We start from the raw sequence: 144,179 nt of genomic DNA, 5'->3' as shown, positions 1-144,179 counted from the left end.
AGTTTTGTCAAAGCTAGTCTTGAGTCGTAAATCATGTCTTTGAAGTCTGCTGTAAGTAAATATACTGTGTAAGGTGTGCAGTTTTGCAAGGCCTGCTGTCATTATTAGGGGTCCAAGCCCGAGTCTGCAAGAACTGGCAATAGCAAAGCTATGCCGTTCGCACAGCAGGGCTGTGGAACCCTATTGTTTTTCTACTGATTAATCTTCTTCTTCGTTATTCTTCTCCGCCTAAAACTCCGACTGCAGCCTAAACTGTACATGGTGGGGGGTTGCCATTTTCAGGACTGGCCCCAAACTCCGCAAGGACCTCAGGCGCAACAATTCACGCACTTCCACCACTAGGTAGCGCTATAGCAGAAAACGTGTTTGGCCCTATAACTCCTACACCGTACACCGTAAGGCTGAGCAATTTTATCGATTCTGCGATATAAATCGATTTTTAAGCCGCGAGTATCGGTACATAAGTCCTTTCAAATCCCCCGTGTTTACCCCCGTTCGCGCTGCAGGAAGAGCGATTTGGTCAGCCAGCCGCTAGTGTCGCTGTAAAGCAAGTTACCCGTACTAACTTTACACAGACGCCGACGTCTACGGGCGCTGACCGCTGACACACAGAGCCGATAATCGGCCGTCGGTCCGTCTGGCGAGGTCAGTGACTCGAGTCTGTTCAGTGTGTTCCGTGCCGTCGTCCGTCCGAGGAGCCGTCAGCCTTCATTTTGGCTGATTTGACATGCTCAGTCGGAGACAGGGCAGTCGGGACTCAGCCGGAAATGGCGAGCGGGTGAGCCTCTCAAAATCTGACGAAAATCTTTTAAACTGACCTTTGTCGATCTGAAATGAAGACAGATTCAGCAACTGCATGGCCTATTTGTCGCTTAAAATGTTTTCAGAAACACGTTTCGGTGAACTATTTTAGTACAATATGAGATTGTATTCTGAACAAGCCACCATGACAGTCTGGCTGTGAATTTCCGGAGAAAAAAGAACCACGTGACGCGTTCGTCCAATCAGCTGCCGGTTCTCATTTTCTGGGAAACAATCAGACTGTTAACGGAAACAATACAGAGCAGCGCCGCCTGCTGCTATGGAGACGTATTACGTTTCGCGCACGCGCAGAGCGTATGCTCAAGTCGGCGTCTCTTCGGTGTGTTCTAAGGAGAAGCCATGGTACTAGTTTACTTACCTGGTGGCTAGACTGGCTACCTCATATGTTCAGTGTCATGCTAAAAAAGCTGTCAAAGAAACTGTTCAGAACAAGCCACTTGCTGCACTTTTTAACTCTCCATTGTTAATTGCAATACTGCACTTTATTTACTTTTCAAAGGCTTGTAAGCTTTCAATAAATGGAACAAATTTTCTCAACACATCTTTGATTCATTTTGTCCAGCATTTGCAAGCTGTAGATTCTCTGTCCAGTCAGAGACATATATTATGTAATTGATGTTTTTAGTTTTCAGTTCAAATTATTAAATCTAAGAAAATGGAACACTTACAAGATGTCACCAAAATCACTGTCCCCTTTAAATCTTTCAGAAAATTATGTAAGTGTATCGAATCGTATCGAATCGTATCGTTGGCTGAATATCGTGATATATATCGTATCGTGAGCTGAATATCCTGTATCGTATCGTATCGTATCGTGAGATTAGTGTATCGCTACAGCCCTAGTACACCGGACATTTTAAAACCATATATCCACGCGTTCCCTGGATCCAACTGAATCACGTGATATAGGCCACGCCCATTTCCGCCTAAACTTTAATGCGTGAAAAATCGCGATTTATCAACAACCTACTTTTTCGAACTCCTCCTAGACTGTGCAACCGATTTGCACGAAATTTGGCAGGCAGCATCTCCAGATGGGCCAGACAAAAAGTTAGTAAAAATAATTTTGATAGATTTGTGTAGCTAACTATGAAAAACACCAACTTTGCCATATCTCGGCCAAAATAAATGCCATCAACGCCAAACTTTATATTCTTGTTTGACATGACCCTCTGAAGGTCCCCTACGTGTTTTACGAAAATTGGTCACTAGGGGGCGCTACAAGTACAAAACGTTTAAATTTCATGAACCGCTCATCCGATTTTTACAAAATTTGTTGGGTACCATCTAGGGCCACTCCTGAGGCCAACCCTAGAGTGGGGTACTGAGGGGTCAAAGTGGGCGTGGCCTATGGGACCCAAGTCTAAATTTACTACTTACACTAATGTGATAGATAGACAATGGGTCTTGGACCACACCTACCAAGAATTACACATGTGGACCACTAGGTGGCGCTATTATGTTTTTTTTGTGCCTTTAAGTCCCACACACATCACATATTAGAAATCCTTACATCCACATCTTACTTGAATCAAGCTGAATCACATGATATAGGCCACGGCCATTTCCGCTCAAAATATTTTTTTGCAATATCGCGCAATGCCCAAAACCAACTTTCTCGAACTCGTCCTAGTCCGTGCGACGGATCAGCACGAAACCTGGTACGTAGCATCTCCAGATAGAACTGACCAAAAGTTACTCAAGGAATTTTGCTACGTTAAAGTATGCGCATTTGACGACCAAACAAATTTTCATAGCTAGCTACCACACACGTATCATATCATATCTCGGCCAAATGAAATGTTATCAGCAAAGAACTGGAGATCATTGTTCAACATCCCACTACGATGCTCTGTACCAAATTTGGCGAAGATTGGCCTTTAGGGGGCGCTATAAGCAACGTTTATTTGTTTTGGCCAATAACTCAATGCATTTAAATGGGAAAATTGCAATTGCAATATCTCTGCCACAGTAAATGCAATCAACACGAAACTTGTGATGCTCGTTCAGCATGCCGCTCTGAGGCTCTCTACTAAATTTGGCGAAGATCGGCCATTAGGGGGCGCTATAATAAACGTAGACGTGTTTTGGCCCTTTGACTCAATGTTAAGGACATATTTGCAATGGGAATGTACCACAGACCTTGCAGCTCACACTTCTCAATATTTACTGATGTTTGCCTCCTACGTTACGTTTTGGTTTTCGCTTTTGCGTGCTCCTCTGGTTTTTTACAAAAAACAAACTTCTTAAGCCACCTGACAAAGTTTCCACAACCTTCACAGTGGACAAATGCAACTCTTTTCTCTCACTTTTTCAATCCAAAATCAACACCATTCATAGGCGCCGATGAAAATACTGAGCACCCACGTGTGCCAGACTGCCAGTAGGCTACATTCATTTACAATTAAACATTGCAGTTGGTGCTAAGTGGAGAGTCTGTCATAGTGTGATTGGTTATGTCGGTGGCATTGATTCTTAATTTCCCACAAAGCTGATCGCGGTAACGTGTCAGTTAAACTTTTCATCTCCAATCCTATCCATAAATCATTGTTAAAGGTAGTCTGTATATGCGTGGAGGTGAACTGTTGACCGCTACGTTTGCAACGGCAACGTACCGTGGACGTCGCGGCTCGTGCCTCTCGATATTTACCGACGCTTGCCTCCCCGCCGCCCGGCTTCGGGTTCCGCTTTCGCGCACTCCCTGGGGCGTCGGGGCCGACTGGCGTGGGTGGCTTGGGCCCCGTCATAACTGCTTGCAGTTCTAGTTTTTCATTGTTTCAGAACATTACCAGGTCAAAATTCTTGTGACTCGAGTCTACAGCTCTGCCAATAAATTTGGTCCAATTCAAATGAAGGTTTCTGGTGTTCGTGATCAGCCAAACAACAACATGGAGGTCGGGGATAGCATGTTTCCTAGCTTTCAAATTCAAATTTCTCAACATAAATCAGCTACACAGAACTACAGGCAGACAGTCAGAAAAACAGTATGTCAGTCAGGTAGTCAGTGAGTCAGACACTCAAGTAAACCATGAGTTAGTGAAAAAGTCAATCAGGCAGAGCGGTGGCTGGCTGTGAGAGCTAGTCAGAGTTAAGTGGTCACAGCGTGCCTCACTCTCTGTCACACTAATCTACTCAGCTAATAGAGAATTCTGCAGCACTGTGACGTTACCTGGCAACGGCTCCTCTCTCTCCGTCATCAACCAGTCAACCACCCAGTCAATTAGTCAGTTATGCTCTTCTGATTTGATCAGATTAAACATTAACGGTCCCTATGGGAAGACTAAATCAATGCAACAGTAAGATAGGACAAAGCAAAGACAAAGTAGGATATGATCAGAAAGAGAGTAAATCCCCAAATAGACATTTATTAAAACAGTAGAACATAGATAGTGGGAACATGTCTTAAAAAAGCATGTGTGTGCAACAGTAGGGCCCAGTAAGAGAAAAATGATTGGAAAATGTGTATAACTTCACATGAAGACAAAGTAAAAGCTGTGAACGATCAGACAGAATGTGTTTATTGTTTGTAGGACATCCATTATTTTAGTAAGTTAGTAAGTCTCTTTTAGGCCAGCTTCACCAGCTAGGCTCCAACAGGTTGGTCATGGATACATCCAGCCTTGTGATAAAGGTCTACACAAAGTCCAATTATTTAAAAGTGCATAATAGAGATCAATAAAACTATGTTCATCTTGTCTGTGAATATTCCACTTGACCCTAATATGATTTTGCTGCACCAAATCTGAATCTGAAACCCCAAGAATATAAATGTATTGATTTGACAGGCAAACTATGGCTCTCATCTGGAAGAAAATGGAGGCATCTACAATTGGTGCTTGGATCAAGAATATGGTGCAATGTATGTCCATGGAGAGACATATAAACTTAGCACAAATTCTGCCATTGACTCGTTTGGTGGATTGGATGATTGAAGTTTGAAGAAACAAGACATATTGGCAATTTGACAATTTATTCATTTCACAAACAGGAGCCTCAGTAGCGTGTGGAAGAACCATACACAGCCACAACAGCCTGGCACCTCCTCCTCATGCTGGTCACCAGCCTGGTCACACACTGCTGTGGGATGGCATCCCATTCTTCAACCAGCATTTGTCGCAAGTCAGCCAATGTGGTTGTGTTGGTCACTCTGGCACGAACAGCACGCCCAAGCTGATCCCACAAGTGTTCAATGGGTTTGAGGTCAGGACTGCTGGCAGGCCATTCCATTCTCTCCACTCCCACATTCTGGAGGTAGTCTCTGATAAACCCCGCCCTGTGGGGGCGAGCGTTGTCATCTTGGAGGATAGAGTTCGGTCCCAGACTGTGGAGATATGGGATTGCCACTGGTTGCAGAATCTCATCTCTATATCTCTCTGCATTGAGATTGCCTCCAATGATGACAAGAGTCGTTTTTCCAGTGAGGGAGATGCCGCCCCACACCATCACACTGCCTCCACCAAAAGGTGTTACTCTATCAGTGCAGCAATCAGCATAGCGTTCTCCGCGTCTTCTCCACACGTTGACCCTATGATCCAACTGCCGTAGGCAGAATCTGGACTCATCACTGAACATAACGTTCCTCCACATGTTCAGGTTTCAGTGCACGTGTTGCCAACACCAGCGCAAACGGGCCTGCCGGTGAAGGGCAGTCACGGCAGGACTCCTGGCAGCCCTATGAGACCGGAGATTGGCTGCGTACAGTCTGTTCAGGATTGTCTGGGCAGAGAGCCGTCGACCATATCGTCCTGCAAACCTTGACTGCAAATCTGTAGAAGACAGCCTACGGCACCTAAGTGCTGACTAGGGTTGGGTACCGAAACGCGGTGCCAATAGGGCACCGGTGCCGATGTAAACGGTAGTAACGAGACCGAATAAGAAAGAAAAATTCGGTGCCTCATTTCAGTGCCTGACTTTACACTACACTCGACAGCAGGTAACGTTAGCCTACCTTTAGCTAGCAGCTAGATTAAACATGGTTAAAATGCTGACAGCTAACGTTAAACAGTGTAAAGTGTGACTGTATTTCATTGTAGAGGATTCCAACACAGGGACGTAACAGTCTGCTCTGCAGCGCAGCAGCTGCCGTTGTCGGAATTAAACAACGCAGACGGTGCATTCACTTAAAACAGGTAGCCTTGTGGTGCATTCAAAGTTATTGTAAAATACCCTTTTCCCATCTGGTGGTTGTTTTTGTCGTTCAACAGCAATTTACTGGTGAAATAAGTTATTGTTATAAGTTATAGTTATTACATTATTATGAAATCTTTAATTTTGACCATATGGCCTTAGCAATAAACAAGCCGTTCTTTAATGTCGCTGATTGTGGTTTAGTACCCTTCTTTTTTTTCTTCTTTTTTTAACTTTATTAAAAAGTACCGGTTCAGGCACCGTTTAGGCACCGGCACCGTTTTAAAAGTATCGCTTTAGCACTGGTATCGGAAAAACCCAAACAATACCCAACCCTAGTGCTGACAGGGTGAGGAAATGGTCTTCTTGGGGTGTCGTCTTCTTGGGACGCCCACTTCGCGGCCTGTCTTTGACATCCCCCATTATATGGAATTTGGCCTTCAGTTTGGAGATGGTACTAGGGCTCACTCCAAATAATGCCGCAACTTGGTTTTGCGGAACACCAGCTTGAAGTTGCCCTATCGCAAGGGCCCTATCCAGATCAGTCAAACGCGGCATGCCGATTCTTGGAGCAGACACTTACTGATTGTAGCTGTACTTACAGTAGTAGGGCCCATGCTCACAGGTGCTGCACCTGGGGGTACCAGAAGTTCAAAACAAGTGTCAATAACAACAGCAAAATAATCTGTCTGTGTATGGTTCTTCCACACGCTACTGAGGCTCCTGTTTGTGAAATGAATAAATTGTTAAATTGCCAATATGTCTTGTTTCTTCAAACTTCAATCATCAAATCCACCAAACACTAAACGAGTCAATGGCAGAATAAGCTGTTTGGCATTGGCAGAGAAGATTTGGCAAATTTTTCATGGGCACAACCCACATACTCAGCGCTGCTGCTCATCCCACAAATGCATGTTCAAACAAATGGGGCACCATTTGAAAGGGAACTAAACAGGCGTTCCAATGGTATAAGATTTATTGCCAAAAAGCATTGTTACCACAGAGAAATTATCTACCAAACACAAATTCCCTTACTTTTTGTGCTAAGTTTATATTAAGAGGCAAATTGGGGGTGTATGAGAAAATCTGGTGGCCATTTGACGGGTTGAAGTTGTGATGCAAGTCTCTAAAGACTGACCATTAAAATGGCCATTGTGTGTGTATTACAGTAAAAGGTGCATGGTCCTGCTGGTCGTCTTGGTCTCAGTGCTCAGTTGGTTGTGGCGGCGGTCACTACCAACGCACACGCTCCTGTAACAGCCCTGCACCCACTAATGGAGGGGACATCTGCATCGGACTACACACTGAAGAGGCCCTGTGTAACACACACACCTGCGATGGTAAGGTCACACATAAATTCAAAATCTAACTCTGTCATGTTGCCACTGCTTGGGGTCCTTTCATCACACCTCCAGGCAGGCAATCGTCTCTCACACTGTGTCATTTCTGTGCTGTACCATTTGCCAAATTGCTTCTTTCATCTTTTCCTAATGAATAAAGCAGGTCTTAGATATATGAAAAGATAAACAGACTCATGCTGAGAAAACAAGCCATCCTCCCATCGTGTCGTTTCTCGCCGTGCTACTGGAGCTCCATGGCAACCTCTCTGGAAAGGTTTAAAAAGAGATCTACTGTACTTGTGTTGTTGAACTGAACATAGGAAGTCTTACTTAATGAGTCTGAAGTTTTAAATGTTTGTGTGAATGTTCATGAGAGTGCATGTTTGAAACTGGTACTAAAAAGCAAACAAGACATTATCACGTGTACGTCTAACTGACAAGTTTTTTGAGAAAAGAACAGTTTTTTAAACAGAACAGTTACAAAAGTTTAGTTTATTAGTGCAAAACAGGGTAACATGTCAGAACAAGTTAACCCAAATTACAAACAAAGCCCCTGTCTTTTCTCACCCTCCTCTAAAGGCATGCTGTTTCATTTGCCCAGCTTTCAGGGTATTCATTTCTGATATTTCTGCTTTCATCAATCTTGTTTTAGTCATGGAACTTTGTCAAGAATGCCTGACAAATGTCCAACCTCTACTGCTTTTTCTTTGACATGATTTTCCTACGTCTACAAGGTGTGCATTGGATAACAACAATTTACTAGGGAGGTGAATGGAATTTTGTTGTTGTATGCTGCTCCAGGCATGAAACCTGTTCCATGAAACATTCCAGAATTAGTGTTAGATCGACCTGCAAATCAATTATCAATCAGCTTTTGTTAACTTTAATATGTCTTTCAATATTGATTGGCATTGTTCCAAATTCATATTTGGACCTTTTAATAACTGTAAATACTGTCCTTCCAGAAAAATGAAGTTTTTTTGTGATTGTTGCGGGCAAAAATCCTTGATTATGCGGCATGTTTTCTTAAAAAATGTGATGGAATACGCGGGATATTTATGCAATTTTATGCGATGAAATTGCAGGAACTTGCAAAAACTGCGGCTTCATCATGGCTTCATCACAGGGTTTACAGCTTTTCGATGATGTTCACGTTGCGTAATTACGTCACTTCATAACGTTCGAAACGAACGAAAATGGCTGCTCTTGTGTGAAGTAAACGCAACATTTTTCAACTTTCTGCTAAGATATATGTGACTTTTTTGCAACGAAAATGCGGGGATTATGAAATCATGCAAGCCCCGCATATTTTGTGCAGAAATTGGCAATTTATGCGGCGAAAGTGCAGCGTATTTGAAAAAATGCGGCCCCCGCATAAATATGCGGACTTCGGCTGATTATGCATTGTATTATGCGATCACATAATCGCGTTTTTTTGGAGGGACTGTAAATAAGTTTGAGTCCTCTAGAACACAGTCAGCAGTTTTCTTCTGGACTGTTACATACCTGGAAAGAAACATTGCTATTTCATTTTTTTAAATGTAACTTTTCAATGCTGTGAGCAACACACATTAATTTCTGTTGGTGCTGCTGGGCAAGAGACAAAACTTTTAGAGGTAGACATCTCAAAACCTGGATAAATATAAACAAAAATATTAAGATACCACTAGAGGTAAGTGAGAAAATGATTAAGTCATTTGCATGCACTGATCATTAATAACATAACTAGTATAACATAAACTATACGATAAGTTTACAAAGTAAAATAACAATAAAAAAAGTAAATTACAAACACAAGTTGCTTATGCCAAAGTTGGGTTGAAATTAAATTAGTTCTAATGGTGTTCAATTTTTTTTTCTTTGATTTGGAGGTTAGCCATGCTTTCCCCAAAGTCTCTTACCATATGATGATGAGATGTGAGATGTATAACACCGCCCTCTGTGTTCCCCTCTCTATTCCCATTCTGCTGCCACAAGGACACTGAAATATTCATGAGATCTGCCTGCTAATCCAGGAGGAGAAAAAAGTCCAGCATCACTCATAAGGGATTCAGCCCAACTCTAGATAATATCAAACAGCCTTCAACGTTTTGTCGCCACAATTGCCCAGACAAATATTCATTGTCTGGGAGGTGTATGTGTTTCAGATTGTGTTTTGTTATTGTTTTGTAGTGCAGATGCTTTCTGTCCAAATTAAATAGTTGTTTCCTCTTAACTGTCGGTTTCCTCAGATGCTTTTCATTTTGAATCAGCCAAGCTGTCAGTCACGCTGAGAAAAATGCTTACAGTCAGCCTCCCTGGTAATTACAAAGAAAGGAAAATGGCTTTTTGTCTTTCTTTTCTTCCCTTTGCCGAGATGCTAATCAGCCACCTTTATCAGGTTAATGTTTTCCTGTTTGGCGTGGACCAACATGTCCTGTTAGGCCTTTGCCAATCAACTGTCTACTAACAACCTCTCCAGCCCCTATCCATCTCTTCATCCGTTTCTTTATTGACAGGCACAATATCAGACATCTATCGGGGTCCTCCTGGTGCCGCCATTCTCTCTGCATGCGTAATTAGAGCCAAGCTGGCTGTCAGTCACAGGAATATTTGATGCCTCTGTCGCAGGTCATTTGATTAAAGTTTCCACCAGTAATGGAGGACAGCAGGAAGGACTGTAGGGACAGAATACTAACGAGGAGCTTCAGGCCTGGTGGCATTGCTTCTGACTCAAACGAACGATCTTGCAGGTCATACGGTTGACAAAAATAAATGGAAATAAATGAAGCAATTAAAGTAGGCTGTAGTGGTGCACAGTTATTAAACACATTTGAGGTGGTTGGTGTGTTGTGTGTGTCTAGATGGTTGTGTGGCAAGAAGGGAGCAGCTGGTGGAGACTGAGCAGCCTGTCAGTGAGCACCAGACTGATAGGAAAGGTAAAAGAGGCCTGTTCACTGTCTCTACTTGGGCACTATTTGCCAAAACTGCACACTCGAGAGCACCCTGAATAACAAACCAGCTTTTTCATTAGCTTTTCATTGCAGTAGCCTGTGCTCCCTTTATTTTGAGTGCTTTTAATACATTGTGAAAGAGTGCAGCAAGTGCATGGTTCAAAGGGAGGAGCTGAGAGTTGGGAATTTTCTTTTTCCTCTTGGGTAGGAGCCTTTGTTTACCGGTCGGCTACTGCGGGGAAACGGCACTAAAGCTTGGCTCAGGAGACAAACATCTTCGCTATGCACTAAACAAACTCTTCATGGGTTTACTCTTCCAATCCTGTTTACATCACAAACACTTTTTGGTGCGTTTGGTCTGTTTGGCTGGTTGGGAAGGTTAGCGGCCGCGGGTGGTGACAGCTTGGGTGGGCGCGTTGGTTTCCAGGGCGTCCGGCTTTGTGTTTGTCTGGGTTTGTATTGATTGTTCTTTTGTCTGTGTTTAGGTGGCTGGATGGCCTGGTCGCTGTGGTCAGCCTGTGATGATTCAGGCTTGCAGATGAGGAGTCGGGTGTGTGGTGCTCAGGCCAACACCCCCTGTGTCGGAAACAGCACTCAGCACAGAGACTGCAATGAAATACCTGGTGAGTCTGTCAGCTCTCAGATACACACTGTACCTGTGCAGCTTCCTTCAAAGTTGTCGTAACAGATTGAGGTTGCCGGTTAAAACGTTTCTCGATTGCAACATCCTCTTGCCAGGATTTTGAGGGTACAAACTGTTTCCTTTGCAGCCCTGAATATCCCAAAATATAATGCATGCTTACTTGCTTTATCATGTTTTTGGGTTGCCTTAGTCAGGACAAACTGTATGATGCCTTTAAATAGAAACATGCAAGTTTGTATCTTTTCACGTGGAAAGCAAAGTACATGTGCTTGCCGTTCTGGTAGTTTAGCCTTGAGCGCTTTTCAAAAATGCTTACAGCAACTGGCCAGTTCAAGTTTCAAGTTCCCAGAGCTCAAAATTGTCTTTAAGTTGCTTGTTTTGTCTGACCAAAAATATTCACTTGATACTCATGATATGCAAAATGTATGCAGATGTGACCAAACCATTCAGTCAAACAAAAACTACAACTTTTTTAATTTGGGCGTGCTCTAAATCATTGAATTTGACAGCATAAATGTTTAGATCTGATAAGATCATATCATCATTAATACAATTCCACTGAAAATTAGGAACGTTGATTTGTTACCTAGCCCTACAATCACCTAATCAATTTATTAAATGATTATAATAATTAATTTTAACTGTTTTAACTGTGCAGATAAAAAAAAACTAACTACATGTGATTATTACGATTAAACGTTTTTACTGCTTTGTCATCCATTTGAGGGTTTACAAGTTTACCCAAACACACTGTTGGCTTCCGTCTCTGCGAGGTCAGCCCATGTAATTTTGGGGGCAGCTTCAGGTTCAGCCCCCACAATTCTTTAGTCCTCCTTTAGGCCAAATCTTTGTTGGCAGCATCATTCGAAAGCAGCAGCTTGTGATTTTAGGACACTATTTGTCTGTCATTGTCAAATATGTAGACAGTATTATAAACTTTATTAACAATGCTTTTTGGCAATAAATCTTATACCGTTGGAAAGCCTGTTTAGTTCCCAAACGAGTCAATGGCAGAATAAGCTGTTTGGCATTGGCAGAGAAGATTTGGCAAATTTTTCATGGGCGCAATCCACATACTCAGCGCTGCTGCTCATCCCACAAATGCATGTTCGTAACAAATGGGGAACCATTTGAAAGGGAACTAAACAGGCTTTCCAACGGTATAAGATTTATTGCCAAAAAGCATTGTTACCACAGAGAAATAATCTACCAAACACAAATTTCCTTACTTTTTGTGCTAAGTTTAGTTCATCATCCTCATGATTCTCATTCACAAACATGTCTACATAAAAATGTCTGTGTAGCGACATCCTCTTTGTGCACTGAAGTAATCTGCTTCTGTTAATTAACCATAATTAAGTCCATGTAAATTCAACAAGTTAGCGGTTGACCTTGTTGGCCCCAGCGCACCTTGTTATGCTGATGACTATCTCAGAAAGTTTCTCCTGAAATGATCTTTCACGGCCTGCCAGCAGAAGCCTCTCCACACTCAGAATCCCTAATGAGTCCAGACGAAAGCGATTAATATTAATGGGTTGTCGCAACACCAAATCACATCTAATTTTATTGCAAATTTCAATGAGGCGATGGATGGATTTGCTAAGGTCACTCGCAGAGGGGGAGGCAGCTGTGAGGAAGCTGAAAAAATAGGCAAAAAATTAATCAGGAGATGCAGCATTGTAATTAAAACTGCTCACACACACATCAACCCTCCCTGCTCCCTTCTTTGCTTCTGGGATTTGTGGGACAGGACGCATGGCTGTAAAATATTGTATTGTAGATGTAAGTTTTGTGTCTCTAACAGCAACTAGAGGTTGATTCTGTTTTTTTACTCAGTTTGAGTTCACTGGTGAAAAAAAAACAAACTCCATGGACCGTTTGCTCAACCATTAAAACATTTCAATTTCTCATTCACTGTTTTGTTTTCTGCATGTGTCAACTCCCCTGATGTTAGTCGATGGTTGTGTTCTGAAGGCTGTCTCTCCAAGGTGTGTGTGCTTGTGAGTGTGTGTGAGAGTGTGTGTGTGTGCGCATGTGTGTGTCTGACCCTGTGTTCCTCTCCTCTCCACAGTCATTCTCCCTGCATCTGGTTTTGATAAGGATCAACACTGTGGAGGTAAGTGGATTAACAGCTGCCTTCACTTTGTTCCTGTGTGCATGTTAAGGTTTGCCCCTGTATGTTTCCACAGATGTCTGTCCAAGATGCATGTTTTCATGCATTATATGTGCATTTTCATGTGCGTGTTTATTTCAGTCTGTCAGAGGAGGAAGAAACATCATGTACACTGTGATGTACCTGGAACGGGCCACAAATTGTTCATATTTTGGATAATTGCAAATTGGGACACATTCAAGGCTTCAATTTTGCTTCATGTGCCAAAAAAAATGGCTGACTCGCATCAAGACTGAAGTTATTTTTCATAACCTTTTATTATTTTTAAATTACTGACAGGAAGTACAAAACCAAAAATACAAACCCAAGTGTATATTCCTGTCCTGAAAAGATAGAGATCAACACAAAATAGACCTAAATTGCTTAAATAATGGTAGACAAAAAGCGACGCAAGACATGCAGAAATGATTAGCCCATGTAAAGCTTAGGAGTCTTCACTTTCCGTCAAAGCCTCTGTAAATTAGTGTGCTATTAAATCATAAGAAAAAACATAAATTTAACGTAACAGGTCTCTCATAGCATCCTCACCAGACAACATTTCATGAGCGCTGTATAGTCAGAAACATTTACGTCAAAGAGTACTGACCATTTAGTGCAAAGTGTTATACAGTTAGATTTAGCATAAACGGCTCTTCAAAGGAGCTCTCAAAGAGTCCAAGGAACAATGAGGATCCTGGGAGGACTAATCCCCCTTTAACACATACACGGACGTTTCATTTAAGCAAAATTAACCCAATTAAAAGCTCAGCTGAAGATGAGGTTTTGGTGGCAGAAAGAGCTGGGACAGCAAACAGCATCGGCATGAGCATTTCAACAGAGAAATATTGAGTGCCAGGTAATATTGGCTGAGCTTTACACCTGTATGAATAATTCTGTAAAGGCATGGTTCTTTTCTTATCTACATGTATTCAGAGACTTTGAGAGACATTTAAGAATGTTTCCAGGTTGAAAATTGGATGCAAGTGTGCATGTAGATGTAGCCAGAAAATATGGCGGATGAGATGGGCATGACATGCAACAAAGGCTGGAATTGAACTATGGATGTTACAGTTATATGGTGTGTGCCATACTGCCTATTTGAAATCTGTCTTGATCTAATTTAGAATGACAATTGTGGTACATTTGGGATGTAAATAAAGTCAGGGGTGTAGAAAGAAAGTTTAAATAAAATAGGATGAGATAATGTATGCTAACACGCCACGTATTTTCTTCATTTCCCAGCATTCACCTCCATCCACCTAATCGCCACTGGTGTTTCCTGTTTCCTCGGGGCGGGGCTGCTGTCCTTCCTGATCTATGTCTACTGTCAGCGGTTCCATAAGCCTTCGCAGGAGTCTGCCGTCATTCACCCCACCACCCCGAACCACCTCAACTACAAGGGCAACACCACGCCAAAGAATGAGAAGTACACACCCATGGAGTTCAAGGTAGGTGATTACTGAAGAGAGCTGCATTTTAAAATATTATGTAGATAGAAGTAATACAAATGGAAACAGAAGCACTGTTTACTTGGTGTTACTCACATGCACAAACACACAATGCAAATGTTGAAGATTCAAGGGCAATGTGATTCATGTTTTATTTAGAGCCTTTATTCATGCATTTATCTCAATAGAGCACTAACCACAGAAGATGAATTACTGTTCATTTTTATTCCTCCTTGCTCTCATACAGAACCTATAGACTGTAAGGCTTCCTAACTGCCCACAAACCAAGCCCTTATTAATGGGCCCCATTAGCTTTCTAATGCATTAGTCAGCCCTCGACCTCCCATTGCTATCGGTCTACTGTGCATTCTCATTTACAGAAAGTCAAGAAACTATTTTTACCAGAGGCTCATAGACTTTTAGTGCAAACTTCTATTGTTTTGTTCTCTAACTGTTAATAAGTTAAAACTCTGGAAGATTATTTTGACTTTTCTGTTTCTGTAAAGTGTGCATGTGTAGATAAATTAACTTAAAAGACATGTTATGACCTGAACCAAAGGGAGTTTGATCTTTGTCACCACCATCTCATTTAATGCGAGCATGGAAGCTACAACCATTATTGTTAGGTCACTAGGGGTGGAACCGAACCGAACCCTGTGACTTCAGTGTACCGTTCCACCCCTATAGGTCACATACCGATCACGGATTCAAGTAAATTACAATTGGCTGATCTGACACCAGCCATTGTCTCATGACTGTTGCCCAAGTCATTTTCCAAAATTGAACTTATTCCAAGATTTAACTTAATACTCCAGAATATAATGTTATGCGTCTCAGAAGCAGCACAGAGACTCATTTCATCCTGTTATATTCAGTTACATCCTCCAAATCATCATTCATCAAATACATCATTCCAACACATTAGCTTAACCTTAGAAAGTTGTAATACATAAAAAAAAATCATCTTACCCAAAAAGCAGTTTTGTAGCTCACTGATACAGGCCCCCACAAGCTCCTATCTTACTTCATCTGGAGTTGACAGCACCATTTGGTGTCTGTTTGGGGCTACACATTATGTTAAACTACATCTACATGTGGTAAATATTAGGCAGAGATAATGCCTTGGGAAGTCACAACCATATTTGAGTGACCTATTATCTTTATCTCATGTTGAGTTAAAAACTAGCGATGTTGAGTTTGCAAGATAGAAAGTATTTAATACAGGTAGGGGCTAATGAAAGATCTTGCATTATGGGAATTGTAGAATCCAGCATTTAAGCTTGACTCATACTAGGGACTAAAAGTCAAAGTCCTAGCTTCTGATGCTTGGATATTGACCATTTTAATGAAATGAAATTTAAATGAATTCCCAAACTAAATGAAGGCAAAATAATCGCTAGAGTACTTTAATCACCATACAATTGGTGCAGTGAAATCTGCCTTTGTTGCTAATGTCTTTATTCACTTTCACAACTCGCTGCCCTGTCTCTGCTTCCTGTTGAACAACTGGCTTACTGGGTCTTTTTAATCCAATCTTATCACTCATGTGAACATATAAATTAGGCCGTGTTCAGTAGGAGTGCATTGGCCAATCAAATACATGCAAGCACACAATGCTGGTAAACTAGTTTTAACACTGGTAAACTACTACCTCACAATCGTCAAAGCAGAGGATAACTTTTTTTGTGAAATGCAATCTTATAGTATTATAAACCACTGTGCAGTGTTTTGGGAACTGATAACCCTTCAGTTTATGGATGTATTGTTCAAACTAGACTGTCGATTGCATTTCATGTTCTCACCCCCTGCGATTTATTTTCTTCTTTTTGTCTGACTTAAGCTAATGTGTGCCAGCAGGGATTCCTCTTAACCGTTCCTGTCAACCTGACAGTATTTAAAATCCTACCAAAGCATGGCAGGAACATGTAACCACAATAACACATCCCTGTGTTTTTGACCGCGTCAGCCTCCTGACGCTTGTTGTCCTTGCTGTTGCTGTGTGGACGCGGTGCTGACAGCCATCATGGTGCTGAGAGCCTGAACTCATTAGCTTTAATGACCAGGGGTGCAGCCAGACTCTGCTGGATGTGCAGCCGATGTCACTCTGTACCACTACAGCACTGTTTATCCAGCAGGTTCCCTCTCCTCCAGGCCAATTTATGATGCCCAGCGTTGCGTATTTCACCAACTCTAACCTGATTATCTTCCTGCCTTGGTCCCCAGAGCTGTGCAGATGGATTACATTAGTCTAATGCTTCCCCTGGAAAGTGTTTCACCTTATGTTTGGCTTTTACCAGACACTCAGCAAGTGCATTAGAATAAAATGTGGGTTTTTGTTTTTATTTAAGAGAGCTGCAGTGAATTCCTGCCATCTCAAAATTTATATTAGTGTATTGAGTATCCTTGACATGAACTAAATTAAATTTCTTAAATTGGTTTGCTTTGGTTATGAATACACTTCAAATATATAAGCTATAACATGGAGGCTAGTGGAGGTATTTTATTAACGGGAAAAGAATTACTGATATTATTTTTTACATAAAACACAGAACAGGGTGTCCACACTGCAAAGTCTATGCTGTCTATAATTGAGTCCTCAAACTATTTCCTGAAAATAAAACATCTTCCTGTTGCTTTAATAAAAACTTAAACACAAAATATTTTTTGCAGTACAGATGTGCTCCTTGTTAGTAGTAAATGTTTTAAAAGTATTCAGTCATACGGTATAACATATCAAACATATTCTATAAGCTACGATTGAAATGTTTAATGCTTCTTTTTTTTCTACGGTGTCATTCCAGACGCTTAACAAAAACAACCTGCTGCCAGATGAAAGATCCAACTTCTACCCAACACCACTCCAACAAACAAACGTCTACACTACCACCTACTATCCCACAGCGCTCGGCAAATATGACTACCAGCCCAACTCATCCCCTTCGCCATGTAGGACCTACAACCAAAACAACAACAGCTGAGAAAAGCCCCACAACTGCCCCTCAGAACTCCCTGCCAACAGACACCACCCCAATGCCATGGTGACATAACTGAACCGACATGAACTGAAACGTTTGTCAGAGCTCGGCCAGGTTCTTCTGTTTCAATGCCCCTCTCCTCGCTCCCGTAGTCTCTTCCGCATGGTAGGGTTTGTGTCTTCAAGGGCATTTCTGGAACTTTCCATCAGGAGATGTGGGTTTGGACAACAAAGCCTGTGTCCTGGTGCAGTCAGGGGTGTGCTGGGGGTGTGTTATTTTAAGGGCCTGACTGGATATAGCTGTGTCAACTCAGAGCTTCATGTGGGGATCTGGTGGAAAGTTCTGGCAGGACGACTCGTGGCTTTAGACGGATTGTTATGACCAGAACACCTCAGCACAGGTGCCGTAATAATCCACAGTTCTGGAGACGAACGTTACCAGAACACTTAAAAACATTACATTTCTTTGGATCTGGGTCACAGTTTTACGCCTCTCCAATACTAACCACATTCTCAGCCTGTAATGAACTTTGACTCCCTCGACAACAAAAGCAGTTACTGAGACAAACTACGCATATCGTTATGTCCTTGCCACATGGCGCAGAGCAAAGACAAAAGAGAAAACTCAATGAAGTCGAGGATGAAATAAATTAGAGATCAATATCAGCTTGGTTGAGGAACGGATGCACGCCCTCCATTGTTGGTATTTTACATGACAGAAAAAGATCAGAACTTCAGAGTCAATTACATTTTTGGATGGCTGTTTGTAAGACACTAAACATTAGCCTAAGTTGGAGCTGCACGCCTTTTGTGGACAAGGACATTCACTCGGAAAGTCAAAGCAAGGGGGATTGTGGGAAGCGGTCTGAACTGTACATAAAGCTTTGGGAATGCCTTGGGTGCCTGTATGCAATAGAGGGCAGGGGCGAGATTTGTTTTCTATTTCTTCTGTTTTCGTTTTTTTCCCAAGAACAATAAACACTATTGAAAGGGAATTGATTGATTCTCCAATGGATGCATTGATTCTACTGAGTGCTAAATAGCTCGGTGGTCATATCAAATATGGCCAGTGTGCTGAACAACTGGATTGGGTTTTCTATGATGGTAGAATAAGCTAGTAGACTGGCACTTCTTTTTTAATGTTTGTTTTTGTAATGTTTTGTTTTAAATATATTTGTTTTATTCTCAAACAAGCTGTAGCATAGGAGGACATATTTTGTTAAATAAGATATAGCTTATTAATTCTTGTTTCTCTAATTTCACTTCACTGAATGAACACATTCTTTTGTTTTCTTAAATTTGGTAACCAGTGCATCTTCAATATGTGAAATGTTAACACAAAATCAATTATTGATATGGATTTTACAAAGAATGACTAACAAAACATAAATTTGGCATTCCCTGGAAAAGAAAAAAAGTAAATTATGCTTGCTTAGAAGTTTGATGTAGTATGTGAAGATCAAAAGGAGTGTGTGTGTGTGTGTGTGTGTGTGTGTGTGTACATGCAAACACATGTACTCTATCTCTGCGTGTCTGGATGCCTGAATGAGCAAAGGGAAGTTACTGTATTTTGTACAATGTAAATGCTTTCATACATATGACTATATATGAGGATGTCTGTAAAGACGTTTTTTGTGCATTTTTTTTCCACATTCTGTTGCTGACACTCCAGGCTACTGTTTTTTTTTTTTTATATATTTCATGTATGAGATGTTAATCATTGTAAGTTAAAGCATTGCGCCTCTGGTTCCTGCGGAGGTGGAACTGACGCTATTTATAGTCAAAGCTTGGTTTATAAAAGGGCATTTTCACAGCTATATTTTATTATTATTATTGCCTGATCGATGAATGCTAACGCAGCAATGCTTTTCAGTTCAGCTACTGTACATGCACGAGATGAGAGCTCTATCTGTATATAGGAGCAACAGCCTTCTGCAGCCCATTTAAGGACCCTGCAGAGGATTGTGTAAATGTATCTGTATATTGTATAGCTAACACTGTTTGTTTAAAAAAAGCCTTATAGTTGTTAAAAAAAAGTGCAGCAGCTAAGTACACACCAACCATGAGGTTTGTTTGGGGACAGAGCTCCACAATGTGACCGACCGCCTGTGGCTTATGACCTTTCCCAGCTGCTCTAACATCAAATTTCCAGAGAAACATGAATCCAGACTGAAAATAACTGATAACTAAATACACTAACTAAGATACAGTATTATATATATTATAGACTGCAAACAGTCATATATAATGGGGAAATTCAATTCAGAAGTTGTCTTGATCTAAACTAAGCCTCTATTGGCCCTGTTGGTCATCTGATTGGTCCATTTTTCAGCTCTGTCGCCTGCGATGTGAGGCTCTGTGCCCTTCTATGCAACTTACCAGGTGTACTGTTAGACCTGTCATGTAGACTGTAATCACTGCCTTTTAGACACTGTGAATTTTTTGGTACCCTATATTTTTGTATATTGTACATTATAAAGGATAATAAACCTTGATGCCAACACAACAGTATGGTCAGTGGGCTCTGTCAGAATTAGTTTTGGGGAGGATTTCAGATTTCTTTTTAAGGCTGAGCTTCATGATATTTTTAAATTGGAAGTGCCAATAGAGTCTGACCTGTTTCCACATCTTAAGCAGTTATTTTCAAAGAGAAGCATGTTCATTAATAGATTCTTGGGGGAATGAACAATGTTTTTCTTTGACCTTCAACAGATTTGCTGGACGAAAATGCACTGTTCACTCCAGAAAACTCTTATGTAAATAATTTCTAGGAATTTGGTGTATCAGGGATTTTTCCTACAGTCTGCTGGTTCTTGAAATTCAAAAAAGCTTAAAAAAATACAAAATCAGTAAGCCTAAAACTCTTACAAACACTGGAGCCAATCACCTGTATGTGTGCTTGGTTGTCATCCAGCCCAATTTTTCAACACTCAGCCTGAAGAGATCAAAACCAACTATTCATACAGTATATATTGCAAAAAAGTTAAATCTATGTTGTGATGGAGTGTTATAGCTTATGCCTTTGTGCCACAGAAATCCAGTTTCTGACAGTACTCTGCCCAACACTGAGATACTCTCCACACATTAAACAAATGCTGACACAGAGTTGTTTTAGACACTTAGAGTAAACACTTTGCCTTGCTAGATTAATGAACTAAGAACAATAAACTACACTGGCCATGCTCATCACAACAAAGTAATATGTGACAACAGGATGGCTCCATGTGTTTTTAGGATTTTTTGGATGACTGGAGTTCTGTGTAAGAAACATTACATGTATATCAGACTGTGGATTCACACACTATACCAGTCCCTCCAGAAAAACGCAATTATGCGATCGCATAATACAATGCATAATCAGCCAAAGTCCGCATATTTATGTGGGGGCCGCATTTTTTCAAATACGCCGCACTTTCGCCGCATAAATTGCAGATTTCCGCGCAAAATATGCAGGGCTTGCATGATTTCATAATCCCCGCATTTTCGTTGCAAAAAAGTCACATATCTTAGCAGAAAGTTGAAAAATGTTGCGTTTACTTCACACGAGGGAAGCCATTTTCCCCTGTTGCCATGGGAACGTTATGAAGTGACGTAATTACGCAACGTGAACATCATCGAAAAGCTGCAAACCCTGTGATGAAGCCATGATGAAGCCGCAGTTTTTGCAAGTTCCTGCAATTTCATCGCATAAAATTGCATAAATATCCCGCGTATTCCATCACATTTTTTAAGAAAACATGCCGCATAATCAAGGATTTTTGCCCACAACAATCACAAAAAAAACTCTGCATTTTTCTGGAAGGACTGCTATACTAAATTCATTGCTGGTTTTGATCTCTTCACAGGATTTGTTGATAACAAAAAGCCTGGGTGCACGGGGGTAAAGCTCTGTCCCTCCACCATAAAGATTCTGGGATCGGTTCCCAGTAATGGTACCTTCGGCTTGGTTGTATGTTCCAACGAACACAGTTGGCCATGTTTGCACGTAGGAAGCCGGTGTGGGACTTTGTGTTGCTACACATACTGGTTGGTATGAAATAGGTGGTATAGTGTGAATCACATGTTAGACTCTCCAAAGCTCATCAGTGGCAGGTGAAATGAAGCAACTGGAGGTAGCACGTCTGTCTGCAGCCTGCCCTGGACAACAGTGGAGTGACGTGGAGTGACGTGGACTGCGGTGCAGAGGGAACTGGACAATCCAACAGGAGAATCTGCAAAAGGTAAATAGAGTAGAACATTAACACCTGTCTTATCATTTAGGCACCGTGCCCTATAACTGCGTATATCCTATACTACAAAACGGTTCAGTAAAGCCACACTTTGATTAGGAGATGCATCACAGAAGTGCATCCTCTCCCTTCATCCTCTAAACAAATGATTGCAGCGCTGGAATCCTTCGCTGTATGAGAAGAGGAGAGATGGATAGGACAAACGAGCCAAGTAGTCAGGGTGTGTCCAGCACACTGCCCGTGGATCACTGCTGGTGCCAGTGGCCTAGACACCAGTACTTTATCATCACACCACAATGATTCTGCTGCTATGCAGAAAATCACAATCAAAGCTAGAGAACAGCTACTGTCACACAGGACAGGAAAAGACACTAAATAAAATCTGATAAAACGTGTGTACATTCCTTCTGTAGCCCTCGAATAAATAACTGAGTATTTTGCACTGGAGCAACTAAATCATTGGTCATCAGAAGGGAGAGCAGCCCACTCTCTTCATCCTCTAAAATACATACCCATACCTGCCCATGATTTTACATGTCCCTATTGTATATGTCCTTCTCATTTGGTTCAATGCAGCCCTAGCTGTACCTCTCAATTAAAGAGAGCAGCCTCTCCGCGGTTTTATTAATGGTCGCAGTGAAAGCATTAATCAGTTGGTATTCTGCTGACAGACAGATGCAGTGATCGGCACTCTGGCAGGCAGCCAAGAGGAAGTCGCCAGGAGGAAGCTGTAGGCTGAAGGAGGCTACTCAGATAGGATGGTGAAGAGTCAGGGAGGAGAAGGCAAAAGAGTGGGAAGGACGCATGCTCGGCTTCATAATTCTGCCTCTGTTTGACAGTGAGGAATGAGAACAACACTGAAGAAAATGGAGGAAAACACCAGCTTCAGCTTTGTGATGATCACTGATATTAATGAGGAGTTTTGTTAAAACAGTTACCAGCTCTGTGAAAAATGAGTCAGCACTGCACTGAGAGCCACATTAATCATGAATTATCTTGGAAATTGTTGGCTACCTGAAAGCCATTGTTTACAAATGTGTTAACATTTAAGAGGATGGAAGAAATAACCCCTTATCAAATCAAATAAATAGTAGACGTTTTTGGCACTTTTAAAAGAAATGGTGGTGGCAGGTTTTACCAAGGCATTTATAATAGGTGTATTAATTGTACCTATAAGCTTTTTTGCATGTTTAATGATTATTTATATACTCATTAAATTAGTTATAAGCCATTCATAACAACTTTTGGTTTGCCAGGTTACACAAAATCTTTGCTTGTGGTTGGCACACATCCTCTAACATAACCTTGTTTGTCTAGCTGCAAAAATGACACCTGCCAAACATCAATCTGTAATCAAGTAGCCTATATTACATGACTACTCAGTCTTTGAAAACCTTAAGGAGCTATGTCAAGCCATTTTAACATTTAATAGCTAGGTATTTATTGCAGATATCCATAATTCAACTCTTCCTAGTCAAAAAGAACATTTCTTACTAGTACAAATGGCGTCACGTTTCCCATTCATGTGTATGGGGAGATCCACAACACCATTCTTCCTATCCAGAATGAACGGAAGGATTACTTGGGTTGTTACTGACATCTGGTGAAAATGTCATGCCGATAGCCCCATCAGAAATATCTTTACTGAGAAAAATGTTGACACGTTCAATACTTATTTTCCCCGCTGTATGTGTATAATATAGTCAAATTTTACAATTATTTAACAGTAATTGCTGACTGTAGTTGTAATGTTTGAAATTACAGATTTGGAGCTCTGGATCCAGGGGGTGGGTGGGTTATATCTGGGGTTTTATTTATTTATTTTGATTATTTTATCTTAGTTGTTAAATCATACGGATCTGTATATATGCATATGTATAGGTATGTATGTGAATATATATTTTATGCTCTATTTTTGTGGCGTGTATATACCTGTATGTATTGTCTCTTTAAAATAAAATAAAAATGTTATCACAAAAAAACAATTGTATTGTAGAAATCTAAAATGGGAGTTCTGCCTAGTAAGAATTCTGCTGCTCACAGTTGCGTAATATGACAAGCTGATGTTTATTCCATGTTGTTTTGTTTACAGAGCGAGCAGTCGGTTGTTTTTGATGTGTGTTGTGCAGCATACCAGGACATGGCCGGCTGACAGACGTGTCTGTGTTCTCGCACGCGACGGGATGGGCAGATCACACAGCGTCTGAAGTTGCGGCCAGAAAATGTTCTCATGGTCTGCAGGGATTGAGACTTTGTCGACTCTGCCATCACAGCTCTCCATCCTCCTCTATGGGAAAACAGGGTAATTGTTTGATATGATTCATCAGCTTAGCACTGGCCTAAGCGCTGGCCAGTTCGTCTGTGTGTGCACTGGGCAAGGCCTGCCTAAGAGGAACATCAGAGGGAATTGGTTTTATTGGAAATGTAATCAAAGGAGTGAAAAGAGCCAACAAAGTGCAATCTATTGTACAACAAAATCAAGTGGTCTGTTCAGGTCTGTCCCTCTAATCCGTCTGATACTGTTTCATTCGCTGACCAACAAAACACGCCGACGCTACACCTCTCTTACTTCTCTAACATATCATTATAGCCTAGGTCACACACACACACACACACACACACACACACAATAATAATACTAATGTAAAATGAAAAGATTAAACTGTATGAACTGCGCTAACTTTGTTTACTCCAGCGGACATCTTTCCTGCTGTAGTTATGACTATATGGGTGGCGTCAGACGTATGCCAGCATGTTGGTATTTTTTTAATACGCTACAACAATGTGGTGAAGCATAGAGGAAGCAAGAGAAAAGAGAGAGACTGAATATAGCGCAAAATTCATAACAGACGTTATGTGCCTAGTGTCAAACCCTTCAGAAAAGCATGAATCTAAGAGTGTCTGTCAGGCGTGTCATTTACATGTTTTGCAGCTGTATATGTTTAAACAGGAAAGGAAAGCCTGTTTTTGCATTTAATTTTTACCACAGTCTGTTTTAATAAAAGTGCTTGTGAAATCTCACGTGGCTTTGACTTACAACTGTACATTTAGCCCACTAGGAAATACTGACATATATCGTGTATCCCCATTCAGCCTAAAAATACTGAAATATGATTTTTGGTCCATATGGCCCAGCTCTACCCATGTGTAGAACTTAATGTGCATGTGCCGCACAATGCAGACAGAAACTAATGCGCATGGTATTGTAAAATCAGTACATTGCACTAGAAAAAAACTGCAGCGCTCATGTATTCATAAGCAAAAAATGTGGACGCAGCTTTAAACTGGTCCAAGAGCAAAACTAAGACTGCCTCAACTTTGTAAACTGAACTAACAGGTCTTTGTGAAACCAGCCCTGAGAGGTCATAGGGTCATGTAGTTGAAAGAGAAGTTGGGATGCTCTCCTTGTATTAGGACAGGATGGGTTAATGGTGGCGCGCGTTAACCCCGGCTGACAGAGAGAGATGAGAGGGAGAGACGGAGCCGGCGGTGATGGAGAGTCCTCTCCTCCTCCTAATAAAGCAGAGACCAAACGATATTAAATCTCCTCCAACACCTCCCTCTTACACAGAGCCAAGGCTCCGCATTGGGCTGTTAAAGTAGCCGCTACACTGTTTCCAAGACAAAGAAAAGTGGAGTTTATGGTAGTTGTGCAGCGCAGAGCCTGAGTGAGCCATTCAGGTTTTATTTAATCTACTTAACCAGGTGACGGAGGTTGTAAAGGCTGGCAGCTGCACTGAGTGGAAGCAGTATTGATGACCGAGTCATAAATAAAACTGCTGATGGCACGGAAATATTGATGGGGACACTCTTACCTTTAGTGTGAAGCAAGGTAACATAACCTCAATGCTCCTTCTACATCTTACGGATGTCAGAATCACGTAAAGGAGCAGACCAACTACCTTTCATTTTCACACTTATACATTAAGTTTACACTCTGCCGGCTCAAATATGCCCATAAGGCTTAGTGCTCACTTTATGCCGTCTGACATTTTGCTTCAAAAACAAATTGTAGCCTTTAGTAAATTCTACTTGATTTATATTCCAACGCAATGCAATGGCAGGCTGTGCTGCAATATGGACCCCGCCCCCTACTCTCCTTGTGGCAGGGTTATCCAACACACACTGAAGGAAGCCATTTATTCTCACATTTGCTTTACAGATCTTAGGTGGTAACAAGTTGTTCAACATAAATCATTTATACAGCCCGGGCCTTTGGTTTTAGCTTATGCCTGTATGTAGGCCTGCATCTGAAGCACGGAAATTTAAAAGTGCTTAAACAACAAAAAAAGAGAACATGGGTATTAAAGTTTCAAAAAAATGAGGAAAGTGACAAAGTAATTGCAAAGCAGTTCCAGGCCGTGCATTCGCAACACGCTCCGACAGGCTTTTAAGCAATTTCCCTGTCCTTGTGCTCTTTCGATGCCTTTTCATTGAGAAACACACACACACACACACACACACACACACACACACACACACACACACACACACACACACACACACACACACACACACACACACACACACCAAAGCCATTGTGTTCCATTAACTGACAGTTTCTTTCAAAGAAAAGCTACTATGAGAAGGTTACAAAAGTTCTCTCTCCTGCCCTCAAAACGTCCTCACCACTGCAGACAACAACAGATTAAAGGCAAATGTTAATCACAGTCTACAAGGATTAAAAAAAGGAAAACATTTTATTCATAGCAATGTGTTTACACGGAAAGCAACACTTGTGTTGACCTCTGATGGCTTGTTTTAATGCTACACAGCACTGCAGATAGATGGGGTAATGAATGGACTACGAGGTGATATTAAACATCTCTCTTTCCTTCTAGCTTCGGGGCATCATTACTTCCTGTAGTAATTTAGCGTCACTCCTCCCCCGCTTCTCCAAACCAATAACTTAAATGTTCTGTACAGTAATCAGATGAAATAAGTCATGGTGCATCTCTGTCTGCTGCAAAGCGAACTGGGCCTGTTTTGTGAAGGAAAGGGGATAAAAACCATGTTTCTTTTTTCATCTCAGTCGTGAGCGCTCCTGTGAGATCAGCGTTGCATGTGGGTGTTACAGCCAGGAATGCGTAGAATTGCAGTCTTGCTGTGCACAGTTTTGCTCTGCATCCCAGTTGTGAAATCAGTCAATCCGAAAAATAGCTGCAAGCTTTCGGGTTCTGAGCATCGCAGGATGATTTGGCAACAACTTTCATCTCTGCTCCCCTGCTTCCATCCCAGGTAAAGCCCTCCCTCACGGCAGAGGCAAACCAGAGCTCCACCGTGTATATCCCAAAACATACAAACAGGCTCATTGTTACAAGGTCTCTCGTCATGTCTATGCTCTGCTCTTGTTTCCTGTTGGTGAAGGGAACAGGAGGTTTACAGCACCTTCACTGGAACAGATTGAACACTGCGGTGAAGTCACTGAACAGGGTGTGAAAATGAAGAGCTACACGACTAAAATTAATTTAGATGGATGTACACTGTCTGCTGTGTTTGTTCCCCTGTACTTCTAACTTTCTGAGGACCTATTCAAGATACAGACTGAAAACCTTACAGAATAAAACAACCCATCTCTGATACAATGTCAAGAACATCTTTACATTATTGCCTTTATAAAACTAACGTAAAAGGTAGTGCGAGATGAGATTTAGGCACACACGTTTCCATTATGGTATACCCCAGGTGCATCTCATCAATTCCCTTTACATTTCAAGAAGCAATGTGCTTGAAGCAATATATCATATGCAATGAAATCCGTTTCATTCATTGCTGGCACCAAAGGAAACAATTGAGGAAAAAAAGGCAATTTAATGCAGCCGTTTTCTTCTCTCCAGCAGAAGATTTAAGATCCAGTGGAGTGTTTTTTGGGCGGGTCACTTGGCTTTAAATGAACCTCAATTTTCTTTTTTTCCCTCTTTGGTATTCATCACCCACATACATATTTACACTTTTCTCACAAACACACCACACGCATCTCTCTTCCATGTCTCAGCTTTTTGACATCTTCATCAGGCTGCTGATGGTCGACGGCACCTGACAAGATCAAACCGGGTGCTGTTTCTCTGCACCGCAGGAATAGGGATGGGTTAGTGAAACCACCACCCAGTCTGGACTCTCACTGACATGTTGCACCTATAGTTTAAATAAAAATATTTTCACAGGTTTTAAGATGACCACAGAGAGGCCACCATCACTGTGAATTTTGTTTTATTTTCCTTTTGGCACTGAGACAGATAATCATGAGTCAGTCAGCCAATTCACATGGTTCAGACTATTATGTTGATAGATTATTGTTTGGTGTCTAGAATAAACCACGGTCATTACAGCAGAGATGGGGGAGTGACAGGAAAAACTAGAGATGTCCCTATTACGCGTTTTTTGATCCAAGTCCTTTTAATATTGGGTATCTGCCGGTACAAAGTTAGATCCAATATGTATATTTACCTAAATGATACAGCTGCCCAGTGCACATTCAAGCTACAACCTAAAAAATGAGATAAGATGGAGTTCCTGAAATTCCTAGATTGTTTTACTAGAGATCACTAATCAATTTGTTGGTGTTGTGGGAACCAGAACCCATGACAAAAAATCCCTACATCTTGGAACCATTCATGCAATATGTATCTGGGGTTAACCAACTTCTTACTTTTTACATAATTAATAGAATGGCGTTGACTCAAAAGGTAGCCTACATCATATACTACTGAATCCCCTTTCCCAAAACAAAGCTGCCAAAAGCCCTGAAATAGCCTACCCATACCAGGTTTTCTATAGGTTATAATTAGGGCTGTCAAACGATTAATATTTTTTAAATCGCAATTAATCGCTGAATTTCTATAGTTAATTACAGAACCAATATAGTGTTTAGTAACTCCTAAATAATGTTGATTACTCACTGATGTCCAGTGATCACCGGTTAATGAGACAGCGTTTGCAGCACCTTGCAGCTGTTCCAGTTGGGCTGCTTTCTCCGTGTCGTACAGGCTGTGTATGGTGAAACTACTGTCCCCCTCGACGGCAACGAGACGGGTCAGAACATGCCAACCGTAGTACGTCTTTAAGACCCGAGTCCTCTACGATGCTGACAGGTCTGCAGTTAGTTGCCACCTGTTTCGCAAGAGCTGTAGTAATTTTTGGGGATTTGGTTTCATCCACAGGTCGGCAAGTAGCACTCTCCAAAATACTGCTTTGCCTGAGTGGGTAGCATGCTATCGCGTAGCACCACGTTAACTGAACTATATGCTTAGCTCCGTAGGTGGGAGCTCAAGCTTGACGTGCTTCGGTGATATTTTAATTCGGCTTGATGATAAGTAACGGTGCTGCAAAGGGTCAAAATAGTAGCCTGTTAGGTAGGACGCAAAGCCGAGTGAAGTGTAAAATAAATTAATAAGGCGCACATGTACAGAGGAGGTTTAAGACTCGACGCAGAGGTCGAGGGTTCGAATCCGACCTATGACGATTTCCTACATGTCCTCCCCCTCTCTCTCCCCTTTCTCACCTAGCTGTCCTGTCAAAAATTTAAAAAAGGCGGAAAAGCCCCCTCCCCCACAAAAAAAGATTGACAGCTGGGTAACCAATGAAACAGAGGTATGAGATGAGAGGTTCACAAGTTCATAATGTTCACAACTGTGTGTAAAAACGTGTGCAAAAGTTATTATACAAACTGTTTATTGAGTTAGTCAGTTCACCCAGAAATACACATTTGGAAACATGTTAGATAACGTGGTAATAGTTTTAATTAAATTTCGGCAACCAATGTGGGGACGATATCTGTGCTTTTTACTCTCATCTGACAAGATGATGTTATACACAGTTCATGAATTCCTCCCCTTTGTGTAAACCTTTGGTGTCCAGAGATGGGGGTCAAGACTTGCGGCCCTTCTTTTTTTAGTAATTTCCTGTTAAAATTGTTTTTGTTAGCTTGTCTAGCACTGTCAGGACACTCTAATTCTAAAGCTCAAATATTTTTTACAAAGACTTGGATTGTGTTCTGATAATATTAAAAAATAAAAAAATGAATTAAGCTAACGTGGTAACTTTGAGCCTTCGTGGTGCTTCAATGCTGCTTCCACAGGCTGTGCTACTAAGGCATACCATCTAAATGGCCACTTTAAGGAAACATCACTCAGCAGTCTGCCCTAAAACTAAAGCACCTACACTCACCTTTGATGAAGAGGAAGGGCAGGGGAAACAAATGATGTTTCAAGTGGGCGAAACAGCTGCATATCATGACAGAGGAGCTCAGAGGAGCCCGCAGAGGGCCCAGACTCCTTTTGAAAAGCCCATCTACATTAGATGAGGATGCCGTCTGTAGGGGAGGTGAGCTGTGATTTAAATAGGTAGCCTGCCGGATCAAAGCCTGTCACGCTGTTCTTCTGGCTACAGCCTTTCCGCTTGCATGGTTATCATAATTGCTCTTGCTCAGAGGACATGCTGTTTCCGTCAGGGCCACGTCCTCCTGCATTAGAGCTGAGGAGCCTCAGCCAAGCAGAACCTGGCTTTGCAGGTAGAGGCTTTTTTCTTTCCCTCGTCAGAACATCTCAGGAAGTTTGACACAGTTAGTTTTAGGAATAACAAGAGGCTACTTCATCAGCGACAGCCTCATGGCTTATCAGCTTTAGTCAGCCTTGACCATCTAACATGTTTTCATTGACCTTTGTAGTCACATTTTACTTACTCTTCTTAAAATTAAACTCAACCCAGGATCTATCTACTGAATTTCAAACCTGCCCCCCGTAGGCTTAAAAGTTGTAAAACTTTGGTTTCCAAATAGCTGGAAAACAGAGGTGGTGGTGACTTTGAATAACATTAGTTAGAAAGGATCCCAATGTTGATTTTACGATGGCAAAAACTCCAAACGTCCATAGACAATTCTCAAACCACTTCTGTAGCATAAACCATTTTCGGTATGTTCTTAACAAACAGTTGTTCCCCCAGTATGACTAAATATTGCTTCTGTGTTGCACTATTGGCCTTTTCAAAACAATAAAGATTAATTAATTTAGCCATATCTTGTTGATCTTGGTGACTGTATTTTAGACTGTATAGTTTCAGTGGATTCAGTGGTTCAATTCTTCAACAATAAAAGAAATCCATAGCAGCTGTGATCTTCCATGAAGGGGCAAACTTCAAACTTTTTAAAGTCACCTTTTAAGCCCTGAGGAGATAGCCTACACGCTTGATATTCTGAAAACTTAGAGTGGAGACTCACTGAAGGCTGTTAGGTTACATTGGCTATTGGCAGGGCATGACAAATACAACACTTCAAGAAATAATACATGGCGAGGGTTTCTTATATATGAATGCTGCATTTAAATCATTATCCAGTTTATAAAGTGTGTTATCTTTTAGGTAATTTAGCAGGACGCATAAGAAACCAGAAAGCACAGATTTGGTGATTTGCAAGTCGAAATGCATGAAGATATCTGTGATTTTTAGATGTCCAGGTCACATATACTGCATCTGATGTTTCAACAGCATTTAAAATGTGCATTTCAGTGTGAAACAGAGTCAACTAGTCATCAAAATACAGTAATTTAAAAACTGTTGAAAGACGATAATCCACTAAATCAAAATATTTTCACCTTTCAACCATATTTAGCCAAGTTTTAACAAAGATACCTAGATATCTTTTGACCTGCAAATGACCATTACACATTCAAATTATCACAGAAACTACAGGAATCTATGACATATTTATTCTCCTTAAAAGGGCACTCTATTTGAAACTACGAAAATGCAGGTTACCGTGCTCACTAATTTATAACAGTAGTTAAACTGTTAATTATAATTGCAGTATTCTGATATAATGAGCCTTCACACCTGTTGTGCACATGTGAGAATGCTTAGCTTTCTGCTTTTATGTGTATCGTGTGCAGGCACTTAACTGATGCTTTCATACAGAGCAACTTGCAATTAATGAGCATGAGTGAGTTTTATATGCTCCTTGAGACACACGGCTGTCACACAATAACTGTCACACAATAACTGTCACAGCCCATAAACCTGTGACCAAAACGCTCTGTAAGCACTAAATCAGCTCGCTGTGTGCCCACAGGCATGTGTGTCTTCCTTACATCTCCCATAAGTCTATCTCTTGGTTTTTTTTATTAATACTGGTGGAGCATTTTTTACCTTAATAGGCCTATATGTTGTGTTTTCCCACAGGGGTGGCCAAATGCCTCAAATTCACCAGTGATGAATTGGCAAATTAGTGACCAGCTGTCAAATGCCGGTAGCTTGGGCTTTTGCAGCCCATCGCTCCTAATCAGGAGCACCTAGCCCTTTTTAATATGTGGAAGATAAAGTAACTAGCACTGTGATAGCAGTGCTGCTAAATGAGCCATTTGAAAGCACGGCTCATTTTTCATAATCCTGAAAAAGTCAATTAAGGGACATGTGGCGCTCAGGGAGGTCCAAGGAGACATTGAGTTGCAACGCTAGAAAAGAGACACAAGTGAGTTTTAGCCACAAGAGGAAGAAAAACAGGCAGTGTCTCAACGGAGACACACAACAGGGAAATGTTACAAGGCTGCATATAACAGGAGAACACAAAATATGGGGTATAAAAACGTCAGTCGCAGTGACAGCGACACCAGCTTTTGTTAGCCAGCCAGCTGCTTTCATAGCATTGACACAAACAACAAAAGCCAAAATACCAAATTGCTTGTGGGTAAAAGAAAACTATTGTTTCAGTGTGTGGCTCCATCATCTCCCCAGAGTTACAATACCACGTCCCACCCTGAAAACAAACCAGAGGAAGACATTGGAATTGAACTCCTTCTGAAAAGCTGTTAATAAACAGTTAGTGCTGTGTCTGTGAACAGTGGGACATGTATGCATCATTACCTTATCTCTCTCTGACAAAAAACACACAGCCACCTCTTTTGTCCTGTGCTTGTCAGAGAAGGTTGAATGTATTTGCTTACACTGAGGCTGCATAACAAGAAAAGTGTTTTCTCTTTAATAACACCCCTCTGTGTGAATAAAACAGCTCCTCTGTTGTAGTAACTTCCACATCAGATAAAAGTGGATTGAATCTTTTCTACTTAGTGCCTCCTGCAGCTTCTCGTTGTCTCTGACATGAATTTAAATCTGATTGGTTTATCCTGTGATTATACAAGTGAACCACATTCAAATATGTTTGTGTCTTTGCATCTTGTGGTTTTCGATGGAAAAGACGGAATAAATCAACAGATGATATATACAGTACTGTATATAGATTTAGTTGCAGAATGACAAGGTTGATTTATGAGCTTTGTTTTTGGTTATGACTTTAAATCCTCCAGGACAGACAAATGCCACAACCATTCGGAATTCATTTTAAAGTCTAATTTAAAAACTATCATTTTTATATAAACAGCGCCCATTGTTTGGCTGACAACCATTTGAAGCAACTCAACAACCTTTCCTTGGGACCATTTCTTGGATTTCCAACACCGCAAATAAACAAACACACCCATGATTAAAAATGCATCAATTAATAACCATACTCTGTTTACTCTTTTGGCAGGTTTACATTATTAATTTATGTGCAGGATTAGCCTTTTCCTGTTATTTTATATATTATATTTCTGATATTTTGGTTTTATCGCAGTGCACAGAGAACACAGGGGACAGAGGCTGGAAGAGAAAAGGAAAAAGCTGAAACTGTGTCAATAAACTGAAAAGCCAAAACAAAGCACGGTTCTTTTCACTGCAGGATTTGTAATGAATGCACGTGACAGCTCCTCTAAAACCAAACATCACTATAAACCAACAGTGGATTAATTTCACATCCCCACAGGCCTGGTTTTGCAAATGCCATGCAATAATTTGAGGCACACCCAACCTAAAACCATCCATTCTGATTTTTTGCAGGGCCAGATTCATTTCTACTAGTTATTTTTCATGTCATTTGTGAATTTGATTCCTGACAAAAGTCTTGGCTTAGGTCATGAGTTCCTGCCAGCTTAAATGGCACCAGTTCAAAGGATCATGCACAGAATAATTTTGTAGATGAAGTGAAATTACTCTCAGCATCTTTTAGTTCACACACACAGCCACTGATGCTAATTGGAAAAAGACTGAAGACTTTAACAGTCTGTTGCATGCAGACCCGCCCCAGAGACTTTTGTTTCTCGCCAGCAACAGAGCATGAGCTCATCTCCAGCTGGGACACCAGGGGGAGGGGACTATTCATGCAGGCATTTAATGGACGGTTAAATAACAGTGACATCATGCCTATAGGTCATGCATGTTCATCCTGTATTGTGTTCAAAAAAGTGGAAAGTAGGAAACTAAGAGATTTCCAAGAATGCAGGTGTCCCCTGAGAGCATTCCTGCATTGGGACAATGTGCGAGAACATTACTGTGCTGCCAAAATAACACAGCAAATGAGTTCAGGCCCCACCAGAGTGTGATGTAATCTGCTCCTTAAGGAACAGTCTGTGGTCCAAATGTAAACAAAAAAATAACACAACTCAAGAATGGAACCTTCCATCGATCTAAAATGAAATGACAGCTCTAAAATGAGATAGACCGACATTCAATTATTTACCACTGCACTAAGTTATTCATGTTTTCTGATGTTGTTAAGCGTTTGTTTATATACTGTACTAGTAGTAGTAAAGCAAAATAGTACAGTAATTGCACTCTGTGTATGTTTTTGGACACTGAAACATCTTCTATTGTGTCGGCTCTGTACTAAAAAAAACCCCACCACAAATGAACTCAACAGCAATCTGTGCTGTTCGGTGGACCCCAAACAGCTGCAATTTAATACCCTTCATAACCCTATTAACAACAGGAGAACAACAACAGTCTTAATCTTGACATGTTTATTTTAATAAGGTGCTGGAAATATTCAATTGTCACATTTTTCTTTTTCCTTTCCACAAAACAAGGATGTTTATAACCCAAAGCTCGGGAAACCACAGAGTGTGTGCTGCAGGACAGAAGAACATGACCTTTAACAATATATACAGATAAAATAGTCACAGTGTGGAAGAGAGGGAGGCTGAACGCACAGCACTGGGCAATTAAGGCAACATGTCAAAAGGTAAAAGACAACCTTTTCTGTACAAGGAGAGTAAAAAAACAACAAAAAAAAAACCACGAAACACATGAGAGAGGCTTCTCGAACCCCGGAGGAAAACACATTAAAACACATCTTATAGCTGCTGTGCAAGACAAAGACACTAAGAGAAGTCATGGAAAAGTTAGACAAAAACTTTGTCCGTAAGTGACAGGTGTTTTTCATTTACAATGATGTGTTTCCTTGTGGTTGTGTCCCTCCAGATCTTGTGCTGGGTTTTTGTTACAGCTCCAGTTTAATCAGTCAAGGAATCCAAGAAAATGGCAACTTTCTTTTCTTTTTCCCTTCGGGTTTTTCGTCAGTCGACTCTCAGTTGGCGCAGACACCTGCTGGTGCTTTGGAGGAGGAGCAGCTTGGCAATTACAGCGCAGCGTAATCCTCATGTCTAAATGATAAAATAATCTCCCTCAGTGTGCCTCAGCTGTGGCTGAAATCGGCACCAAACATCCTGTTTTAGTGAAACTGGGTGTGAACTGTGTTAGTGTTGAGACATTTTCAATAATTACTGGCAGGCTACTGAGGAAAACACATTTAAAAAATCTGTAAAAAGCTAATTAACATAATGGGGTTAGATTAAAAAGCAGAAATTGACACAATTAGCCATTAATAGTCTGAACAACTTCTGAAATGTGAAGGTGTAACAGTTCAGATGACTCAGTTTCTTCCACGTTGTGGGGGAAAAAGTGCAGGTTTCTCCAATTCCAGCCCACGTCTTTGGCCGCCATTCAGTTGTAGATCATTTTTGCATAATATTCGTCTTGAGAGGGCGATAAAACATAATATAAGTACCTGCCTCTCAATGACAGTATCACAGGTCACTAAATGGCATCAGGACAGTTAAGCTTCCCACAACGAATCCTGCAGTTTGGAGCAGCACTAAAACACCAGGTCCCCCGTTTAGCCCCGACTCAGCACAGCCAGGCCTGCTGATTGGCTGATGAAGCTTATGACCTTTTCCTTCCACGTTAGGGGCAGACAGTTGATGCTGAATTGGACTCAGAAGCTTTGAGTCAGTGTCCAGTTACTTGAGTCACGATCAAGGAAGGTGAACAGAGTGGCCACAAGGGGAAACTTTAAATTGTACATTATCTGTAAACAACAACTACTAACAGTCCGTCATGCTGTGCCTGGTTAAGAAAATTAAACCGTTCACATACGTTTGTTTACATACAAACAAATAGACTGACAAATAAAAACAGTTAATGATGTGTTAAACAGTCATATGGCATTGAGTCGATCACGTATAAAGAGTAAACATTGGTGTAGAATCGCTTCGTGGTTCTCATCTGCAGCCATAAAACAGCAATCCATCACCACTGTTACCAATATATACATTTACATCCTAAAATCTTAAGTTATAAAAGAGTGTGGGCTTTCCACTTTCCCTTCGTCTCCTTTTTTCTCCTCCTCTTTGTGCAAGAATAATTATTCAGTTCTTCATTGTTAAGTTGTTGTGGGGATTTGTTGTCCTCAGCAATGTCACACAGAGACAAAGACGTCCAGGTAGAGGCGGTCATAAGACTCCCTGAAGAAGAGGATGAGGACCAGGCTGAAGAGACAGGAGCCGGTTAGACACCAGTTTAACCACGATAGATCTGGATGAAGTGGAGAGAGAGGGAGAGAGTGAGGGAGAGAGAGAGAGAGAGATAGATGTTTGGGTTAGATTGTAAGCAGTCTGCTTCAGCTCATATCCAGAATGTGATACATTGGGTGGGCAGGTGGAAAATTTATTTTTGACCTTCCACTTTGGATACATTATCTATTAACTGTGTATTTGTTTCCCTTTTTTCTCATCTTTTCCACCTTTGTCTTCCTCAAATTGTCTATTTCCTTACAAATATAAATATGATGGCCAAAAGTACATGGACACCTCCTTTCTGGTCATCCTCTGGTCATCCTCTTGACACCATTTCCAAGACTTGGCTGTAAGATTATGCCTTCTCCTTCAATTGCTTTTTTTTTTTTTTTAATATTCTCAGTTCCAGATGATTTCATTCTCCTTGCTCACACACAGACGGTCATTGCTCTTTCCTCTCTGTTAGCTAGATGCTCAATTCTATTTAAATGAAAGGATGTGACCGATCCATCACAAAACAAAGGGATCAAAGATGCGACAATCAGATGTGAAAATCAGATGCACCCTCAACGACTCAATTACGAGATTTTTCAAAACATGGCAGTGAAATCATTGTGGATGCATGCATGTGGATGCATGCATGCATGCATGCATGCATGTGGATGCATGCATTGTGGATGCATGCATGCATGTGGATGCATTGTGGATGCATTGTGGATGCATGCATGCACTTAGAAAAAGAGATTATACTGGCTCCGTTCTGAACAAGAACCAGAGTTGAACCCTGCTTAAGTAATAGGCAACAGACCGCAACATTGACCATGTGTTCCTTCATAATGAAATATGAGTCATCTACGTACATCCAGAAACCCTAATGAGTTAGTATGAAGTGACATTGAATAATTTATGAGTATCATATAGGACTAATGGCTAATCAATAGGAATTCCTGACATCCCATATAAGAAATAAGAACAGCCTCCTGAGCTGCCTTTCATAATGATTCTGAATAAGTCAATGATATTGGCAGCGTTCCCCATTACCAATGACCGACACTTGAACCTAAACATGGTGCAGAATGAGGGGTTATATTTTCTCAGCTCTGTTTAAGCTACATTAACCACAGGAGAGGTGCTCTGGCTGTCTGCAATAATGCTGAATCTGGAGGGCAGATGGGAAGTACAATGTGTCTGAACTCACAACGGCTCCACTTTGATTCCAATCACCCAGCTTTTTAATAATATCGTCAATTAGCTGCCCTGGCCTGAAAAGAGTACCTGATCAATGCATGAAGAGAGTGGTGCTTGGACAGCACGCCGCTGCCTCTTTGTGGTAAAACATGAGCTTTGGCAAAAATCTTTGTGTGCTCGATCCTTCGCCGCTTGCACGAGGAGAAAGAATGAGGGGTAAGAGATGTGTGAAGATGAAAGCAAAGAATAAATCGAGGCAAAAGAGAAGTGGAGAAGGGGCTTGAAAAGATGGGGGGGGGGTTAGGGATTGGTTTGCAGTGAGGTGTTAAGACTCCTAAAGCAGCCTCATTAATCAAAAGTGTATGAGCTGGACAGCAGGAGACCCGGTGTGGAGGCAGGTTAATGGAGTTGTGTTTATCTGACCTGCCGTCTTCTCCGTGTACGCCTGTTAAAGTCTTGTCTATTTAAAGTTGGAGTCACACAGTCTGTGTGTGTGTCTGTGTTTGGGGGCGCAGCCTTAAATGAATGCTAATGGGGAGCTTGGTAATTGTAGTAATTCAATCAGGTGATGTGATAAAAATAGGCAAGCAGCTCAATTGCTCCTCTCTGATCTCTAAGGACACTACTGAAGCCAAGTTTGGAGGGAACAGTGAAACGTTTGTCTGAACAGTACGCAGACAGGAGGGGAACTGAGGAGGAGGAGAAGGAGGAGGAAAGGGGATGAAGAAAGAAGATTAGAGCAAATGAGATAAAAGGAAGGAAAGAAGAGAGAAGTCACTGGCTTCTGGAGGCTCATTAGTTCAGCACTTTGCTTTAAGGTTGATAATCAGATTTTAATGATCACTGTTTAAAGGACAGACATAGTTGAGTTGAGAGTTGTGTTGCTAAAACTAATAACTTACTATAATAGAGTGGGCAGCCACATATTCATATTGGAAACTCAGAGCACTAAAGGTGACTGGACAACTGAAGCTTAGACTAATAAAATCACTAGAATCGTTTAAAACCTCTCATTATTTTCCTAAACTTCTTTACTTTTGATCAATTATTTTTATCTGTTATGCGATGATGATTAGGCTACTGATTTAATACTGATTGTTGAAGCACTTTGCAGAGTTATCTAAATGGCTGGTAATTAAGTTGCTGAAAAGGAAGGGGGTAGGGAGTTAGTAGACTTATCTTTTACTGAATTTTCTTCATTCTCTGTTTTGTCCTTCCTTTCCTTCTATCTTACCTATTTTTGTTTTACCATTATTTTTTGGGCATTTTTAGGCCTTTATGTGACAGGACAGCTTAAGACAGAAGAGGGGAGAGAGAAGGGGAACGGCATGCAGCAAAGGGTGCCAGGTCAGAATCGAACACGCGGCTGCTGTGGTCGCTATGGTCAACCAGGTGAGCTACCCAGGCGCCCCATCTTAACCCCATGGTCCTGATGGTGGCGCTATGGCAACCACAACAAATTTTGAAAATGAATGAACAGCTTTGTATGTTGTAGTCAACTATCAATCTGTACCTAAAACTTCCAAACTTCTATAGGTTATTCCAGTTGATAGGATGGTGTCTGTTGATGTACATCATCAAAAAATGCAAACAATTAGGTAGTATTCAGATAGTAATAAAATAGTAAAGGATATAGTTATAAAAATAGAACAAGGTAGGAGTTTGCGATGATGGCGGAGAATGTCAAGCGATTCAACCTGCTAAGTAACTAAACCATTACAACTGGACATCAGCCACAAACTACAATTCAACTGAGAACTGCTGCCAGTAACTATACCGGATTCATTGTGACGAAATGATCACATTCAGAAGACGTCAGCGCAAACGTGGGACAGTTCATCATATTAACAGCCTATTACTGTAGCTGCCACCATCAGCACATTGGTGCCTCAGATAAAGACATGACATGGGCCGACAGGCATCTTATGGCCTTAATCAGTTTTAATTGAGGTCAATGCAACATTATAATGAATGTGGCTCAGTTCTACGTTATGACTGCAGCCTTTGCTTAAAGTGCTCATATTATGCTTTTTGGCTTTTTCTCATTCCTTTATTGTGTTATATATCTGTTTTGTGCATGTAATCGGTTTACAAAGTGAAAAAGCCCAAAGGGACTTACCATCTCCAACAGAAAACACTGTTCACAAACTGCTCCAAACAGCTCTATTGTAGTCCAGCCTTTACTTCCGTGACGAACATGCGTCACTTTGTAACACACGTTATAATGCTCGCCTAGCTGCTAGCATGGCCCTCCCTCATACTCTGCTTCTGACTGGCTAGTAGTCCTTACCTAGGTACTGTGCATGTGCGACTCCCAACAAAGATGGAACAGAAGTGAGATGTCTCACTCTGTAGCTAAAACAGAGAGCTCAACACACAGGGTGAAAAGAGGAGCTGCAGCAATGTGCAGTACAATAAAAATATGACGTTTTTTGAAAATTAAACCATGTAAACCTATTCTGGTACAACCTCTAAATACAATTATGAACCTGAAAATTAGCATAATATGAGCACTTTAAGAGAACTGGGGTCACACCTCAAGATACATAGATGAGCTTTGTGTAAAGAACAAGATCATTCATCATCCTGCATGCGGAATATTAACTGTAGATCGACAGGTTGGTAAGAACACCTACAGTATAGAAGCCAGATCATCCATACTGACTGCCAAAGTATGTGTGTACTCTGTGTGGGTTAATGTGGCGCTATTCATTGACTCTGTCAATGTTACTTCTCAATCATGATTCAAATCTGTCTCAAAAACAAAAAAAGTAAAAAAGGCTTATATTCTCTCAGGAGTAACTGAGCTCAACAAAGAAAGGCTGTTTTATTATTATTATTTTAAACACCTCCACAGTCATTACGGTGGGTTGAAAAAGTTAGTCTGCAAAAGGCATTTTCACTTTGATGAGAATGAAAAGTTTAGCAGAAAGGTGAAAAAAAAAACTTCTTGGGACTAAAGAACTGCGGCAATTATTTCTCTGTGCTGAATAATCCCAAATTCCCCCTATGCAGGAGACTCTAACAACTCACAGCTGAACGGAAACTCAACGCTACCCCTCCCCTCCCTCCTCATCTTCCTCCTCCTCTTCTTCCTCTACAAAACCTTTGAGGCTCTTTTGCTCCACAATACCTCTCTGCTGCTTTGTATTCTGCCTGACCCAAAACACACACACACACACAGCAGATGAAATCAAAAAAAAGAGTGACAGGCGCAGATATATTGCCTGGAGGTTTCATTCATGTTTCTGAGTCACATGGTTCAGAGACTTTGGGGCTTAAAGCAGGACACCAGAGTCAAGAGGCCATGGAGTGCTCACAGAACCAAGACCAGCCTCTCATGGATGTTAAAATGGACATGAGGTAAATTCATAAACGCCTCTCCGCTCGCAGGGAAAGGGAACCATAATTCAGAATGCATAATGAGGCAGTGGGCAGCCAAAAGGAAAACCCTAAAATGAACTGTAAACTGGAAATGAATGGAAATCTTTAAAAAAGGCAAGGGCTGCCAATTTTCAATAGAAGGTGGAAGGGTTTCGAAAAGAAGAGGCTCATGCAGAATTCATCAGTTTTGAAGTCTGCATATTATTTGCTACATCTATTACGGGACTAAAGAGATGAAATCAGAGTAATGAGAACGCCCGCTAGAATACCTCCAAAGGGAATTTACATAATAATCAAATTCATCTTTACAGGAGTGATCTCTTCAAGAAAACAGAACACAGCTGATCTCTATGCACTTTTCAGTGTTTTAACATCCAGGTTAAGAGTAGACGCAGAGTAGATGTGGGTAAAATTCTGAAAATCTGTCTTCTACCACAATACATGTTATTTCATACCATGACAGCGAAACATACATTGTCTTGAAAATAGACAGTGTTCTGTAAATTCAGTCGAGGAAGTGGTTATAGATATAATAACAGGTAAGAATTATCACTGGGCGATACTGAGAAACTTAAATGTATCTTGAATAATCAATATACTGTATATTGAGTGTGAGGATTACAGCACAAACCTGGATGTTTGAGGCAGATTATTGATATTGATCTTTGAGAGTTAAATAAACATCTGACAACAATACATCAGTCGATATTCGTTTTTTCAAACATAAAAACGTTGTTTGATGAATTTGGATACAAAAAAAAATACCAAAGATATGCACTAAGGGGGAAATTACACAGATGACAAATACACTTGTTGGTGCTCTGATGGACACATAATGGTGACACATTAATAATAATACATTCAATGTGTAACGCACTTTATATTTAAGTGCTACATAGAAATGCTAAGGAGAAAAAAGTATTACAACTAAAAGAAACAAAAGGACCTCAAAAATAACAGTAGCATTCCTGTACTGCATTTAAAAAATAAAATACAAATCAAGTGAAATAGACAGACACACACAGATATATCTATGGTGAGCTACTATCGGCTGATTGGTAAATTGACTGCACTTAAATAGCACTTTTCTACCATAACAGACAAAGCGCTTTATAATTTTGCCTCTCATTCACACACAATCACACACTGATGGCGACCGAGCTGCCATACAAGGCGTGTCTTGCCCGAGGACACCTCGACATGTTGACAGGAGCACCCAGTGATCGATCCACCAGCCCTGTGATTAGTGTGTTGGTTAAAAAGTAAAGTGCTACAGCTCTTCCAGGAAATTCCTGATCCTTTTTGAAAAATGAAACTATATATTTACGATATATTTTTTTAATCTTTGGTAGGAATTAATTTTTTCAAGAAGTTTCTAAAATCAAATGTAATTTTTGGCTTGAAACTAAGATCCACACACAGCGTAGGGATGTTGAAAAGCGTTGTGTGTGTGCGTGTTCACTTGCAGCTGCTTCATCTACCCAAAGCTCTGTCTATCCACACCTGGTATATATCGCTGTCTTATCTATGATTTATCACCAGACTGACATACTACTGCTTCAGAGAATTCAAAATACAATGCTTGTCATCTGGATCACAATTTTCTAACAGTTTGAGTTGTCCCACAGCTACTGTCCTTTTTACTGTGACTAAAACTAAGCTAAACTAATCCACTCAAATCCCTCCAGGTTCACTCTCAGCCCTTCGAGACTGACTAACACACTGTTGGTTTTGGTCTTTTTATGGGATTTGCTGACAATAAGAAAAATATAGACCAGATTTATCCCTAAATATATCTTGCTATTATGATAACCAAAAGGATACTGTACCTCATATCATGATATCCATTTTACACTGCTGTATCACACCACTCTGACAGATCTAACCTGCAAACAGTGGTTGGTTACCTGCCAATATGGCAACAACTTGGTACCTACAGATACTCTGTGCAGGTAGACAGTTGGTGGCAATCCACCACTGAGGTAGTTATCTGCAAGCTCACATTACAATGCCTGCATGCCTGCAGCAGTGTGAATTTTCTGACAAGAAAGCTTAAATGCATCATGCTATTTAAGACGACTTCAGGGTGGGAAATAAGGAAAAGAACAGCAAAAGCCTCAATCATCTCAGCTTGATCTTCTCTCCGGCTGTCGCAGGGAACTTGTCAGGATCCAGCACATCACTCACACACACACACACACACACACACACACACACACACACACACACACACACACACACACACACACACACACACACACACACACACACACACACACACACACACACACACACACACACACACACACACACACACAGCAGTCCATCATTCATCACGGGAGAGAGAAGTGTCAAGCGGAGGATACATCATTGATTGTGTGTGTGTGTGTGTGTGTGTGTGTGTGTGTGTTCACTTGCAGTTGCGCTATCCACACCTGGTATATATCGCTGTCTTATCTATAATTTATCACCATACTGATGTACTGTACATTTAAAAATACATTACTTGTCATCTGGATCATCATTTTCAAATAGTTTGAGTTGTCCCTCAGCTACTGTTCCTTTTAATGTGAAAACTAAAACTGAAACCATTATACCCACTGCTATTAACATATATTTATGTTTCTATCTCTCTCTCTCTCTCTCTCCTTCTCTCCTCTCCCCCAACCGGTTGAGGCAGATAGCCACCCACCAATAGCAAGGGTCTGCCTGAGGTTTCTGCCTGTTGAAAGGAATTTTTTTGCTTGACGCTGTCGCACCAAATGCATGCTCTTGAGGGGAATTGTTGGGTCTTTGTAAATTATAGAGTGTGGTCTAGACCTACTCTACCTGTAAAGTGTCCTGAGATAACTTCTGTTATGATTTGACACTAAAAATAAAATGTAATTGAACTACAGTAATCCACTCAACATCCCTCCAAGGTCATTCTTGACCCTTCACCTGTTAAACATATTGAGCCAAACCTGCATCACATTTGAGTCAGGTTGTCCTCACAAAAACTGGAAACCAGGTCTCTGTGGTGGCAGCAGGGTGCTTAAGTCCTCTATCAAAGTTGCAGTTAAGGGCTCTACCATTTATCTCATTCAATTTATCTTAAGAATTTTCTAGAATCAAGTGTATTTTGTTCTAATACTAGTGCACCAATCTGTCCAATAGTCTAACAAGACTTAAATATAACTGTCCTGCTTACTTTGCCTTTGACCAAACCAACAACAATCTAAATGTAAAAAAAATGTAAATGTACAAAACAGTATTTGCTGTTGTGGTGTGGTTTGTCTTGCCAAGAAAATAAGATTTGTTACATAATTATCTGTGAAAAATGTTATAATCCTAAAATAAGATATGACTTTCTTGAATGACCCTTTTGCTGTGGATCAATAGTAATGAACTGCCAAATATCTGTTCTGGCAGTTGCAGGTAACTTCTTTACCAGCCACCTTGGCAGGAAATGCCACTGCTACCACTTCCACCAAGTTTAATTAAAATCGGCCTGGTAGTTTTTTCGAAATTAAACAAAAACAAATAAACAAACAGACAAACAAAAAAATAACCTCCTTGGCGAAGGTAACAATAAAATGCCAAAACAATTAATCAATTTGTTAATCAATTTGTTGGTGTTGGTCGAACAAATAAGTCATTTACTTGGGCTCGGGGAACTTTTGATGGACCTTTTTCACATTTTCTGGGTCAAATTATTAATTGAAAAAAGAATCCTTAGTTGTCGCCTTTAAATCTTCCTATTTTGGGGTATGTGTCATGTAAGTGTTTCAGACCTGCTGTTTTTGACAAGACAAGCGGCCCTGGCTGTCATGCTTGTTAGCAGGCCCTGAGGGCCTCTGGGCCCGACAGTTGTTCAGGTCAGACAATAATAATATCCACCTGCACTGGCAAGACAATCCAGAAGGCAGGCTCAAGATACAGTTGACAGGCAGCAGCTGTCAGTAGCCATGCAGCAATCAGAAGGACTTGGCAGAGGAGGAGGATGAAGCTCATGAATATTATACTGTATATATATATATATATATATATATATATATATATATATATATATATATATATATATATATATATATATATATATATATATATATAGGGTAGACGGAGTGTGTATCAGAGATGGATCCATCATTCTAGCTGATTGGTGCTGTGATGTAGCCAAGATTACGAGGAAGGTTAATGAAACTGAAGACAGGCTGGAGCTGGACTCACGGAGCATGGTCCTGAGTACACACCAACATACACCCATGTACACATTAAAAGCACTAGAACATGCAGGCTCTTACAGTACATGGATGATTGAGCTCGGTTTACTTTGGCAGAGGAGAAGCAGATGACATGCTGTCGTCTCTGCTGTGGGCCTTAATCATTATATCAAACTTTGCCATGCAGCCAACTCAAAGATAAATCTGAGGCTAAAATACGATAGGGAGTTTTTCTTTGTGCTGATTGTGTCAATTGCATTGTAACCTCATTTTCCCACCATCCGCCTTCTATCGGCAGCATCTGCAGGGACTTGAATTGGATTTTTGATAACAATAGAGCCTGTGGCTTTTGGGAGGTAGGAGAAACCTGGAGGGGGACAAAAAGCTTCTGAATGGAGCAAAAACTTCAGAGTTTAGGCTTTTTCACTGACCGGCACTAGCGAGAACAGAAACTGAACGAACAGATGCATTTATATTTTAAAAGAGTACTACAGCAAGAGGGATTCCGTCACATTGTTTCCCAATTTGTACACAAGAGGTATTCCTGTCTTACCTGTACAGTAAAAAGTGAGAAAGAAGAGGAGGAGACCGGTGACCAGGTTCCCCAGGAAAGTGACTACTCCACAGGTGATGCCTTCAGGGACCGGGTACACGGTTTCGATGAAGAGTTCGAAGAATATTGGCACGCTGCTGTTAATGAAAATGCCCACCAGGATGCAGGAAGTGTACAGGATGGCTGTAAAAGGGCAAAATAATAGAACAACAATAAGTTAGGATTAATTGGGAAATGTGATGTAATAGATCCCATCTGAGCCGATCTTTTAAAAAGGGTGGCATACTGGACAAGTTTATGGAACAGCGGTGGTGATTTATGCCACCTTCCACAGCTTCCTATTGTACCATTTGTTCTCAGCAGCACAGATTTATGAAGAACCCTTATCTTGAAAAAAACATTTCATTTAGAATGCCACCCCTTAAGGTGACAATGTACCAGATAAACCAAAATACTGTAGGTGTACAGATGGAATACATGGCCAGTTTGCAACTAAAACAACATGTCAGATCCCCCCCAACTCTACCATTGCCTTCCCCTGATCCGCAGTGTCCCATGTTGAATTTGTCAGGTTTGAACTGTGTGTTTCTGGCTGGTGTTTATATCACATTTCTATTTCATGTTCATATCACAAATCTGACCATTCCGTGCAGTTTTTGGTACTTAGAGCCATGAACACATTTTGGTCGGTACCAAGAAAGCATCAAGGTTTAATACCCAGCCCTACTTTATTGAAATTCATTGAAATTTTTTCTGGTACAGGATATACAATCCTCTATTCTAGACTCAAACAACACAAAACAAATAGATAAAAACACATTTTAAACATGTTGATTTTGTAAAACACATTAATTTCATGATTAAAAATGACTATCAATTAATAAATAAGTTACATAAATTACAGACAAGCTTTAAAATTGTACATTACACCTTTTGACAGGCACAATGCATCCAACCTATTGTGTTGAGTTAACTGAAGGGGATGCACAACTTTTTCTGGAAGCTCGTTCCATGCTTTTACCGCACAGTGTGAAAAAAAATCTTTCTCTTTTCAGACAGGCATGTTCTAGGGTAAAGTTTTAAAGATTTACTTATAACACTTAATTTTGGAGGGACCTTCCTCAAAGTCTGGCATGGAGTGTCACGAGAAGGTTTAAATGGCACTGTGACAGCAACTCAATTTCAATTTGTTTCGTAATATATTGCTGTTTGTTTAGTGTACTTGCACACTAAGCATTCCGATGCAACTCATTTCATGGACTCTACAGTAAATTAAAAACAAATGATTTACTCCTTTGCCAAAATGTGCAGATGTCCGCTAGCAATAAGCTTGTCTCATTCGCTCCTCAGTTTTAATGTAGGTGCACTACTTGGTTGAATTGAAAAAAATAATAATAATCCTGCACTGCAAATTTTTTATTTAAAATCATGATGTGCTGACTGTTATTCTATTTTCCACAATGAACCTTGCAGAAGTCTACTTTTGCGAAGGTTTGTGTAACATAGGCTTAAAGTCACAGACCTGCTCCACCACCTCAACCCCCCCTGTAACCTCCGCTCCTCTGATGCAAACCTCCTCTCCCCACCACTCAGGACCACGCACCGTACCTGGGGTGACAGAGCTTTCACCATTGCAGCCCCCTCCCTGTGGAACTCCCTACCCATACACATCCGTGACTGTACTGACCTGAATACATTCAAAACACACCTCTTCAGATTAGCTTTCCACATACAATAGTCTTACATTTTTCACCTGATAGCTACTGGTTTTATTGTTTTTAATTGCTTTTAATATGCTGGTTTTATGTGTTGCTTTTATTACTTATCCATAGTAATGTGATATATGTGCTGTTTTTTACTGTAAAGGCAAGGCAAGGCAAGGCAGCTTTATTTGTATAGCACATTTCAGCAACAGGGCAATTCAAAGTGCTTTACATAAAACATTAAAGAGCAGTTAAAACGATAAAAAAATTAAAATAAAATAGAAATTGGTACAATAGGAAAGTAAAGTGTCTTTGAGTACCATGAAAAGCGCTATATAAATAAAATGTATTATTATTATTATTTCATTGTCAACTGTGTGTGTGTGTGTGTGTGTGTGTGTGTGTCTGCAGAGCAATCAGAAAGTGTTCAGTATGTTTGGCCAGCTCAGGATCTGGTCTCAGCTGCAGTCCTTTGGCTGGGACCTAAAGTGAAATGTGTGAATGTGTATTAGAGTGGATGTGTGATGAGATTAAGCCATCACCTCTGGAGCATCACGGCACCCTCCATCTCCCTTATCATAGCAGATTGGTCCAAATGAGCTCCCCATTAGCCTGCCCGTCCCTTTAATCACAGTGCCTCTGAGGGCCCTCGCCTGCCCGCCTGCCTGTGACGGGGAACCCAGAAGCCTTCTTCCCTGCTCGTCTTTATTCAACCCTAATGAAGCACTGATATCAAACACTTAAGAGTGCTTCAAACCACTGTACTCTTCCTGTCACGTTATTGAATTAGGTTACCTGCCACCAATTCCCAGAGGGTAACAGGAGATCCCTTGAAGGAAGGGAACACATGGGAGCACAGCAGGAGAGGAACATGGGATGAACCTTGTTGGCCTGAAGAGAATACGCTTTTTTTCTTCTAGAAATTATAATGGGGGTCGTACTACAATTGAAGACTCGACATTTATGCATTTAGGGATGAAAATAACAATTATTGACATTATTGATTAATTTGCAGAATATTCTCATTCCTTATACTTATAAAAATGATATTTGTATAATTCTGAATAATGTGAAGTTAATTGGATGATGGAGGATTTTAGATAGGATTACACTAAAACAGAAACACACAAGAAAGTCTACGCATCCCATTGACAAAACGTTTTTCAACAAACGACGGTCTCTTGTTTACAGAAACTGCAGATTACACTGATCGGTATGTGTGTGTGTTACTGACTGTCCCATAGTGGGACAATGAGGTGTTTTGGCAGATTGGGTTGCAGTATCACACACCCCTCTTGTATGATATGCCAGGTGGATGAACAAGGTTGGAGCGTGGCTGCTGCAGACTGCCAGTGTCTGGGGTATGAGGACGCAAGACAGAAAGTTTGCAGTGCCAGGGCCTGGAGAATGATGATGGATGATGATGGCTGGAATCAGTGGCTTTGAACAACATACTGGTATGCTGATTGGTTTGGCTTAGGAAAAGGCAGCTACGTCCACTAATGTCCAAATGGGTTTATCACCGACTAACCGTCTAACAATGGATTGGTTCTGCTAAATATGTACCAAATATGCATTGCAGTGTGTAAACATTTGGAAAGTAAGGCTTTATTTATCATTTTGGCTGTGTTCACCAAGACTTACAATTAAACAGTAACTACATGGATTAAATGGTGACTTTAAGCTTTCAGGGTGTTAACATCCATACTGGGTGAACAGTGTGTGACACATGTCACTGTATACAAAGTCCCCCAAATTGTACGACAATGTAGCAGGTCAATGATCCGAAAAATATAGACAAGGTGGCCATGGAGTTTTAAGGCCCAAATAGTGAAATGTTCTTAAGTGTCCAATAGGGTTGGGCGATTAGATGAATATAATCAGCTCGGAGCACACAACGGTTATTTTTTTGGGGGCAGTTTTTGTCATTTTATTTTGCTAATTTAATAGTCTGCCTCAGAAGCATCAGAGATAGCCGCTGCTCTGCATGGGCAGAGAGAAACAGTGGGTTAAAAACAGTGTGTAGGCATATTTTCACATCTAACTCTGTGAATTAAGGTTTTGTTTCAACCAAAACAGAGTTGGTGATTGTTGGAACAGTGGAACGACTAACCAAGACAGGTTTGGGGAGTTTTATTTGTTTCTGTCAAGTTTGAATAAAGTGTGTTTTATGGTAAGTTACCAATAGAATTGAGGTGGTCTTAGTTCCGTGAAAGAGAGAAACTTGGAATCAGAATGTGTTCTGTTGTATTTTTATGTTTAATAAGTAAAATAGGTGTGAGATTTTTTTCTTTTCTTGACATTTTGTGAGTTAATTTAGCATATTTATTTAACTAAAAAAGCTAAGAGTGCTTGTTGAATGTAGCAAACTTGCCGTTGATGCCTTGATGTCTGTGGGTTGTAGACTTCAGTTATAGACTGCAAATGATTTTTTACTACATTAAGGGTGGAGAGTTTAACCACAAATGGTGACAAACACTAAAACTGTGTACAAAAAGTTTGTGTGTGTGTGTGTGTGTGTGTGCGCAAATCCAACAGGTTGAAATACAGAGCCAACACAACACAGTGTTTCACTGTACAAATACATACACAATGGACTGCATGAACTAAGCTTTAAAACATAGAAAACACACCTGTGGTCTGGCCTTCAACAAATCCACAGAATACTTCAGAGTGGATTGTCCTTTATTTGGCTAATCAATTCGAGAAAGACCCCTGAACTGCTTACTGAATTCATTTTGGCTCTGGGTTGTATCAGAGTGTCCCAGCTGCACTGCCTGTATGCAATGTCACCTTGACAGTGATGTGCTGTGGACCTACCTGCAGTGGAGGGGAGGTGAGTGAACGTGCTCAGACAGGTTAGTGTGAACCACGTAGAGGACAGTGAGGCTCCTGCCAGCATCAGCACCAGGATCAGCTTCAGCATCCCCCGAATGGAGTCTGCAAACCTGGGAGTGGGTGGGAAGAAGGAGAAAGATCAATTTACCGTATAAAAACATCACTGAGAAAAAGCACATAAAGATAAGGATCCTGAAAAACGCAAGGACAAAAGGCAAACAAATTACTCAAGTGAGTAAAGACAGCAGCTTCAAAAACTAGAGGCATTCTTCATAAATGAGCAGCTATGTAATTTCTACATGTTTGCTATGTCTGTGACTTGTGTCATAATATTTTATCGGAGACATGTATTGTTTCCGAGAAAGGCTAGATAATTTCCTTCTCCCACTTGTTTCTGGGTGCATCAGTTGTACTTGTCATTACACAAGCACAGACACTACTCCAAGAGTTGATTCAATTTGTTTCACCAGCTAAGCAGGCAGACTTGAGATGCGCATTTTAATATATTGTGGAAGACAGGCCACCAAACTCTCTCTCTTGAGCCCTGTGGTTTCTCTTTGTAGGCTTTTCTAAACCCTCATAGTTCATTAACTCCTCTCTGCTCCTCTGGGTATGCATATGCATTCATGTGAAAGATTAGATGAAGCTACAGAAGCCTGTAGCAAAGAAAGACACTAATTACTCTTGTTTTGTTGCTCAGACAAGATGCTTGAGAAAAGAGGGATGAATGAACTTAATGGAAGCACAAAAACAAGTGGAAATGAAAATGGCTGATTAGTTCAGCTAGGTTGTAAAGTTCTGTCAGTATGCTGAGGGCTAGCGGATGAGGGAAATCATGCTTTTGGACAGATAATGAGAACATTTCCACTCAGAACGTTCCGCCTTGGCATTTTTAGGCAAGCTCAATGTCTCCTGGGATTTCATGAGCTGCACAGTCAGTCACAGTCTCAATACATTGCCCCCATGTTAACAGGACATCATTCTGAATTCCTACCTTTAGACTCCAGATCACTGTGAGAGAATTTAGAGCAGGCTAAGGGTAACTTGGGATAACATAATGAATGTTGTTGGCCTTTTCTAGTAAACAGATCCAAAGGTGTCATATTTCTGTTTAAAAGAATGAGCTGGTTGCACTGGAAAAGGCAGTCTAATTAGGGGGCCAAGCGCTTGCCACTACACACAAATGTTTGGTTTCTTTGCCCTCAACCCTTCAACTACTCCCTGTGCCAGAGAGGCATGAAATCCCCAGCCTTCACCCAGCCAACACTCATCTCTTTGCGGAGAGGATCACAGGTTCCTTTTCTGCATCAATTCCAATCTGATCCTCTAAGCAGGACCACCATAAGTAGCTTATTTCCTATGCTAACTGATGGTCGCTGATTCCACTTGATAACGCACTTGGTCACTAATTGACAAGTTAAGTCAGGTGCATGACACAGTCTGATTTTAACAAATACAACTGAACAGAGTTTGTTTGAAAATCACTGGCTTACAATTGACTAATAGCAATATAAATACCCTATCATCATGTTTTAAAGGTTAAGGTAAGCTATATTGTATATGTTGTGTTTTTCTTACTGTCTACAAATTCTACGAACACCAAACCCAACAGCCAATGCTACTAGTAATGCTTGTGTAATCAAAGCCTGGTGTATATCGTATTCCTCTGAAGTAATTAAAAGAGTTACTGTTTTAGTAATAAGTGTTAAAAACTACAGTGACACTGACTTACACACCTTACAATTGAATGTGTTCTTTAATATATAATATTTTGTTATAATAAATAACTATTTGGCATTCTGTGTCCGTTCAAGTTTTTGCCATGTCCCACGAGCTGGGTTAGGACAGTAAGGAAGTTGGAAAGTATTAAAACACCTGACTGGTTTTGGTGTTCCAGAAGAATCCAGAATAATATTGAAGAGGAAACACTAAAGGTTTGCATGCCTCCATTAATGTAATTCAGAGCTGTGTCAGTCATCTCATGAGGTATGGCAGAATTAAAAGTCTATCTTTTACACTGCTCTAACAGGATTTACTGACCATAAAGATAGCATCATTTAAGTCATGTAGAATCAGATTACATTTTCTGCTTCTCGCAATGCCTGCGGGGAATGATGAAATATCATCTTCAGTATGATAATATATATTGAGACTGTCTACGTTTTTAGTGAGGGACATGCAGTAAATAACCAAATAGATGTAGACAGTATAATATGATGACCAGCATGCAATCACAGATTGTCCCTGTTTGCAGGAAAAACAAATTAGGCAGTGGCGGATACTCATTTGTGTTTGCTCCATCTCATCTCATTAACCTGGAGTATTGTCTGGCTCAGACCTTATGAAGGAGAATAACCTGGTTCTAATATCTGCCACCTCCTCCTCCCTCACCCCCCTCTTTTCCTGAGGCTTGTAATTGGAAGATAAAAAGGGACGCTTGTTAGTTATTATTTTCATCCTCCTTAATCTGTGAAGAAAAGCGTGCAGTGTGCGACTGTCGTCCAACCAGCTTCTGTCTGAGCCACACAAATTAACAGCGCTCAGATTGTTTTTGTCAAATGCCACACCTTGGAGCATCCACCACTAATTGAACCTGCTGCATGAAGCTCCCTGCCATTCAACTGTCCACCAGCAAGACACAGAAATATAATGTTTGCAAGCAGCCAGTGTTTTTTTTTTTGTGGCAAATGGCAAGTGCTAATCCCCCAAGACATTTAGCTTTGCAGGAGTATAGGCCACTTAAAATGTGAAACTGCAACACCTGCAGCACAAAAAGCATTTAAAGGTGGCCATTTTCTGCCTCCTGTGGCAAACTGTGCTTAGCACTGGCGCAGTACTGTGCTAGCTAGAGGGAGAGGGACAGCTAGTGGCAAATAATAAGTCACATCTTGACGTTAACATCTTAAAAGGCTACTAGTGGATGAGACAAGGGACCAAGACTGCTATCTACTCAGTTCATTACCACAAGCTTTCCTGGGAGAGTATCTAATGACTCCATATTGCAGAAAGTTGTTGAAAAAGAAGGAAAAAGCAGAAAGAAGCAGCATTTAGTTATAAGGGAGTAGGGAGAGTAAGAAGAAACTAAATATACTGTTGAATTTCTTCTGTTGCTGCCGTTTCAAAAACATTTCTCTAATCAAAGTCAGAGACTAAGACAAGTTCATACCCATACCTTACCAACCACCTTTAGTACATTTTAACAGTTATAAATGAAAGCAAATGACATATGGCCAATTGTTAAAGCGGAATTTCATTTAACTATCAGCTGTTGCACAAAGAGAGACTAATCAATTCCTCCAGTGGCTCAGAGTATATGTAATCAACACCAATAATTCAACAGCTCTGTTTACATACACTTTCATCTCGTGCTGCAAACAGCTTCATTGATTAACAGTGGGAGTTATGGGCTCATTTCCCTGATTACAGCTTTAAGAAAACAGTGGGCCTGCCTGGAAATGCTGATTGGGCCTCAGTCTGCGATAAACATACATTGGTCGGAGCAGGAATGAATCTCTTGCTTTTGCAGACTCCACACTTTGTTTTTGCGGTGTGGCTCCCTATCCATCAATGGAGGTGAAGTGGCTGTTGCATTAGCATCTATACCCCTCACTCTATCACCGTGTCACTGGATCAGATCATATATTAAAATAGAGTAGATGAGTAGACCCCCTACTTCACCTCAATTTAACCCTCAACTGTCCTTTATATGAGATTAAATAGTTATTAATAATGTTATAAACAATACAGCTTTCCTAGAGTCAGGGGGATATACTGAAGTACAACATGTATGCATACCAAGTGACCAGAGCTATTCCACTGTGAGGAAAATTCAAAGGCACTAGTTTCTAATCTTGTTTGTGAGGTAGCAGAGGCACAGCCAAGGCTATTAAACAAAACATGGATTGATTTTTTTCCATGCTTTATCAATCAAAGGACACTTCTTTCACAACAGGTTTTTGTGTTATGTTGCAACAGAATAGGGACAAAACTAGCGATTATTTTCACTGTAGATGGTTCGGTGGATTATTTTCTCAATTAAATTGATTAGTTGTTTCATCTATAAAATGTCAGAAAACGGTGAAATAGGTCGATCCGTGTTTCCCTAAGCCCAAGGCAACATCCTCAAATGTGTTGTTTGGAAGAGGAATGAAGAAACTAGAAATTATTTACATTTAAAAAGCTAGAATCAGTGATTTTTTCTTTTTTTTTTAAATAAAATCGAAATGTATCGACACGATACATCGGAATTCTGATGCTGTTATTGACGTATTTTTCCCATGACGATAATTTCGATAATTTATTCATGTTGATAGGCCTACTTTCTCCTTAAAAACATTCTACCGCGTGTATAGTCACGTGACTTCGCCCGGACCAGTCAGCCGCATGGAAAGCATAATGGAGGATAACTCATACACCGAGTCTGAGTCAACTGAGCAACTTGTGCCCAAAAAAACGCAGTGTCCATCGTCTGGAAACATTTTGGCTTCAAAAAAAGATGATTTAGAACAACATGATTAATTATTGTTCATTTATCGTCATTGGGGTAGAATGTGCAATTAATCGTGATTTTGATTTTAGGTCATATCGTGCAGCCCTAACTCAAACCAATTAATCGATTATCAAAATAGTTGGTGATTAATTTAATAGTTGGCAACTAATCATCATCTTTGCAGCTCAACACCAGATGTACATTAATTCCTGCAACATATGGTTTTGACAGTGTGTCAACTGCCCTGTTTGTATTAAAGTTGCAGAGGAGTTGTAAAAGAAAAAGACTTCTGCGTTATCTCCATGTTCACATGCTATTTTGCTTTTTTGTATGTTAACTATGCAACCAATTTTAAAGTTGAAAACATAGTTATTTAAGTTACAGTAGTTCATCTACTTTACCTTCATCTAAACATGATTGTGGTTCCTAACTTTTTTGGCTTATGGCGAAGCAATGTCTGTGTCTGTGAGCTGTGAACAGTTCAATTGAAGGGTGAGGTTTCTGTCTCATAGTGTTTAACGTGAACCATTCTTACATATGCTAAGGTGTAAAACTATTCAGTATTTTTTAAAAGAATAGTCCAAACTCACTTTGGGTAGCAGAAATGTACATGTTCTTATTTCTTATCCATTAATCATCGCTTGCCTCAGATTTACCTTGCAACCCTTTTGCGGGTCCTGATCCCCAGCTCGGAAAGCACTTAGCATTTGCTAGATCAAATACTTCTTTATAGATCCTTAAAAAAAATGTTCTTACCCCTAAAGTCAATTTTTAATATTAAGATGCTTGAAGAGTAAAATTAAGTGATCTAAACACTTTTTCCACAGGTTTTCCCAAGCAGGGGAGGTTTTTAACTGTCCTAAATATTGTGGTGACTGTGTGTCTGGTATTCTGACCATCGGTAAGATTCAGCTGCAAAGAAGTTCTGCAAATGTAAATAAGGGGTTGCAGTAAATACTTATTTTCTAATTTGATGTCTCACTGGGTCCATCCAGTTGTCACTGAGCTGGGCAGTATTAGCCTGATAATCAAATGAAATTGCCATTTTGTTGAAAAAAATATGAGATGATGGAGGCAATTTACAAGTCTAGAACCAGGTAAGAGTGGCACTGCATTCATGTCACTTTTTAAAGTCCCTTTAAACCATATTCAACAGCTACACAATGAGAAAGTCCAAGAATAACATGGATGAGAATGCTGCATATAGGTTACCCAGCTCAATGGAGTTTGTTTGTGGGAGATGTTAATTAACAAGCTCATTATACTGTAGAGAGGATCTGAATCACATGAGGGGTCCTGATATGCATGTTATAGTAGTCTGGACTTGCTTGCATAATCATACCTTACTATTTTCTTTTGACTATAAATCCATACTCAATGATGCTGACATGTGACAGTTAGTTACACAATAAAAAACAGCTAGGTATACAGTAGCTTACCTGGCCATTGCCACTCCAAACACACATCCACCAACAATTGACCAGAAACCAATCCAGCCTGCGTCCACCTGTGTTAGAAAAGAACAGGAGATGGTGGGGTAGAGTGGAAGAAAATAAGAAAAAAGAAGAGAAGGTTATTCAGTGTTCAACATGCAGTCTGTGACTGTGAGGACAAAGCTAGACAGAGAGCAGGCACTAAGTGTCTGAAGTCTGTCAAGGCCGGTCAGTCAGTGCGTATGGTAAATTTCCCTGCAGCAGTGCTATTAGAGCAGCTGTGTGGGTTTGTGTGTATGTGAGATTTTTGTCCTTACTTATTTACACGGATAAAGGCCAACGCATACACTTGGCCTTAGAGTCAAGAGAAAAGACGTTATGGCCAAGAGACTGCAGCAGAATCAATATGAGGTAAAGTGTAGCACATGTGCACACACACATAAAACCAATCAGTGTGTGGCATCAAGGCGAGAATGTCTCCGCGTGCCAATGAAGGTGTTTGGTTCCCATCAATCTCCCCAAGGCAATAACTCACATTCAACCAAATCCAACCAGATGGAGTATGAGACAGCAAGGGAGCAGAATCTTAAGTAGGATCTGATGCTTTTTGCTTAATCATACTCTGCATCGACCTGTCATGAAAGTCTATAATGAAGAAAAGTGGACTATCAAAGTTATTAAACTTAAAATATCTTCTGGCTTAGTAAGTGATGAATGTCAAAATTTCATAATATTTTCTGTGTGGGTGCCAGTCTTCTGTAAGATGCTTGTTTGCATGGCCCGAGGCAGCTTGGTGAGGTGAACTGCCCCCCCCCCCCAAGAATAAACGACATGGATCAAAATATTTGATTCACAAACATTTTAAAACGCCCACAAACCCAGGGCACCTACGACTGCTGCTTATCATCTCTGTAGGCTGTGCAGCACCAGGGTTTCTAAGGCGTATAATGTCACATCAGTTTGTACACCAATTTAGAAAGCTAAACACAAATTGCTTGCCAAGCCATTTCAATTCTGAGATGCAAATAACTGTGTTTTATGTGCGGGTGGTGAGTTAATTAACTGCAGTATTCTTAGTGCCTTGGAACCCTAAAAAGTCCAGGTTTGAAGCTTAATCATGTCTGCTGTATTGCGATTGTGTCAATAAGCTGGAGAGGACTGGTGTTTTCAAGGCTCTTGACACATTAACATGCTTGTTTTCACTAATTCTTTCTTTCAATCTCTTGTTATAAGCCATTTTAAGCCAATAATCAAGAACCTTATCCTTAGCTTTGGTTCTACATGCTATTCCTACACCAGCTCCCTTCATGTAATCCCAGAAAATCCACAAAACAGACTTTAATAGCAAGGAAGTGTTCCATTTGAAGACAGACCATGCATTCTGATTAATGTTAAAAAGTGCTCCAGAAATTCTCAAGTGATTTTATAAGGGAATACAAAACAGCAATCAAACTAAAAGAAGCAGGACACATTGGATAAACCTTGTAGTTCTGTGAATTCTATATGGCAACTCTCTGTTAAGGAAACAATTGAGCACAGTGAGGTACCTGTTTCCTGAGTCTACTCATTATGGTGATACTGAAGCTCTATGCTGGCTGCTTCTGTCTGCAGGTCTGGCACATTTCCAACAGCAGAGCTCCCTCAGCAGACATTCAAACTGCTTTTACTAGATCCTAAACTAGCCCAGTTCCAAATCAGATCCAAACCAAGAATATTACATCTTTGCCTGTGTCTGACCATTTATTCTTTCACCATCCTATTGTCTTTTAATGGCTCTTGTCTGTCAAAATAGTATAACTGCAGAAAGGATGGACAGACTGACTGAATTTGAGAATAATGCACAATCTCAGGCACAAAATTGAAACAAGGATGGCAACGCAACCACTGAGATGTGATTCTGTCAAAAAAACAAACATTATTTATTTTTTGGGCCGAGCAGCAACCACTCTGTCTACAGGGCTGAAGTCAGTGTGGAAAAGGGAGAAGCAGTAATTCTAATGGCTGCTATGCTCCACTAAACTCTTTAACGTCCGGCAGCAACCCTCTCAGCAACTCCAAAGGGGTATATCCACCTGGCAGAGAAGCATAGCCTTGGACTTGTGGGTGCCATTTCTCATATGAATGACTTTATACTCAGCTAGAAGCCACCCCGTGTGTGCTAGACGCCAAAAGAACTAAATCATCGGCAAAAAGCATAAATGCAAATCTGATGTCATTACCTGTACACTCTCCACTCCTCTGCTTTATCGAGAGATTCTTTATAGGAAAATCAAAAACAGAATGGACAAAAGGTACAAACCCTGTGGACTCTAATAATAAGCTGATTGATTTTCTGCCAAGAATATGCATACAGCTCTCACTCATGTAGTTTGGATAAAACCCCTCCAGTATTTGAGCTAGAAAAAGCTGGTACACTGTCCCAAAGCCAAGATAAAATTTCACATTGCTCTGAATCTTAGGTTTGACCACTGAGGCACTGTCCCCAACCTCTGCTTTAAGAGGGAAACTTGGATTCCCTGTTCTAGGGCTGCAACTAACGATTATTTTCTTGATTGATCAAATACTTCTTTCGGTTGGTCTATAAATTGTCAGAAAACGGTGAAAAATGTCGATCAGTGTTTCCCAAAGCCCAAGATGACGTCCTCAAATGTCTTCTTTTGTCCACAACTCAAAGATATTCAGTTAACTGTCATAGAGGAGTAAAGAAACTTGAAAATATTCACATTTAAGAAGCTAGAATCAGAGAATTTGGACTTTTCTTTCTTAAAAAATTACTCAAACTGATTAATCGATTATCAAAATAGTTGGCGGATAATTTCATATTTGACAACTGATCAATTAATTGATTAATCTTTGCGGCTCTACCCTGTTCCAGGGAAGGACAATCCTTTAAAATACTATGTCAACATGAAGTAAAAAAAAGTGTCCCCCAAGGTGCTTGAATCTGTATACTATACCACCCTCGTCTTTCCTCACCTAGTGTCCCCCCCCCCCCAGGTGTTTGCCTTGCACTCAAAATCAAGTTTCTCCAAAATGAGAGCAAAAGCTTGTTTGGGTTCCAGCATTAGGCTTTAACATCTAGCATGGTAGTTGCCACTCATGCTTTCCACCACAGCCAGGCTCCAACCTCAACTCCAGGCTTCAAAGTGTCTCTCCAGAATCCTATAGGTGACGTTACGTATGCTGTGTCAATGTTTAACTCGCAGTATGTTTTGCTGGTTGCTAAAATTACATCTATGTTTATACAGGACTTGCATTTATAAAGCTACAAACATTAAAATGAGTTGGAAATCATGCCCATGTACTTTAAAAAAGCCCAATGTGTAGTCACTCTCAAGTTAATACAATTTCAGTATCAACTAAAACTTTTTGCCTTTCATTTACTAAATAAATCCTTGCAAGTACTGTAAGTAAACACCCCAGGTGGCTTGGTCCTGGGACAGTGACTGTCATCTGCAGGGCATATTTCTTTTGCCATCATGATGTCATTTAGGACATTTTACTACTACCGTAGTTTGAGGACCCTCTGCTGAGGAATGGGCACAAGTTTGTTTTTCCAATCCAATCTTAGAAAGTAGGCAGCAACATTTGTCCCATTCGATGACAACTGCTCTTGCTGCCCTACAGCAGCCATTGTTAACTCTCGATCAGACCACATGACTAGCTGTGAAAACAGATGACAGAAGCGTCTATATTATAGGACAGGAACCCTGAAGAAATAGCTAAAAGAAAAGAAGCTGACATAGATCAGTGTGCAGATAAGAGATGAAACAAGATCTGGGGGATAATTGACTGCATGAAACCAAGGTTAAGCAAAGTTGTCAAATGTATGCACTTTAGAAAACTGAAAACAACATTTGACATCTACAATACAGATGTCATTATTGGATATGGTATAAGTATGAGAGCATGCAGCAACAGACCTGCTGCCATCAGAGGGAGAAGAGACGGACAGGAAAGGGAGAGAAAGAAAGAGACCTCCAAAAAGTAGGCGGAAATGTGCCACTAGGCAGACAGTGGAAATAAACTACGATGGCTGAAAGTTGGCACGTAGGTGGGATGCATTACATCAGATCCCAATGTGCAAAAATGAAGGGAGTGTGACAGGATGCAAGTGGTGCACTTAGGTGAAAAATGAGCATACTTGCATCCTGCCCATTCGGAGCAGGATCTGGTCTGCATAGATAGCACTAACTGGAGGTACACTTTGTACCATAACGGGCTGACACAGGCTACACACACAGAATAGCAATAGCAGCAGTACAACGTAGCAGGTATCAGCAAAAGAAAGGAGTACCAAGGTATACACATCTGTTTGTGAGTACACCTGCATGTAACCACCCATTTGCACCTAAATTAACAAATTATAGGAAAGCATGAGGACATTAATAGAAAGTATGAAATTGCTATTTTGCTATCAATTGTACCTTGGGCCGAGGCTCTTATTGCATACTTTACATCACCAGAGAAACAGTCAGACTCAGTAACTTTTTTTTCATGGATGAGAGAATGATAATAAAAGAGCAAGGGAAAAGAGCAAAGCAGAAAAAATGTGTTCAAATGAAAATGCATGGAAGTGTAGGGATAGAAAGAGAAAAACGGTCTATATATACACAGCACATCTTGTGTTTGTATGAAATGCTCATTTCTCTCCCTTAACATCTTTCTGTGCTGTGTTTGAATCTGACTGAATCAACAAAGCTTACAGCAGATAGGAAACCAGGATGAGTTAAAGCTGGGAGTTGGGTCTGCGGGTTCATAGTGAGATTAAACGAAAAGAAGATGCAGTATTTGCTTTTCCTCTGTTCAACTTGACTTTAAGAACAAACATCTCTATGCAGGAAGAGCAATGACATCTTTCAGAAATCTTCTGCTGCATTAGTACTCCTCCACCTCACCATGTTTAGATGCACATCTAGCCCGTTTCATTTATTTTTTGAGCTCAAAGTTTTGCACCCAAGGGATATACTGTAACATAGCTCACCTCATTGCAACGCACTTTTATTCTTAACAATCTTTTTATCTTCTTAACGAGCATGGATAAAAGAAATATGGAAGAGAGATAAAAAATCTTTTGACAACAAAAAATGAAATCTAAGAACAGTTTGGTATGCGCTCTGCTACCTCTTCACTGAGGTATAAAGATAGATGTATGATGAGAAGTGTCTCACCCTCTGTCTCTGTGTGATCTCCTCTCCAGCAGCACCTGTCTGATGATAACCTTGAAAAGATTCTCCCTTTGTCTTTTGACATACTGCTGTGTCGAGACCTGGAAGATGCAAACTATACAGAGCTTTTTCTCTAACCTGCACCACACACCCAGCTAGGCCTGCACGATTCGGGGGAAAATACTGTATGAATCACGATTTTTTAGCTTAGAATTGATATCACGATTCTCTGCAACGATTTTTTTTCACAAAGTGTAATGTTTATTGCACACATGAACCATGACAAAACAAAACAAATTGGCAGTACCAAACATAGATTTTTTTTTTGGTACCTATAGCACATTGCGCATCACCACAAGCCTGTAAACATAGAGGCTTCAATGAATTAAGAAAATAAAGTACATACTAACCATTTAAGTACAGTAGGCTACCAAAAATAGTGACATATAACACATTGAACTAAATATGGCCCTGATACAGGCTCTATCTGAACTCCTTGAACATGTCTTTACATAATTAAAACATGTCAATGTCAAATGCTTTCAATATTTTTGAATATTTAAAAATTAAATCGTGAACAGGGGTGAATCGAGATTGCGATTTTATAACGATTTATCATGCAGGCCTACTCCCAGCCCAACTCAACGTGTCTTTGTCTTTGGTCTGTCTCACACTGAAGATGGCGCGCATGAATGCAAATGGTAAATTCCAGAAGCTCTGAGTAGGTTCAATGAGTAGAAAACCGAAAGAGAGTTTTCCTCCTTCCTTCTGAGCGAGTTAATAAACTACTGCAGTAAAGTTCAGCTGTCTGGAGGCCTTTCTACACCGAAATGCACTTCTCATGTTAGTACAGAAGCCTTGGGGTTAATTATCCCTCACATCTCCAGTATTTCAGATCTGCTTTAAAATACAATGCATGCCTTCTGTGCATTGACGTTAAAGAGCATTACCTGGACAGGCATCTTTCTAAGGAGACATTACAAGTTTCTGAAAAGTATTTCAAGATGCAACAACGAGACTGAAGAGAAACCTTTCCAGCTATTCATCCCGCCATTCATCTAAGTGGGCTACAGATGTAGAAAGCTTTGCAAAATGCCAATGCTGGCACAGTGGAGGTTTTTTTAAAATGGGAAAATAAACCTGGTAAATGGAATGGCAAGCCTCTATATCTCTTTCATACTCATTGCAACTTATCCACCTAAACAGGGATCAAGATGAAAACTAGAGAATATGTTCTCACCCCTAGTCTCTAGGATTTGTAGGCAAGCGTGTGTGTATGTGTGTGTGTGTGTGTGTGTGTGTGTTTGCTGCCTACCTGGCTGACTTTGGCTGGTGTAAGTACCATGTCGAGGACTCCTGCCCAGCCAGCAATCACTCCTGTGGGGACTGCATAGGCCAGTGCAATCATCAGGAACCGCAGGTTACTAAAGGGGGCAATTTGGAGAGTCAAGATTGCACATTGAACCTTTATTAAAAACGTTAAAAGCTAATTGTTTGTGTACTGATTCTCCTCAAACTGTGAATATGGGTGACTTATTTGACCAGGTGTGTCGATGCATAATGTGTCCTGATGTCCTAAATAATATGCTGGACATAAAGTTCTGTGAAAAGACAGCGGGTTGTTGTTTTGTTTCCCTCTGGTTTATTTATTAACTATACTGAACCGTATGTTCTTTTAAAAATGTTGCTGTTCTCTAGGTTAAAGGGTTCTTTACTGCTCAAATAGCCCAATCCATTTTCATGGGGACCAATATATAATTCACAGCACATCAATGATTATTTAACAAGTTTCTTCAATTTAACATGCAGTATTTTGCTCAAATTGAAAACTAAATAGGCAGATCTCCAAATGAATTTAATGAGGAATCTACTACATTCTCTTTTCCCTCTTTCAATCATTCCAACATAATATTTTCACCTCTGCTGTTAAAGTCTCTCATTATAACAAAGGGGGAAATATTCTGATATTTATAGATGTGTGTCGAAGACTCCTCACCTGCATAGGTGATATTTGGTGGTTGATTCTAATCCAGAGGACACCCTCCATGAGTCATAAAAGGATTTCATAATTACAACCCAAAAACAAAAATGTCCTCCGGGTACAACCTATATCCTAACAGCACTGGCCTAAGATGAAACAGTGAAAGCGGCATAAGGGAATGTCTCCCTTCCCTTTGGTTTACTGGTGTGTGGAGGCCTGCCATCGGCTCCAGGTCTCTTTACTAGCCCACAGTATACTGTCACTTTACACATGCACGCATGGACTCTTCAGAAGAGGTAATTATCTTCTCTCGAGTTTCTGCGCGCGAAAGTCGCCGGACAACACAATCTTCTGAACATAGCCATACTGAGGAGTTGTGTGGAGCAACTCATTTGGCAATGGCTTGAATGTAACGGACGTTCATTAATATCAAAAAGTTACGTGCTAAAGCTTTGAAACGAGAGAATGTTTGGCATGATAAATTATTGATTATAAAACTGTTGCACACTACTTTTCTGTCCATTGATCAGTTGATAAATCAGCTTATCTCTTCAACTCTAGCAAAGATGTATTGTCAACTGATAGCTGCTTATCAATAGGGTTGGGTACCGAAACCCGGTTCCACTATCCTACCGGCTCCTACGCAACCGGTAGGAATCGGACCGGATTAAAACGCAAATTTCGGTTCCTCATTTCGGTTCCACTTAATGTGTCGACTGAAATATTTTCCCTCTGTCACTCCGAAACGGACATAAAAATATGACACTTTCTCTGTAGTCTACCGTTAGCTAGCTACCGTAAATGTAGGCTACTTTTAAAATGCCATATTTTCCCCTCTGGGCTCACCAAAACGGACGTAAAAGCATATTAACCATTCACTGCACGTGATCGCTAGTAAACATATTACATCTCTGATGTCATTTTTCAGTTTTTCAAGTACCGGTTCGGCATCGGAATCGTAAAAATCCAAACGATACCCAACCCTACTTATCAAGTTATCAACTGAAATCAAACTGTACAAACAAGCGATAGAAACAAGCACCACCGGCAAGCTGTGATGAGTGGCTTTAGGCTACAAATATTTTGCTGCAGGGTCTGATACGAGTTGTCTGCTAATATCTTATCAGCTCACAGTGTACTGTGATCATCAGGGAAAAAAGGAAGATACCGCCATATGCTTAGTTATGTATGCATATGCAGTCTAAACACACAGAGCTCAACTTTTTAGGGTATATGGCACCCCTCCAATCACATGCAACCCAATTCCAATCACTTGGAACACCCACACTAATCACCTTCGACCCAATGAGGTGGCATGCTGATTTAAATCATTGCCACCTCCTCAACCCCAACAATATGATGAGAATCATCAAATCAGCGTCTGACAAATGAGGCAAGGCTGGCAGAGCAGGCAGCAGATTCATAGATTGTTTTCTTTTCCTGCTCTCCTCTTTTCTGTTGATGGACACTGTTTAACGCCAGCATTTATTCTCCCTCCGCCTTGTTCATTATAATGCAGGCAGCATCCTGAGCGGTATCATGAGGGGACATCTGGAGAACACCTTGGACCTCCTGCATCCCTACTATGGCTTCAAACAGCACACACAGACAAATACGGTTCAGGTAGTCTTTCAGTTGCAAACTATGGGGGGAACTTGTCCCAAGACACAACCTGTACAGCAAAATCTCTGTTGCTGTAAACATGCACACCCTTTTCCCTTTCCTGACACTGGGGCCCTTCAGACAATTAATCTCTTTTATTCACAGAATGCTTTGGTTCCACAGAAAAACAAACACAACCTGTCTCCCTGCTGCAGGCCTGTCTTGTCCTAAGCAGTATGAAGCTACTTGGCCTTGAGGAGAGTATGGAGGGACAGTCATAAAAAAGCCCTGTGATTTCTGTGCTTTCCTCCCAGCACCTTTTCATTAACCTTGCCCTTGCCATAACAGCAGGAAATCAATATCCATGCACCTTTTGCCTCGTCCGGGAGCTTATTTAGATAACTAAATGTGAGCAAGCAGACACTAGATACTCCGTAAGAGAGGGGACTTTTTCTTTCCTTTCCTACTGGTGATGAAATATTTCCAAAGTCTCAAAGCTGGCGGCATCATCAGCTAAGTGCCATTTGTCCTTGGCAGACACGGCTAGAGATCAATGCATCAAGGTGACAACTTTCAAAGCTAAAGTGAGTATGGCTCACTTTAGACTGGGGTGGGAGGGATCATCAATACTCAGGCTTTGGGCTGTTTAGTATTCCCTAACACTGTGATCAGAATACAATGATAACTTTACACCTTGTGCAGCGACATTCAAGGCTTCCAATTAGACTGCTGCTGTGGAAGCAGATTTGAACAGCTGGAAGCACTCATCAAGCTGAAAATCATTAACCAATGCTCAGACCCTGACAGGCTAAATGGATGAACAGATCCATCAATGGATATGTATCAGGCAAACTTACTGACTAGTGGGCTACCACATGCAGGTTAGCATTTTGTCAGCTTCTACATACAAACCGATCCAATCTGCAGGTTCGGTATCAGGGCCGATACTGACTTATTAAACAGATCAGGTATAACAAATATCTGATTCCTTAGCTGCTAGATGTTCCACTTTTCTCACTGGCTAACCAGTAACTTTGATGTTATGCAATGTGCAGGAATCATACAGTGGATTTATGAGGGCATTTTAATATAAAAATATTAATTTGTGGCTCTTTATGGTTGCATTCCTTTTTCGTAAAGTGTTTACATTATTTTGTCTACCATCTGTATGAGTACACATGAAGACAAAGACTCAAAAGTCAATTTTCCTGTCCAGTCCCTGCAGGAGAATTCTAAGGCTTGATGCTGCTGGACCGAGATACAACACGTTGGCCAAACAGGTCACTGGAAGGCTGCCTATCACAAGTGGAACAGAAACCCTCTCGGCTTGATGGCCTAGTTAAGTTGGCCAGTCTGTGTGTGCCTGTGTGTGTGTGTGTGTGTGTGTGTGTGTGTGTGTGTGTGTGTGTGTGTGTGTGTGTGTGTGTGTGTGTGTGTGTGTGTGTCTCTCTGTAACTATGCATTAGGTTGATATCAGCTTGGTCCCTGTCATCTATCTGAGGGAGCTCTTACAGGGAGCTGAGCCTCTCTGTGCTGGTCAGCATGGCACAGTAGTGAAGCTATTTTGTACAGCAAGGGACTGAGTTTAGCCAACAAAGCTAGGCCAACTCCCTGGCTACCATCGCCCAGCTTTTCCTCTCCCTTCTCCAACCCTTTAATCCCTGGCCACTGCCATAGGCATCATTCCTCCACAAGCTAGGCAAAAGGCACTTCACTCGCTCCTCAGGCAATATGCTGTTTCCTCATGGCCTGGAGGATAAATATTGCCTTGGTGGAAAGTGAGGCAGGGTGTAGTGATGGGGGTGTTACAGTGTGATTGAATCATCTTAACTCTTCCCTTATGCCTTTCCCTGGGAGGAAAAAAAACAAAAAAGGTGATGAAACATCAATAAGTGCATTCAACTATTGAGATTCAGGACCTTGTCATAATAGACCATCTCTCTCTCTAACCGCATGCATCAGTGGTGTCTTTGGAATACATTGACCACTGACCCTGATGGTACAGATGCAGAGGATGATATAGTTTTCAAAAGCAACCAGTTTATTATATCTTAGTAATGAATCTAGAGGGAAGGCTGGGGTTTCTTTGATAACAACCCAAGCAGATGGTGAGTGGCAGACACCTTCATTAAGATTCCAAATCCTTCTCCAGAGCAAGATTCTGTCACTTTAACTTTCCAAGAAGCGCGCAACGCATCAGCAAATAAGAAACTAAACTAGACCTAATAGATTTGTAGACACAGCAGTTAGAGAGCATTGAAGATGCTGCAGAAATATGCTCTTGACCGCTTTCTTGAAGTTGTAAAACATAACAGCACCTGAAACTAATTTCAAATGCAGTACTGAAGTTTTACTTGCTTTACACGTCTTAACCCAAGTTGAATCAAGTCAAGACACATCAAGTAAGGCATACTCAATAATGTACTGAAACAAGGGGTGTGGTATTGTTTGTGTGTGTGTGTGTGTGTGTGTGTGTGTGTGTGTTTTACCTAAGAAGTCTGCAGATGCTGCTCCTGTAACTGAGTCTCTGGCTTGCAGCGGCCACACTGGGAGGCATCGGTGGGCGTGACGGGAAATACAGTAGGACGGCCGCAAAAAGCACAGCAATTGCAGCCAACTCTGCTCGAGCACAGCGACACAGATAAAAGAAACATACGGTACATGTTAATTCATAGATGAGGAAGTCAGATTATTTTGACATTTTAAAAAAGGTCACTGTGACATCTTAAAAGTTCTCTGAAATCATACTTGGAATGAACATAATGGCCGACTAGACAAGGCTATAGACTCTTGGAGAAGCAACACATTATACGGTTTGGTTATTTTAGCTCCATTGCTCTTTCTTGACATCAAATATGGATCAAGCAGCAGCTGCACATTTCTCCTTGACAGAGTTGCATTCCCACTCACATTGATCTTTAGTTTGGATTTTGACCTCCAAAACTTTTGGTTCACAAAAGGTGTCTGCTTTGTCCTTTAAAAATTAATAACAATACTACCTTAGGTTAAACAAAAGCTGCAGCCTCAATCTATTACAGCACGCTCATTTCTCTTTTCAGCGTGCTTTTAATTTTCTGAATCAGTTAAGCATAACAGTCCCAGCAATCTATTTTTTAGAGGGGCGGTTATGAACATTATAATTGTTTTTTTTTTGGTGTTTCTGCAAAATTCTTGGATCCCCTCGCCTGATTGTATTTGTGTCCCTTGACGGGGCTGACATGATGTCAAAATGATGTGCTATCGATCCTCCACGCCCTCAGAGGTTTTTCGCTTGCTGTTAGTACCTGCATACATAACCAGCTGGATTCTGTCCCGGATGGAGCTGTCAGAAACTGCTGCTACCATCGTGGTTGCTGCCTGGGTGTCGTTGGGGGCTGGCACAACCAGAGGTCCTATTACAAACGAAGCAGCGCTTCCCAGGTAGGAGAAGAGTGAGGCCACTGCAGTTGCGGTGGCTCTCTGGTCAGGGGCGAACCATGTGGTGGAGAGGAAGGGGCCGGCGCTCATTATGGTTGGGCCAGCTAAACCATTCAGAAACTGACCTACGTGTATCAACCTATGACAGAAACAGCAGGAGAAAATAGCTTCAATTCTTCACTAATAACATCACACAAAGACAAAAGAGAATCACGCACGACACTGTGATAAAGTGGTGTGTTAGACATCTGTGCTGCACTTTGTTCTGAACAGCAAATATCAAGAATTATAATCTTGTGATGAGCATGAGGTTCACAATCTTTTAAAGAAATCATTTTACCACAGCATAGTGACTAACTCATGTAAAAGAATAACAATAAGGCTAATATATGCTAACGGTGAGACCAGGCACTAAAGTTGTGTAAGTTTATCTGGCTAACAGCTAGCCAGATGTGACAAATCCAGTTTTATCAGCTCAGCTGCTTTCAGTTACTGTAATGAAGTTTAGTGTGTTAAAGGTTGAGTCTGAATTGTGTTCGCCCACAATTACCTTGAAAAGCTACAGTAAATTCATGAAAATGTGATCCTTTATATTTAACTTTACATAGCCACTAACCATATGTGAGATTTCCACTGCCAGCTGTTTCAGGGACATTGCACAAAAAGCAAATTTTGTAAATGTATTGTATTTAAATTGCACTTTTCTAGTCTTAAAAATAAGGTGTAATCGTCTCTGGGGAATTAAGAACCTGAACCTGCCCCTGAGAGTCACTGTCTCACTTGTGCATCTTTAGACTGAGCTGCGCGAGACAGATGTACTCGGAGATGTCTCCTGATGCCATCAGACCCCTCAACACCCTCAGCCCCCTTCAAAACTGTCTAAAAGAAAATTAAAAAGTGAAATGTCTTAACATAAATAGCCATACATGAACTTCACCTAAATATAAACAGTCTAATGCTGGCAATCTATATGGATATTTCAGGAACTATGTGATCAGAGAATAGGTAAACAAGATTACAAATTTGAACAGAAAACCGATGCCATCTTTTGGTTTGTGACCGTTTTCAACACCATGTGCTAAGGACGTGTTTAGTTTGGTATTGAGGTTCAATACCGAGCCCTACATTTAAAAAAGCAAACTCTTCTGACTTCCAGCAGGCATATACCAGTTTGTTTGTTTGTCTCTACTGTGTGCTTACACTTCTCTGCCCTCTAGCTCTCTTTAACATTGCTGTTGCTTCTAGGGTTCACTGATAAATGGCAGAATACAAAGTGCAGTGGTCAGTGACAGACTGATTGGAGAATATTTTGTTCACCCCTATATCTCCTTGCCACATCTCAGCCTACACACCAGCACCTTCTAAAATACTCTGTGGCTCTTACTTTTTAGTCATCCTACGCCTTTCTCCTTTCTTTGTAGATTTGTTTTATGTGTCTCCGTCTTTATTGCTCAATTACCAAACAAGAGTTTTCAATGGTGTTCTATTACAGATTAGTGAATTTCCATGATGACATCTAAGTATGTTTGAGTATGTTTGCACCGTAGTTTTGATCATATTTGGAATATGACATTTTCATGGAACACAGAACAACCTGGTTATTAATCTCGCTGTAGACATGAGTCTAAACATGATCATGGTTTCTCATCTGGTCATCTATGTTGGTGCAGGCCCTTCTTTGCCTCCTCCACATCCATCCTCTCTGTCATTTCTGTGCCAAGTGAGTTACCTCAGCAACTAAGGGAAGAAACCAGTGTCAGGACACTGCTGCATTTACCACTCCGCTATTTTCCTCGAGTGATGAAAGACGAGATTGACAAGCGATAAAATGTATCCTCCACACTACCGGTGTTACACTTTTCACTTCAGTATGTAGATCATCATTACACTACTTGTCATGATGTCTTTGTTTTACAAACTTACCACCACGTGATTTAGGTCAAAGATGTCTGATCTTATACAGGTTTCTGAAACCAGAATATGATATTTAGTTCTTTATGTGTGCAAAGTACCTCCAAAAAACAAGTTAAAGACAAGGATATAAGTGTTCATAGATTTGTGCTCCATGTTAAGGTTCTATATTTTTGCGGCATGTTTCAATGCCTTTGAGTTGTCTTCAGGCATGAATATCACTTGAAAAAGTTAAGGCATTACTAAATGGCACTTTGTTTACCACTAACTACAACACTAGGCATATCACAGTGGCTGGGGTGGCGTGTCACTTGTTTCGTGACGATAGGGGCAGAGAAACCCACTTGAATGGAGTGCTAGCAACAGGTATGATGCTGAACCTCTATCAGCTGATAATAAAATAGAGAGCAGGTGGTAGATATGCAGTAGTTAAGGTTAATTTAATCTTTTCACAGCTTTTAAGTGTTGGTAGACAGTACAGTACTTTTTCTATTTGGATTCAGCCACAACAATCCATGGGAAATACGTATTTGTACTCTATATTCTTGATGACACATGGTATTTTGTTTACCTGCTGCACAGAACAGTTGATTCAAGTCGACATGTTCCGTTTTGTGTGCCAAATTGAAATGGAATGGAAACCACGCCCAACTGGCAGGTTTTGGAGCACATCCTGTAATTACAGTCTCATTTAGGCCTGGGAATGTTCCAGATACCAGACTGATATACCTGCTCTACTGTATCTTCTCATTAGACATCATGATTATTCCAAATCCAGTTTGTCTGATTATCAAAGCAACAAAGATACCCAGTGTAAATTAAAACAACATCTCTGTGACCTAGTGTGACCTCATATTTAGTACAGAGGCCTAAATGATACTTTTGTCTCAATCTTATTTTTTCAAAGCATTCTTTTTTAGATTTAGCAAAACAAAACAAGCCAATCTTTTAAAGTCCACCAGTGTTTAAGTTTGTCTCAACACAATAAGCTTTGTGTAAATAAAATGCAATATAAAAATATAATTTTAGTTCATGTATCTGAATAAATAAATAAACTTAATCGGACCAATTTGACCACAGCTTTCAGAACTTCACAGCTTTTAAAACTTTGGATCACAAAGTTTGGTCAGTACTTTAAAGCTTTAAAGTTCAATCCCCAGTCTTACTGTCTTTTTGCTCCCAGGATGGATGTGACTACAAAAATTGCCTTTAATGTGACAGGTGATGAGGATGGATGGTGAGTAACATGAGGACTGCCGCACTGTGGCAGGAGAAGGAAAGAAAAGGAAAGGGAGCAGCTTTTTTTCAACTGGATGATTAAGTTAATCAGTATTGATGAACCCTGTCAGACGGAATATGATCGAGGATGAGACAAAGAAGCCAGCACTGTGGTGAAATCCTGCCACTGCTTCTGGTCCGCCAGGGCTGACAAACCCGATTCTGCCATCACAGAAAGGCCAGGCCAATTCTGTCTTGAAAATAACACCACAGCAATCGTCACAGTAATGTGACAGCCTGCTGCGGGACCCACAGTGTGTTCTCATGGCCAATCAGACTGTGTCTGAGTGAATCTGAGATCTTACTGATAGACACTTACTAATCACACAACTGGTTTATATTTAAATACAAGAGAGAAAGAGAGAGAGAGAGAGACACTGAGAGGGCCAGAGAAACGAGTGAATGCCTGAAAACGAGAGGGTAAGGATTTCATGTCTTTGATTTGAGAGTAGACCTAATCACAGCAATGTCTAATCAGTGACCACTGATGCAGCAGTGGCTTTTCTCTTCTTATCTGAATATCACAAAACAAACACTCAGATCTTTTTCAAACGTGACAGCTACAAAGAAGATCCTGGTTATACAAGAGAGGAACTTCCACAACTACCTTTGATTTCCTAAAAAAGATCTTAAAAACTCAAAACAAAGAGGCGGTTTATTTCCTCAAGAGGATGTGATGAAAATACATTGTAGTAATTGGCTATCAAAAACATGAAACGGCATGTGGAACAAACACAGATCTGCAGGGGGCTGGCTGTCGAGGGAACTTCTCACTGTCGCCATTTGTCTACTGATCAGGGGAGCAGGAAACTCAAATGCTGTGTTTGAGCGCTCTTGCAATGCCCTTGAACTTCATACATTCAAAGTTCTGGAGCCAGCTAGACTTAACTGTTTTGTTAGGCCCCCTCCCTGTCTCTCAGGTCATCTGAACCATCATCAAAAACCAATATGTCTGATATGACAAAAATATCCTGTTTATGAGAGCCGGCACACAGAGCAGCAGACGCAGGTCACTAATCAAAGCTCTCACAGCCTGATACTGCGTTATCTCCACTACTGCAAAGCAAAGAGTGACATCTACTGGTGCTCCAGGGAGCTACATGGTTATATCAGCCTGTACTTTACTGAGATAAGTTCAGATAACACATATCATCCATTAAAATATGGCTTCAAGAGTTATGACCTATTACATTTAAGATGCAAATTAGGCTGAACTGTGTCCGAAGTAACATTTGCTGTGTAAAGCATGTTATCATGGCTTTCATTATGCAATCATGTTTCCACTCTGAATACTGTATCTAAAGACCTGAGGTCATGGCTGTGAAAGGCTGTCCTCATCATCTATGCAGCATACAGCTCGCATCAAGTCTACCTTAAACTTTGTGCGCTAGCAACCACTAAGAACTGATATATTCTGGACCTGTTCAGGAGGGTTCAGAGGCTGGATTCAGGAGGGGTGAGACTTAAAGCATGTTGGAGATACTGGTTTTTGTACTGCACTGACTGCACTTCACTGATGCTGAAGTGTACGTTTGACCGCTAAACAATCCTGACCCGTGGATATCCAAACAAGTTGAGGAAAAGGTTTCTTGTGACTTTGCAGCCCTGTTTCTACTACTACTGTATTTTCTCCTTTACAGTAAAAGGCTCAAAAATGTCAAGTGAAGCTGCATTAGGAATGTTGTTGTACAAGGGTCAGGAGAAAGGTTGAGCCCTAAGTTACATTTTCAGGTTTGTGAAGACACCTTCATTCATGAGTTACCAGGTGTTGTGAACCTGAAGTTTATGAGCTTAAAACAAAGCAATGATTGTGGTTGCACTGACTGCCATCAATGAGCTTTAGGCTATCATAAGAGGGGAAACTCCACCAATTTTACACATCGAGAATTCACTTTCTCAGTTGTGTAATGCTGTCTGTGGCTCAGGAGGATCTGTGAGAAAATAACCACTCATGGTGTCATCTGGATTGGAGTTAGAGACTACACATTTTTAACATTAAGCTTGCGTTAAAAACTGCCATTAACCAGGCAGGGGAAATTTACAGACAACATTTTTGAGTTGGGTTATGGGATGTATGATCCAGTACTACAGACTAAAACTTTTTGGACTTTTTGGAAGTGCGATATAAAAATCACTGAAGTACTCTTTTAAGGGGTCACGATAGATAAAACAATAAAACAAATAGTTTGTAGACTATAGCTGGATTTGGGTTTTGATTTACAGATAAGAATAAAACTTCAGCTAGATCCCTCTATAATTTCTGGAAGACCATGAAATAAAACAGGGTCCGTGTGGTTTACTATGCAGCCAGGTAAATACAACATCCTTAAGATTAAGGACATAGCCACTCCACTAAAAGCAATGACAAATTCCAGAGGATAAGTTTGATTTAAGCTAACGTTTTTACAGCCAAATTTCCCAGTGAAATAAAAAGTTTCCACAGAAAAATATGCTCTTTTCTTGTTGGGTAAAGGTAGGTCCCTGCCTTGTGTGGCCTGTAAAGGTTGCCACTGTAAAACACAACCAAGACCAGATTATGTTGTTATGTAACGCAGTGATCTATACAAGGTTAACAGTGTGAGATGTCTGCAGAAACATGTCTTTAGTCTACATGTTGGTATGAGCATGTAGAAGTGGACTCATGTAAAAGGATGTTACTCTTGATTCAAGGCTGTGGAAAGAACCCTTGGTGCTATTAATATGAGCTGTTAGAAACACACGAATAGAGAATGCTACAACCACACGCAGAGTAGGGGTGTGAATCTTCACTGGTCTCACTATTCGATTTCGAGTATCCTGTCAACAATTCGATTTGATATCCCGATGCGTCACCTCCTCAATATTATTATTTATTGCTACACATGGTTTTCATCAACAAATTTAAGCAGTCAGATATACTGTATATGAACTCCCCTTTTATTGTATCTGCTCTTGAAAAAGACACTTCCTGAATATAGCGGAGTCTGAACACAGCTAGTCTCGCTTTGCCAGACCATCCATACGCTGCGGAGCGGAGGAGGGTCTCTATGGGAGAAAACTGTGCTCCGGTTTATTGACATTTCTTTAAACCAATCACAATCGTCATGGGCGGCGCTAAGCTCCACACGGAGCCACTGTAAAGTAGTCGTGCGAGAGAAAACTCAGATTGGACAGATAGTCTAGCTAGCTGTCTCAATTTACCATGCAGAGATCTGAGGAGCAGTTAACCATAGTCCTCATAAATCCACCAGAGTTTAGAATTCCAACACAAAGAAAGCGCAAGGAAATGGACATTGGTGAAAACACATGCATCCGGCGGAATTTCCTGCGGCACCGGAGCAATCCCGGAAGTGGAACATCAGGGATATAGACTAGAACACAGCAGACAACAGACAAAATGCAAAAACAAAAAAAGCAGCGACCGGAAAATCAATAAGTAACATCAATAGGCAATAATCAATTATGGTCTGTCACTGCATCAATGCAGAATCGTCAAGGTCCACATCGCGATGCATCAATGTAATGATGAATTCCAACACCCCTAACGGAGAGGCAACAAATCCAGGGTGCAAAACTTGACATTTCACAGCAAATTGTAAATACCCTTTTTCAGCATAGACACTCTCACAAGGGAATCATGATTCTATCACCTCTTCTTCTTAATATACTTTAACATTTTATTTTCCGTACATTAAGCCTATATCACTGCACCTTTGGCTGTTAACTCCACTGATGGCTTTCTAACCGCAGCCTCATGAAACACGGAGAGAAAGAAATTGAGAAACAAAATTGATTTATCTGCTCTTAAAAGCCACACTTTTTTGAAAAAAAATCCTCAAATCCATGGAGTGAAAGTGATATGTGATTCATTCTGTGGAAATATAATTTCCTTTATGTATTGATATTTTATGAGCCAAAAAGTAATCATTAGGCAGATTACCATACAGAAATATTCAATGCAATTACATTTTTAAAAGGCACATTATAATTGAAATGACCTTCTCTGAGCTCATGAGTAAAGTTGAGAATGAAACACTAAGAATAATGGGATTATTTTATGCTTTCCACATAAGGCCTGTCAAAGTGCTGTCTGATATGGGAGGAAACCGATGGCAAGGACACACACAAAAATGAAGCAAAGGATCCACCCAGTATTGAGCTGTCTCTCAGAATCCTGTTCTCTGGCAGCGAAATGCCTTCGGTATGTCCCTCTAACCAGTTACAGGTCTCTACTTTGAAGAGAAATAAACTGGACCTTGGTTAGAATCAATACAGCTGAATATAGCACCTGCCGCTTATACTTTTAGCCACGCTAGCGGCTATGGATGGCAATGTTGGTGTGTCTGTCTGTCCACCACTTTGGTCCAGACTGAAATGTCCACACAACTGTTAGACGGATTGCCATACAATTTGGTAGATTTGTCGCCATCATAACAATACTTTGATCCCTTAAAGGTCCAATATGTAATATATTTACTATAATAAATCCAAAAATAACCCCAATGTATAATCATCTATTAAGGAAACATGCCAAGTTGAAATACTATCTTTTCTGACAACAATGCTAATGCTAAAGACCTAAAAAAAACGGCATGTTTCTAACAGTTGCGTGACCAGAGACGTAACAAACCCCGGGTAAATATTGGAGATGTATTTGAAAGATACAGCTTAGAGCCCAAAAGTACGCCAAGTTGGCTAATTACCTCCTGAATAGGTTAGTATTAGCTTTAGGCTAATTTATCACGGCTACAAGGGACGTGCATTTTATGTCATTTCAACATTTGTGTACTCACACAATTATATAGCTAGAGTACACAAGTTTGTTACTTGCAAAAACAATTGGGACACAGCCAGTAAAGTGATCCTGACTGGTCCTGGCTAACGCCGCCATGCTAACCCTGCTAACTGCTAACATTACCAGAGGACCAGGCAAGCAGGCCATGGCTGTTTACAACGTGTAGCCTGTTCAGCAGCCGTAACCGACAACAGCGAGTTATTTTAAGCCAAGAGAGGGGGGGGCTGTAAATCAGGAAGAGAGGACAGTGAGTTTGCAGTGTGTTTAGCGATTGTTGCTGTAATTCTAAGCCAATAAAGTGTGTTCAGTCGGGTGGAGATGACGGCAAGGTTATGTTATTTTTAGCGGTTCCTACTGTAATTCTAAGCCGAGGAAGTGTGTCTGTTCGTCGGGTGGAGAGGACGGCGAGGTTGTTGTGTTTTAAGTGGTTCCTGCCATAATTCTAACCCTAGGAAGTGTGCCTGTCCATCGGGTATAGAGGACAGCAAGGTTGTTGTTTTTAGCGGTTCCTACAGTAATTCTAAGCCGAATAAATGTGTCTGTCAGTTGGGTACAGAGCTCCGCGTGAGCACGGGCTTTTATGACTGTCAATAGAGCCAGCACCTAATGTAAGCTACTCCGCTGTGCCGTGAAGTAATGTCTGGCTATGTGAGACAACCGTCTAGCAACATTGTTGTGGATGCCGCGGTTTCAGCCTGGCAACCTCTGTGAACTTCGAGTCTGGGGATGACTGAATTTGATGATTGAATTTGTACTGCAGTAACTATTTTAAAGGTGCAATATGTAATACTGACTGATACTTTAAAATAGTACTGCAGCAAAATACTGGAGAGAGTCGTCTCCCCCGCACCCTCCTCCCCAGACTCGAAGTTCACGTTGGTTGCCAGGCTGATACCGGAGCATCCACAACAATGTTGCTAGACGCTTGTCTCACATAGCCAGACATCACTCCACAGCACAGCGGAGTAGCTAACGTTAGATGCTAGCTATATTGACAGTCATAAAAGCCCGTGCTCACGAGGAGCTCTGTACCTAACTGAAAGACACACTTTTTCGGCTTAGAATTACCGAAGGAACTGCTAAAAAATCCCACAACCTCGCCATCCTCTCCACACGCCAGACAGACACACTTCCTCAGCTTAGAATTACGATAGGAACCGCTAAAAATACCACTACCTTGACGTCCTTTTCCACCCGACTGAACACACTTTATTGGCTTAGAATTACGGCAACAATCGCTAAACACACTGCAAACTCAAGGTCCTCTCTTTCCAATTTACAGCCCCCCTCTCTTGGCTTCAAATAACTCACCGGTGTCGGCTACAACCGCTTACACGTTGTAAACAGCCGTGGCTGCTTGCCTGGTCCTGGTAATGTTAGCAGTTAGCAGGGTTAGCATGGCGGCGTTAGCCAGGACCAGTCGGGATCACTTCACTGGCTGTGTTTCAATTGTTTTTGTGAGTAACCAACTCGGGTACTCTAGCTATATAATTCAATGTGAGTAGCTACACAAATGTTGAAATGACATAAAATGCCCGTCCCTAGTAGCTGTGATAAATTAACCTGAAGCTAATGCTTACCTGTTCAGGAGGAAATTAGCCAACTCTGCCTACCTACTCTACCTTTTGAGCTCTAAGCTGTCTCCATCTTTCAAATACATCTCCAATATTTACCCAGACGGGTTTGTTACGTCTCTGGTCACGCAACTATTAGAAACATGCCGTTTTTTTGTCGGGTAAAATCAATCTCCGTTGATCCTCTTCGTTTGTTCGCTGCTTTTATGGCTGTACTAACCTCACAGCTGTAGCACGCTGGGTTTACGTTTTTACAGGTATATCTGGCAACCCGGCCTGGCTGACAAACTGGGCAGTTGATAACAACAAACAGGCCAAAACACAAACAGAAATTCTGTCACGGAACGGAAATTTCAAAAGGAGAAAATACTGGCATTAGTATTGTTGTCAGAAAAGATAGTATTTCAACTTAGCATGTTTCCTTAATATCTGATGACGCATTGGGGTCATTTTTGGATTTATTACAGTAAATATATTACATATTGGACCTTTAAACACTAGCTGTCAGTATTACATATTGCACCTTTAAATGTTTTTGAAAATGTATTACCAAATACCTGCAAAACTGATGAAATTCCCATCATCCTCAGCTGCACTTTGTTTAGTGCTAATTAGCCAACATTAGCATGCTAACATGCTGAACTAAGATGGTAAACATGGCTAACGGTGTACCGCAGTGTCATAATGAGCATGTAAACAACCTTTTTTAATATTGATTAATCTGTCAATTATTTTCTGAATTAATCAACAAATCATTTTGTCTGTAAAATGTCTTGTTTATAATTTCCCAGAACCCAAAGGGACATATTCAAATGACATGTTTAATCCAGTCCACACCCAAATATATTCAGTTTATTATATTCGACTTTAAGAAGCTAAAACCAGTTTGAAATATGACTGAAACAATAAATCAATGATAAAATACAGTGTCTGATTAATTTTCTGTGAATTGACTAATCCGCCAATCTACTAATCATATCTGCTACATCACAAATCATGAGGAACTCATTAGACAAGGAGAGGTCCTAACTTTGGCAAGCAGCTCGTTTGTCAATAAACTGATGTACATAGTTGGTCCTGGCACTCGGTTTGAAAAGTTTGTCTAATGAATCAAATTATGGAAGTTATGAGGAGCATGGGTCACTCTCTGCCTCCTTTCCAAAACCTTTCAAAGATTCATCATAGTTGCCTCCTTGAACCATCTGGTAACTTAAAGTGCTCATATTATGCTCATTTTCAGGTTCATAATTGTATTTAGAGGTTGGACCAGAATAGGTTTACATGGTTTAATTACATACATATTCTTGTTGTACTACACATTGCTGCAGCTCCTCTTTTCACCCTGTATGCTGAGCTCTCCGTTTTAGCTACCGATTGAGGCATCTCACTTCTGTTCCATCTTTGTTGGGAGTCGCACATGCGTAGTACATAGGTAAGGACAACAAGCCAGTCAGAAGCAGAGTATGAGGGAGTGCCACGCTAGCAGCTAGGCAAACATTATAACGTGTGTTACAAAGTGAAGCACGTTTGTCACGGAAGTAAAGGCTGGACTACAATAGAGCTGTTTGGAGCTTTTTCACTTTGTAAACCTATAACATGCACAAAAAAAGATATATAACACGATAAAGGAAAAGGGAAAAAGCCAAAAAGCATAATATGAGCACTTTAATGTTCACAGAGGAATCTTACCATCTTCTAAAATGCTGTTCTGTCAGAGGGATGCTCCTTAAAGCTGCTCCTAACAGCATGAGGAACGCAGAGAGGAGGAGGGACGCCCGCAAACCTGGAAGAGACAGGTGATGGAAAGGGAAGAAAAGAGTAAAATTATGAAAGATAAAAAAAAAGAGGATAAGAGGCTGAGACGTCACCAACCCATATAGTAAAATGTTTTCCTATCACAAATAATTGTATTACTAATAATGACTACTTCATACTTGATTAATAAGTTGTTTGTCTTTGTTTAGTCTGTAAAATGTAAAAAAATAATAATAATAATATAATAAAAACAATAATAATAAAAAGGTGAAAATTACTATTTCCCAGAGACTAAGGTGACATCTTCACATTAAAGCAGCCATATTATGCTCATTTTCAGGTTCATAATTGTATTTTAAGGTTATACCAGAATAGGTTTACACGGTTTAATTTTCAAAAAACACCATATTTTTGTTGTACTGCAGTGCTCTCTCTCAGTGCTGCAGATCCTCTTTTCAGGTCTCTGTTTTAGCTACAGAGTGAGACCTCTTTTCTTCTTCTTCTTCTTCTGTACTATCTTTGATTGCACTGCACATGTGCAGTAGCTCAGATGTAGATCATGTCAGCTAGCTAGCTCCATAGACAGTAAAAGAAAGGCTGTTTCTACAACTTCGGTCAGTTACAAGGCAGGATTAGCTGGGAGACTTCTAAATGAGGGCGCACATGTAAGTAGTTCTTTTGTAGATTATGGTGAACTTGTGTGTGTTGTAGCAGTGCTTTGCTATTGAGAACGAGGTAGCATGCTAGCATGCTAACGCTACGAGCTAATGGTTGCGGTTAGCCAGCTCGTTTCGGCTTGTGACATCACAAGCCGTGCTGATTTTGAACAGCTCACCCAGAGACTGAAGGCAGGACACATTCAGAAACTGTATCTCACTCTAAACAGCATGGATGGATTTTTTTCAAAGTTTGTATGTGTGTGGAAGCACCAGAGACACAACATAACACCCCAAATCCCAGAAAAAGTGATTTTTTCATAATATGGGCACTTTAAACACTTCACGTCAACCCAACGATGTTTAATTAACAGTGACATTAAATAAAATTTAAAAAAACCCAGCATAACTCACATTTGAGAAGCAGGAAATAGCAAATATTTGTTTTGGTTTTTTTACTTGAAAACTTACTTAAACGATTAATTGGACACAATTGTTCCAGATTCATTTTTTGTTAACTGATTAATCATTTCAGCACCATTTAAAAAGGCACATATACACAGTACAACAGTTTTACAATAAACCTTTTTGTCATGATGGTTATAATGTTCTGTAACTGTGTGAGATGTTGATTCAGCTGTATGATCATTTTTGGAGGATGTACAGTAATTTAAAGTGCTTTATACAGAGAGGTGGCCAAAACGACTGCATTAGTTTTAGCTAAGTGTACCTAATAAACTGGCAACTAAGTGCATGTGGTACATACGTATAACACTAATGTGCAAAAAAAAAGTTCCTTGTTTAATATGGCCTATGTGAAAGCAGTAGTATAGACAAGAAGCCTTTCTCTATCAACTTAGTCTCTATTCTCAGTTTCTTTTTTTAAGGTTATTTTTGGGGCATTTTCAGCCTTTATTTTGATAGGACAGCAGAAGACATGAAAGGGGAGAGAGAGGGGGAATGACATGCAGCAAAGGGCCGCAGGTCGGAGTCGAACCCGGGCCCGCTGCGTCGAGGAGTAAACCTCTATATATGGGCGCCGGCTCTACCAACTGCCTATTCTCAGTTTCACCCGCATGACGCCCATTTAAGGAAACTCTCCCCACTTCCCTGTTCTTCTATTTCCATGCGAGTTGTTTTTTTAGCCAAAGCTCTGACTAACACCAGTTAACACAGGGCTGGGGTGGAATAGTACTCTATTGATCCCTGATAGGAAAAACTGGTCACAACATGCCAATACGGCCTCATGGTGCATGTTAGGAGTTTGTCAGGCTGTATTTTTTTATATTGACATGGGCATGCAGTCAGTCCTTTGTCTCTTTGTGTTCCGCAGCATCACATTTTTACACATATCACTAGTATCAACAAGTACCGTCATAGACTTGTAATTAAATCCCTCAACAGAATATTAGTTTTCTGTCAGCTGTCCCTTTCTTTTTAAATCAAGGCACACAGCTTTAGTGAGAGCTGAATCAGACAAAGCTTTATTTCATTGTCAGCTTGATTTAGAGAAGATGCTATAGTGGAATGAGCCTTTAAAAATAATGCTTCTTCATTTAGGTTTCACAGTTTCAGATGCCTCTGGAGGGTTAGCCAGTTAGAAGAGAGGACTTTTAACAGATTTTTAAATGCCTTGAATATTTCTCTTTGAAATGCCTGGGGCAGTATAGGTCTACAACAGTTATGAAGGTGCCCTTAAATGAGGCACATAACAAGCTGGTCCCATACACAAGACTAGTTTTGTGTGGCATGTAGTAACCATGCAAGTGGAAATTGTTGAAAAAGACCTAACCAATATTGAAACAATTAGTCGATTAATCAGGTAGTAGACAACCATTTTGGTAATCACTAATGTGTTTAAGTAATTTATCAAGCAATGATATCAAACTTTCTCTTGTCATGTGTGAGAACTTGCTACTTTTTTTCCGTTTCATATTATTGTAAATTGCATATCTTTGAATATTGGTGGTAACACAAAACAATTAGTCAACGTCACCTCAGACTCTAACTTGTGATGGACATTCTTCACTAAATTTGTCGGTTTATAAACGAAATGATTATTAGAAAAAACAAAATATTAATGAAAATAATTTTTAATTTTAGCTCTAAACCTACCACGGGAACATTGGATTTTTTAAACTTAATATCCAAAGAGCAACTCATTTTCAAATTAAGTTAATCCAATGGCATTGCTGCATCATGTCATAATAATGTTGCTACAGTGATATTACTGTACTTTCTGAAATGCATGTGTACGGTGGCCGACAGGGGCAAACTGCTTTGCGATCATAGACTGTATATTAAGTCTATGTTTGAGATATGTTTTATCTCGTTTGGAGGGTGTGTCTCTAGTTTATTGGCTCAGGTCACAGGTGATACTCAATCAGCAGAGACGTGTCTGTAAACTTGTGGTAATAAAAAGGCAGAGCATGAAGATGTTTTCTTAATTTGCTTGTGTTTTGTCTATTTGTGTGTGTTTCATTAAGGTGCAGTGCGTTTGCCCCTGTTAGTGACAGAAAAAGTCAGTAACCTATATTTCGGAGAGGCCCTAGAGGCCAGCTGCTGCAAGAAGGACTTACAAGCTTTACAACCTCACACTATTATAATCGTTTTTTTAAACTGCATGTAAACACACTATTTACAGTAATTAGGCAGATGAACTCTCTCTGGCACATTCTGCAACATCAGCATATGTATGTCATACCCTAAGCATGTTATGTAGGCTTACTATGCCTGACTGCATCACATATGACTTGATCTTAAGACTCTAACCTCTCATGGATGGCAACTGCTGTGTTGTTGTTCATCAACAGTGTCTACCTTTAGGTAGGGGGAACTCCCAGTGGGAGGCCAAGCATTTTCCACACTAACAAGTTGGAGTAGAGCCAGTGAGTGTGTATAACACATATACAACAGTGTAAGCCTGTTGCAACCTCTGGATGTCATACAGGCTTTTTAAACAAGGTCACACCATGGCTTAACTCAATTTGTGAGTGCTGAATGAGCTTCCCTAACTCAATATGTGACTCAGAGGCAGAGTGAGCTGCAAACTGGGTATAAAGTGGAGCTTTACTTTACTTTTACATTATAGTCTTGTCAGTAAGAAGTTTCTGCCACTCACTGAGAGCAGTAGATTTATTTTGACAACCTTTGTTTAAATTGGGCAAACAAAACACCTAGCAACCTCTAACTGCTGATGAATCAGGATCACAAGATGTGTTGTGCAATTTCTTGGAAAGATGTATCCTGTGGTCTTTAATTCATCAGCAGCCTATTGACTGTAATGTTGCTACTGCGTTGTAGCGTTGTTTTTGCCATCTGACAGTCCAGCCCAGGAATTAACTACTATGCGTCAGTCAGGTGATACAGAGGAACTGGTTAGGTAAAGTGTGTTCTGACTCAGTAGCTCAAGTCAAGAGCTTTTCTGCAGGCAAAGGCACTTTACAGAATGTTCTGTGGTTTCAAGACCATTGTGAATTTAAACTCTTTTGAGAGAGAGAAGTCTTAAAAGCCCTTCAAGAGTTGCTTATCCTGCATCAGCACTTTTAACTCTCACAAGGGTCCAATTCTGATGCTGTATAGTGGGCATGGACAACCCTTTGGCACAGCCTGGCATTTAAAAAGTTATAGTGGTATCAATCCATCCATTAACTGCCAACATTTTCAAGGATCATGTCAATTAATACAAATGCCAAATTTGCAAAAGAAGAAAAATACTGATTTAAAAAAACCTTATTTATTTCTGATATTCAATTTATTGTTTGTGTAACTTATCAAAAATACCAAACATTTGCTGTGTCTGCTTTTTACTTTTCTGTTTCATACCTTTAGAATTGAGTATCTTTTGAGTTTTCGGAAATTGTGTGGGGAAATGATCATATCCCTGCAGTTTTTAGATTACATAAACGTATTTTACGCCAATTACAGTTGGGGAAATATTGGAGAACTGTATCAGCATCAAAAAAACATGTATGTATATATATATATATATATATATATATATATATATATATACATATACAGGGCATGAAATTGGCACCCGCCCACCCGCCAAATGCGGGTAACTTTTGTGATTGGCGGGTGAAACTGTCAATCTACCTGCCACGGCGGGTAGCCAATGACAATTGAGTGATTCAGACTCGTAACTATCGGTAAGCAGGGTACACGGTTGCTTACGGGCCTGGTCCAATCAGGGGCCCGCATCACTGGAAGACATTGATTGACAGCCGGGGCCCCCTATCGCATTTTCATTACTAACACAATCCCAGCAGTCCCACGTGCAGCCACTGACCAAGCGGGAGTGAGAACGGGTGAAGTTAATTTCCTAGTTTCTGATATGAAGACGAGACGTGTGTGTGACTCAAACATCTCACATTTACCAACAAAACGTACAGCGAAAGACCGTCAAAACATTTCAGACCGTCCTGCCAACACGTAGACATTTTAACATCAATGTACGCTGTAACGTTTTTTCACTCTAAAGTCAGCGCTGCTGTTTCAAATTGTCGGCTCTGTAGCGGGCGGGGCTGCTCCGTTTCCCCCGCGAATGACGCGCACACACAATCACACACACACACACACACACACACACACACACAGAGAGAGACACACGCACGCACAGACACACACACAAACGCACACAGTGGATGCAGGAAAAAACGCAGATGAGACCTACAGGATGACCTAAATTGAGGACAGCTACGTTATTGTAAGTGCAATGATAAGTTAAAGTCCAATAAGGACTTTATTAAACCGTATGAATGTGTCCCAGGCCAGGATAGAAAATTAACTAACAATGTAAAGATCAACAAGCCACTGACAGATATGTTCATATTTGATTCATCCAATAAATTATTTTGTGTCTTAAATCCACCAGCCTTTTTCATATTTTACCAACATTTGCAGCATCCTGAGCCTTTTTGGTAAGGTTACTTGAAAATCTCAGCCCAGAGTAGGCTAATGAATTAATAGTAATAAGTATTATTCTCCCTAAAACAAGTTTCCTTTTTATTTATTTTTTTATTTTTAAGAACTATACAAAAAACATTCATGTGTTATGGTGCGCATTCACCAGTGTTTTGTTGTTGTTGTGGTGGCGTAGGCTACTCCAGATTTTGTCTAGTCATCTCATCTCATATATGCAGTGGCGTAACGAGCCAACACAGGATTATCAAGGCGGGCCCCCCTACTACAGCACGTGATGACGGCGCAATGTTCACGAGTAGGCTACCATCAATAGGACAGGATAGGATCATAGAGACACAGCAATTCCTGTTTTTCACCTTCATGACGCAAAAAAAAAGTGGCTGGTAAAAAGTCCCTGTGGCAGGTGGATTTAAAAATCCACCTGCCACAGTGGCTGGTGGTCAAAAAAGTTAACTTCATGCCCTGTATGTATATATATATATATATATATATATATATATACTATGGAGTCAACATTTTCATTCAACAGCCAGTGGTGGATGAAGTATTCAGATTATACTATATATAAGTAAAACTACGCAACGTAAAAATGTCCTGCATTGAAAACGTTACTTTTAAAGTTAAAGTATGTAAGTTTAATCAGGAAAATGTACTAAAAGTATTGAAAGCAAAAGTACTTAATGTAGAAAATGTCCCCTGTGACTGTTATACTATTATACTGTATGTTATATAATTAGATTATTATTACTCATGCATTAATAAAACTATTTTGTAGGCTAGGACTGCAAATAATTATTATTTTTACCATGGATTAATGTGCTAATTATTGTCTTGGTTAATCAATTGACTCTGTAAATAGTGAGCAATTAGCCAAAGCAACATCTTCAAATAAAAATTATAAAAAAAATATTTAAATTGACAAAAAATAATTCAAATGAAAAGCAGCAAATCCTCAAATTTGTTTGAAGTTGGAACCATGAAAATATTTTGCATAAAAAATGACAAACAATTATCAAAATAGTTGCCAATCAATTCTCTGTCAATGGACAAATTGTTTAAATGACTAGCCTAATTGTTTCAGCTGTACTTATATAAACAATTGGGTAGTTTAATCTATAACAAAACATTATATTTGATAAGCTCTTTGAATGTCTTGTACGCAAAAATCTTAATTTGTAAAGTAACTAGAAACTACAGCTGTCATAAGAAATGTATAAAGTTAAAAAGTACAATATTTTCCCTGGCAGAAAGTGTCATAAAGAGAAAGGTGCAAGTGCCTCAAATGTGTACTTATGTACAGTGCAAGTACACTTTATCACTGATAACAGCTAAAATGTGTGGGCCTTAGCCCGTTTTTGTTTTTTTGTTTTTTTTTTCAAATTACGTGACAGGAACCAAATATGTTGCTGTGATTAACGTTAAATACCTGGAATTTCTACTCAAATAGAATCTGACAGATAATAGAATAGTGTGTAAGGTTACACCGGATATCGCCACTAATGGTATATGAAGATAAGACTGATCGAGATGTCAAGTGACAACAACGAACCTTTGAGCCATCAAATCAAAATCATATAGTGTATGATATTAGATATAGAGAGAAACGAGGAAATCAACATAATGTTATGATAGGACACAGTGTACCAAATTAAAACAGCTCACCTTTTTTATCCATTAACCACATAAACAATAGCCAGGGGACGAAACCCACCGGGCCCCACAGCACCAGAACTGCGATGTCAGACTTGGTGAAGCCGTACGCGTGAACGGCCGAGTTCTGGATGGGACCCCAGAAGTTCCATACCATCCCCTGCATGAGTCCTAGCAGGGAAAACAGGGTCAGAACCAGCCATCTTCTCCCGTACACTCTGCTGTTTACTGGCGGACTGTTTGTCTCCGCATGTGAAGGGACGAGCAGCGGCTCCCTTTCGGCCTCTGTGCTCGAACCTGCACCCATAGTAGCTGTCTGTTTGTCAGTTCTGTTCAAATTCCGGTTTAAGGGCTATACAACAACGGGAAATTGACGCCTCGACGCGGTTCTGTCGTCCAAAAACAAATCCAGCCGATAGCTTCTGTTGCTGTCACTTAACTTTACTGCGCATGCCCGAACGGAAATAGTTTGTGTAGTGACACTGTGGTTGTCGGACTGCCATTTTGGCTTGTCTGGTGCATAAACTTGAGTGGGGCGGTTGCAATGACAACAGAGCCGAAATGAAGCAGATTCACAGTGAGGTGTTGTAGATCTATAAAGAACCCGTTCACACTGTCATGTGAGGTTTGTTTACTTCCGCCCCAACCTAAACTGCACGTGTAGTGAAAGGTGAGTTGTCTGCTTTCCTGGAATATTTGCTTATTTGATAGTGGAGTCGAAGCCTCGCTCTCTCTCAACGCTCATAAACAACAACAACAACAAACAAATGCAATCTTCAGTGCTGATGGTCTGATATTTTGAGAAGTTCATTTTGTCGTGAGTCAATGGTTATAGGGTTAGGTTAACCAAGTTGCTCATTATGTCCTATGATTATGTCACGTAAAGCTAACGTTAGTTAACGTTAGCTTTACGTTATGTCACGTAAAGCTAACGTTAGTTAACGTTAGCTAGCTAGTTATCTGGATGGAGCATTAACGTTACTTACATATAAGTGCTTTACGGTGAGGATTCGGAACTAGCTAGTTCGATCAGGTAGTAAATTATTATCAGAACCGACTACCAAAAGTATAAATGTAAAAGTAAGGTACATAATTCTTTTTAGAGGACAACCCTACTAACACAAGAGTTCTGGATGTAAATTAGATTCAAGTATTGATACCTCAGGGTTAAAAAATAGATTATGTCAGTCGATATTAATTATGTAAACTTAACACATTATCAAACATTTTAATAAGACTCCCTCACATTTTGACCAAGATGTATCCTAAATAAAACATTTTACTGTTGGGGAAAAATAAACTTGTCAGATAAATTATGTAGTGGCGACACTGTTTTTAAATGTATGCAAATATATATTATCAAAGTATGTTCATCACTTGAAGATTATAAATAAAACTATAGATCTGGTGATTTTATACATCCATCTCTTCCCTTTCAGACAACCTGAGCCCACTGGTAAATGCAGGGACTGAGATCTGGGCAGTAAATGAAAATGTAGACCTGCTTTTAAAACCTAAATGTATGACTGTATTGCTTTAAAATGACCTAATCTAGGTTTGGATTAAGGAGGTTAATTATTTTCTATGAGACACAGTTTGGTGTCGAAAAACAAAAACTTGACTAGCCTGCACAGAGCCCTGACCTGACATCAGCCCCATCCAACACCTTTGTGCTAAACTGGAACGCATCACATCAGGGGCCAAATTCTCTAATGCCAGTGGATGGGATCAAATCTTAACGCCTCTTCAGAAGAGTGGATGCGTTTATAGCAGCATATGCTCATGGTTTGGGTTTAAGTGTAACTTTAAAAACTGGCCTTCCGTGACGAACATTAACTTTAGGGGCCTCATTCTGTCAGGTTGCAGGTTTATGCTATAGGTAGTACAAACATTCTCGAAAATAAGAAAGCTTTAGTTTCCTCTCTCCCCAAGTGAAATGACAGAGCACTTAGGAAAAAAAGTAAAAGGACACACAAAAACACATTTTTTGATCCTACAGAACAGAAGATAAGAAGGGTATGGTATAATAAGCTAGTAGGTACTGGTATAATGTCTGTGGATGACTGGTAATGTAACACCACAACTTGAAGACCACTAATATAATTATAATTATAATTATAATAATAATAATAATAATAATAAGCTAATCTGTATACATCCTCTGTGTTGCAACACGCTATCTGTGTGTACTACAGGCCATGGCTGCCCCTGACTCCATTACACCCTTCAGCCCAGAAGAGACCCAGAGGATTCTGCATCATCTGCAGCAGCCTGCGGTCTTCATTAACATGACTTGTGGCTGGCCTGCTCTCCACTGGACTGCAGAGCACCTGTCTGGCTGCCTTGGTGACAAACACATCCAATTCAGACTTGGGAGAAAACAGGAGATAAACTGTAAGAACAGTAGGTTAATCCAGACAGATTTGTGTTGAAATAAAGTCGTGTAATTAATCACCTGGATTGAACATAGAGCCTAAAAGACTAAAGACTAAAAACAGATTTATGTGACCCAAAGAGATCCAATTCAGTCTACCTTCCAGGCACTCCTAGCAGACTCAGATTGTTTTAAAATGACTGAAAGTATGATAAAGATATAATAACAAAGCTATGAAATTAGAACAATATTAAAATAAGAACAATTACACAGCACCAACGATTTTGTCAAATTAGCCTAAGACTCATAGCATGGAAACTGTAAATGCACTTTGAAAAAGTAACTTTTGATGCATTATTACATGAAATGTTTCCCCAAACTAACATGATTGACGAGTCAGTGGTGTTTCCATTCCACTCTAAAACATTAATCCAAAATGGTCTTGCCAAATCACTCTCCTATTCGCAATGCAAATAAATTTCATATACGTTCAAAACATCCTGCATAATTGATCATTTATCAATTTCAATGGGGTAATTTGATAGGCTTTTCTGCTTTTGTTTTCCTGACCACAGCAATGCAAAGAGCCTCATATGACACAGTTCTGCTTTTACACAATTTTCAGTAAGCATATAATAATTGCCTGCAGTCTTGTGTAGTTCAGCCTCTGACATGTGATCATTTGCTGATTAGACTGTGATTAGCAGGACCTGATGAAGTATTGGAGACTGCTTAATGATCTAATTTAAAATGTCACATCAACTAGGGAGAGAAATAAACACTCATGGTTTTTGTCTTTGTGCATCTGGTGTATTTTGGCATCCATGTGGCTCTAAAACAGCCACAGTAATAACTCCTCCAGTGATGAATAACGGAGAGCATGTCCTCTGATAACAGCTAGTTAATTAGATTTCTCAATCATCTTTTTCAGCTGACAGGAGGGCATTGCTCATTCAGGCTTATAAATGCCATCGCTCATCCATAAAAACACGTTTTTTACTAAAACAATCGCAAGAGTAAATCGCTACAACTGTGATTTATTTTTCTCATAAAAGTAGGTAAAATAAAATGTCATGCCTCTGTGATGATGCATAGTGCAGGGATTTTGGTTTATGAATTGCATTTCTTTTAGCATAGACCTGTGGAATTGTTTTTATCACAATTTTCCAATGATTACTCTCTTTCTTGTACTTTTTTTTGCTCTCATAGCACCTCTGTTTGAAACCCAGTGTTCCTATGTGGAGGCCAGACTGGAGCACTTTCTCAGCTGGACCCGGGACCAGCCTGGGGCAGATGTAGGGCCTTTCTGTGATTACCCCAACTCAGAGTATTGGGCTTATGCCGACTACAAATACATCGCCCTATTGTTTCAACATCAGCCTTCCATGTTTGAGGTAATCCGCCTCCTGTGCGTACATACGTACATGTTAAGATATCAGGTCAGTTTTATATCGTTGCCAAAAAATCTAAATTAAATCCAACAGACATTTTTAAACAATGGGAGATCTATATTTACAGGCTTAGTGTTAGTTAATTACCACCTCAGATGTGTGAATCGCATTACAGTTAGAAGGCTTTTTTTGAAAAGCACACATCTTTTTTTATAAGTAGTATAATTATAGAAAAATTAAAACAGTTTTGCATGAAGTGTTAATTAACATCAGACCGATTCAGATCAAGCCGAGCTTTTTTCTAACCTACAAGTCATTGTATTGTGTTTTAAGCAATTCTGTCAGGATCTGTATCAGCTACAAGATGAAAGAAAAGTTTGAAAAAGTTTGACAACTTAATTCAACTGGCTGTATGAACAAGTTAAAGTAGTATAGTTTTGATAATGTATACAGGCTCTTGAATATTGGAGATACAATACATACAAAAGTATGTGGACACCTGAACATTACACTCAGATGTGCTCCGATGTTGTAATGTGGTCGGCATTTCAGTTCATCCCAAAGGTATATATCAATGACCGCCCAGGTTCAGATATGTTGCCTTCCATGGGCACTGGAGCTGGTCATGTATGACTTGGATTTAAACATGATCTATGTTTAAATCCAAGTCATATACAGTTTAAGCAGACAAAGTCAAGTAAAGTTATGAATATCACATTTTCTTTAAGATTATAAAAAACACATTTAGAGTTGATTTAAAAAATATTCATATGCACTTACATTTTTTATCTAGTTGCAACAGCTTCAGTTTATCAACAAATTAAATATCAAATGGAAAAGAAATACAAATTGAAAGAACCAAAATATTTCTTTATAGTCTCTTTTTTTTTTAAATGCTCATTTATATTCTTACCTTTTTTCCCTTGTTTTGACATTTTCAATTAAAATGTTAAGCTTTTGCAGCCATACCAGCTTTATTTTAGCTGCTATTCTTGTCCTGCCAAAGGTAAAGACATAAAAGTCCCATCCTTTCTCAAGCCACTGCCACACATTCATTTAATTTTTATCTGGGTGATTCATTTTTATTAGGCATCCAACTGCAATTATTACCAGCTGACATCCATGCCTTTGAGACAGGCAGACATAGACTTTTTACAGAATAAATGGTACAGGGAGAAAGGCTGCCTGAAGGCCAGATTGACCATTCTGTCATTAACAGCTGCCTGCATATATGGTAATGACTTCATTATTCAGGACGCTGTCGTGATGCTACGCCTTTGTGCTCTGACAGGACATGAATGACAGACCAGTTTTCCTTGAAAGATGACATATACTGTAGCTTGCTTTCTCTACACAGAGACCTCCATTGGTCACCTATAATAGGCCCTGTCAAAGTAGCTGATGAGGTATAAGTACATGGGTAAATTTAAAGCAGAGTTAGGCAGTTGTGAAAATGTGAGTCTTGTCTCTATGTCGCGGAAAAGACTTTTAATTTAAAAGTCGGACCGGACACATTATCTTGGATTAATTGTGTGTGTGTGTGTGTGTGTGTTTGTGTGTGTGTGTGTAGGATGTGAAGTGGTCAGAATTTGGTTTTGAGGGGCGCAATGGGAGAGAGAGCACCTTATGGATCGGCACAGCGGGGGCCAACACGCCGTGTCACCTTGACTCTTATGGCTGTAACCTGGTACTGCAGGTACAAGGACGGTAAGAAGGATCATTGCATGTGTTTTCCGCTTTATACTCTCCAAAGTAACTACATTATAAATCAGTAATCCGATTTCTGAAACATCTTACAAACAAGAAAGGTTTCTTGTTTGTATTTTCATTATTAGGTTAAAGGAAACACGAGTAGATTCTTGTGACCATGTACACAGGACAAGAAAAGAAAGTGAAAGAAAATATGTATCACTACATGTTGCTGTGTGGTTTGTTGTAAGGTGAAACATTCTTAAAGAACTTTTGGGGTTCTTGTGTTAATACTTTTCCGATTTCAATGAGATGACTGAGATTACATGCATATCTTGGAGCTTGCTGAACATCAGCCCAATGGTTGTCACATTTCAATCCAGTCAGTAATGGATCCATCTGAGATGTAACTTTCAATATGCACCCATTCTGATTTTTGTTATCTATAAAAAAGCATCACTCATTTCCCTGCCTCATAGATTTGTGAGTACTTGAGAGCTTCAGGTCACAACAAAGGATTTCAATAAATGGAGCACGAATCAAAACTAAGGTTTTACTATTAGTCTAAGTGGCCTTGGAACTTGTAATATGGTAAAATAGTCAATGCAGTTAGGAACGTTTTGGTCAGACCCAGCCCAAATACTGCTTCAGAAATACAGGAGAATGCAAGAGACACTAACTATCTGCATGTAAACTAGAGTTTTACAGATAACTGCAGAGCATTTAAACCTGTTAACCTGATTTCCTGCCATGACTTAATTTATCACAATAATCTAAGTTTTAGTTTGTGTCTGAAGATTATGTTTACTATATAAAAAAAAAAGAAGAAGTGTGCATTGATTTTCAATTTTGGCAGCAGAAAAAATATATAAAAAGAGATAGACCCACTGAGAGGTGTAAAATAAAAAGTGACATTGCCCTGTCATACCTGTGGTAATGGGTTTGTGCATTTAATAGAGATGAGTTGTAACTGAGCATGAAGAAGATTAAGGATTCCATACAACCGTAGCTGTATTTCACCACAGCTGTGCTGGTGGAGGTTTTTGCCTGTTAACCACGGAGCTCTTCTGCAACAGGAAAGGTGCAGGCTTCTGTAACTGCTCCGACAGAGTGTAATCTGTCCTCTGCCCTCTGAAAAAGAGAGTTAATTTGTTGCAGAGCTCACCAGAGCGGGAGGGAAATGGAGACAGAGGGTGAGGCGCCATATGGGGCATTGTGAGTCAAGACACAAAAGGGAAAAGGTATTTTTGTATCTCACTCTGCTGCCTCTACTCCCAGAGAGCAACAGTGTATCTCACTCGTTGTAATTGGGTCTCAAACTCTTTTATTTGGTATTGATCTCAAACGGAATGAAATTCAGCTCAAGCTGTTCTTTGACCCTGCTGCTGAGCCATGAAAATACAACCGTGCGGATTGATATGATGGTATTTGTGACAGTGGTGGGTATTCCCAAATGATTCAGGGAATGTAATTTTTGTAATGTAATTAATTTCACTTTCAAGGGAGAACATTGGATTGTTTTAAATTGATGGATTGGCAATTGGCCCTTATGATTTCCCAGATTTTTTTATTCCTCTGATGGAAAAATACTGTTTGGATTTGTAAAACATCCTACCAAGAACAAAACTGTTTTGTATTGATTGTCCACTTTACCACCAGAGGACCAGTGAGCAGAGAATATTATAAACCAGTATATGATGATATTAAGTAATTTGAGTTATAAGAACATTTTCCCTCCTCTTTTCATGATTCCCACGTGTTGTGTTGTATTTTGGGTGAATCAAAGTCAATTCTGAGTCCATCACCGTTGATAAATGTTTGAATAATTTCTAGTATTTACTATGCTCCGTCTAAGTGGAATAAAAGTTTTGTTTACAGTTGAACTGAATTCATTTCTAACAACAATCTTTTCCTGCTCTTTTAGTCTGAACTTGTATCTAACTGGGATGTTTCCTGTGCGTAGGAAGCGCTGGCACCTCTTTCCTCCAGAGGACACTGTTAACCTCTACCCAACCAGGATCCCCTATGAGGAGTCCAGTGTCTTCAGCCAGGTGGATGTTCTGCGCCCAGACCTGAGCAGGTTCCCTGCATTTCATGGAGCCAGGGCCCACATCGTCACTCTGCAGCCAGGACAGGTCAGGATTCTTGACACAATATTTTACAATACAAAAATCTAATGCATCACAGAGATCACATTATTGGCTATAAAAACTGTGAACTGTCAGAGGTGTCAACTGCTGTCAGAAAATGTACACATGCTTATTTTGTTTGGGAAAAAATGACCACGTCCTTGGCCAGAAATATAAAATCTGTTTCTCTCAAGATGTTAAATTTAATTTCATGACCAAATAAGGTGTTTGAATACTCTAACCAGGTTCAGATATTTACTCTTTATCTAAATGAGTACATTGTTTATGCATTGATTAAGTTCTCATTTAGGCATTATTTTGTTCTTCAATTTAGCTCTCAGTAGATAATAATCTGCTTGTAAAAGGAATAATTTGTCATTGAATTTTTTTTTTTTACTAAAATCTATAAGAAGACTAGAGCTGAAATAATTACTCGCAACTATTTTGACAATTGATGAATGTTTAGCTCATTTTGGAAGCAACAATGTCAAACGTTGTTTCAGCTTCTCAATTGTGAGGGTTTCCTGCTTTTCTTTGTCTTGTGTAAAAGTAGACTAAACGATTAAGTTCATTAAAAATGAAATCAGTAAATTTATCGTTAATGAAAATGAACTTTAGTTGCAACCCTACATAAGACTTTTATGAAATTCTAAGAAATAGTCACATTTGAAAACAAGAATAACAAAATAATCTCTGACAGTCATCATTATGTTCTAAGTCAAACTGTACTAAACTGTATCATGTATAATACCAAATAGGTAGCTGACTGTACAGTATTGTTAGACCCCTTAGGCAAAAAAAGAATTCTACCAAACATTGAACTAAGACTCATCAAACATCTCCTTTTTCAAATCAGTTGTGTTTTTCAGACATTGGAAAACAACCATAAGTGATTTGCTGATGCGTGATGTTATGCAACACTGCAACACTACATTTATATGAAGAACTGTTTGTGACACAGAAGCAATAACAATAAAATACAGCTTTATTGGTCCTTAAGCCCCAAACATGTAAAAGAAGACTCAACAGTGAGATTTATTTGTTGTGGTGTCCTTCATAAAAAGTGTGAGGCAAGGCAACGATCGTGACTTGTGTCCCAATTAAAACGTGGCCTTCTCAGTTATAGTGCATCATCTTCAACAGCCTGGAGCTTTATATGGCAAGAAGTGTAAGGTAAAGCTGCGTTAAAGTAAGCTGCCTCATCACTTTTTATGTCTTTTCACGAGAAAGGTAACAGGAGCATTTAGTAGATCAACTTACAGAGCAGTCAAGTTCACCTCATTTGCTCTGCTTTAGAAGCAGGTGAGTTCAGAGTAAAAGTTATGATTAAAGTGTTGTGCAATTAGAAGATGGCTGTCACGGTGCCCTATTTAGAAATGCCCGTAGCTACATATTAATTAGTTTTCAACTCTGAATTACTGCAAAACTCTTTGATGCATATGTCCCACTTTGCCTAGTTTCAGATTCTAGCTGCATTGTTTTGTTCTTCAAGAGTCAAAATGGTGACAAAGCAATTAGCCATCTGTCTCTTTTCACTATCTGCCTGTGCCTGAGCTCCTGTAGCGCACCCTGCTATCAGCAACACCAACACCAGCTGCAAAGTTACTCTGACGGCTGGTGAAGCAGTGTGGCGTTCAGGGTCACGGCTGATGCTTCAGCAAGTCATTTCTGATTTTTCTACCTAATGGAAAATTATATATATTTTTTTTTCTTTTTCCCTGTATCACCAGATATTGTCTAATAACAACAGTTCCACTAAAGAGATATTTTGCTGATTTAAATCAGCTGTGTCATGGCAGTGTGGGTCGGATAACTCAAAAACACTGCCCACACAAAGATGGCACAGAGCTGAATTAGAATCGGCAAAGATTCACCAAGGTAGTTTCGTCCAAGCACGAGGAAGAAAGGTCCATTTCCCAGCTTTCAACAGCATCTCACTGTCTTCATTTAGTAAAAGAAACTGGTTCAGGTGTTATCACATTAATCTGATCCTTTTGTCACACAATAACAAGTGTTTCCACAACAGTCTCCAAATCAAATCAATCAATTGAACTCTTCCAGTCAATGCTGTGGGCGTGGCGGGTTTTGGCCTTGCATTTACATACAGTGGAAAGCTAAAAGTGGACTCTTGTGCTCGGATTATTTTCACCCTACACTTGGAAACACTTCAGCTGTTGACACAAAATGTATAGTTTTGGTATCTACAGCAATCTCCTAAAAGATGGCTCCACCTCTGCAAATCAAATCAAAGGACAGATCACTCCTCTTGTCTTGTCAGACTGCAGCCCATGAATGAATCAGCACTGCTGAGGAGGCAGGGAATCAATAAGGCTTGCCCATTAAATAGAGTCACTGTATGAATGAATGAACCACAGTCAGTCTATTGGGAAAAAGGTGTATGCTGCCATCTAGAGGATGACCAGTACAGCCATGTATTCCATCAACATGTATCACAATGGCTTAAAACAACAAAAAAGGGATAGTGGGTGATCAATTTAAGCTTCTGCTGACTTTTTATCTTCTCTGCTCAGGTGCTTTATGTCCCCAGACACTGGTGGCACTATGTGGAGTCATTGGATCCCATCACTGTCAGCGTCAACTCCTGGATCGACTTGGTGAGCAACCCAATCATGTCTCTGCCTCGTACTGAACTATTGAGCTCAAAATCTGAAATAATGAAAAGATGTTCCACGATTTGAAGACAAAATTCTCTTCTCAAATCCTCTTTGCACCAAAGAGTGCTCCTGCTCAGGTTGGTCCTAGCAGCGTTTAGATGAAGGCTCCCTTTTAGCTTTGAGTATTGAATTAGTCTGACTAATGTCATTGTGATAAGTGTGTGTGCACAATGAGGAGTGTGCGCCGCATGAAAAGCTCCTCTATGCCATAAAAAGTTCCTCTCCAGCTTTTCCCTGCGAGGTCACAGACATGACACACTGTGCCCGCAGACTGTGCCACTATCGTTCAGTGTAATCATCTTGATGTGTGGTACTCATTCTTGCTTTGCTTGGATTTCTGTTCAGGAGGTGGATGACGTGGCAAGAGTTGGTGAAGCTGTGACAAAGGCTGTCGTCTTTGCCCTTAAAAGTGCACCAAGTGATGACAACAAGGACAACTGGCTTAATCCCACTGAGGTAGCAAATTCATACTGTGATATTAATTACTCCCTCAAATCAATAGCTACCTGATTATTGCCACTGGCGTGTATTGGTGCAGCCATGCACAAAAAAATAAAAAACACATTGTAGTCTTTTTGAAACATTTACAGGTTCTTGTTTCTGTTTAACTTTGAAAAATGTCTGAAATTGTTCTATTTATCACTTATTTCTCACGCACTATACAAGGGATTCTAGAGGACTTTAATGTGTGTCAGATGGTAAAATCAGAAAACAAATTTGGTCAGTGCTTATGTCAATCCTTCCATCCAGTAGTGGCCTAAATTAGGCCTGAGTATGAATTCAAAATGATCATTTAGTTGAATCGTATCTTGATGATGTTATTATCTTTTCTTAATAAGAATTTTCCTAATTATCCAAATCAAATATATATGATTGACCAAATTTTGATTAAAATGTAAATAAGTTGTTGATTTTTTTGTTTTGATTATGTGAAAATGTTTATCGGATATTATTCTTTACATTAAAACACTGAAAGCATTTAACATAGCTTTGTTTATTTACCATTATTTTTGCATATAATTGCCTTATCTATATTTACCTCAATATCCTTATTAACATACTGATATTACATCTAAGCTCATGAATAGCCTTAATTAATTTGTTGAGTTTGAAAAGGCCCACCTCTGGTGATGATGGCACCTCTGTTTCCTGGTCGGGTACAAGAAGTCCTCCTTTGTGCAACATTACAGTATAAATGACTTTTCAGCTTGAACCTCCACAAACTTGATGAGACTCTGGTCTGCCCATGATAGATGACTAACCACTGCACCTCCCACACCTTTTTCTTTCTCTGTGTATCAGTTGGCAAAGCCAGGCTGCTTGGACCACTTAGACAGTATATGTACCCCACCTACAGGAGGTCATTTAGTGTGTAGCCGCTGTTTAGAAACAGATGTTTGGGAGAGACTAAAGCTCCTGGGATTCTTCCTGTAACTACAAAGAGAAATGAAATTAAAACCCTCTTACTTTAGAAGCTGTTTTTTCCCCCCAAGCTAGACAGCTGACATATATTATTGTGCTATGCTGGAGGTAATAGACCAGCTTTAAATAAGGCAGTTTACATCTGAATATTATATAGAGTATATAGAGTTCATAGAGTATGTAGAAAAATAATTTAGGTTCTGCAGGGCCAGTTCAGTATATTTTATCTCAGCTTGTGAGTATGAAAACTGAGACATTAATAAAAGCTGAAGAATAGAGGGTTCCCCAAAATGTAATATATATAATAGTCATGATCCTAGCCACACCCTGTTTAAGGAGCTCATGTTGCTTGTGTCTGGCCACAGACACTAAAATGTGTCATGCAAGTAGCGAACTCCATTAAGGAATAACTCGCGTAGGCTGTGTGCATAATGTTAGCAAGTGGGCGGACAAGAGAGACAGAGAGACAAAGTAACGTTATAGCTGTGAACGTAGCAGTGCAGTGTGTGTACAGTTTAGGCTATTTGTTGGTGAATAAATGCAACAACTCCTCAAGACCCAAGCCAAGTTCCTGTGTCTTGCTTGCCACCTTTTGCATTAAAGTGAGGGGGTTATTCCTGAAACTGGCAACAACTTCAGCTCCTGCTCAGCCCTCTCCCCATAAAAAGACACTTGGCCGCCAGTCCTAACAACGTTTCTGGCGGAAACCCTGCTGCTGCAATTGGCCTTTTAAAAAGCCACTTATTGTTTGTCTGATGGTTATGTGGTTACTGCTGGCTGTACAACAAATTCCCCTCGAAGATATTCTTGATCTTGATTTCTTGAAACCATAAAATAAAACAAAGCCTTGCACAGTAAACATCACCGTTATCATGTTGTTGAGTCAGCAGCTTCTTTGGACTTCCTCTCCACGACTATGGAAATGTAATAAATGTATTGTGTTTGGATATAAAAGTAGCCTACCACACACAGGTGGCTATTTAGCTGGCAGCTGGTGTTTGGGGAACTCTCTGTAACAGCTTGTTTGTGTTATGTTTCTGCAGGAAGGAGTAGCATCCCACAATGAGAACATGCAGTATGTGAACCTGGCAGTGAGAGCTTGTGAAAGACAGAGGGGCCTCTGCCACCGCAAACTGACCCAGGACCCGAGAGACACCAGTCCAGTCAAGCGGGACTCCAGAGGACAAATCAGGGAAAATACCAATTTGGTCAGGGATTCTGTGCCCTTCAGCGTTCCCTTTGGACCACATCTCATCCCTGTACGCTGTCAGCGCGAGTACTCGCCGGAAACCACAAAAGATCTGGAGGTCAAATCTTCAAGGAACTGCGATGCCAAATCTCTGGAGGACTGCACTGTCAGCTCAGATTCAGCACAGAGAACCAAGCTTGCATCTGCTGTCGGAATCTACCGGGGAAAACATGAATGTAGCGATGGTTTAACTCAATGTAGACCACGTGACCATGCTGATGGGACGTCAGAAAACTCTTCAGGGGATTATGAGGAACCAGTTCACACAAACATTACCACTAATGACCTGTTAGACTGCCTGGTGCATCCTGATATCATCTCCCGTGTCACTGAGCTTTTACTGGAACGGCACACAGGAAGTCACAGGACCACTACACCATCCTAGCTTTAATATTCACAAGCAATAAACAGCATACAGTATGTTAAGGCTAGTTTGCAGTAATAAAGAAATGTGGAAAAAACAAAGATTTTTGGCTGCAGAAATCCATCCTCCAAGCTACCGGTAATTCTCTGGTGTCTGTGAAGAAGGCTTTTCTCTCTTCTCTCATCTGTCAAGGTCCTCCTGAGATTAACCCTGGATGTGAGAAGTCACAACCAAAACTAATCGTAATGTGATGAGTGACGCAATCGAGCGGCTCCAACATTTCTTTGTTTTTTTCCCCCTGCACATACTAATCATGTTTGCGTCTTCCAGAGTCAGAATAATGGCCGCCTAAATCAATTTAGTATGCTAATAAGCCCCATAATTCAAGATAATAATTCTGACATGGGAACATTTGTTTTGTGCATAATGTTTCCCTGTCATTTCCTAATGAAAATTGTCATTGAACAACCACAGAAGGCTGATCGTAATGGTTTGGTGATTGATGAAAGCTGTGTAAGGAGCGATGAATGAAATGGGTCTGTTTGAAAACAGTCTGCCGCCACAGGTCCCACATCTGAGAGAAAGGAAGGTTGCACGTGTACGAGAATAATAAACCTAATCTTTGCTAAAGTTGATGTCCTGCGCTTTGTTTTCCACTGACATGACTTGCATTTTAGAATTATTAGAATTGAGAAAACATAACAATGCACATTTCAATCATCTTAAGAATCAGCATCAAGTATTTATTTACAGACCTTTTATAGGAAGCAGCATCATTTACACTTTCCCCAAGTAAAAACAAATTCCATCAAGTGTGTTATGACTTTAAAGGACCATACTGTTGGTTTTTCATGTTTTAGAACATAAACCACAGATCACATATACAATACTTTACAATATTGCAGACTATTTCTTGAAGTTATGATTTTTTTTTCCACCTGCTAGCCAGTAACTCAGTTCAATTTGCAGACCCTAAAAGAGACAATCACTCACAGTGAACTTTCTTGTCTGTGTCAAAAGTATTGTTGTATTAGGGGACGTAGCTACGGATTTCATTGATGTGATGTATTCAAAGATACTGCTGTCACATCTGACATTTGGCAACAATGAGCTTTGTTTTCAGAAAATCAAACCCCGAAGACAGACGATAAGAAAGCAAATGTGAATTTGGTTTGTTTCCTGCACGGAAAGATTGCTGCCAGCAAATCTCAGGATACCGACTTAACAAGCAAGTTTTCATAACAATATAACAAATAATAAGGCAACTCACGACAAATAAAGGCTACAAATGCTCATTATAATACATTAAACTTAAACATATAAATGAATGTGCTGACTGTAAAGGGTGGCTTCCTTAATGGCAGGACATTATTCGAAAAATCAACTGAATTTCTAACATGCAAAACCACCAGGAGCTATGGTCCTTTTTAGTATCATTGTTAAAGGCACACAATGCAAACTGAACCAATTCCCCAACATGTTCATAGAAAATATACAGCATATTATATTTAACGTTCATTTGTAATAATCACGTATGGGAAATCACACAGTACTTTGCTTCTTTGAAACACTATTTTGAGTCTTCATTCTCAGCCAGTAAATACTTTCCTGTTCTCTGGTTAAACATTGTTGATTGACTGGAGTCTTAAGAAAGGTTTCACATAATAAAGGACAAATAACAGACACAGCATAAACAGACAACACAGAATAAAGGATGTGACAAACAAATACTGAACTTCTAACCACAAGAACTGTCCAATACTCACATCTTAGTTATTCATTATCACAAAAAAGTACCTTGAAACGAAAAAATAAAACAGGAACTGAATTAAAAAAAGGGTACCTTCAGATAACTCGTCAATATTTTTTTAGCTAAATCAGCTACAGCTAAGCAGATGGTGTATTTAATGTGGCATGGTTACAATCTGGTGCCCTTCCCCATTTTGTTCAAATGTAGGTCATCAGTTTCTTTCTTCCTGTTGTCATCATCATCATCATCATCATCATCGTCATTTCCCTCCTTCCCTGAATCCTCCAGGTAAAGCTTGTCCAGCTGATCAGGGTCAACGTAGGTGTAGAAGTAAGCCATGATGGAGAAGATGATGCAGACAGCCAACAGTAGGACGGCAAACAGCAGGAACTCTTTCCACTGGGACAACAAATACTGGTTAGTGTGTGAACTGTGCTGTGCGGAGAAACATTCAGTTCACAGTTAAAGTGTGCTGCAGTCTTGAGAAAGCAATAGTGGCCTTCAGGTAGTCTCGCGTTGCCAGACCTTCCTCCACCGCACCGCGTAGGAGGAGGGTCTGGCTAGTCCACACAGCATTCTAGGATGGGAGAAAAACCTGCTCTGGTCTATTGGCATTTTTTTTAAACCAATCGCAATTGTCATTGGGCGGTGCTAAGCACCTGGAAAAGCTGCAGTGCTGCTGAAAAATTGCCTCGGGAAGGAACTTGTTTAGGTGGAACGTGTACGTTCAAAAGTTTCTTTAGTCTTGCAACAGAAAACTCTGATTGGATAGATAGTCTAGCTAGCTGTCTGGATTTACCCTGCACAGATCTGAGAAAAGGTTAACCATAGTACTCATAAATCGACCGAGTTTAAAATGGCAACACAAAGGAAGCCCAAGGCAACGGATATCCGGCCTAAATGAGTGAAATCCGGCAGAATTTCTGTAGGAAACGGAGCAATCCCGGAAGTGGAACGTCAAGGATATAGACTAGCCTTCAGGTAACGTAAAAACGCAAAAGGCCCTATTTATAGAGCCGGTGTTTGGTTTGTCCATTCTGGGCTACTGTAATTGGTGCAGCTTGGCAGGCTCCGTGGAAGAGGAACTGCTACATGTAGATATGAAGAGCTCATTCTAAGCTAACGACAACACAGCGATTCTTAGTGTCCGGTGATTATACTCTAATGAAAACATGAATATTATATTCTATTTCTGCCAGTATATCCCCCTCAATCCTACACACTGGTCATTTAAATAATAATTAAACTACAGGCACTATTTACAGTAACCAGATAAACCACAGTATATACCACTGCACTGTATCTGTTCACCTTCATTGTATCGGGGTGACAGCAGAAAAAGGTAACCTTGTCAAATAAAAACAAAACTATCTGCATGGCTGCATATCAAGTAAGACAATGTGTGTTTTTCTAATTTTCAGTTAGCTACAGTGGCAAATTGTGGGAAGTAATTGTTTTTTTCATGTATGTTAACCGAAATAAAATGATTCATCATCATCAATTTAGGAGAACGGACCCTTTAATAAAAGAGCTTATTATTACACAAACTGTGATTTACGAGATTAAGATATATTTCAGCCTTAAAACTATTCTACAAAAAAGGTGGTTGACTGTGGTTTTGGTGTCTAAATCCTCCTTCTTTATTTTGTGTAAGAGATTTTAATGTCTCCCACAATGTCCCATGATGTCATACCTGCTCCAGTCCCGCCCCCTCCGCCACAATCAGCACTATCACGTTCCCAAATGCAACAGTGAGCAGCCAGCCGGCCTGCAGGACAGACTTCATGTTGGCTGGAGCCTGAAGAGAAGAGAGATCCACAGTTAGTAAAGAAAAGAGACAACAAGCAGCATACAAATATTTAAAGGTTCTATAAAATGCGATCATTATGTCCTAAATGTGATAGAAAGTATTAGTTTTTGTTAAAGAATAATGTTTGGGTTGGGACATCAGACAATGGGCTATAAATTATGGAGAGAAAGGCAGTTTAATTTAACAGAAAAGGCAGAAGGACAGGATTGTTGAAACCTTTTCTGATGACTTTATTGGTTGAACTTGAATTACAACCACTTGGAAAGCCTACATTTACTACTGAGTACTGTTTTCCAAGAAGTAGCTTTTCCAGAAATTTTAACTATTTTAGATTTCACACGATATCAAAAGGGCTACTTCTCTTTGTAGGTTTAAATGTTGGCTCTAAAAAGTTATCTTGCTCCCGTGTGGAGATAATAGTTAGTGTGTATCATGACAAACCTGTGAGTAGGAGAACTCCAGGCCTGTGATGGAGAACATGACCTCTCCAATAGTTATGAGGACGTACTGGGGAATCTGCCAGGCAATGTGCACGTCGTTGGCGCTTACATCCTCCATCTTGTGAGCCACAATCTTACCCGATTCCTGACAAAACACACAGAGGGGGTTCTGTCATGTTGTATAGCAGGGAAGATCTGTATATAAACTTGTATAGCAAGCACACTGACCTCCATGAGTATGACAGTGTAGGAAGCTCCAAAGTCCAGCAGGCCCAGGCCAAGATCAGAGCACTGGTCTGACTGTAAGCTGCAGCTGACATGTGGGTATCTACCCGGAGGCAGGAGGTACATGAAGGATGAGATGAATTAAAAAAAACACATATTATGATTTGACTAGCTTTGTACGAGTCTACATTGACTTAAAACATTATATCACATACATACAACCAATTACTTTTTTAGTTGAGGCAAAATTGGGGTTTTTACTTAAAGTCACTAGATTTCTGAAGTGGGAGGAGTTATTTTTTTAGGGTCCATTGTTATGGAAGTAAAGGCCTTGCTGATTTTCTGTATGAACAACCTTAGGCGAAGGACTGAAGCACTGAGCCTGTTGTCAAATGTAGATTTTTCCAATACTACAGTATAGAGACCCGAAGTGAAACTAGAACGTATGGGTTCTGTTTTAGGAGTAAGAAAACCTCATGCAAAATCACATTTAATATTTGTAATCATGCAAATGATTAGAAATTCTAATAATATAATATACATTATTAATATAATTAATTATAATAATCTGAGAATAATCTAAAAGTATATTAGGCAGTTCATTCAATTTGTATAGACAGGAATGCTAATTAAAAAATAACAAAAACAATAATACCTCCCTCTTTTAAACCTTAAAGAGGGAGCATATTAACAGGTTTTTTTTATTATTTTTTTTGGCATTTTAGGCCTTTATTTGTAAAGGACAGCTGAAGACATGAAGGGGGAGAGAGGCGGAATGACATGCAGCAAAGGGCTGCTGCATCAAGTAAACCTCTATATATGGGTGCGCGTACTGCCAGGTGAGTTACCCAGGTGCCTGGGCATATTAACTTTTAAGTTGCTATAGCAACTCGTTAGCAAACAGTTGTTTATTCATACATCAATCTGGAGTTGTGTTTGTGTCAACTTGTTGAATGTAAGTCCAATATACACTCTTTTTTAAGCTGGCTCTTTAGCTTTAAATGCCCCACCATGTTCACCAGTTAGTGTCTGTTTGGTGTTTGGTGCTGAGCAGGTAGCAAGTGTGCAGTGAGTTTTTTAGCTGAAGACAGCTGCTTGCTGCGGAAACGCTACTGTATAAAGCTCTAGATCTGAGACAGCCTGAGTTCAGTAATAATACCCATGGGTTCATCACTACAAACTGCCCCTAATTGTAATTTGCTTTGTTAAGAGCACAAAGGTTTCAACTTCAAAAAGCCTTGCATTTAGTTGCAGATGCTAGTCGAACAGCAGCTAGACAGTCCTACTCACTCTCCCCGATCCACAGTCTTGTTAGGAGACATGCTGTAATTCGAGGGCAACTGGAAAACCATTTGTCCAACAGTTAGGTTTATTGCCTCTGGCAGTGTGTTGAGGAACCTGTTGAATTAGAATTAGAAGAACTCGTGAGCAAACTTAACTGATTATTCAAGTTAGAACATTTTTACAGCAGCAAGGGAATAATTATCTTAAAATATTGTACAGTGTAGAGGAGTAAAAGATGAGTCATAACCTCTAAGATTAAATCTATTTTACCTCAGGAGAGGATTCCCATCTTCATTTTTCATGATGTGGTCATCCACCTGGATGATTAAAAAAACAAAAAAACACAGCCAGGTCATGGGAGCGTCTATCAATAACATCAATTTCAATTCTCTGTTTAACTTATTTGTGTTGTTCTTAGAATTTCGGAGTATGATTTTTGCAAATATTGTGACTTTACAGTCTTATACAAGTTTTGCTAGAGATCAGCACTCACCATCAGTGAATGTTATTTTTTTAAAGGCCCTGAAAAGGCATTTTTTTATTCAGCTTCTTGCTATGAGTGATGGGGTCCTACATACAATAATCTGACAAAGTTGAAACTGGTTATTTCCCATGACAGATTTAATTATTTCAGTTGGAATAAGATGTCACACACTTCTGTGCAATTCAATTCAATTTTATTCATAGTGTCAAATCATAACAGATGTTGCACCAATCAGGATTTGAATCAAAATGTACAACAGTTATGTAGTTGTTTGCTTAAGTTGCCAGTCCGACAAATGTTAAACTTTGACTGTTGCTTATTTAGCTATGAATATTTAATGCTATGCAAAAGAAAACTGAACCAATTGTCAGGGCACTTACATGTTTGCACTGGATTCCAGTAGTAGGGTCTGGGTACAAGATGAGGCTGTAGGCCTTCTGTTCGTCAAACGTGTGGTTACACTCTGAGGTTTTTCCATTGAAGGTGACTTGAATCTTCAGCTTCTTGCTGGATGTCTCCAGTGGAAGTGTCTCATATTTTGGAGGGTTCTGACATAGAGAGACCACGGGGTTAAGGTTCAGGTTCTTTCCAAAATCGTCACTGTTTGAAAAATAACTCACAAAATCACTATTAGAAAATAAAAGGTCTTGTTTCTGTTGAGCTCTTTTACTTCTTAGAATGAAGTTGCAAAATAAGACACAGACTTGAGAGAGAAAGACAAAAGTGTCCTGATCCCTAAAATGTTCCTGTAGAGCAACTTCAGGCTTTTGTGCACCTACTAATTTCTGTGCATTTTTTGTGTTATATGGTACACTGAATGCTGATAGTTTTACAGTATCCTTCTGATCCTATTTGTATTAGTTGATCCCTGTTTATTCTCTACATATTTTAAATATATTATAAATCTGCTTCATATGTTTGTATCTTCTCTGTTATGTATACTATATTCTCGCTTTGCCAGACCTTCCTCCACGGCGCTGCGGAGGAGGGTCTGGTGAGTCCACACAGCTTTCTAGGATGGAAGAAAAACATGCTCTGGTTTATTGGCATTTCTTTAAATCAATCACAATCGTCTTGGGCGGCGCTGAGCTCCGCACGGAGCCACCGTGCCGCTGCAAAATAGCCTTGGGAGGGAACTTGTTTTGGTGGAACGTGTACGTTCAAAGGTTGTTTTAGTTGTGCAACAGAAAACTCAGATTGGACAGATAGTCTCGCTAGCTGTCTCAATTTACCCTGCAGAGATCTGAGGAGCAGTTAACCATAGTCCTCATAAATTAAAATAAAATAAAGTTTAAAATTCCAACACAAAGAAAGCGGAAGGAAACGGACATCGGCTGAAAAGACATGTATCTGGCGGAATTTCTGGCGGCACCGGAGCAATCGCGGAAGTGGATCGTCGAGGATATAGACTATGTATACTACTACTGTTTCAGCAAGGACACACTTTTGAAAAAAAACATTTTTATCTCAGTTAGGAATTTCCTTGTTGGATAAAGTTAATATTATTGATCAAAGGGGGTGATAAACCCTGCACAGGTCTGCACTCTCACACTCAGTCTTCTGGTCAATTTTGAGTCTACAATTCAGACCTGTTTGAAATGTAAAAGAAGAAAAAACGAGTATGCATTTAAGGGAAACCTGTTCACTGAAAACTTCCCTGCATCCATACAGGTGGTATATAAAGTAGTTTTTCCCTCCTCCCGTCTGGTTACCTGAAGGTATTGGATTGGCTCTGGAAACAGGTCGCTGCCGGGGATCTTCAGACTCACATTTTCTTTTGCCAGGTTAAAGACCTGCAGAAGACAACTCCCAGCAGGTGCAGGATCCACCACCGTTTTCTAGCAGACAATAAGGGAAATCAGAGCACTAATACTGATAAATATCATAGAACAAAGTCTTTTAAAGAAATGATTATATCATGAAGACTTATACATGCTATTTTTTATGGTTCATGGACCTCAAACTATTTTAGATATGCTCAAAGGATTATGAGTTAAAATGACTAAAGGTTGTGATTACCATTCTCAATAGATAACACCTGGATATATGAAGGTAAATATGGTGCAAAATGTGAGAGCTTGTAGAATACGATGTGAGAATTTGCACTTGTAAAAAATATTCATACACGTGATCTGAATTTGAAGTCACACAAAGAAAAAAAACATGAGAGCTTGTAAAAAAAAAAAAATAAATAAATAAATAAATTGTAAGTTGAAATTTGCACTTTTGATACATTGATATTTACATGAACACAATGACAGCGGCAAACTTGTAATGCAACATTTACTCGTATACTTTTTTTAAACTTGGGTTCATTTTCCATCACAACCACAACTCAGTGATTACAACCTCTAGAATCTGTCACTGCAACTTCACTATGCGCTCTCTCGCATCATGAAGTGGCCAATCTGCACGCCTCGACTTTTGCAACACTTTTGTGTTTTTTTTCTTTGTGTGACTTCAAATTCAGATCACATGTGTGTGGATATTTTTGACATGCAAATTTTAACATACAAGTTCAGATTTTTTGTTCTGCAAGTTCTCACATCGTATTCTACAAGCTCTCACATTTTGCACCACATTTACCTTCATAGTATTCTGGGAAGTGCATATGTATCATGGCATAAAATGGAAAACACAAGCTGCACATTTATTACTCAAAAGAATATTCTGTATGCATTTTTGGCATCTTATTTCACCAGAATCAAAATAGTATTGTATATGAAGACACATTTGGCCAAGAGGATTATATCATGAAGTTTCCATTCTGGCACCAAAGCTTAAAAGATATCTGCAAGCTGCCCACATGATTTCAAATTGACCTCCTGAAGACAGCTCTAATTTTAGCAGCTGCTTCATGAGGACATCATACAAAAATAAATTCAGGGGCTTGTGACAGATTACATTACCTAACCCTAAGGACAGCTCAATGTTTTGTCATGTTGTCAATGTTTTGTGGATAAATGTCTTCTTCTCTTCCAGGGCTGGAAAGCAGAATTCCAGGTTTTCCACGATGTATGGGATACACAACGTTTATGTGCAGGTATTTTCATGTTTTCTGGCTGGCTGTGCATGCATGCAAATAATCCTATATGTGTAGGTAAGTACGTAAGTAAGGTTTTTTGTAAATGTCTTTTTATTTTTGTAACGGGTGCAAGATTTATGATTGCTGCTCATACGTACCACAACGTTAACCTCTACCAGTGTGGCCGCTCCAAAGGCCAGCGCTGCAAAAATCATCCCTGTAGCCATTTTCCTCAGAGGCCTGAAGGACAGACAGTGGACACTTTTATACACCTTTCATTCAGAGCCAAGCTTTATCACATTATAAATCCGAAAAGTGATTTCCTCATCAGTGTCCTCACTGATCTTCTGCCTGATAAGAGACAGCCCCATCCCTTGTTGTGACACAATGCCATCTGTTGCAAATATGTCCCTTACAACCTGAGCTATTCTCTTAAATACATTATTATAATCAGTAATTAGAAAAGATTTCCTTCATTTGTTAACCATTTATTTGTATCTGTGGGATAAAATGGCTCATTTTCCAGTTTAAGAGACTGCTCATTTCTGCAATAAAGGGAGTATGGGAGTATCCAAAACAACAGGCTTCTACTCACGTGATGTTGATTCTGCAAAGTCCAACGAGCGGATATATGATGAGGTCAAAGATGGGCACAAAGAAAAGAATCAGCATGGCATTCAACATCTAGACAAGAGAGAGGGGAAAACATGGTCTATAAAAGCTCACTAAACCTCATAAAATCATAAAGGTTAGAGTTATACGAGAATGAGAGACTGATTATGATTCAGTATCAACTGTAAAGAGATGGCAAGATGGCAGTGATTAACAGCTGGAAAAGTGTTTTCATGAGAATGACAGCGTCACTTAGCAAGTCAAACATTGTCTTTAGTGCTTTACTTGAGATGTGCCACACACACAATATATGTTTTTAAAATGGCTGACAGGTGTTCCATAAAAGTATATATCCACTACACACAGCAGTCTGTAGGTATTAGACTGACTCACTAGATGACACAATTTCTGTTGTTTTGTCTCTGTCTCTGCACATTGAAATGAAAATGAAATGATTGCTGACATTCAGCCTTAAGTGTGTTTGAGGGTATTCACATCAATATCAGGTGAACAGCAGTTATAGAGTCCTCTATTTTTAGGAAAATACAACAAGACAATGATCCTAACTCTTACAAACTGTTCATCTGATTAAACATCCTCAAATAAATTAATCATTGACATACTGAGAAATACACTTTTTTTGCTTTCTTTCTGGGAGTTAAATCAGAGGACTTATACCATTTATATGTCTGTTAAAGTGAAACGTTGCTGATTTTTAACCGGCCTTGTGTCACAAAAGTGACAAAAGGCACCTGGGGGCGTCGCCGGCACCCAGAGCTTCCTTCTCCACGGACCTTCCCTCTTCCAGCTAAATTTGAACGGTATCATCGATGACTGTGGATTTTTGCCGTTGAATAAGTGGGGAGCTCCAGGCGCTAGCAACATGGAGGTAAGTTAAACACTGTTCGTCTGTGTAAACTACCCACACTGTGACACGAAGTATTCCTTTTAAGTATGGAGTTAGAAACAAGGAGGCAATTAGCCTAGTTAAGCATAGAAGCTGGAAGCAAAGAGAAACATCTAGCCTGACTCTCTCCAACGTTCAGAAATACACCTATTATTACCTTTAAAGGTCATTTATTGGCCGTACGCCTGTCCAGCTTTCTGTTCTTGCAGTTTACAATTGTATGAGTGCAATCTGAAGCCACCTACACATGATAAGAGGTAAACCCCAAGGTAGGGCGCAGAGCAGAGAGGCAAAGCGCAGGTATACGTCGTCATTGTTTCTGTCTTTGGTTGTGCCTTGAAAGGTCAGTGGCAACGAGGTCAAAGTTGAAATGGTTTGAACTATGAACTCTGCGCTCGGCGCCAATTCAGAGCTGTGCGTGGCGCAAAGTGTAGCGCTTCCTCCGAGTTGTCTCCACCGCTCTCCCCTCAGGAAAACAATGGCACAACCAGTGCAGAGTGGTTTTACCGTGGATCATGTGGTGGCGGCTTAAGGATGCCACAGTGTTCCTTATTCACCTCTTCTAGTGTTTTCTTGTACCAGAACACCTTGTTGTGCATTATTCCTAATTTTGGTGAGAGCAGGAGGAGCTGCACGTACCTGCATTTGGTCAGGCTTAATAACGAAGATATCTCCCTGTAAGAAAACAAAAAGATTCCATCTTAACAGGTAAGCCATTTAAAATTAACTTCATAAATTTAACAGGATGTGCAGGGTTTGCATTGCCCAATAACATTCACTTCAACCAGTTGAGTGCATGGTTTATTAAGACCATAAACAACCAGAAATTACAGGAATAAAAAATAAATTGCAACAACGCCCAACCAAAGGTAAAATCTGTTTTACAAGATGTGCAATCAGATGAATATCAAACCCACCCACTGATATCAGAGTGCAATAAAAGATGTTTAGATGATCAGCTTTTAAACATTTCTACACCATTGTCATTTCATGAAAGAAACTCTTACAAAAGCCATGTTCATCCTTGTGGCTTGAAGCGTCCAGCGGGAACCCTGCAATAAAGAAAAACACTGACTGTTAATAGCTGCATCTCATGTCACTTATTTGATAGCTCCTCGAGTCCTTGGTCCTCGGCTGAACCGGAAGTTGTTCTGTCGGTGTTCCTCGGTGAAGGCCGTCTCAAAGCTCTTATTTCTGCCCCGAGGAGGGATCATCGAGGAGCATGCATCGAGGAGCTATAGGCGAGGATACACGAGAGCAGCCTTCCCGGAAGTCGTGCAGCTGAAGGAGTTGCTTACTCCACCCAAACAGCTGACGGTATCATGTGACCCTTCAGAGGAAAAGACGTCTCATCCCTCTAAAAGAAATTTGCTTGTTTCCTCTCTCCTCCGATGATTTCCTCGCATCTTAGTCCCTCCCACGAGGAGGCACAGGAGAGACGCGAGGAAATCATCGGAGGAGAGAGGAAACAAGCAAGGGAAGAAAGTGGAGGAGTCGAGGAGGCAATTTAAGCGACATGAGAAGCACCTCATGTCAATACAGGGTTAAGTCATCAGCTTCACTGTTAGCTTAGCATAATGTGCCTAGCAGGGTTGTTTTGTTTGTTTTCTTGGAGAGAATAATAAGGAAGAACCGGTTAATATTTGACATGCCTTCGAGGGAGAAGTGAGTTTTCTTTTCTTTTCTGAGTGCATAGGCGTCTATTACGGTGGGGACGGTGGGTACGCGTACCTACCAGATTTCGTCATGAGTCATTTTGTACCCACCACTTTTTTTGAAAACCTCGTGCTCAATTTAGTTAAAAAAAAAAAAAAAAAAAAAGTCCATAACACATATAATTCTTGAGCGACAGATGCCAAAAAATCCACAACAATCTCTATCCCCACAGGGCAGGCACAGACACAGCCGCTCTGCTGCTGCGCTGGCTGCATGCTTCTCTGTTCACAACACTGCCTGTCGGGACATTCTGCTTAACGTGAAAAAAAGCTTAACGTGGTTTAATGTACCTAAACAACGATCAATGATCACCAAATTTCTCACGGCCATATCTTGTAATGAACACTTAAGCCTGTCAAAAGAACTAAACCGAAATCCAACGATTATATAAGTTATCTCACATTAGCGTTGTCTTCTTCATTGGCGCCTATGGCGAGGAAAAAGCTTGTACCTAAACAATGATCAATGATTACCAAATTTCTCTCTCATATTGCTCCTCATAACCACTGAAAACTGTCAAAAAATCGAATCAGAAATGTGGTGAAGATTGATCGTTGTTTAGGTACATCAAACCATGTTAAGCTTTTTCACGTTATGACTTATAAACCCCATGAGAACCGTGGGGAGTCAACCCACAGCCGCTCTGCTGCCCTGCTGAAAATGTGAAGCAGAAACACTTAATGTCAGATAACGTCCATAATAATTGGACTTTGGGTTTGATTTTTTGACAGTTTTCAGTGGTTATGAGGAGCAATATGAGATAGACATTTGGTGATCACTGATCATTGTTTAGGTACATTAAACCATGTTTTTATTCATTAGTAAGCTACAGGACAGCGTCTTTCAAAACATGACCTGCACAAAAGAGAGAGAAAAAAAATGATGCGTCATTGTACCCAGCACTTCTGGAAATGTACTTCCGAATGCGAAATGCTGTCCCCAGCACATTTCAAACCAAACTGACACCCATGTCTGAGTGTTATTTTGATGGAGAATGAGTTCAGAAGGAGTAAAGCTCAGACATGTTGAATGTGGCTTTGAGGTTTTCCATAATCAGATGGTTGGGTTGAGTGTTGGCCAGAGGAGAAGATAACAGATATTTATGGGATTTTATACAGTAAGAGCGCTATGACACAAAGCCTTGACCTTGTGCTGACTGAGAAGACAAGGTAATGTACAGTTAAGTATGTACAGGCAACAATAATTGAATATGATACTTGATTTAAACACTAAAATATTTTTAGGGCTTTATTTTCACAGGACAGATGAAGACATGAAAGGGGGGGACAGAGAGGGGAAATGACATGCAGCAAAGGGCCACAGGTTGGATTTGAACCCACAGCTGCTGCGTCAAGGAGTCAACCTCCACACATGTGCGCCTGCTCTACCAACTGAGCTAACCCAGCCACTATTTCATCTACATTTTGCAGGTATGTAGTCATAAACCATTGCCAACCCTAGAGCCTATTTTGACTTTTTCAGTGCACTAAACTTTAGTACATGTTGTATGAATTGTGGAGTTGGATCATAGGTGTTGTGTCTTCACATACCTGCTGATCAAACAGAGCCCAGAACATTGGCAGCGGGATGTAGAGCACCAAAACACGCAGCACCATCTTAATCTCCTCGATCAAACGCTTCTGTTAACACACAAACACACAGACTGGATGCATTATTGATGCAATGAAGCCACCAATGCTCTTTTTGAGTGCAATCCCCAGAAAAGACTCTAAAGAAGAGTGAAGGAGTCCTTCTGTTACTGAGTAATTCTCCTCAGCCCAGTCCAACCAGTGTTTCCTCTGAGGGTCATACTTCCATCTTCTCCAGCGGTTTTTGATGGCAAACTGCAAACCAAAAGACGATAACAGAAATGAAAATGGAAAAAGGGGACAGCTCAGAACGAAACAAAAGTAGATGTGTGAAATTCATACTTTTATTACAAGACACAATGTTTCTTGGACAGTACAAATAGAACTGAATAAACCCATTTGCATTTTAATAAATCATCTCGAGAAGACTGGGATATGACTCACCCCAATGCAATTGCAGACTTCCAACAGGATGTTTCCCTGGGGAGGATTCCTCTTGTACAGCACGCTGCCAGCAGTGAACACAACTGCACGAGATGGATGAAGAGTTAGGCTGGACTCAGAGGAGTGAAGAAAACAATTTATGTTGGCAACAGCTCAGCTGTTGTGCTAAGAACAATTGCTCCACTTGCCTTGTAAGAGAAGTACCAACATGCTCATATCAGCTATATATTTATTTCCTAACCAACATGAGAAGAAACAGCAGAATCTGACAGAGTGGTTTACCATTTATATTATGTTTTATCCTCTTATAATGGATTGTCAAATGCGTAAGAGAAATAAAATCTGTCATGTTGTAAACAAGCTTAGAGCCCTGAAAACACTGAGGCCCGTACTTTTGTCTCACTCTCAAATGGCCCCTCCGGTAATAAAAACACATCTTGTTTTCATAGGGAGCGGTCAGCCAAGCATGACTCCCAAAAGGTTTAGTGGGGATTCAGAGGCAAAGACAACTGACTGTCAGGTTGCATAAGGAGTTGCCTTGATAAAGAGGAAGCCCAGCCTGTGAAAAGCTTGACTTCATACGAACATGCTTTCAGCATGCAGATAGGAACCATAAAGTAAACTCAAATTCTTAAATGTGACAGTTAATTTGGATGCTGATTTTAGAATTGGGGCATTGTGTTGCAGCCTGGTGGTTTTTATGTACATGTATGTATATCCTGGAGGCATACAAAGTGCATTTATGTTTTGTTTTATGGCTTTTCTAAGCAGTTCTTTAATATCTGTAGATTTCACATCCACACAAGCTGCTACTACTGCTTGCATTCACACTTATGAGGGACAGTAATTAGTTCTTGACCATTGAGCAGCTCAAGCAGCTATACCAGAGTTTAATTGCGTTGAACCAAAAAGTATCAGAGCTCCACTAATACTATATCGACAAGGCTGACATTATTAGCTGATATTGGTTTATCACAGCTATATCCTTATCAATACATATTTTGGCAGATAAGTATGTAATAAGTTACGTATGTTTTGACCCTTATATGCTGTTTTTTTTTTTAACTTTCAAATAGCCATATCGGTCAGGCTCTAGAGAAGAGAATGTTATGCAGTCCCTACTACATGACTACTACATGTTGATTACACCTGCCTATATGATGTTACAGCTGGATGGACCCTCACCTAAAGCCACAATCATCAGAAGTGCAGGAACCCCGAAGGCCAGAGCGTAGCAGTCACCACCAAAACACTGCACATCCCCTGCAGGATATAATCCAGCGTAAACGGCATCAACACAGTGATGTCAGTCACACAGTCAACCTCATTGGGTATATAACATGTGATGAACATTAAGAATGTGAACACTCACCTCTCAGTATGGGTGTAATCACAGTCGACAAGAGGCTTCCAGCATTGATTGACATGTAGAAAATGGAGAAGAATTTCTGCCTCTCGCTGCCCTGGAGGTCATCAATGGAATAATTAGGACGCTTTAAATTATTATTTTCAAATATTGTATTCTGTGATCTTTAAGTCCACATTAAGGTTATATATTACTTTTCTAAACATTTTTATGTTAATTTAATGGATACCATGCAATTCTAGCACTGTAGAATTTTGTGTAACCCATTCTTAACGTGTTTTTTAATCTTTCTATTCTGACAATTTTAAATCAAAGCTGCATTTGCCTATTTTGGACCATTTGTCTATTTTCATTTACAAATCCAGCATAGACTTAGGAACATTTTTTTTAAAGATTATTTTTTGGGCATTTCCGCCTTTAATGATAGGAAAGCAATGAAAGGGGGTCGAACTCGAACCCTAGACATTCTGCATCGAGGCATGAACCTCTGTATATGTGCGCCCACTCCACCGACTGAGCTATCCTGGCCACAGTTTGTGTCCACCTGATGAATATAAGTTTAATATTCACATATTCACTCTGGTTTGGTCTCAACAAACTCCTGAGAAAACTATCTGGCTCTTTAGCTGCGGATTTTTTACTTTTTTAATGTACAACAACAACAATGAGGTAAAAGAGGCTGAAACGCAACACATAATTATGTGACTTTCGCATTATGAACACTGAAACAAGTCTTTTAATTCAACATTCATACCAAAAACATTGTTTAATGCAGTTTTTTTGATCGTCACAACTGGTACATGCACAGGGTTTCCCACACTTAAACATTTTCAATCTCTGTTTGGTATTATTCCCATTACCGTGTACTGAATGTTTATGAGTGAACCACTGTGGCACAACAGTTAAGCAGCTTTTATTGATGCCATAACTTTTTTTGTCTTTTACTGCAGAAGGCCTGAAGAAACTATCTGTAAAACTAACACGTAAATCTATAGGCACTAAGGTGAATTGCAGGGAAGCTGTTGTATAGAGAGTAATACTTTGGTTGACAACATTTTTTATCTTGGTGACCCAATCAAAATCTTCCATTATCAATGGATGGTACTTTCTACTGACTAATTTTCTGGTCATACGTGGCATTTACTGATTCATTTTACAGATATTGTTTCACTGTGTCCTTCAAAGACAATACAAACAGTACCAACTTTTGTGTCTTGAAACTAAAGAGAAAGTTCGGTGACTTACATGCTCCTCGTCAAACTGGTCTCCGCCAAATGCCGCCACGCAGGGTTTGATTCCTCCGGTGCCGAAGGCTATGAGTATCAGACCTAACATGGACAGAGCACTGCAACACAACATACAAATGACCTGCTGTTGATGCTACTGGACGTGGACTATATACTGTATATACAGTGTGTTAAATGTGGTACTGAAAGTATTAGCCTATTAATTGATTAGTCGACCCAACACAATAAGTAATGCACTGTGATAATCAATTGATTGTTAAATTAATTTATCAAGAAGGTTTTCTCTAATGTGGGACACAGAAGAAGAATTAATCTAGTGCTTGAACAATTGTGATTAATTTGGCTAATCTATTCATAATTTAAGTAATTTATCAAGCAAAAATACCAAACATTTATTGGTTACAGTTTCTTAAAAGTAAAACACTCATTTGAAGTGTATCATTGTAAAATGAACATGTTTGGATGTTGGACTGTTGGTTGAACAATGAGCAATTTTAAGATGTCATCTTGGACTGTGGTCGTCTTATGATTAATTGACTGATCTAATAATTTGTCTAATCAAGAAAATAATCAACATATAAATCAATGATGAATATAATTGTTGTAACTGCCTAACCTGAGCCTGGTTGAAGACCTCTGAATCCCACATCTCTAACATGTTGAGGGATTCAAAGTTAAAGAAAATGGCAATTCACTCTGATTCTTTGGCTAGCCTAATACATCTGTGGGCTCTTAATACACAGTCATGATAAGGAACTCTTTATATTCTGTCTAACATCACTTAACTATGATTCTGCCTGCTCAAAATGACTGAATCATCCCCAGATAACTTACATGTGCATGCTGTTGTTTCCCACAGTGGGAATGGCTCCAACCGACTTGACCACATGCCCGATCACGTAGACAATGGATAGGTAGATGATGGTCCTGTTGAGAGCAAACTGGGATTATGATCATTCAAAGCTGCACTCTTATTACCATACAATATATGTGTGTGTGGTCAGGGTGATTCATCTCCACTCAGTGGCGGATCTAGAACATTTTACATGGGATGGCAAAGGGGGAGCGAGAGATCTTGGCAGGGTGTCTGGGGAAGACGGTACATGGGAACCCCCATATGTAAACACACTGCTATGCCCTACTATGCCCCGCAACACCCTGCCAGGCTCTGAACTGCGACAACTATTATTTCTAGTCATAGTTCCATTATCTTTGTTGTTACTATAATTGCCACCATTCATCATACCAACTGCTATAATTATTATGAATCTTAATTCTCTATATCTGTATATCTGTATCCGTCTCTGTGTCTCAACTGGCAGCAGCAGATGGCTGCCCACCAAGAGCCTGGGTCTGTCTGAGGAGAAAATGTTGGTAACATTATGAAGTCTATGTTGGCTTGACTAGTGTTCCTCTGTTCTATACAGACCGTCGTCTCAATAACCTTTTTTGAACTCTTTGCATGGCCCAAACCACAGTTTGATGCAATGGATTGTTTTTACCCATCCGGGGCAGATGCTCTGTCAGCATCAGACTCTTGAATGTTGTGCTGTACCACTGTATAGATTACTGCAAGGTGATGTATGTATGTAAAGCTGTTCTTGCCTCGAAAAAGAACCAAGTGTGGTCAAAATATCTGCAATAAAATAAATACATTGGAGCTTCATGTGAACTCCCTCCAAACAGGTGCTTAGACGGACTAGAAGTTGTTTGTGCAGTTACAAAAACAATATCCAGTTGTGTTCAAGATAATCTTGAAGCTCTGTCACTGGATGTTGAACCGGGATGGGTGTTGTTGGGCGAGCCCTTTTTAAACTGCATGACACTGTTTCCTTGCACTAATAATAAGTATGTCATAATTCTGACTCAACTAGTTATTACAGTAAGTGAGATACATTTCAATAGAACTTAGCCAACTTGTATTTCTCAATCTGATACATTTGACCTTTTTTTGTGTTTGACTCATGCAAGATTTTTATCTACTACACTACTTTTTTATTTTATTTAAAATGCAAGTAAAACTGTAGGAGGTAAGAGATGAACAGACATAGAGCAGTAATTACTATTACCTTCCACATGTCATGTTAACCATATTATTATAATGCAGCAATTTAATCATTAGCACTTATTTCACATGCAGTTTGATTAGATGCATTTCTGTTTAAAATTGTGACTTGTGATTGTGCATACACTAGCCGTATGGTATTAATAGCCTATAAAAAATAGTAGGATCCTAATATTGATTTCTATTGTTGAAAAGTAGCTAAGTACATTTACTTAAGTATTGTATTATATACTTAAGTACAATTTTGAGGGATAGGCTACTTGTACCATTTCATGCCACTTTACTTCCACTCTACATCAGAGGATGATATAAACTTTATTCTCTACAACCATATATTTGATTATTATTACTACAGATTGTTTTACATAGAAAATATATCTTTAGATTATGAAATATGATACACTGTCATAGAGTTATACCCCAAAGTCAATGAAATGTTTTAAAATGTTTATAAATTAGATGAACCTTGGCCAGATATGGCACTGAAATATTGCTTAAATGTTATTGCATCAGTTACAGGTTAAATTATATATAATGATATAACACTACTGAAAATGGCCCTTCTGCATAATTAGTACTTGTGATAAGTATATTTTGCTGATAAAAGTTTTGTATATGTAATTTAGTTCATTTTTAATGCAGAAATATATAGAGTATTTGTAGTGATGATGTTAATGGCAGCTGTAGCTTGCTTCCTGAGCTGGATCGGCCTGTACAGGAAGCAAGCTACAGCTGCCATTAACATCTGTTGTTGAAGAGTTTAAGGTGGTTAAAGCCCGGCAGGTGATAATGCTTCGTGACAGTAGTGACCAATTGGTCCGCCAAACAGATATCACCATCTGCACAGGACGGAAATGGACTGTGGCAGACGCAGAGGCAAGGTTAGCACTGGTGGCTTAAAGGTTAGAGAAGCGAGCGTGGGACCGGGAGGTCGCCGGTTCAATCCCCAGACCGGCAGGATAAAAGCTGGGTGGGGAAAGTGAAAGAGCAGCACTTGTCCCTTCCTCATTACCACCACTGAGGTGCCCTTGAGCAAGGCCCTTAACCCCAACCGCTCCAGTGGAGCTGCTCAGTGGCCAGCAGATCAGACTGTGGTTGTACTAGGCAGCTTCCAGCTATGAGTGTGAAACTGTGTGAATGTGACAGGTCATCATTGCAAATGAGAAATTGTTCTCAATTGACTTACCTGGATAAATAAAGGTTAAAAAAAAAGGTTACACCACAAAGACATCGTGGGGAAGGTCAACCAAGGCAGGAGTCATAACCAGAGCTAGGGACGCTAATGCCAAAGGTCGCCGCAGCCTAGTCCAGGAAGAGCTCCATATGGTGGAGGAGGAGGATAGGCAAGCGAGGGCAGCAGCCATGAAAAACCAGGGGAGGTGGATATGTGGGGCATGGAGGAGAAGAGGATCAAATTCCTCCTGTGCTCCACATACGATGTCCTACCAACACCAGTGAACCTCCATTGTTGGGGGCTGGCTGAGAGCCCAGACTGCACGCTGTGTGGGAAACCGGCAAGCCTTGAACATGTGTTGTCATCATGCCAGGCTAGCCTGGCTGATGGCAAGTTCAGATGGAGGCATGACCAGATACTTGCCGAGCTGGCTGCAGACCTGGAGGAAGAGAGAAGGAAGACCCACAACAGCACAAGGACGACAGCACCCAGTTTGATCAGGTTTGTTAGAGCAGGGGAGAGCTCTAGCGGGACATCCACTGGTGCAGGAATCCTGACATCTGCTACTGACTGGGACATGAGAGTTGACCTCAGGAGACAGCTCAAGTTTCCAGAGGAGATCACTACCTCAACTCTCAGACCAGACATAGTTCTGTGGTCCAGAGCAACAAAACAAGTGGTGCTGCTTGAACTGACTGTGCCATGGGAGGAGAGGATAGAAGAGGCCCATGAGAGAAAGCTTGGGAAGTACCAACCACTCACCCAACAGTGCCAACAGGTGGGATGGCTGGCATGGAACTTGCCAGTGGAGGTAGGCTGCCGAGGATTTCCTGGGCAGTCACTTTGGAGCGCCATGTCCAGAATTGGAATAAGAGGTCCCAGCAGGAGACGGCTCGTGGTGAATATCACAAGACGAGCAGAGACAGCATTGAGATGGCTGTGGCTGAAGCGCTGTGAGCGATGGAACAACCCACCGGGTAGGGAGGGAACATAAAAGAGCACTGGCTGTGGAGGGGGGCTGCCCCAGGACGCTGGGGTTAGCTGTCAAGCCCTCTGGAGGTGTTGTGGGTTAATTGACGAAACACTGTTGAAGGAGGGTACCCACCTGATGACCCGAAGAAAGCACCTTGGGGTCACACCACAAAGCTCAGTAGGTTTGACTTGTAAAACGTGAGTGTTGGCCATCACCTCAAATAGCCAGCTGGGACTTCACCCAGCCATTGAGGTGAGAGCGATGATCCCATCGTATTTCAGACAATGATATAGGCTGGGATTATTAATGTGTTTTGTTCTCCACTTTTGGAATAATTGTCAAACTTAATTATCTCGATGAAATAATAACTACATGAGTGATAATGATAAAACATAACTCAGCAACAGCCCAACATTACACTGTGGACTTACTCATGAAAAACAAATAAAAAATAAATAATGTCTATCATAGTGTATGGTACAGCTTAAATACACAACATAAATGTGTACTTAAGATAAACGTAAACAGTGGTGGAAGTACTGAGATATTTCATTGAAGTAAAAGTAGCAGTACCACAGTGAAAAAATACTCTGTAAAAGTAAAACTCATGCATTCAAAATATTACTCAAGAAAAAATACAAAAGTATTAGCAATACAATATACTTAAAGTAGAAAAAGTAAAAGTACTCATTATGCAGAATGTCCCATTTTAGAACAATGTCTATTTATATTATTGGATTATAATTAGTGGAAGCATTAATGTTGGCCTACACACATGTAAACACGTACAATATTTCCCTCTGAAATGTAGTGAGGTAGAAACATAAAATAGCATAAAATAGAAATACTCAGGTCAAGTAAAAGTGCCTTAAAAACTCAAGTACAGTATTGTTACTTAGTTACTTTTAACTAGAGATTCTCCGATACCGATACCAGTATCGGTATCGGCTCCGATACTGCCTAAAACGCTGGTATCGGTATCGGGAAGTACTGGAGCTTATGCACCGATCCGATACCACGTAATAAGGCGAAGAAAATAAGAAAATCTACGTTAAAGGAGTTTATTTATGTTCTTTTTCCGTTATAACTGACTGTCAAACTGGATAATAAAAGAAAGTTCTGGGGTGTTCATTGTTTGTTTGTTCATGTTTCACAAAGAGTTTAACCTGAGCCAGACAGACAACAAAGATAGAAATCGTATCACATCCATACAGGGATAGTAGTATACAGTTGTTAAAACATAACAATATATGACACACTGGTATCGGATTGGTACTCGGTATCGGCCGATACGCAAGTTCAGGTATCAGAATCGGTATCGGGAAGCAAAAAATGGTATCGGGCCATCTCTACTTTTAACCACTCTAAGTACGTAATTAATGTAAAGCAAGCAAGATATAATAAGTACAGTGAGGTTACACTACTTTATTTAAGGATTTTAGCTGTTGCATGTAAATTTGCAGTTTTACATTACATGTCATTTAGCTGACGCTTTTATCCAAAGCGACTTGTAATTGCTACATATGTCAGAGGCCACACGCCCCTGGAGCAACTAGGGTTTAAGTGTCTTGCTCAGGGACACGTTGGTTGATGTATCGCAGTGGGAATCGAACCCAGATCTCCCACACTAAAGGCATGTGTCATATCCACTGCGCCATCACTACCTATTATTATGCAGTAAATATTATTTAGATATAATATTATTCAAAACAAATTCTTAACTTGCACATATTTGTGCATCTCCTTCGGTGGTCTTCTCCTGCACTGACCCGCCTGGTCTCTCCAGTTTACTGCCTTCCCCTTCTTCATTACCCTCCTTCTATTCCTCCTGTGCGCTACTCAGAGTTTTCTTGGCTGGCAATATCCCCACTTTTACGCTTCAGCTAATATCTCCAGCTACTCTGGCCTGCAAAAGTCAGGATGTGAAAAGCTCTGTTTATCCTATTACATTACACTGTAGGGCCCTGTAGCTAATAAGTAGCCTAACAAACATAAAATCAGAAGAGATTTATTACATGCACACAACAGTTATGTTTAGACTACTTAATCCTTGTAACCTTGTATTTGTTGTTTTCCCAGTTTGACAGTAAAGGAAGTCGCCTGACTGGAAGTGGATTTTATAGTACTACTTAACTAATCACATACAAATGATCGGTCTCAGCAAGCACTGTGTAGTGTGTTGTAACGTAACACCACTGAAACGGCGACCCTGTGTAAACATGCCAGTTTGTAATATTTTGTATTATGCTGTTCTTGTCTTTACTAAAATCAAAATTAATCAAAGGGCAGAATGCTCTTAAAAATCACGAGGGAGCGATTTGACTTTTGACTAATATAATAGACGCACTGCTGTTGATGCTGACTCACCTTTAGCATACAATACATTTATTACAAATTTAACTTTAAATTAAACGTGTGTTTAAACTTGACCTGGGGATACTGACTTCACCTTCAGAGGCTCGGGGGCAGCTCAGTCGCTCCAGTCTTTGCTGGGATGCAGGGCCACCACGCAGCAGACTCGCTGTGTGTGATTTGTGACACGTTTGATGCAGGGACGTAGCTAAGTATTTGAGGGGCAAGGGGCTAAGATTACATCTACAATTATAATTTATTATTAATTAATATAAATTAATTGTTTGTTTCAATGTTTTAAGAAGCTTGTGGACATAGTGGCAGTTTGTTTTTACAAGTACAGTTTTTTGAACACCAAAGTTAGGGGGGCAGCTGGGGGGGCAAGGTCCTACAGTGGGGGGTCAGCTGCCCCCCCCTTACCCCCCCTGGATCCGCCCCTGTCTCCACTTATAGGTGGTGTTATACAATTTAGACAAAGCTCACAGGTTAAAGGACTGAAATACTGCATGATGTATTACAAACTGAAATCATGCGCCACTGATGATGATGCAACCACAGATGTTTGCTGTACATACACTACCATTCAAAAGTTTCTAATCTTCAGCCACAAAAACTTGATTGGGTACAGTCAAATTGGTTGAGAGGACTACCCTATATATTTTTAATGCTCACTGATGATTTTATGTTGTATAAAGTCCTCTTTACACATATGTTATTTAGTTTTTTACATGGAGAACAAAATGCTGTACAATAATTCAATCAGACTGACAACTGAAAGGGCAGAAAGAGAGATCCCTCTCAGCAACAGTTGAATAAGAAGAGAATAAATTGCCATTGTCATTTTTTTTTTTAAACTGGAAGCTTTGCATCAAAATGTGTGCAGATTTAAATAGGAACAGGTTCCTGTTTCCGTGTCAAATGCACAATAATGCAGCCTATAACAAGCTGACTTAACACCCTGTCTACGACACCGACCACACCCTCTGTATTTTTGTAAGTAGATCCAAAGAAAACGGTTTAAATAGTAAGGTCTGTGGATTACTACTTTTGTGATTTGGGGTGAACTAACCCTTTAATGCATTTGGGGATGAAGGACACAGGGACTCACTTGAATTTTCCGAGCCATGAGTCAGCAATGAGAGCTCCCAGTATGGGTGTGAAGTAGCAGAGGCCGCTGAAGGCGTGGTATACCGCGGTGGAGAGGTCCTTGTCCCAGTGCAGGTAGGTGAGGAAGTAGAGCGTGAGCACCGCTGTGAACAGACACACAAGCATGAGGGGAATGATACTCCCAACTCCACATATAAAGTCCAAATACCTAATACCATGTCTTCAGGACCTGTACTACTCAAAAGTCTCATTCAATGTGGTTAATTTCTGTGAGTGGGTCAGTCATTACAAACTCATTCTGTGAGCATTGTTCAAACCAATAGAGATGTATTTTATGCTAAGAAGGTAGCTGTTTAGAGAGCTACTCAAGAGGAAATGAAAGGAATGTTAAAGGTCCTGTATTGTAAAAAGTGAGATTTCCATGTCTTTTTTATTATAAAGCAGGTGCTATATAAATACTGTGAAAGTGTCAAAATGCCGACTCCACGGAGAAATGCACACAGCCCGTATTTAGAAACTGTGCCTTTAAACGAGCTAGCAGGACTTCCATACGGTTTTGATGTCACAACTATATGGGTAGAAAATGCCGCTACAGTTATTCCCGGCTGCAATGACAGTGCAGAGACTCCAGATGCAGAAGACCTGGAAATGCTGAACAATCAGAACAGACCAGGACTTTTTGGTGGGGGAACTTAAAGAGACAGGCGCTAAAACGTAGTGTTTCAGACAGAGGGTGAATACAGGTATATTCAGACAGACAGTATGAGAAAAAGAATCAGTTTTTTGAACATTAAAGCATGTAAACATGTTCTATAGTAGAAACCCAAAATATAAGTATGAACCTGGAAATGAGCACAATACTGTATGGGACCTTTAAATGCATAAACTCCTCTGTTTGCTGCTGTTACCAGCCTAAACGTGTCTTTCATCACTAAATAAGCCATTGAGACAAATAGTTGCATGGCAATGTTTATTATTAACCTTGTATACTGTTTGTCCAACATGCCTTGAAGTAAACACAACTCACATTGGTAACTCAGCAACCAGAAAACCAGCTCCAGTAGTACCACTTTGTGTGTCATTTGAGTGCATTTTTTCTGGTAGCAAACCCTAAATTATCTGACAAATAAACTCTCTATTCAAGGTCCACCTACTGTTTTTTTTCATGAGCTTCGTATTACATCTCATGATCTTCCTTATGAGTTTGCTCAGTTGTTAGTCCACACACAAAAACACGCCATGCAAAAGCACCATTTTGCAAATGCAATTGAACGCTTTGGATAAAAGCTAGTACGTCGACCTTGAATTACAGTAAGATTGCCTTTACAAAGTATTGTCAAAAATTAACTTTCATGCTCAGCTCAAATGATTGATGTTATGAGGACACGAGGATCGCCAGAACACACAGAAGCTTATGGTGTTTTCTGACGGTCCAAAGCTACACCTTTTAGTAGGACTCTGAACTGTGACAGCTGTTAACTCAAAATGAACTGTTCCAGTGCTGAAATGATTATTTGATTTTTTTATTAACAGATTAATAATGTAATTCATTTATCAAGCAACAATGTCAAACATATTCTGGTTCCTGTTTCTCAGATGTGATGATGCTGTTTTTTTACTTTTTTATTTCATTATAAATTCAAATTCAATTCAATCTTTGGATTTTGACTGCTTGGCACACAAAACAAAACATTTGAAGACATCACTTTGGGCTCTGGGAAAACCTCTGGGCATCCATTCACATATTTCTGACATTTTATAGACATGCCATTAACTAATAATTACATTAATCATGAGTTGCTGCTCTACAATTTCTATTAGTTGAATCCTAAGTTCACTGAACTTGAAAAACACTTGACATAAAGGTCAATTATAGTAAGTTGTTCAGTCACATTGACAAGCGCTTTATATACTGTATTTACTTCTCAGTTACTAACAGTGCATTTAAAAAAAAGAGAGGTTTGGTGCAAAATGGTATGATCATTTTTTACTTCAATAGAGTAAATGATTCATTTAAAAAAAATAGTCAATACATAAATTGATAATGACAATCATTTGCAATTGATCTGTTTCATAATATACTGCTTCATGAGATACTTGTCGCTCTCACAATTACCTTTCAAATCATCAAGTGGAATTCACTTCCCTGTCATAAATCAGCACCAATCCTTCAGATGAAAATACTTGCACAATGATTCAATTTAAACAGCTTGAAAAGGAAATGGCCCTTTTGCATGGCATGTTAATATGTGTGTGTGTGTGTGTGTGTGTGTGTGTGTGTGTGTGTGTGTGTGTGTGTGTGTGTGTGTGTGTGTGTGTGTGTGTGTGTGTGTATGTGCGTACTGATTGAAGTAATGTGACAGACAGACATGTGACTATAAGTGAGGTCATGTGAAGAAAGAAACTCCCGCCTTATCTGTCCATTATAGGCTCTCTGTGATGTGGCCCCCATTGACCCATACTTAACCAGTTTAACAAGCTAAGTATGATTACTAATTCAACTTTTTGTCAAGGACCTTTCCCACTTAAAGATATAATATGCAACATTTCCGCATTAAAATGTCTACAAATTACTAGACCTATGATATATAGGTTTAGTTATGGCTAACCTCTTGGCGCGTGTGTGTATGTGTGTGTGTGTGTCATTTGGGTATATCTTGGCATTTGTATCTGGGCAGACTATATACTTTCCAGAGATCCAAACAGTCATTGGTCTTTTCTTTGTTTGTTCGGTCATAGAAACAGTTCTGTACTCGCAACACTAGCAGAGAAAAAAATCTGTACTACCAAATGTTGTTGAGACCGAAGATTTGCATACCTACCTTTCATGCCATAGTAGGAGAAGCGTTCGCAGAACTCGTTCACCACAATGAAGCAGATGCTGGCTGGGTAATTGGTCCCACATAGTTTCTATAAGAGGCAAAGTTTGTTTACTGAATAATGTTTAACACTTTCTAAGCGACAACATAAAGTATAAGAGTGAGACATTGTTTTATACAAACCTACTGACAACAAATCCATAATAATCTAATAAACTTATCTCTTTTATCCAAATAAAAACTTGTTGATTGAATCAATAGTTTACCATCTTTTAACAGGGTTGATCAATATTTTGTCATAAAACGGGAGGAGTGTGGCCGATGCATTCTTCCTGTTAGTTAATCACTCATTAGTTACTCAAGTGAATCATTATGCGGTAATATAAGTTATACAACTGTAAGGCTTCTGATGTGACCATGCTCAGCTGAACTGCTGAAAATGGTTAATATAATTTTGTAATAAGCAGATACACTGCTGGTTATTGTAACTTTTATACTAACTCATTTGTCCATTAGTTTGAAAAGGCGGAAACCAAACCCCTTAAAAAAACCTTAATTGGAAAAGCCCCTAATTAAAAAATTGAGTAAAATTTAAAACACACAATGGTCTTCCATCCATCCATCGTAATCATCTTATCCGGGGTCAGTATATTCATACAGTATATAACATTTGTGATAATCTATTGATTGTTAATGTAATTTATCAAGAAAATATTCTCTGTTTCGGGTGCCCATATGTAGAGGTTTATTCCTCAACACAGAGGCCCAGGGTTCGAATCCCATCTGCGGCAATTTCCTGCATGTCTTCTCCCTCTCTCTCCCCTTTCATATCTAAGCTGTCCTAATGATAAAAGGTGGAAATGCGCCAAAACAAAGGTCTTTAATATATATTCTCTGTTTCCAGCTTCTCAAATGTGAGAATTTGCTGCTTTCACCTGTTTTCTACCATATTTTTTGACAAAGCAAACATATAAATGTCACCTTGGGTTCTGGGAAACTGTGATGGGCATTACAGCACTTTTATATCTTGGCTCACCAGTCAATCCATCAATTAAGAAATAATTAGCAAATTAATCAGTAATAAATATTGTTGGACCTGACCTCATGTTACCTTACAGTGAGTTTTACACAATGATACAGTTTTAAAAATTGGGAAAAAGAGAGCACTGATTGTGGTATCAGCAGATACTCTGAGCTGAGGTATTGGGAGAGAAAAGGTTGGATTGGTGCATTCCTGATTGTAATGGGTTATATTTTGCGGTATTGCTTCTAATACTAAAATTACAACAACAAATATTTTCTTTCTTCCCTCTAGTTGTATCTGTCCATGCAAATACAGTACTTTTGGTTGCTACAATGGAGATAAATGTAATTGTGTGTGCAGTCCTCACATAATTGACATAGCCTTACATTTGTTTTTGTCTACAGCATCTTCAGAAAGTCCTCAGAAATAGGAAAACGTAACTTTTGAACAGTTTCATGACATCTGAGTGAACTCAATTTAATGATGAGAATCATGTGAAAGAGGTGTGGTTGTTTTGTCAATCATTCACTGCCTCACTGTCAACAGTTGGCACAGGGACTATATCCTCAGTAGAAGTTAATTTCAGTGAATACTGATGACATGAAAGACAGATATCTCAAAACCTGGGCAAATAAAAAGGAAACTCCATGTAGGCTATATTCTGCATAGATAATAATAGCAGCCTAATAACAATAATAATGGGATAATACAAATGGTATTTGTAAAGTGTTTTTTTCTAAACCCAAAACGTCAGCGATGAGTTATTATGGAACCCATGCAACTTCTAGGCCCTTCAATAGCATTCACACACTACTATTAGCCAGGCCATGCGTCCATGCTTACGCAAGGTAACGTAGCCCGATTTGTTCAGGTCCTATCCCCTGACCAATCGGCTATCCTAATCTTAACCACTCGAGGCCAATGCCTATAACCCCAACCAATCGAGCTGCTTCGTAGGGCGGGACTTGCCTAGAAGTTACGTGGGATCCATAATATTGCGTTAGAGATACAAAACAAAAACATTAGACGTAAAAGCACTGTAACATACACAGTAGGCTAGCTGACATAATATATTTCAACGTGTTTTCAAATGCATGTTTAGATATCTCTAGTGGAGATAAAATAAGTTTGCTTGTATTTTGGTGACACGACCCAAACGATTTATCGCTCAAAAGAAGACCATCAGTAGGCTACAACTTTTGGTTTATCCCCGGTTCTCTAAAAACATGAGCGAGGTAGATACCGAAATGAATGTTGAAAGAGAACACAATTGTGCATAGGCACTAAATGTCTGTACACGGTCCCCAACCTGTGCGCCTGTTGCATCATCTTACGACAGTAATCATTTATCATAACGGTTCAGTCGGTGAGAGCAGATCGCTTTCTGACTGTAACACACGTCTGCAGTTTGACTTAAAAGACAAGAAAATACATATGTTTACTTCATGTACAGACATGCATGTGCACACTCCGCATGTGCACACTCCTGTGATCCAGAAGGACTCGATACAACTTTTTACGGTGGATTTAAATGATTTTTTAATTAACTTGTTAAACAACCTGAATGACTCAGTTTATGTTGCACAAAAACATCGCTTATGCTTACCTTAGTCATGTTGTTTTCTTTGCTGGTGAGATTTTAGATGTTTACTTGCGCATCTGGAGCTCCTGACTGATCTCCAAGTCCGTCCCACTCTGCACTGCTCTCTGAGGGTAGCTACGACTGTAAAACTTCGATCATGTGTAGGCTACCCTCTTGAAGGCGAATTAAAGTTAATATTCCACCACAAAACTTGGACTTGTTCCTTTACGAGCTTCAGTGGGCCTCCGCAGACTTCAGCTCTAGTGAAAAAAGACTCTTAACAGACAGAAATTAATATTTCTGTCTAAGAATTATATAAAAAATCGAATTAACTTAGCCTACTGTTTGTGGAGCAGGAGGTCCGTAGTTTTAGTGAAGTGAAGTGCTGATCAGCAGCCTATTTGTAACCTACAATGGGGTCGTTGTAAAGCTCACAGCCGCAGACCTGACTGTGGGATGCAAGTGTTGGCCAAGCTGCCTCTTTTCTTCGGATGAATAATTACTAATTTCATTTCAACTGACCGTGACCATGAGCAACATGCACTACCTCGTGTGTGTGTGTGTGTGTGTGTGTGTGTGTGTGTGTGTGTGTGTGTGTGTCTTTGTAGTCTGACAAGTCAGTCACCTAGTTACATTGAAAATAGTTCCTTTTTTTTTAGTCATCTTCACATGTGTTTGACTTTTTATTGCATAATAGTTAGCATAATAGTTAGCAGATCTCCACAAGACAATGGGTGACGTCACACATGCGCTGTCCATTAATATACAGTCTGGTTTGAACATGTATTTCGTTAAAAAAAAAAAAGCAACACAGCGGCTGCTGCAAAAGAGAGAGAATTTCCGTGGGAGAAAACTGCTGCTAAAGTAAATGCAAGTTCCAATATAGTGTATTAATATCATATTTATATTTGCAATCCTGCGGGCGAAAAAGTCCTAGACCTAATCCCATTCTGAGGCTGCAGCACCATTATTAACATAATTATAATTAATTTTATTTCAAAGGGTTTACTGGTTTGTGTACACTACAAAAACGTTTAAAAAACGTTTCAGAGCGAGTCACTCTCTTCTGACGGCGCTTTGCTATACTATACAGTGGCTTTCCCACTCAATTGTACCTTCTGTCAACCTGAACAAACTGGAACTTTCCTGCATATGGTCTGGGAGTGTGAACAGGTGCATGAGTTTTGGAATAAAACAACATCAATAATATCTGATGTGATAGGATGTCGAGTTCATACTGTTCTCAAGTTTCAAGTGTGCCATACATCCTCAACCCAGCGCCTGTGTGTGGGAGGCATATCTGACTTCCAATTACACAAAATAAGACGTCTGGCCAATAGAGATGAAAACGCAATGGCGTCTGATTGTGCACCAGATATCGCCATCCCAGCAGGGGCACACCAAACATTGCGATTTCAGGAGCAGGACTTATCTCTCTGTCACAGATGTAAGAAAAAGTATAAAAAATTAAAGACCAAAACCAAAATCGTTTTGTTACTTAATGACGACTCTAAATTACACCTACTTGGGAGACAGAGGAAAAATTTGGCTAGCCGGCTCAGCTGCAACCAAGAAAATGATAGCTCATTTGATGGCTCCCCCCAACAGTGATTGGCGTATTTTCTGGACATAGTTATGCTTGAGCTCTCTACAGCAAGGATTAACAAAGCCAAATCATGAACTATCAGCCTATGGGAAAGCGCAGCAGCACAAATATCAGACTTAATGACGTCAACCCCACAAGAATTAGAGGAGAGTGACTAGGCAAGGTGTGGTTTCTGTTTGTTTGTTTGTTTTGTTTTCCTCGAGACCGCAGAGGGTGGGGGGTGGGAGAAGGTCTTTGTTCTTGTTCAATTTGTGTGTTAGTGTTTCTTTGTTCTGTGCACCATCTGACATTACCTGTCACACATTGTGGAATTTGTTTTGTATGTCTGAAGGTGCTAATAAAAAATTGATCACAAAAAAAAGTGAGGGACCCAAACCAAGCAGACAAAAGAGAAAGTTAAAAGAAACTCCCTAACACATTTTCATAAAAGATGTTCCAACATTAAAATTTCTAAACTTCTGATAAAAGTACATTCGCTGGGGCATCTGGGTAGCTCACCTGGTAGATAGCCCATATGTAGAGAACCAGTCCTCGACGCAGCAGCCGCAGGTTTGATTCCGACCTGCAGCCCTTTGCTGCATGTCATTCCCTCTCTCTTTCTCCCCTTTCATGTCTAAGCTGTCCTAAAATGCCACACAAAAAAAACACATTGGTAGGTAGGCCTAATAAATTTATTCCTGCATACTTGATAACTGATTTGCTATCATGTTTTACACTGTAGCTGTTGCCATAACTACATGTTTAAAATTATGTTGTAAATTAAACTATAAAGAATACAAATGTAACATTTCCTCAACATACTGTAATCATGTTGATATTAGTTCAGTAATTGCCACACACCCTGTTAAATACATGATTCTCCTTCATTTAAGACTAAATATATCTGCAGTTGTACATGGTTGAAAGATATATACAAGAAAGATAGTATAATCTAACACGGAATCTGGCATGTTTTACAGATAATCTGAGTGACCAGATGCTGTCCTGAACCACCTGTTTGATGAGGTGTACCTGGACCCACCAGACTCTCCTCACAGCATGAGAAATCATCAGGAGGAAGTTATTGCTGGACAGGTGTCAAGACAACACTGCAGACAACACTGCAGCATCAGGAAAAGTCTCAGTATCCACCGGAAGACATCAGGATGAACACATCATAATCCTATTACAGTAACAACAATAAAGCAAACAAATGAAACAAGCTTGTGTTATTTATATAACCTGATCTCAGATATATTGAAACATTTGACTGAAAATAATGAAACGGACAAAAAACACTGTTAATGTAATGTTTTCACTAGTGAAAAGGGAGAAAGGAACCTTTTTTGCGAGGTCCACTGATGGTAAACTCAGGTAAAACAAGTGTGGCTTACTGATTGTCTGTATTACATCTATTCGAATTACAGTTGATGAGATGCAACAGAGCACTTAATGACCTTGACTGCAAACAGAAATGTGAAAACGTGTGCAAATGGTAATGAAACTCTCATGTTGTGGCTTATAAATGAAGTTGCTTGGAAAAAGGACTTTTTCTAAGTGTGCAACCTTTAAGGAAATGTAAGGATCTTTAACAGATTAGTAAACTGTGATTTATAACAGATAACAAAAATTCACACAGTCATGATCTTATGACATTTAGTGATTTAGTAATCACTTAGTGGGATGAGCTGGCATGACATAAACATTTAGTGGCCTACCACATTCAGAGCAGCTACTGAAAGTGGTTACATGTGTCAGAGCTGTTGTAATAAGTCATCAGTAGCCTACTTTATGTCATGATTGGGTTTTCTGTTGTAGTTTTTTTCCTGTTTTATTTTGTAGTTTCTCTGCTCTTCCATGTTGTCTTGTTTTACTTCCTGTCTTCTGCTTTCCCGCCTGTGTGATTACCTGTCCCCTCCCCTAAGTGTTGCACCTGTGTCTCATTGTCTCCCCTGTCTTGTGTATTTAAGTTCAGTCTTTCCTTTACTCCTGGGCGAGATCGTCTGTTTTCCTTGTGTGCAGCCTTCGAGCGTTTTTCCCTGTGTCCTGTATTCCTGAGTTCCTTGGATTTTTGACCACTGCCTGTTTTTTGGATTTTCCTTTGCCTGTCGTTTCCTGGACACTGGACCTGTTTTATTAGTGATTATTAAAACCATTGAACTTTACTCACCTGAGTAGTGCATTTGTGGGTCCGTCTTCTGGTGTGCTTGTCACTTTGCCATTAAGCAAAACCACTGTCTGCTCATTTTAGGAGGAGCATCTCGCTGCAGTCTGCGGGAAGGCGGGGCTTGACATCAAGCCCCGCCCACATCCAAGTCAGTCATTTTACCTACGTCGTCTCCCCATACGCTCGAACGGACCAAGACGGTAGCAAAGCTGATATCCTCTTGTTTCACATTAGATGACAGAAACTGATGTAAGCTAAACACAAACGACATTTCATGCAACAACAGTGAACTGTAATTGGGCCCCGTGTACTTTTTCATTTATTTGATTTCCGACTTTGAAACAAAGAGTGGTTCGGAAATAGCGTAAGACTGCTCCGGTGAAAGCCTTGTTTTCATGAGCTTCTGGGGCTAGCTGCTAGCTAACTCGGAAGCTACATCTGATCATGGCAGGCAGGTTGCTAATTAGCCAATGCTGAAAAGTATGGAAGTAGCCTACTCGTTCCCCCTGCTTTCTATCAATATTCCTCAGTATTTGTCTTTTGGTGTAGTTTGCTAACATGCTCGTAGACATGTAAATGAACTGCTAGCTAAGTCAACGGTCAACACCTTTTATATTGTAACGTGAAAGCTCAGGCTGCGTTAGCTTCAGCTAAACCACAGCCGCAACTTGCACTGCTGTTAAAATGCAACTTCAACCCTCGGATATAACGGTAATCACGTAGCGATTTTACTGTATCTAGACATCTGTATGTGTGTTCGACCTTTTGAAATACTTAGATTAGTTGTGTTACTGTGCAGGTAATATCCGAGGAGCATCTGGCATGATTGTGAGTTCTACTGAACCAGACAGAGAGACCATTTAAAGACTCAGGAACCCTTTGCAGGTGTTTGGATTAATTAGCTGATTAGAGTGGGACACTTTCAGCCTAAAATATTGAACCTTTTCACAATATTCAAATTTTCTGAGGGTTTTCATAAACGGTAAGCCATAGTCATCAAAATTATAACAAATACAGGCTTGAAATATCTCGCTTTGCATGTAATAAGTCTATATAATTAGTTTTACCTTTTAAGTTGAATTACTGAAATAAATTAACTTTTGCACAATATTCTAATTTTTCGAGTTTCACCTGTATGCTTCTGGTTCACCTGTTAATTGTTAAATGCAAAATCGCCCCTTTGTACATTTGGTTGTGACTGAATTCTTGCTGTTAATATGAAAGTCCATAACGAAACAACACACCATTATACTTTTGAGGGCTAAATTAAATGAAATATGGCTCGTTTTCCGTTTGAACACATTGTCATCAATATTAACAAGGTTTAAAATGACCCATTTTTCAAATTTGGATATCATTTCAAAATCAGAAATCAGTAGTAACTACATGAAAACTTCACTGTTGCATGAAATATCGTTTGTGTTTAGCCTACATCATTAGTTTCTATCTAATGTGAATCAAGAGGCTATATCAGCTTCGCTACCAGGCTGTCTTTTTTTTTTTTATTTTTTTTTTTTTTTTTTGTCTTCAAAAACCTTTATTATTCAAGTACAGATCCATAAACACATTGAAAACATTAAATGCATACATACATACACGAAAAAGGGGCGCATGAAATTTACATTAAAGAGGTTGTAAGGCATTGTAAATGTTCAGAGTCCAGATGGCTTTCTTATTTGTTAGTCCTTTTTTAAGGTTTTAAAATATAATTTCATGTCATTTTTAAATTGGTGACTAGCCTATTCGGTTTTCTTTCAGATCATTTACATTTATAGATATAAAATTTTCAAATAAAATTAAAAGATTCAAAATAAAAAACAATCCAAATAATTTTCTTCATAGTAAAAAAATTCTACCAGGCTGTCTTGGTCCGTTCGAGCGTATGGGGAATGACGTAAGCAAAAAAAAAAATGGCTGACTTGGATGTGGGCGGGGCTTGATGTCAAGGGACCAAGCAGCAATGCACAGATAAGGTTAAAAAATGAGGGTTTTATTTACCCAAAAATAGCAAGATTAAACTGTTTACCACAAAAAGAAAGTTCTGGGCCCAAAAAGGTCAACCAAACAGAACGCAACTAAAGCACTAAACGGAACAAACTGAACATACAACTGACGAAACAAAGGGGACATATACTGTATACTGGCTGATCAGACCAGGTTAGACACAGAAGGGGAAACTATCAATAAAACAGTGGCTACTACACTGTTATCCCGAATTAGTTGACTTTACTAGAAATTTGCGTGGAAACCCATTGCCTTAAACCATCTAAGTTTTTACACAAGGTGAAGCTTAACAGGTCCAGTTGTATTAACACAGAGCTGTAACTTGATGCAAGTAGACAAATCAAGTTTACATTAGTAGTCATTACTAAAAATCATTAGATTAATGAACGTCCGTTACATTCAAGCCATTGCCAAATGAGTTGTTACAAAGCTAATTAAGACCATCAGCTCCACACAACTCTCTCTGTATTTCTCAGTATGGCTATAGTCAGAAGATTGTGTCATCCGGCAACTTTCGCGTGCAGAAAATCGAGCGAAGATAATGAAGAGTCCATCATGTTTTTTTAATCCTCCGTGTCCTCCTTGGCTACTAGTAACTGCGTGGAGGAGGGGTGGGGGTGGTAAGCGATCACAGAAGGCTTGTATCATGTGGATGCGCCGACAGTTTTGTTATCATTACTTAGAATTCCTCATGGGGGAGACAGAAACTACGCACTATAGCTTTAAACATGCAAAGAAACATAACGTTAGGCTACTTTATCACTACTACATAATTAATTTGCTCATTTAAATGTTGTTTATTTTCCTTTATGACAGTATGACTTTAAGAATAATGTAATAAATACATGTATTACCAAAAAACAGAAAAACGATACACACAACAGCATGGAATATTTCACTCAAGAGACAGAGTTACTGATTTCCAATCTGCGTATGCATGTGACACTGAACACTTTCTCACCGACCAGACACCATCAGATAGCCTAAACATGAACACTAAATAATAATATAACATAATAACAATAATTGCACACCCAAACATTAACAGAACATAATCAAAACACACTTTAACCCTTGTGTTGTCTTCCCTTCAACCTTGACATTTTTTTTTTTTAATTTTAAATTTTTCTTTTCATTTTCAGCGCTTATTTCTACGTCCCATATTTTCTGATATAAAACAAAAATTTAAAACGGGTCAGAACATATATCAGCACAGAACAGTTCAAATGACCCCGCCCCTCCCATACAGAAACGTAACATCCTTAGTTAGCCTATCTCTGCTTAATATGATCTGTGCATTGCATACTTACGCTGATTATTACAAACAACTAATGTGATTTAGTAATGAATATGGTTTTTAACAAAACATGAAAGAATAAGTAGTGACCACTAAAAATTAATTACAACTAAATCTGGATTTACGGTAAACTACAAATAACAATTAAAACAAAACACTTATTCCAGAAAATGTAAACCTTACTTAACATTAACCATAACAAAAATACTTAATATAATGTAAATCAAGCACACAAAAAAAACAATCATAGGCGCCTCGTGAGGTACAGTATGTGTTCATGAAGGTCTTATATATACAGAGGGAGGAGCATATAGCTTACTAACGGTGCTGATGCGCTGAACCGAATGCGCATTAGCGCGCCGCCGTAACTCAATGCCACTTAGGTATCTGGCTTTGGGTGAATTGGTCGCGCTGTCAGAAGGAGGTGGCGATGGAAGAGTACCAGATGTCCATAAGAGTCCAAGAGTGCTTTTCTTCAACTGTTTTTGTTTCTGAGCACTTGAGATCGCAAGAGGTCGCTCGCAAACCATTTTTGACAACCATGCTGCAACAGGACACACCCTCCCACATCTGGACGTCAGGTTGGTGGTGTCCTTTTCTAAGTTGAAGTGCGTGGAAGTCAGCATTTTAAATATATTGCTCCACTGTATTGGCGACCATGCGGTTATTCGCAGGGCAACATGTTATTTAGGCCTATAGGCTATATTTAATGCCCATATGTTATAATGTTATAGCCTATGTTTTAACAGTCATGTTATATGAATGATCCAGGCTACAGTGCCATGACGGACCCTTTCTCTTTCTGACACCATAATGAAGTTTCTTGTAATAACAACACAACAACGTAGGCTATCATCTTATAACAAGATGGAGTTATAGCCTATGTTATAAGAAGAAGTTATGTTTCTGCAAGTTTGGTAACTAGTTAACTAGTAGGTTAATAACGAGAAAATACCATATGACTACATATATTAATAATTAATATATGAATATAGGCCTACTTTACCATTTCATACTAACAGCTAACAGGAAATATGTGCTGCCAGATGTAAGTCAAACTGCGACTTTATAATGCCACTGCCAATTAAACTTCATAGAGAAACCAAATCGTTGTTCCAACGATATAGAACTTATTTTATTTAACTTTCTATTATCTGTCTCATCACTACCACTGATTTTAATTTTTGTGTAAAGCCAATTAATTTCCTTTGTGCATTGAATTGTGGGACATTAGAGTCAATCAAGAACACACTAAACATATAAGTGTTTTTTAAGTCTGCATACCTACTGTTTTGACTTTACTTTATTTTGCTTGAATAAGTCATTTAGATTTGGGACACAGCGTCAGTCTCACACAATGTAAATAAGCAAGTAACAATAATACACATTTTTACACGTCTGCCTTTATTAGACAAAATCAGGAGAAATAGTAGGATGACATGGTGATGAGGAGTACTAATAGTACAGGCATTATACAACATGAACCCACACAAATTGCAACAGAAACTCTTTCAACTGATCAGGTCTCATAAAAGTCTCCTCTATAACATATAAAAAGTCCTGTGATCCAAGTGGTGGAAAGTATTGAAAAATACTGAAATCGATTTCCCATTGCAGCCGTTGTTAAGGGAAGACACTACAGGTGAATAGGGAAAATATTTGGTTACATTTTACTTGAAGGTATCTACATAAGAGTGACATGACACTGTCATGAACGTGTCATAAACATTATAAACAAGTATGGTTAGGGTTAGAGTTAGCGTTCATGTGTCATGACAGTGTCATGTCACTCTTATGTAGATACCTTCAAGTAAAGTGTTACCAAATATTTTAACTTACAGATATCACCATGAAACTTCCCCAGTTGATTACTTACATTAAAGTGCTCATATTATGCTTTTTGGCTTTTCCTCTTTCCTCCATTGTGTTATATATCTTTTTTGTGCATGTTATAGGTTTACAAAGTGAAAAAGCCCAAAGTCCTCCCCAAAGGGACTTACCATCTCCAACAGAAAACACTGTTCACCAACTGCTCCAAACAGCTCTATTGTAGTCCAGCCTTTACTTCCGTGACGAACGTGCGTCACTTTGTAACACACGTTATAATGCTCGCCTAGCTGCTATCATGGCACGCCCTCATACTCTGCTTCTGATTAGCTAGCAGTGCTTACCTAGGTACTGTGCATGTGCCACTCCCAACAAAGATGGAACAGAAGTGCGAAGAACAGAGAGCTCAACACACAGGGTGAAAAGAGGAGCTGCAGCAATGTGCAGTACAACAAGAATATGGGTGTTTTTTGAAAATTAAACGATGTAAACTTATTCTGATATAACCTGTAAATACAATTATTAACCTGAAAATGAGCATAATATGAGCACTTAAAGACAATATTTATGTTGAAAAATACTGAAACACCTTTATTTATGCTATTCAGCACATAGTTAATCAGATAATGGCTCATTTGCGTATTTAAAAATAAAAGTTCAGAAAACTCGTAATACAAGAAAATATTGTCTTACTGGACTTTGGGCTTTTTCACTTTGTGAACCTATAACTGCACAAAAAAAGATATATAACACAAAGGGGAAAAAGGCAAAAAGCACATTAATGAGCACTATAATTAATAAGTAATCAACTGTGAAAGTTACATGGTGATATCTGTTAGTTAAAATATTTTCCCTATTCACACTTAGTGTCTCCCCTTAAAATGGGCTGCAATGGGAAATGTGGCATCACTGATTTCCGTATTTTTCGATACTTTCCAGCACTTGGATCTCTTAGGACTTTTTATATGTTATAGAGGAGACTTTTATGATTAATAAACATTTGTCAGATTTTCTGTTGCAATTAGTGCGTGATTCACCCCTTTTTTCTCACAAAATACTCGTAACCTCTTTAGAGAACATGTGCTAGCTTAGAAATAGATGCGTCTTTTCAACCCACTGAGACATATGAAATATTATACTGCACACATAACAAACTGGGAATTTGAATCGTAAATTGAATCACAATTCTAAAAACTCTTAAAACCTAAAAATACATTTCTCTATGTACAAGAAACACTTACTAAATCTCTGCCTAACGAAAAACCCGCCAAGTGCTGATGGACCAACTACAGTTCTGAGTGCTTTCTAAAAAAGGATAAGGTTAGCTATATTCAATAATTTTCTTATTTTAAACAAATCACATGAACAGAATAACACCTACAATGAAGTGATCCTACGAACAAGTATTGTCTGTGTATCCCAAATCTGATATATCTTATTCCTCTGTGCCATAGAGCTCCACTGTTGTCTGAAAACTATTAAAAACACATCACTGAGGCACACTGTTGCACTGGGTGACATGTTCCTTCTTTACCATAAACACACTCACTGTGGTTTAATTTGACTCAATCCCACATAAACTGTCCTGCTGCTGTACATTAAAACAAGTGTACCTTAAGTGTATATCTGCGACATATAACCCATAACCCATTTCAACTATATTTTATGGACAGGTTTTTAAAGGTTAACCTTTGGGACTTAGGGCTGGCTGCCACAGTCAGAGTGGGGAAGTCTGAAAGTTTTGAAAATCACACTAACACATTGTTGGTTTTGGTCTGTTCATGGGATTTGTGACATCAAGAAAAATATATAGAATAACACAAGACTTGTCTTGTAGGAGTTACATGTATGTATGTTGGTGTTGGGGAAACTAAAGGGAACACACACACACAAACATGAGGAGAACATGCAAACTCCAGACAGTAAAGAACCAGTCAGCCGTGCTGACAGCCCTAACAACTAAAAAAACATGTGACATTTGTGGAACTAAAACTAAATAAATCATAAAGTATTCATATTTCCATGAAACAACAATCAAAGGCTGTACAAACAGCATTATACTCTTTACTATACAACCTATCACATCTTCATTCAGCTTGTATTTTTATGCCACAGTTTCGGTGCATTCCAGCCAGTCCTCATTATGTGAACGCTCTATAAACAAGTGCTTGGTGACAGGCAGGCAACACAGTGTGAATACTAAAACAGCTCACAGAGAAACTCCTGCCGCTTTTCTCGGCTGCTCCTGCTCGACTCGTCTGTCCAGAAATTGCAGGTTGATTGGTTTAGCAGGGCAAAGCAGGGTTCTGGTGACCGGCAAAACTGTGGTTCCAGCAGGATCCGGCCTTATCTCGTATTGTTTTATCAACTTTAAAATAAAAAAGAGACGTTTGTTCAAGTAGAAATACGTGAAATCTGTTTTTGGCAGGATATGCATTTATGTGAGGCACAAGAGTGCAGACACAGTCCACATTGCGTTTAATTATTACTAACTGCAGCTGACTGAATTATAACAGGCTTTAGCGTTACTGTCAAATGGCGTGTGTTATGTATCCATTCTACTGCCAAGACTAACAAAAGAAGAACAGCCATACCTCTGTGCTTTGGTAGTGTTGGTAAGTGTTTAAAAGCTCTGTTCACAAGGTTTTACGGCTGAAATGTTGGTTTGGGTGCAGCAGTAGTCAAAAGCCACTAATAAAAACATGTAAAAAAAACAACAACAACAACTGATACATACTGATACAATAATCTGCAGACCTACTGGTGCTTCAATCATACAGAGCTTTCCTTCACCACACTACTGAAGGAGTGCTCTGTCCTTGGAAATATAACATTTTACTCAAAGTTTTTTTAAATTGTGTTTCTGATTAAAATTAAGTAAAACGTGTATAAAGCCAAACATATTACATTAAAATAATAATAGAATAACTTAATAATAATTACATTTTTGTTTAAATTACATTTGATTTAGTTTCCTGGTAGAGCAAACTGCACACTCTCATTTACTAGGAAAACGGTAATGCTACAGGATACAATGATATTTTAGAGTCTTTCTTATCTCTATTTTAATCAATAGTGAGCTTCCAACTTTGTGGCAACAGTTTGGGAAGTACTTCTCCTGTTTCAACATGACTATTCTTCCAAGCACAAAGCCAAGTCCCAGTGTTGTGAAAGAACTTGGCTTGCACAGAGCCCTGACCTTAAAGCCATCCAACACCTTTAGGATGAACTGAAGACCTTATCACCCAACATCAGTGCTGGACTTTGCTAAAGCTCTTGTGACTGAATGGGAGGAAATCCATGCGACCAGGTTCCAACATCTTGTAAAAACTCTTCCCAGAAGAGTGGAGGATGTTATGGCAGCAGATTAATGCCCACGTTTTTGAAATGATCTAAATGAAGTGTTCAGCATGTAGTGTAGTTTAAAACGTGCTCGCAAAAAGTGTTTGCAAAAAGAATGAACAAGATTCAGAATACTGATAACTTCACACAGACTTCCATTTCTTAATCTACAGAAAAGCACCAGAAATGAATGATAACAGCTTTGACAGAGAAAGCAGATCTACGGTCATGGTAGCAACAGCAATGAGATGTCCTTACCCTGGATAGGAGGAGATACATCTCCAGCTCAGCCACCCGTCTGCCCAGACACGCCCGGATCCCAAAACCAAACGGCACTGACCCGAACGGGTGGTGCTTGGACTTCTCCTCCGCTCCTCGAAGCCAGCGCTGTGGCAGGAAGGTGTGGGGGTCGGGGAAAATATTCTCATCATAGGACACAGCATAGTGGCACAGGTGGAACAGCGTCTGTGAGAGAGGTCATTCCTGTTACAGTGTAATACTATGGATTTCATTAAGGAAGTAAAATGTACACAGGACCTTTATACATTCATACCAGTAGCTGGTAGGCTTAAAGCTTTGTGATTATTAGCTTTAGATGAAGTGAGGTTCCAAAGTTTAAAGTCTTAAATGTCAGAACATGTCAGGGCTTGTTGTTGTGTCTGACATGTGTCTCACGTTTTTGGGGAAGAGATGATCTCCAACCACAATCTCGTTTTCAACAGTGACACGGGCGTTTCCTGGTACCACTGGATACAGCCTGGTGACCACAGAACACAGTGAGGAGTCAACAAGTTTTATCTGTTTGTTTGGGAAACAATGGAATCACAATGAAGACAAACCATTGATAAGTGTCCTAGATATAAGGACGGTATCTTCTTATCTTACTCTCGGCAAGACAGCAAATTAAGAAATTTCCCAAAATGCTGAACTATTCCTTTCAGTGACAGCTGAAACTTTATCCCCTGTCATGACCAACCACACTACCTCTGGACATTACCTCATTTGCGAACTTTTCTTCTCTTCTTATGCTGAAACCTGCTGCTATCTTATGCATGTGTGTGTGGGAGGGTGTGTGTTGTCTGGGAGGGATGGGAGGGTAGGGCTGGGCAATATTTCAATATTATATTGATATCGTGATATGAGACTAGATATCGTCTTAGATTTTGAAGAATTGTAATATCGTTACATGGTAAGTGTTGTCTTTTCCTGGTTTTAAAGGCTGCGTTACAGTAAAGTGATGTCATTTTCTGAACTTACCAGACTGTTGTAACTACGCTATTATTTGCCTTTAACCACTTAGTCATTATATCCACATTACTGAGGATTATTGATCTAAAATCTAAATGTGGAAGATATTTTGTGAAAGCACCAATTGTCAACCTTACAATATCGTTGCAATATCGACATCGATGTTTGGTCAAAAATATTGTGATATTTGATTTTCTCCATATCGCCCAGCCCTATGGGAGGGTGTCAGTCAATTGTGGGTGGGTGAGTGTGTGTGGGAGAGAGAAAAGTGGAAAGAGTGGAATGTATGTAGGGGATGGGGGGTGTTTGTTTGTTACATATTTTAGATATTTTACTAATTATTTATCTTTTTAAAAGCACTGTTCTGGAGCGGCACTTTGAATTTCGTTGTTTTAATACACTGTATTCATGCAATGACAAATAAAGCTTGATTTGATTTGATTTATATTACACTATCATATATGGCATCAAAAAATGTTGTTAATCAAAAGGTAGAGTTCAATATTTTTATTTGTCTAGTAATAAGATAGATGTCCACAGTTTGGACCCCGGGTGATGTTATCTCCTTTTAGTCAGAACAAACATAGTGGTCACTGCAAGAAACTGCATGTCCTGCA

The 144,179-nt window shown here is 39.8% G+C and overlaps 5 protein-coding genes and 1 long non-coding RNA gene across 13 annotated transcripts in view; 2 read left to right on the top strand and 4 right to left on the bottom strand.

Annotated features, from left to right (window-relative positions):
- The window catches only part of sema5ba (sema domain, seven thrombospondin repeats (type 1 and type 1-like), transmembrane domain (TM) and short cytoplasmic domain, (semaphorin) 5Ba), a 198,142-nt gene extending 173,976 nt beyond the window's left edge, over window positions 1-24,166 (top strand). For 4 of the 7 annotated variants that reach the window (XM_031324031.2, XM_031323963.2, XM_031323827.2 and 1 more), the window contains 6 exons: window positions 7,119-7,289; window positions 10,133-10,207; window positions 10,708-10,845; window positions 12,937-12,981; window positions 14,260-14,465; window positions 17,267-19,945. In XM_031324031.2, the coding sequence (XP_031179891.1) occupies window positions 7,119-7,289; window positions 10,133-10,207; window positions 10,708-10,845; window positions 12,937-12,981; window positions 14,260-14,465; window positions 17,267-17,443 (812 nt within the window). In that variant the 3' untranslated portion in view covers window positions 17,444-19,945. Of the gene's footprint in view, window positions 1-7,118; window positions 7,290-9,266; window positions 9,505-10,132; window positions 10,208-10,707; window positions 10,846-12,936; window positions 12,982-14,259; window positions 14,466-17,266; window positions 19,946-24,162 lie in introns of those variants that run through there. The other 3 variants (XM_031324087.2, XR_004109298.2, XM_031324146.2) reach the window with 3 other exon arrangements.
- Window positions 11,805-25,175, bottom strand: LOC116034342. Of its 2 annotated transcripts, XR_004898107.1 has the most exons (4): window positions 24,986-25,175; window positions 23,803-24,053; window positions 21,445-21,650; window positions 11,805-11,815 (listed from the first exon to the last, which is right to left on the bottom strand). It is a non-coding gene; the product is annotated as an uncharacterized LOC116034342 (long non-coding RNA). The 2 variants fall into 2 exon arrangements; XR_004101065.1 differs by lacking the exon at window positions 11,805-11,815 and having other exon boundaries at window positions 21,253-21,650.
- Window positions 25,176-34,474: 9,299 nt separating this feature from the next.
- slc49a4 (solute carrier family 49 member 4) lies at window positions 34,475-87,243 on the bottom strand. The gene is made up of 9 exons (XM_031276924.2): window positions 86,817-87,243; window positions 79,507-79,600; window positions 68,148-68,419; window positions 67,353-67,482; window positions 62,596-62,704; window positions 56,119-56,186; window positions 50,173-50,300; window positions 45,650-45,832; window positions 34,475-36,341 (listed from the first exon to the last, which is right to left on the bottom strand). Exons 1-9 carry the CDS (start codon window positions 87,109-87,111, stop codon window positions 36,226-36,228), a joined length of 1,395 nt encoding a protein of 464 aa, XP_031132784.1. The 5' UTR covers window positions 87,112-87,243; the 3' UTR covers window positions 34,475-36,225.
- On the top strand, window positions 87,244-100,727 carry hspbap1 (hspb associated protein 1). The gene is made up of 8 exons (XM_036004458.1): window positions 87,244-87,474; window positions 89,000-89,198; window positions 90,388-90,572; window positions 92,140-92,276; window positions 94,222-94,393; window positions 96,919-97,002; window positions 97,408-97,518; window positions 99,528-100,727. Exons 2-8 carry the CDS (start codon window positions 89,003-89,005, stop codon window positions 100,116-100,118), a joined length of 1,476 nt encoding a protein of 491 aa, XP_035860351.1. The 5' UTR covers window positions 87,244-87,474; window positions 89,000-89,002; the 3' UTR covers window positions 100,119-100,727.
- An 850-nt stretch (window positions 100,728-101,577) lies between these two features.
- On the bottom strand, window positions 101,578-130,628 carry slc15a2 (solute carrier family 15 member 2). The gene is made up of 22 exons (XM_031324315.2): window positions 130,117-130,628; window positions 127,490-127,577; window positions 124,669-124,810; window positions 117,831-117,923; window positions 116,995-117,094; window positions 115,756-115,846; window positions 115,569-115,646; window positions 114,384-114,466; window positions 114,111-114,194; window positions 113,901-113,990; window positions 111,642-111,686; window positions 111,274-111,309; window positions 109,711-109,799; window positions 109,274-109,355; window positions 107,803-107,928; window positions 106,471-106,638; window positions 105,877-105,923; window positions 105,613-105,720; window positions 104,326-104,425; window positions 104,099-104,242; window positions 103,541-103,645; window positions 101,578-102,246 (listed from the first exon to the last, which is right to left on the bottom strand). The coding sequence occupies exons 1-22, from the start codon at window positions 130,123-130,125 to the stop codon at window positions 102,016-102,018; spliced, it is 2,139 nt and encodes a 712-aa protein (XP_031180175.1). The 5' UTR covers window positions 130,126-130,628; the 3' UTR covers window positions 101,578-102,015.
- A 9,390-nt stretch (window positions 130,629-140,018) lies between these two features.
- The window catches only part of si:dkey-91i10.3 (cytochrome P450), a 12,880-nt gene continuing 8,719 nt past the window's right edge, over window positions 140,019-144,179 (bottom strand). Inside the window, exons 7-9 of the mRNA XM_031276590.2 lie at window positions 142,990-143,071; window positions 142,573-142,779; window positions 140,019-141,340 (exon numbers count right to left, since the gene is read on the bottom strand). Coding sequence (XP_031132450.1) covers window positions 141,182-141,340; window positions 142,573-142,779; window positions 142,990-143,071 — 448 coding nt within the window. The 3' untranslated portion in view covers window positions 140,019-141,181. The remainder of the gene's footprint in view (window positions 141,341-142,572; window positions 142,780-142,989; window positions 143,072-144,179) is intronic.

Source organism: Sander lucioperca, chromosome 8 (assembly GCF_008315115.2).
Source record: "Sander lucioperca isolate FBNREF2018 chromosome 8, SLUC_FBN_1.2, whole genome shotgun sequence".
NCBI classification, from domain to species: domain Eukaryota; kingdom Metazoa; phylum Chordata; class Actinopteri; order Perciformes; family Percidae; genus Sander; species Sander lucioperca.
Note: the sequence above shows the minus strand (reverse complement) of the source record. Positions and strands in the feature narration are given on the sequence as shown.

What these genes read in the sequence shown, in the direction of transcription:
- slc49a4 (XM_031276924.2), bottom strand. Translation starts at nt 87,111, where the DNA reads ATGGGTGCAGGTTCGAGCACAGAGGCCGAAAGGGAGCCGCTGCTCGTC. An exon ending in TTTGGAGTGGCAATGGCCAG is followed by an intron (nt 50,301 to 56,118) that starts GTAAGCTACTGT and finishes ACCCACTCCCAG; the next exon opens with GTTTGCAGACTCCATTCGGG. An exon ending in TCACCTCCCCTCCACTGCAG is followed by an intron (nt 45,833 to 50,172) that starts GTAGGTCCACAG and finishes GCCCTTTTACAG; the next exon opens with CCATCCTGTACACTTCCTGC.
- hspbap1 (XM_036004458.1), top strand. Translation starts at nt 89,003, where the DNA reads ATGGCTGCCCCTGACTCCATTACACCCTTCAGCCCAGAAGAGACCCAG. An exon ending in ATCAGCCTTCCATGTTTGAG is followed by an intron (nt 90,573 to 92,139) that starts GTAATCCGCCTC and finishes GTGTGTGTGTAG; the next exon opens with GATGTGAAGTGGTCAGAATT. An exon ending in GTACTGCAGGTACAAGGACG is followed by an intron (nt 92,277 to 94,221) that starts GTAAGAAGGATC and finishes TCCTGTGCGTAG; the next exon opens with GAAGCGCTGGCACCTCTTTC.
- slc15a2 (XM_031324315.2), bottom strand. An exon ending in GATTACACCCATACTGAGAG is followed by an intron (nt 115,647 to 115,755) that starts GTGAGTGTTCAC and finishes TATATCCTGCAG; the next exon opens with GGGATGTGCAGTGTTTTGGT. An exon ending in CAAGGATGAACATGGCTTTT is followed by an intron (nt 111,310 to 111,641) that starts GTAAGAGTTTCT and finishes GTTTTCTTACAG; the next exon opens with GGAGATATCTTCGTTATTAA.